General features: G+C 56.4%; 9 protein-coding genes and 1 non-coding gene across 12 annotated transcripts; 4 read left to right on the top strand and 6 right to left on the bottom strand.

Annotated features, from left to right (window-relative positions):
• Window positions 1-5,958: 5,958 nt before the first annotated feature.
• Window positions 5,959-10,722, bottom strand: ADGRG5 (adhesion G protein-coupled receptor G5). The gene is made up of 12 exons (XM_086621172.1): window positions 10,650-10,722; window positions 10,442-10,553; window positions 10,208-10,334; window positions 9,241-9,375; window positions 8,978-9,094; window positions 8,763-8,805; window positions 8,509-8,615; window positions 8,001-8,119; window positions 7,338-7,603; window positions 7,146-7,245; window positions 6,156-6,418; window positions 5,959-6,057 (listed from the first exon to the last, which is right to left on the bottom strand). Exons 1-12 carry the CDS (start codon window positions 10,705-10,707, stop codon window positions 5,960-5,962), a joined length of 1,545 nt encoding a protein of 514 aa, XP_086477298.1. The 5' UTR covers window positions 10,708-10,722; the 3' UTR covers window position 5,959.
• Window positions 10,723-16,375: 5,653 nt separating this feature from the next.
• Window positions 16,376-20,468, top strand: CCDC102A (coiled-coil domain containing 102A). Its single transcript, XM_086621204.1, is given in 12 exon segments — window positions 16,376-16,468; window positions 16,470-16,670; window positions 16,672-16,708; window positions 16,711-16,916; window positions 17,662-17,864; window positions 17,980-18,088; window positions 18,329-18,445; window positions 18,522-18,602; window positions 18,604-18,732; window positions 19,001-19,171; window positions 19,263-19,366; window positions 20,342-20,468. Coding segments are annotated over 12 exon segments (1,578 nt in total).
• A 2,715-nt stretch (window positions 20,469-23,183) lies between these two features.
• On the top strand, window positions 23,184-29,258 carry DOK4 (docking protein 4). The gene is given in 10 exon segments (XM_086621230.1): window positions 23,184-23,249; window positions 24,033-24,140; window positions 25,206-25,320; window positions 25,412-25,531; window positions 25,654-25,843; window positions 26,147-26,285; window positions 26,376-26,499; window positions 26,591-26,622; window positions 26,624-26,888; window positions 29,227-29,258. Coding segments are annotated over 10 exon segments (1,191 nt in total).
• A 104-nt stretch (window positions 29,259-29,362) lies between these two features.
• On the bottom strand, window positions 29,363-37,770 carry POLR2C (RNA polymerase II subunit C). The gene is made up of 9 exons (XM_086620893.1): window positions 37,672-37,770; window positions 37,329-37,378; window positions 36,996-37,064; window positions 36,756-36,808; window positions 36,501-36,629; window positions 35,470-35,521; window positions 34,805-34,973; window positions 30,668-30,742; window positions 29,363-29,864 (listed from the first exon to the last, which is right to left on the bottom strand). The coding sequence occupies exons 1-9, from the start codon at window positions 37,755-37,757 to the stop codon at window positions 29,720-29,722; spliced, it is 828 nt and encodes a 275-aa protein (XP_086477019.1). The 5' UTR covers window positions 37,758-37,770; the 3' UTR covers window positions 29,363-29,719.
• A 200-nt stretch (window positions 37,771-37,970) lies between these two features.
• On the bottom strand, window positions 37,971-47,125 carry COQ9 (coenzyme Q9). Of its 2 annotated transcripts, XM_086620937.1 has the most exons (9): window positions 47,068-47,125; window positions 45,986-46,157; window positions 45,241-45,376; window positions 44,742-44,884; window positions 44,386-44,470; window positions 42,351-42,455; window positions 40,355-40,510; window positions 40,018-40,071; window positions 37,971-38,033 (listed from the first exon to the last, which is right to left on the bottom strand). In XM_086620937.1, the coding sequence occupies exons 1-9, from the start codon at window positions 47,123-47,125 to the stop codon at window positions 37,998-38,000; spliced, it is 945 nt and encodes a 314-aa protein (XP_086477063.1). In that variant the 3' UTR covers window positions 37,971-37,997. The 2 variants fall into 2 exon arrangements, with proteins under 2 accessions (XP_086477063.1, XP_086477062.1); XM_086620936.1 differs by lacking the exon at window positions 37,971-38,033 and having other exon boundaries at window positions 39,859-40,071.
• Window positions 47,126-47,211: 86 nt separating this feature from the next.
• On the top strand, window positions 47,212-55,457 carry CIAPIN1 (cytokine induced apoptosis inhibitor 1). Of its 2 annotated transcripts, XM_086620800.1 has the most exons (10): window positions 47,226-47,241; window positions 48,176-48,422; window positions 49,741-49,916; window positions 50,239-50,391; window positions 51,784-51,860; window positions 52,129-52,297; window positions 52,506-52,579; window positions 52,894-53,009; window positions 53,541-53,610; window positions 54,191-55,457. In XM_086620800.1, the coding sequence occupies exons 3-10, from the start codon at window positions 49,760-49,762 to the stop codon at window positions 54,299-54,301; spliced, it is 927 nt and encodes a 308-aa protein (XP_086476926.1). In that variant the 5' UTR covers window positions 47,226-47,241; window positions 48,176-48,422; window positions 49,741-49,759; the 3' UTR covers window positions 54,302-55,457. The 2 variants fall into 2 exon arrangements, with proteins under 2 accessions (XP_086476925.1, XP_086476926.1); XM_086620799.1 differs by lacking the exon at window positions 48,176-48,422 and having other exon boundaries at window positions 47,212-47,241.
• A 33,422-nt stretch (window positions 55,458-88,879) lies between these two features.
• Window positions 88,880-92,115, top strand: LOC147527709 (axonemal central pair apparatus protein HYDIN-like). Its single transcript, XM_086621231.1, has 5 exons — window positions 88,880-88,913; window positions 89,359-89,486; window positions 91,102-91,341; window positions 91,622-91,780; window positions 91,903-92,115. Exons 2-5 carry the CDS (start codon window positions 89,367-89,369, stop codon window positions 92,113-92,115), a joined length of 732 nt encoding a protein of 243 aa, XP_086477357.1. The 5' UTR covers window positions 88,880-88,913; window positions 89,359-89,366.
• A 17,073-nt stretch (window positions 92,116-109,188) lies between these two features.
• On the bottom strand, window positions 109,189-109,259 carry TRNAG-GCC (transfer RNA glycine (anticodon GCC)). Its single transcript has one exon. It is a non-coding gene; the product is annotated as a tRNA-Gly (tRNA).
• Window positions 109,260-109,969: 710 nt separating this feature from the next.
• LOC147527711 (protein VAC14 homolog) lies at window positions 109,970-119,416 on the bottom strand. Its single transcript, XM_086621232.1, has 8 exons — window positions 119,040-119,416; window positions 116,542-116,692; window positions 114,463-114,630; window positions 113,732-113,794; window positions 112,682-112,789; window positions 112,142-112,251; window positions 110,746-110,910; window positions 109,970-110,060 (listed from the first exon to the last, which is right to left on the bottom strand). The coding sequence occupies exons 1-8, from the start codon at window positions 119,414-119,416 to the stop codon at window positions 109,970-109,972; spliced, it is 1,233 nt and encodes a 410-aa protein (XP_086477358.1).
• A 5,257-nt stretch (window positions 119,417-124,673) lies between these two features.
• LOC147527712 (uncharacterized) lies at window positions 124,674-128,215 on the bottom strand. The gene is made up of 7 exons (XM_086621233.1): window positions 128,155-128,215; window positions 127,491-127,778; window positions 126,652-126,846; window positions 126,195-126,245; window positions 125,691-125,795; window positions 125,168-125,214; window positions 124,674-124,862 (listed from the first exon to the last, which is right to left on the bottom strand). Exons 1-7 carry the CDS (start codon window positions 128,213-128,215, stop codon window positions 124,674-124,676), a joined length of 936 nt encoding a protein of 311 aa, XP_086477359.1.
• Window positions 128,216-130,356: the final 2,141 nt, after the last annotated feature.

Genomic DNA, 130,356 nt, shown 5'->3' on the forward strand with positions numbered 1-130,356 from the left:
GCTCCCCGCAGGAAACGAGGGAGGTGAGGAGCCTGAGCCCTGAACGGGGAGGGAGCTGGGATGGGTCCCTCCATGCGCCCCGTGGCACATCCCTGCAGGACATGGGCTGGGATGTGGGGTGCAGAGCCTGGATGCGACCCCTCTGCCAGGACAGGTGGCTCCCACCACCCATGCCAAGGCTGGAGCTGGGCACCCAGCCCCTTACCCTCGACACCCCGCAGCAGTGGTGGGAGCTGAGGCTGGAAGCGTCGTGGCAGCGATGGGCGCTGCAGGAGCAGACAAGGCTGGTGCTAAGCAGTGCCTGCATCCAACCGTGCCAGCCTTTTGTGTGCCCTGAAAAGCAGCCGGGCCGGAGAAAACCGGGGCTGCCGGGAGCCAGAGGGAGGAGGGTGAGCGGGGAGGGCTCCGGGAAGTGCCCTGGGTAAATAGTTGCTCTTGCAGATATTTTCAATGGCTTGAATGAGACTTTTCTTTCTGCTGGGGGAAGGGTGCCAACAACCTCCTGCTCTGGCAGGGAAGGGCGGCACGGAGACAAAAGGTGGCCGCAGCACTGGCGGTGCCATGGCTGCGCTGGGACCCCCGGAGCGGGGCACATCGCGCACGTTCGCGTGGCCCCCCAGCTTGGTTTCATTTCCAGCTCCAAGACCTGAACTTCTCCGGCTCCCACGGGATGAGGCTCCCACGGGAAGCGGCTCACGCGGCCTCACGCGGCCGGACCGTGGCTAACGCCGCCGCCTTTGAAGCCCGACCGTCCCCATGCCGCGGGGAACGGGGCCGGCTCGGAAACTCACGCTCATGGCTGCCGGAGCCGTGGCGAGCCAAACCTCCCGCTGCGGGTCATCCCGACCGGCTCCTTCGGGAAATGCTGTAAATCCACCTCCTGGGAATAACACTGCTAAACCCAGCAGCGGCTCCCGCAGGATCGGGCCCTCCTGGAGGTGGGGGTCAGGTGTGGACCCCGTGTCCCACTGAAGAAAGGCCATTTTAGGCTGAGTTTTTGCTGTCGTTTCCGGAACAAAGAACCTTTTGTCCGCACTTGACGTTATCAGGAGTTATTTTTAGGTCGATGTCTGCACTTGTTGATGTTGTTGGGATTATCTGGAAGCCGGCAGGCCCTGCTCCGCTCTTCAAAGACGCTGGCCGAGCACAAGAGGGAGGAAATCCTCGTGTCGTCCCTTGCCAGGGACGTTTGCCCTTGAGCTCAGGCCAGTGGCACTCGCTCGGGCTGATAAAGGTTTATTGCTCAAGCTGGGGAGTTCGTCAAAGCCCTAAAGGTTCCTGAAAACCCTCAAAGTTCTTCAAAGCTGTGAAAGTTCCTAAAAACCCTCAAAGCTCCTTGAAACCCTCAAAGCTCCTAAAAGCCTTAAAAGTTCCTAAAAGCCCTAGAAGAGCCTAAAAGCTCCTAAAAGAACCTAAAAGCTTCCTAAAACCCCTTAAAGTTCTGAAAAACTCTAGAAGTTCCTAAAAGCCCTAAAAGCTCCTAAAATTCTTAAAAGTTCCTAAAAAGCCTAGAAGTTCCTAAAAGCCCTAAAAGATTCTAAAAGCTTATAAAAGATCCTAAAAGCTTATAAAAGATCCTAAACGATGCTAAAACCCCTTAAAGTTCCTAAAAGCCCTAAAAGATCCTAAAAACCCTTAAAGTTCCTAAAAACTCTAGAAGTTTCTAAAAGCCCTAAAAGATTCTAAAAGCTTATAAAAGATCCTAAAAGATGCTAAACCCGCTTAAAGTTCCTAAAAGCCCTAAAAGATCCTAAAAACCCTGAAAGTTCCAAAAAGCCCTACAATTTGCTAAAGGCCTAAAAGTTCCTAAGAACTCTAAAAGCTCCTAAAAGCCCTAAATGATTCTAAAAGCTCATAAAAGATCCTAAAACAACCTAAAACCCTAAAAGTTCCTAGAAGATCCTAAAAAACCTTTATGTTCCTAGGAGCCCTAAAGGATCCTAAAACCCCAAAAAGTTCCTAAAAGTCCTAAAAAATCCTAAACCTTAAAAGTTCCTAAAACCCCTAATAGCTCCTAACAGAGCCTAAAAGATCCTAAAATTTCCTAAAGCCCTAAAAGTTCCTAAAAACCCTAAAAGCCTTAAAAGTTCCTAAAAGCCCTGAAAGATCCTAAAACCCTGTAAAGTTCTTAAAAGCCCTAAAAGATCCTAAGACACTTAAAACTCCTAAAAGCCTCCAAAATTCCCCAAAGTCCTAATAGTTCCTAAAAGCCCTAAAATTTCCTAAAGCCCTAAAAGTTCCTAAAAACCCTAAAAGCTCCTAAAAGCCCTGATAGTTCCTAAAACCCCTAAAAGTTCCTAAAGCCCCCAAAATTCCTAAAAGTCCTGGAAGTTCCTAAAGCCCTAAAAGTTGTAAAAGATCCTAATACCCAAAAAGTTCTTAAAAACCCTAAAAGTTCCTAAAAGTTCCTAAAAGATCTTAAACCCTTAAAGTTCCTAAAAGTTCCTAAAGCCCTAAAAGTTCCTAAAAGCCCCAAAAATTCCCCAAAGCTCTAATAGTTCCTAAAACCCTTAAAAGCCCTATCATTTCCTCAAGCCCTAAAACTTCCTAAAATCCCCAAAATTTCCTCAAGCCCTAAAACTTCCAGAAAAGCTCTCCAAGAAATCCCTAAAACTTCATAAAACCCTTCAAAGTTCCTAAAAGCCCTAAAACTTCCTGAACTTTCCTGAAAGCCCTGTTGCTGGCGGCGGACGAGTGGGCGCGTGCCGGCGGAGCATGGCGGCACAGCCATGGCACGGCGGGTTTCGGCAGGCGAGGGCACGCCCCGCTGAGCTCCCTGCCAGGCCGCTGCGGGGCAAGTACGGGCAGAGGTGCCCTGGTGCCATCTGATGCTGTGGGTGAGCTGGCGAGTGCCAGCCCCAGCCCAGAGTGCCAAGACCCGCCCCCCCCCCCCCCAAAAAAAAAAAAAAAGCCCCTTGGGAGACCAGGGTGCTCCCAGGGGAGGTGCCACCATAAGGAGGAGGGTGAGGATGAGGATGATGAAGCAGACGAGTGTCGGTGGGAGGGGATGCCCGGAGGTCCCGCGTCCAAATCCGGTGAGCGATGCCAGGGCGATGCCCGTGGGAAGCTTGGGGGCTGGTGATCCCAGCTGGATCCCCCAGAGCGGCTGCGGGTGCTCCCACTGCCCCACCCTCAGCCTTGCTCCTGAAAATATGTGGAATGGGGCGGTGGGTGTCCGTCTGTCCGGCCCCCCGCCATGTCGTGGTTTCTCCTTCGGGCAGCGGCGATGCCAGCGGCTCACGGGGCGCCAGGGCTGTAGAACCCAACCGTGGGGAGAACAATAAACCCGAGTCGTTTGTTTAGGCTCAGCTTGGCACATAGACCTGCCATGATGGGGGGGGCGGGGGGGAACCGGTCCCCGGGGCGAGGGATTGGCACGAGCATCGGGGTGAGGCTGCTCCGGCGGGATGTAGGAACTGCGTTCAGCTGCTCGCTGGCAGGCGAGTCCCGAAAGTGGAGCCCAAACTGGAGCCGAGGTCTGCCCGCCCACCCCCATCATTCCCAAATGGATTTAGTCTCTTCCCTGGCTGCTTGGTCCCCCAAAATTTGGAGGGTTCGCAATATTTCCAGAGCTTTACCCCTCGGGCTGGCACCGGAGTGTGAAGGTGCCGCAGTGATGCCAAGCCACCTTTCCTGGGGAAAAAAAAGATGATCCAACCGCCCCGGCAGCTCGGCACTGGCCTCCTGCCCGGTTCGGTGCCAGGAAAGGAAAATCAGATCGTTTCTCCTTGGGGAGGCTGGGTGGCCCAGCTCCCTCTTCTCCTGCCCTCAGCGACCCGGGGCTGGGAGACACCAGGGGTGGGAGGTGGGGTCCCATCCTGCTCTCCCAGGGGACCTCGGGGAGAGGTTTGACCCCGCTCCTGGCACGGGAGAGCAGGAAAAGTGCCTTTTCTGCCCCAAATTGCTAGCACCAGCCCTGCACCCTGGGATCACCGTGTCCCACCGTTCCCCGAGATCAGGCTCAGCTCCCCGGCGATGACCATGTCCCGCGGGAGCCGTGTTCCCGCTGTGGGAGGCATCCAACCGAGCGATTGTTTTCCAGGCATCACCAGGAACAAGGTGCATTCCCGCACCGGCGCGCACTCAGGCACCGGCAGCCACCGTGACTCACGCCACGAGCCCCAAAATCTCAAGACAAGGAGGAAGGGGCACGGCGAGCGTATCCTGCGAGCAACCGGCGGGGCTGGAGCCGCCGCGGCCGGGATGTGACTCTCCCACAGGGGGGGCTCATGGGGCATGTGCCGGGCACTTGGCACCTCACCAAACCCCCAGGCTTCTGATTGAATACGCCCAAGTCAGCCGCCGGAGCGGTGAGCCATGCACAGCTCATCGCCACGTGCCCGCGAGCCGGGGGGAGCCGGAGCTGGTGGTGGTGGTGCCCGGCGGGTTGGAAGGCGAGGGGCACAGCCCCGGCGGGACGGGCTTTTGTGCTGGGGAGGGATGGGAACCCCGCGGCGCTGGGTGCCCTTTGTGCACCAGACAAAGAACAAGAACCAGCAGCTTCCTTCGCCACCCAGAACCATGCCCTGCGAAGCTGCCAGAAAGGGAAACACCACTCAGCGGAGTGGCATGGGAAGGCAGGGACGGGCAACGTGTCACCCCGCGGTGCTGCACGGTGCCGCCTGGTCCCCTGCCATCAGACTGCAACCGGGCAGCGCCAGCAGACGGCACCTCGCTGGCACATGCCACAAGCTACCAGCGCGGGGATGGAGGGGATGCTGCTTGCCAGCCGTGCCGGCGGCACCGTAGCACGATGCTTCTCTGCATCCTGGCAGGCAGAGCGGGATGCCCGGCTCCGAAATGTCAGGTACCAGGACAGGCAAAAGCGTGGGCGCAGTTTCGGGCTGAGGGGGCTCAGGGCTGTCTCGCCGCCTCCTGCCGATGGTTTCAGTCCGCACAATTTTTCCTCACGGTGTGTTTCCCGCGGGCTGGACCGCGGAAACCCCGATAAAGCGTTTGGCTGTGCCGAAGGGCTCTGCTCGGGGTCCGCCTTCCCAAGCGCCCCAGGGATCACCGTGTCCCACCACTCCCCGAGATCAGGCTGGGCGAGAGTGGGAGGAAAGCCGAGTTACTGGTTCATCCGCTCGCTGCCCACCCTCTCCTCTGCTCCGGCATGTCTGCCCAATGCCCATCTGCCCCCGGCCCCTCCTGGCGAGCAGGAGGGTTTTTGGTGGGGTGCTGTGGTGGGTGAAGACCCGGGGTCGGAGCGGGTTTGGGGCAGCCCCGGCCTTACAGCCGCACTCACAGCCTGCAGCCATGCCGGCACCAAACGGGTTGGGGGGATGTGCCCGTGGAGCCACCGCTTCTGCATGTGCTATATGCGACGCTCCGGTGGCAGCTCCCTGAGGGGGCTCGGGCACCTCCTCCCTGCTGTCAGGGGGCTCCTTGGCACCGCTAACTGGCACCACTAACCGGCACCGCTAACCGGCACCGCTAACCGGCACCGCCGGAGGCGCTCACCGCCGCCGTCCAGCCCTGCCATGTGCACAGTCCAGAGCTGGGACCATCTTTGAAATCCTCGTGCCATCTAGTGGGACCTTCCCTAACGACAAGAGCGTGGCTGCCACCTCTGCCGCCTCTGCCCGCCGTGGGGCCAGGGTGATGGCGCCAGCGGGCAACTGCCAGACCCTGGCCAGAACCACACCGCTGCTCTTAATTGGTAATTAAACAGCGCTTTTAATGACAAGTGTTCACCTTCAGCAGCAGAAGTCGCTGTTGGTTGCTAACGGAGGGGCTGCCAGCTGGCAGGGCTGCCGTGGGCCAGCACCGGGGCAACCACGGTGCCCAGGGGAGTGCAGTGCCCGCGGGCCCTGAGCCACAGCCCCCCCGCAGCAAGCAGCTCCCGCCGCCCCAAAATCTGGCTTTGCAGCCCAAATGCTCCCCTTGAAGAAACCCACCCACGGCACCGGCTGTCTGACTCCAGGGGCGCCGCCACCTCCCGAGCTCCCCACACAGCCCCTCACCCCAGCGTCGGGGCGCGTTGTCCGGAGGTGTTGCTGTCGGAGCCCAGCTCGCTCCGGCGGTGCACGGTGATGTACCAGAGGCAGACGAAGAGACCTGCGGCGACACCGTCACTGGCACGGGTGCACCGAGCTCCCGCTTCCCAACCCACGGAGTGCCCGTCCCCCAAACCCCCTCCGGTGCTCCCCACCGACCTTGCAGGGAGTTGAGGATGGTGAAAAGGTAGAGCTGGGGGATGAGGAAGATGCCAAAGCTGAAGAAGGCCAGGCCCCAGGTGGTGCCCAGCAGGCAGGTGAGCCCCAGCACTGTCACCCAGTCCTTCTTCGCCTGCCCCTTCTGCCGCCGGATCCTCCGCAGTGCCATCATCACCCTCCCCAGCACCAGCGTGTTGAAGAGCAGGATGAGGCCGGCGTAGCAGAGGGTGGTGTAATGGGCAGGCGAGCTGGTGAGCCAGCACCTGCGGGAGGGGATGCTCTGGGGGGGCATGGGCCAGCATCCCCGGGAAGAAGGTGGGGGCAGGAGGGGCACAGCAACGGGTGCCGCCACGCCGCAGTGAGATGGAGGTGGGCAGCCAGCGAAGCCGGGCTCACCAAAAAGTGGCAGCTGGCAGAGCTATGGCTGGCTCCTGCTGGCCACAGCCCAGGGTGCCCAGGCTGCATGGGGTGCCTGGGGTGCCCAGGGTGCATGCTGCACCTGGGGTCCATGCTGTGCCTGGGGTGCCAGGGTGCCTGGGATCCCTGGGGTGCCCAGGGTGCATGGTGTGTCTGAGGTGCATACTGTGCCTGGGGTGCCAGGACGCTCGGGATCCCTGGAGTGCCCAGGGTGCATGGTGTGTCCGGGGTGCATACTGTGCCCAGGGTCGCAGGGTGCCTGGCATCCCTGGGGTGCCCAGGGTGCATGGTGTGTCTGAGGTGCATACTGTGCCTGGAGTGCCAGGATGTCCGGGATCCCTGGAGTGCCCAGGGTGCATGGTGTGTCCAGGGTGCATATTGTGCCCGGGGTGCCAGGGTGCCTGAGATCCCTGGGGTGCCCAAGGTGCATGCTGCACCTGGGGTCCATGCTGTGCCTGAGGTGCCAGGGTGTATGGGGTGCCAGGGGTGTCCAGGGTCTACAAGGCCCCCAGGGTCCATGGGGTGCCCAGTGTGGCCAGGGTGCCTGGGGAGCTGGCAGCCCCCTTCACTCACATTGTCGTGTTCCTGTAGCCTTCAGAAGTGCTGACGGGGTGGTACCCGTACGTGTCTCTCTTGAAGATAAAAACAGCCACCACCACCAGCATGGGCAGACCTGCGGCGCGGGGACAAGCTGTGTGCGGCCGTGCCCGGGCAGCTGTGCCGCGGGCAGGTGTGGTGGGCAGGGCCAGGCGGGTGCCCACTCACCCCAAGCGAAGAGGCAGAGCTTGAGGAGGTAGTGCTGGATGTAGACGTTGTAGACCTTGACGAGGAGGAGGAGGAGGTGGAAGGCCTCAGCGGCCATCCACGCCAGGGTGCAGAGGAGGCCCGTGTGCAGCAGGGCGGCGGTGGCCTGGCAGAGCCCCTCGGTGCCAGTGGCCAGCAGTGTGCTCAGCAGGAAGCTGCAGTTGAGCAGGAGCAGCGCGGCCAGGAGGTGCATGTGGATCCTGGTCGTGTTGTCCCTCAGCCACTGCCTGCAAGAGCGGGGGGGCAGGGTGTGCTGGTAGGGGCCCGCTGGATGGCACGGCACTGCATGGCACGCTGTGGCACAGCACTGCATGGCACGATATGGCATGGCACAGCCCATGTAGCATGCATGGCACGGCACGGCGCAGCCCAGTGTGGCAGATGTGGCATGGCATGGCATGGCATGGCATGGCATGGCATGACAAAGCTCAACATGGAATGCATAGCATGACATGGCACAGCATGGCACAGCCCAACGTGGCATGCATGGCATGGCAAGCCTGATGTGTGCATGAATGGCATGGCATGGCATGGCACAGTCCAATATGGCACGCATGGCACAGCACAGCACAGCATGGCATGGCACAGCCCAATGTGGCATGGCACGGCACAGCACGACTCTACCTGGAGAAGCAGCAGAGCAGGAGGGTGCAGAGGGTGGCAGCAGCCGAGAGGGAGCAGCCGATTGTGCTGATGTGGGTGAGCGATGTCAGCTGGGCCAGGCTCAGGGTGCCCGCCGGGACCTGCCAGGAGGGGTGAGCTGGGGCAGGTCCCGCGGCAGCACCTGCCCGCTGGGACAGTGGGGGGGCCCTTGGAAACACACACACACACCCCCCCCCAGCCACCCTGTCCTGCGAGACCCCCGCCTGTACCCACACCCTGTACCCCCCTACACCCCGCACCTCCCCAACAACCTGTACCCCCAGCCCCACACCTCCAGGGAGGAGGGAGAGCGATGGAGGGAAGGGGAAAAGAGGAAGATGGAAGGAGGAAGGAGGGAAATAGGGAAGGGGGAAGGGGAAGGGGAAGGGGAAGGGGAAGGGGAAGGGGAAGGGGAAGGGAAGGGGAAGGGGAAGGGGAAGGGGAAGGGGGAGGGGGAGGGGGAGGGGGAAGGCGAAGGAGGGCTGTGGACCAGCAGGATGGCGAAGTAGGTGAGGTGGTTGCAGTGGCAGATGACGGTGCCGTGCCCGTGCACGGTCTCGCAGCCCTCACTGCTCCAGCTGCCCGTGCTGCCTGTGCCTGCTGGGGAGCCACCGTTGGAGAGTGGCACAGCGGCCGGGCACAGGGAGTCAAGCCCTGCCAGGGCTGCCTGGGAGGCAGCCAGGTGATGCCTTCGGGGTGGCACCGAGCTGGCAGTGCCCCCATCCTGGCTGTGGCCACGCTTACCGGCTCCGGGCTGCCAGAAGACGCAGGTGGCATTGGAGGCATCCTGGTGGAAAGGGGGCAGAGGGGCAGAGCTGGGAACCCTCTCTGCTCCCCGAGGACCCCAGGAACCTTCTGGTCCCAGTGCAAAGAAGAGACACTTTCTCTTTCTCCAACTCCAGGGGAAACACTGGTGCCAGGGACTCCCTGGCTCGTGCCCGTGGTGGAGCCCGGCTCACCAGCACCGTGTCGTGCCAGAACTGGATCTTCACGGGGCGGCTGAGCCCCTCCACGCGCCCGCTCTGCAGAAAAGCTCCCAGCACGTCGTCGTTCAGCACGGAGCTGTTGTGGGCGTCCTGCAAGAGTCGGGGGGTTCGCGGGGAGAGTTCTGGGTTCCCAGGACATCCCGCCCGCCCCGAGCATCTCGGCGGGGGTGGGTGATGGGGTGGGTGTGCTGGTGCCCCAGGATGCTCAGGGGTCGGTGCGAGGACCCGCGGCTCACCTGGAAGATGCAGGGGCTGCTGATGTAGATGCAGATGAGCTTCTGCTCCGCTCCCTGTGCCTGGATGCCCTCCACGAGCTCCGCCGGGAAATTCATGGCATGCCTGAGCCTCCCACCACCGCCCAGCTTCGCATCCTGCGCCGACGGGCAGGGGAGAGATGGGTTTGGCCCGGGGTGGGGGGGTCTGGGTGCTGCCCACCCATGCACAGCCACCTCAGTTACCAGCATGGCCCCGCAGCATCCCCCGGCCCTGGCGGCAGCTCCAGCCCTGCCCCAGTGCCTGCGGACGTGTGGATACGGCAGCGGCTCCCATCTCAGCGTCGGAGCCCTCCCAGCCCGTAGCACATGGAGGGCCCATGGGTGGGGGGGTCCATCACCCATGGGTGGGCACACCTGTCCCGCCGGCCCCGCCATGGGGTGATCATGGGGCAGATGGCATCACGCCGGGATGCTTCTCCAATGGGATTTTGCACCTTGACGGGCTCCCCTGGGTGGCCTCTGCCCCCAGGTCCCAAGCAGGGGGTCCCAGCAGGCAGACAGGCACCCTGCCTGGTCCTGCAGGAAGGGACCTGGGGCCGGAGCGGATGGACCTCCCCAGCAGGGCAGACCCACAGTGAGGTGAGGGCCAGGGCTTCCCTCTTCATAAATCAGAAGAGCTTCAGGATGGAAATCCTGGCTCTTGGCTGCAGACATCCACCCCCCCCAAACTTTAGAACCCCCCCTGATTTAGCCCAGCCACATCACTGGGGACCTACAGCCCTGGCTGCCTGGCATACCCCGGCAGAGCCGTGTCTCAGGAGGTTTTCCTGGCGTAAAGCATCCTTGGAAGATGATGGAAACCCAGTGTTGGCAAGCGCCAGCCACCCCAGCACCCCATGGCGCCACCCGGGGGGTGGAGGGACTGAGAGGTTCAGGGGGGTATGGGCATCCCCTGGGAATAGCCCCAGCAGTGCCAGGGGGGACCAACCATCCTGGTGCTGAGGTTTAACCCTCTGAAGTGCTCGGTCCTGAACTTGAACACGTAGGTCTCGATCCTGTCGCCTGTGAAGTTGTACTTCTCCTGGCTGGCCAGCTTCTCCTCCAGCCGGTTTAACCTGCACAGGGACGGTGTTCAGGGCAGGGTGCAGCAGGATCTGGCCCCTGTGGGTCTGGGGGAATGTGGGGGGATCTGGGGGACAGTGGAGCAGGAGCCGGCGCTCACCTCTCCCTGGCACGGTGGGCGCTGCCGCAGCCCTGCTGCAGCTCCTTCTCCAGGCTGTCCATGTCACTCGCCATCTCCTTTGGCTCTGACGGAGCCGTTTCGGGAGCTGAGCCTCGGCACACAGCACCCTGCCCCAGTCCCCAGCCTGGGGAGCCCCAAACGGCCCCAAAAGTGCCCAGGCCAATGCCAGGATGGGAGACGTCCCTACCTTGAGCCCGCAGGACGGAGGCGGCGAGGCAGAGGATGATGAGCAGTGAGGTGGGCATCGCCGCGGTCCTCTCCTGCGAACGGCACCCGGCACCTGGGCAGCTCCCCGAGCCCCCACCCACGTCCCCGGGGACCTCAGTCCTTTCCCATGCACCAGCTGCAAGGAGAGGACGTGGTCCCGGTGGCTTCCCCCCACCCGCAGCAGCCAAGCTCCACCAAAGCCATCGCGGCAGCAAAGCCCCAGCCCGGAAGCACCGAGCGGCTGCGCCAGCAGCGGACACGAGTGTGGGGTGGGGAGGAGGGTGCAGGATGCGCTTTCGCATCCGTTTCACCATGAAGATCATAAAACTGCAGGGGCAAAGCTTCTTCCTTCCCCGCCGGGACTCGACCTCACTGCCATCCCAGCCTGGCGCGGCAACTCGCCGGCAAACAGCCTGCAAGCCAGAAGGGCCGCCGGCACACTCTACCTTTGTGCCAGGGTTTGCTGGCAGCAGCCCAGCGCCGAGCCGGGGAGGAGGAAGCATCCCCAGCGGCAAGCTTTGCATCTGTTGCAGCACCGCACCCAGTGCCACCCACAGCGACACCCGTCGCGGTAACGCCGCCGGCACCAGGAGCAGCCAGGGAGGGAGGCTGGGAGCGCGGCGGTGCCAGGGTGCGGCTCTGACACACGAACAGTTTTACCGTGGATGCGGTGATGGGGTTGACACTTCGAGGCGCTGAGGCTGGCACTGGCCGGCGCAGCTGGAGCCTGGCAGGGCAGGAGCAGCAGCGCCACGGGCAGCGCGATGGGCTGCTACCTGCACAGCTGTCCCGGACCCCCGGCGAGGAACGGCCACCACGGCCCCTTTAGGATGTTTTGCACTAAATCTCCCTTTTTCTTCTCACCCATGCAACCCTCTCTGAGGTGGTGCCCGACGCAGTTGCTCGCCCCGACCTCCCTTCCCGCCCGGCACAGCCCAGCAACGCCGAACGCCATCCCCGCGCCAAACACCATCTGCACTCCGGAAACGGCAGGGTGCCGGTGTCACTTCGGGTGGGTTTTACCTTCATGGGGAGCAGCTCGGCCCCCAGCAAGCCCCCGGTGCTGCGCCAGCCCCCCGAATCCCCCCTTGCTCTGGTAAAGCTCCTACTGTGGGCATGGGGCAGCTGTGGGTGCCGGCGGCACTGCGGCGCGGTTGGCTGCTCCGGCTCTGGATCTGTGGCAGTTGGGGCGGCTGAAGAGGAAGTGTTCGTATGCAGATGAGCAGATTAAATCAAGAGAGCTTTTAAATTTCCTTTTGCTTATTCTTTTTCGCAGCCTGGCGAGGGACTGTGCTGGGGGGGAGCATCCCCAGCACCGCCAAACCCCAAAGACACGGACACCGATGCCCGCTGCATCAGCCAGCTGTGATTTGGTGCGGCCCAAAGACAACCTGTGCCCAGGGCTGTCTGATATAATTAAGTTGCTGCTTCTAACGAACGTCCCCCCGCCACCGGCTCACCAGCAACCCCCCACTCTCCCATGCTGAGGATCCTGGCCTCGGCTGCCAGTGCCACCGGGCCGGGAGCACCGCGGCGGCACGGTTTGGTTAAGCGTGGGAAGTCAAGTCAGCGCGGCAGAAGGCCGGCGGGGCCGAGCAGGGATCTACTGCTGGGACTCGGGTGGAAACGGAACGTGATCTCCTCTCTCTGGTACCCAGCAACGGGACACGAGGAGATGGAATGAAGCTGCGTCAGGGATTGGACATCAGGAAAAGGTCCCTGACTGAGAGGGTGGTCGGTCCCTGGAACAGGCTCCCCAGTGGTGATGGCACCAAACCTGTCAGAGTCCAGGGAGCATCTGGACGACGCTCTTAGTCATCTGATTTGGTTTTAGGTAGCGCTGCGAGGAGCAGGGAGTTGGACTCCATGATCCCTATGGGTCCCTTCCAACTCGAGATACTCTTTCACTCGGCGATACCATGGGTTGGTGCTTCTGCCGGGACGGAGGCAGCATCCTCTGCGCCACTTCCAGCCACAACGGCACAGCTCTCCAGCGCTGCCAGCCGGCCCAGACAAAAGAAAAAAGGTTGTCTTTTTTTCCCCAAAATGGTTAGGTTTGCCCCAAAAGACTTCACCTTGTGCTCCAGGAGCTGCTGGGTCCAACTGCAGGGATGTGGCCAGGCACAGGGAGCTGGGACGGCTCAGCCACACAGGTGCCACCCTGTGCTTGCCCAGTGCCTGTAGCCACTCATGCAATGAGTCTCCAGGTCTCGGCTCACGGCTCAGGGCAACCATCCACCTCTGCCCGACCCATTCCAAAGACAGCAGCCCTTTGGGGATGGATCTAAGGGGGTTTGCTGGGCATGGCCAGGCACCCTGGGCCGGGCTGGAAACCCAGACCTGGAGGAGAGGAGTGCCAGGAGGACAGTCCATGGACCACAGAGATGGGTCACTGTCCCCATCCACAGGTAACATGCCCTGGGCTGAGGAGGTTGGATTTTTGCAAGTGCAAAACCCCCAGATCCCAGGATGCCACAATGCATCCTTGAACCTGCCAGTGCCAACGAGATGCCCATGTTCAGGCAAACGGTAAAAAACTTGGAAAAAAACTCTGCTGGCTTTCCAAGCCCGGTTTTAGTGCTGGGAGCAGGTTAAAACCCCAACCTGCCAGCACGCACCAGCAGCTCTGGCCAAACCGCCTGCAAAATCGCTTTAACCGGCTGCAAGCAAAGCCCCTCGTTCCAGCTTTTCCAGCGCAAAACGTAGGGATAGGGGCGTGGGAGAGCAAAGCATCCCCTGCCTCCAGCTTTCTGGGGTTGTTTCCAGCGGAAAATTACCGGGCTTGGAGAGAACACGCACAGACATTTGCAGTTTTGCTTTAATTTGATTTGTTTCTTGCCGCTGCGCTTGATGCTGGGGGAGAAAATGGTGTCGGCGTTCCCTGTCCTCTGGGATGCAAATCCTCTTGGCCGCTCGTATTCCCCAGTTTTTCGATGGAAAAGCATCCAGCCAAGGGAGAAATATTGGGGGAAAATGGTGGTTTGGGGCTTTGCTGCTTGGTCGGGAGCAGGACGGAGCCAGCGCCAGGATATGCGGGGGCAGTGCCGCGTGGCCATCCAGGACCCGCTCACCCGTGGGCACCCTTGTGTGGGGATGTCCTGTCCCCACCGGGGTCCCCTCCCAAGCCCCAGCCTCCTGCGCATGGATTTGGAGCAGAGCAACGTCAGTCCCAGCGACGCAGGGTCAGGCCTGCTCTGGCAGCCAGCACCGGCCCCCCAGCACCGGGGCCATGCCGCCGCCGGCTCCAGGAGCGCTCAGGCCCTGCAGAGGCCCGGGCTGGAACGAAGCCGGGGGCCAAGCTGCAATCTGGCAGCTGCAGCCCCACGTGCATCACGCTCGCGCGCCGGCGTGCAAATCCCCATGCAAACGTGCGCGAGCGTGCCCACGTGCGAGCACGCGCCCCTGCAAGCCCTGCTATGCACCACGCTCATGTGCAAGCACCCACGAGCAAGCACGCTGCCGTGCACGGCTGCGAGCACCCCGAGCAACCGCGAGCACGTGCAAACGGCAGCGTGCAACCCCCCACGTGCAAATGCTTGCACGCGACTCGCTTGTGTGTCCGTGCACAGCCCGTGCGAGCACTCGCAAGGCGGTTCCGCACGGCGCAGACCCTCGTGTGCAACACACCTGCACGCACAAACGCCTGTAGGAACAGGCACGAGCGAGCTCCCCCGCGGGCAGACACACGCGTGTGCCAGCGCGCACCCACGCGCGTCCACCGCTGTGCACGAACGCCCACGCAAAAAGCCCCCCCGAGCATTAACCGTGGAAACCCACGCGTGTGGTGCACGCGCACACGAACACCACCCCCACCCCCCGCCCCCCGGGCCAAAAGCAGCGCGGAAGCCCCCGCGGAAGCAAAACGCGCGCCCGCGGCCACGGGCTGGGCTGCGGCAGCGGGACCGGCCCCCGCCGGGCGCGGGCGGGGGGCGGGAGCGGCGGGGGGAGGAGGAGGAGGGGGAAGAGGAGGAGGAGGAGGAGACTCGGCCGGCAGCGCCCCGGCCCGCGCGGGCTGCCCGCACCGCCGCCGCGCCGACACCGGTGAGGGAGCGGGGCGGGCCGGGCCGGCGGGCGGGCGGGACGCGGCACCGGCGGCACCGGGAAACTTGAGCGAAACTTTGGCGGGGGGGGCGGCCGCGCCGGTACGGGACGGGACGGGACGGGACGGGACGGGGCGGGGCGGGGCGGGCAGTACCGGGCCGAGCCGGGCGGTACCGGAGCGAGCCGCGCCGCGCCGGGCGGGGCGGGTACCGGCCGTACCGGGCCGTGCGGGACGGGGCGCGGCGGGCGCGGAGGAATGCGGCGGCTCCCGCGGGCCGGGGCGCGTCAGCGCCGGCGGCGGAGTGGCAGCGCCCCCGGCCAATGGGGAGGCGCGGGGGGCGGGCGGTGCCGCCCCCGCCGGGAGCCCGGGACGGCCGGCGGGGGGGGGGGGGGACACACACACACACGAGGGGGGGCGGCGGAGGGGCGCGCGCCCCGCGGTGTTCGTGGGTGTCCCGGGGGTGCCCGCGCGCCAGCCGCGCTCCCCGCGGGGGCCGCACGGGGGCCGGTGCTCCCGGGGGGTTTCAGGGGTGTCCGTGATCTGTGCGCGCCTCCCGTGGGGGCCGCGTGAGTGCCGGTGCTCCCGTGGGCGTTGCACGGGGGCTGGGGGGCTGCGGGGGCCCGATCCCGCCGGGGCCTGGGTCTTCTCCCAGGGGACGGGCGCAGGCCAAGGCTCGCCTCCAAGTTCTACCAAAACTTCACCGTTTCAGCAATTCCCGTCAGAAAAAAATGATTTTTTTTCCCCTGTGCAAAGCACGTAATCGCCGTCGGCTGATGCTCCCGCTGCTCTGGCACCGGCTCTCGCAGCTCGGCTGGATTTGGCGCCGTGTCCGGGCTGCACCGTGCCGAAAACCTGCCGAGCGGCTGCGGGCTGGCGGCGGCCGGACTCTGCACTTATCCCATTACGGCGCGGCAGCCTCCCATTGAGGTTTCCTGGGGTGGTTTACCCGCCTGGCCGAGACGGGGCGGGAGGTCCGTGCCAGGACGTAGGGCGATCAACGCTGGCCCTTTGTTGTGGCATCACTGGCGAACGCATCCGGCTGTCTCGGCACACATCCTGCTGCCACGCTGGTTCGGCAGCTCCGTCTCTTCTTCCGGAGCTGTTCTTGCCTCGCTGGCACCAAATCCGGGCTTTAACCCTTGCTGGAGCTGTTGGGGTGCTGCCAGGTTCCCCCGTCACAGCACCAGGGAGGCCTGCAGATGATGTCATGCAGATGACCTTATGTGGATGACGTCATCTGGATGACGTGTGGGCGTCCTTGCCTCCAGCGTGCTGGCAGAGGTATCCCGGGCCAGGCTGCCTGCTGCAGTGCCGAGCTGGGACGAGGTGCCGGTGGCTGGGCAGTGGGCTGCGGTCCTCGATGGGGACCGCACTGGGGTCTTCTCTGGGGATGCTGCTGGGGCCGTCACCAGGGTCCTCACCGGGGTCTGCGTTAGGGACCTGTCTGGGGCCATCACTTGGCTCCTCGCCGGGATCGTCACCGGGGACTTGGCTGGGGACATCACCAGAGTGCTAGCCAGGGTCCATGCCAGAGACCTCATCACTCAGTGTGCCACCCCCCAAAACCAGGGGCTGTGCCCCCCCTGACCCCTCCTGTCTCCCACAGGTCCCCGGCTGGAGGCACCTCCTCGGCGGTGACGGCCATGCCCTAGGGGAGACCCACCATGAGCCAGAGCGGGGCCTCGCGCCTGGCCGGCTCCCCGCCACTGCCAGGGGGCTCGCTGCTGGCCCTGCTGGCCCCCGAGCCCTCTCCGTCCCCCCCCCAGCGGGACGCCCTCGCCCGGCCCCCCGCCGCCACTGCTGGAAGGGGACTGGGAAGGGCGGGAGGAGCTGCGGCTGCGGGAGCTGGAGGAGGCGCGAGCGCGGGCGGCCCAGATGGAGAAGACGATGCGATGGTGGTCGGACTGCACGGCCAACTGGCGGGAGAAATGGAGCAAGGTACGGGCCGAGCGCAACCGGGGCGCGCGAGGAGGTGCGGCAGCTGCGGCATCGCCTGGAGCCCTCACCAAAGAGCTGGCCGGCTTGCGCCGTGACCGCGACCGCGACCGCTTGGAGGAGCGCCCGCCGCCCGCCCGACAACCCGACCGCCTTCACGGCCAGCCCGCTGCTGGCAGCCCACCCGATGCCGACGGAGCGGAGGGAGAGGCCGATCCAGAGCGGGAACCGGTGCGGGATGTGGGGGCTGAGGCGCCCCAAAAAGCCAAGGTGAGGGTGGGAGGGCTGACGGGGGGGAGGGAAGGGCTGGCACAGTGCCGGGGGGACTCCTCACCCCGGGGGGCTGCCTGCCCGTGCCCCAAACTGCCGCTGCCTGCAGGTGTCCACAGCGCCGCTCCCTGCCCATCGCACGGCGGGCAGCGGTGGGGGCAGACCCCTCTTGGAGCAGGATTTGGGGCTCAGACCTCTCTCGGAGCAGCATGGGGGGCTCAGGCCCCTCTCGGAGCAGTGTCACGTTGGGGTCCAGGGCCCCCATAGCCCCCGCACAGCAAGATCACTGTGGCACTGCCTCTGGCCCCTTTCTCAGCGCTTTCCCGTTGGAGGCGTTGGGCGAAAGTGAGTGTGCCAATGCAGGGGATGGTGGCTCCGGCAGGGACGGCTCCAATGCCGGGTGGCCGTACAGGCTTCTGGCAGAGATCTGTGCCGAAGGGAGGAGGAGGAGGAGGAAGGAAGTGACACCAGAGCCACCCCAGGAATGCTCCCAGCTCCTCCGGCCGTCCCCTCTGGCGCTGTCACGACGCAGAAGTCACTGCCCGGCATGCCGCGCTGTGCCGGGTCGGTCCCCATGGCTGCCAAGCGCCACATCCGAGAGGATGAGTCCCTCTCCATCAGCCTCGGGGGGTCCCTGGGGACCAGAGGGAGGGATGCTCTTGGCTCTGGGGTGCAGGCCAGGTGCCGTAGAGGGTCGCCGTGCTGACTCCCTGTCCCCTGCGCTGGGCCACCCACGGCGCTGCAGGAGCTGGAGCTGATGGAAAACATCTTGGCGAGCAAGCAGGACGAGAGCTGGGAGCAGCGGGGCCCCCGGGCCTCCTTCGCCCGCCAGGAACGAAGCCGCCTGCTCTGGGAGGACGTCAGCGTCGTGGAGGAGGATGCCACCAAAGTCACTGCCCTGAAGCTGAGGCTGGATGAGTCCCAAAAAGTGCTGCTCAAGGAGCGGGAGTGAGTGCTCGGGGCATCGTCCTTGCGGGGTGCCAGCTGAGGCCAGCCCGGTCCCCACTGGGCTGGCACATCCCATGGGGTCCTGCCAGCTGGCACCAGCATTGCCTCTCCCCAGGGACAAGCTGGCACTGAGCAAGAACATCGAGAAGCTGGAGGGCGAGCTCAGCCAGTGGAAGATCAAGTACGAGGAGCTCAACAAGAACAAGCAGGAGGTGATGAAGCAGGTGAGTGAGGTGCCTGGGGACCGGGGTGCCCTGTGGGGGTGGCCTGTCCCCCAGCGGGTGGCACGTCCTGATGGTTGGACATGGTGACCCGCAGCCACCCCCAACTCCAGGGTGCCTGTTAATTAGTGCCGTTGAGCCATTTGGTCCGTCCGCAGAGGTTGGGTGGGGGCACGGGCAGGGCTCGAGTGGCGCAAGGTGGGTGCTCACTGCCCGCCTTGGGTGCTGTGTCCCCCCCTCCAGCTCAACATCCTGAAGGAGATCCACCAGGACGAGCTGGGGCGCATCTCCGAGGACCTGGAGGACGAGCTGGGTGCTCGCTCCAGCATGGACAAGAAGCTGGCGGAGCTGCGCGCAGAGGTGAGGGCCAACCACAGCACGGGGGGCAAGGGGGGTCCCCGCTGGCCCCCCCGGCCATCCCACGTCCCTGTCCCAGATGGAGCGGCTGCAGGCGGAGAACGCAGCTGAGTGGGGCCGGCGGGAGCGGCTGGAGACGGAGAAGCTCAACCTGGAGCGGGGAGAACAAGAAGCTGCGGGCGCAGATCGAGGACCTGGAGGAGGTGCTGGCTCGCAAGCGGCGCCAGACGGCCAGCGCCCTGGACACTGACCTCAAAGCCATCCAGGCCGAGCTCTTCGAGAAGAACAAGGTGCCATGGGGGCGGTCCCGTGCCCTGTCACCCCCTCCTTGGGGCACCTTGGCACCTCGGCGGTGGCTCAGCATCCTCCAGGACCTCTTCAAGCCCAAACTGTGCCACTGCCCTTCATCTAAGGGGGGGTAGTGAGCCCATCCTTGCTCCATCAGGTCCTCCACCATGGGGTGGGGTGGTGGGAGAGGTCCCTAGGGAGGGAGGAGGGGGCACCTGGCAGTGGGGGTGGCTCTTTCCCACTCAGCCCCCCACCCCGTGCCCACCACAGGAACTGGCTGACCTGAAGCACATCCATGGCAAGCTGAAGAAGCAGTACCAGGAGAAGATGGCCGAGCTGGCCCATGCCAACCGCCGCGTGGAGCAGCACGAGGGCGAGGTGAAGAAGCTGCGCCTGAGGGTGGAGGAGCTGAAGAAGGAGCTGGCCCAAGCCGAGGACGAGGTGGGGGAGCTCGCGCCAGCAGAGGGGGTCGGTGCGGACAGCTCTGCTCCCTCTGTGGCCACCAAGAGCCCCGTCCCGTCCCGTCCCACAGCTGGATGAGGCTCACAACCAGACGCGGAAGCTGCAGCGGTCGCTGGACGAGCAGACGGAGCAGAGCGAGAGCTTCCAGGTGCAGCTGGAGCATCTGCAGTCCCGGTGAGCGGGGGACTGGGCGCGGGGGGCAACCATGGTGGGCACCTAAGGGTGGGATGACCTTTTCCTTGCCACCGTCCCTCAACCAGCCAAGTTGAACCCCCGGCTAAGACATGCTCTGGCGTCCCCGGAGCAGCTTTTGCCCCGCTGCAGGCTGGGCAGCATTCCCCTCCCAATTAAACCAGCAGAACGCTGCCCGCAGCCCAGTTTCACCCTGCTCGGGGTTTCACCCACGCCGTGGCCAGGGCAGGCTGCTGGCTCGGCGAGGCGGGCGCTGGGTTTTATTGCCCTTCCCGACTTGGCCCGGCCTGGCGTTGCCTCTCCGGCGGTAAATGGGCTGAAATGGCAGCGGGAGATCGATGCCGCGGCTCCGGCGGGCGCTGGGGGGGCTGTGTTCGGGATCGTCCTTCGCTTGATCGGGACGGCGGCAGTAAATCATGGAGAAATAATGGAGACTTGGTCTTATCCGCCCCCCCTCCAGCCTCCCCGCGCGCTCGTCCTTAAATAATTGATGCTTTCCAGTAAAACGCAGCAAAGCGGTGGGATCCGCGTGGGTCCTGGGCCTTTCCGTTTCAAATTTCCTTCCTAAATTTGCGGGGATGAATTTTCACGCGAGGGCGAGCGAGGAACTAAAATCACCACAGGCTCCCAGGGATGGGGACTCCTGGGGTGTTACTTATTTTTTGAGGGGGGGGGTCCCTCTTTTAGGCGGCTGACTCCTCTCGGTCCGAGATGCCCGCTGTGGAGGTGTCCAGTCCCGGAGGGTTTTAACCAGTGCCCGGCTTGTGCCGAGCATCATCCAGGGCTCCGCGGCCCCATGCCAGAGGGTCGGCCCTGGGATGGGGGGCTGATCCTGCACCCGGAGCTTGGTGGGAGCTGCAGAAACAGGGTCCCACCAGGGTGCAGCCATGCTGTAGGGGTGCGGGGGGGCCGGGTTAGACCTCGCGCCCCCCCGCCCTGGCAGCTCTCCCTCGGCAGGCTGCGGCGGCAGCAGAGCACCCCACTTTTCGGCAAGATGCGCAGCTCCCGCTTCGGCCCCGACGACGCTGGGGATGGCACCAGCGACCCCGACGAAGATGAGGACCTGCAGATCCAGGTGCCCTAGAGCCCAGGGCCAGGTGCCACCGCTGAGGGACGTCCCGTGGCCGTCCTCTGTCCACAAGTGCCTGTCACCGCAGGGGCCCCGGCCATGCGGTGATCCTCATAGACATGGGGAGACTGAGGCACGGAGTGACGGAGAGGAATTTCCCCTGGGGTGCTCCAAGCCATCTGCCTCTCGGACTATATCTGATGCCCCTCGGCCACCAACGTCTCCCAGGACACAGATGTGGCCACCAAAGCCGGCATCGCCTGAGCATCCCCGGGGTGGGAAGCGCAGGACAGAGAGGAGCCCCGAGCCCTGCACCCAGCTGTGCTCTCCCACCCCTTTTTTTATATGTATATTATATATATGTATGTATTTGTATAGGATTTTTTTTTTTTTTATTATAAATACAGAGCCCAGGGGGGCCCAGGCTCCGGTGGTGGCTCCGGCTGCTGATGTGTCCCCATGCGGGAGCGAGGATGGAGGGGACGGGGAGGGGGGATGGTGTCAGTGAGACATGCATGCTGGCTGGGTGGGTCGGGGCTGGCAGAATCCGCTGCCAACTCGGGCCCATGCCTGGGCACGAGCCTGACTCGTAGGTAAAGCCCGTCCCTGTGCCCATGAAGTGAGATGCGGGGCTGCGGAGTGGTGCACCTGGGGGTGCTCACCCGTGGGTACAGGATGCTCGCCCTGGGGAGGTGCAGGGGTGCTCACCCATGGGTGTGCAGGATGCTCGCCCTGGGGAGGTGCAGGGTTGCTCACCCATGGGTACAGAGGTGCTCACCCATGAGTGCAGAGTGCTCGACCTGTGGAGGTGCAGGGATGCTCACCCGTGGGTGCAGAGTGCTCATTCATGGATGCAGGGTGCTCACCCAGTGGAGGTGTGGGGCTGCTCACCAGTGGGTACAGGGTGCTCACCGGTGGGTGCAGGGTGCCCCAGCCCAGGCCGCTGCAGCCCAGGCCCTGTGGCCAGCCCACAGCGTGGGGCCCTCGCGATGCGCTGGAGGAGCTCAGACACAACTTTATTAAAAATTAATATTTCAGTGAGCTAATCCCCTCGCTCTGCCTTTTAATTGATTGGCTAAAAGCATGGCTCTTTGTTGCTCATGGGCTTTTTTTTATTGCCCTTTATTTCCAGTGATTTTTCTTTTTTTTATGGCCCGACAAATGCGAGTGCGGGGGTGGAGGTACCTGCAGGCAGTTTCTATGGTTAGCCCCAAAAAGCAGAGTTTTGAGGGGCACTGAAGGAGGGGACGGGGACAGGGAGATGTCTGCCTGAGCCGAGGGACATCCCGGGACAGGAGGCTGGAGAGAAGCTGCCTGCCACTCGTCGATCTCTGCGGGGCGTTCACTCTGAAGCCTAATGATGTGCAAGGCAGGAAGCCTCTTCCAGGCAGGGCGGCCCGGTTGTGGCTCTGGCTGGGCTGGACCGGGCGAGGCCGAGCCCGGAGAGCCGGTGGAGGCAGCCCGGGGTGGGAGGGAGGGGAACCGGGACTGGGGGCGGGGCTTGGAGGGGCGTGGTCGGCGCGGGGCCGGGGCGGGGCAGGGCCGCGCAGCTCCGGGCTCGCAGCGACGGGGAGCCGGACGCCGGAGCCGCCCGAACCGCCTGCAGCGGGGTGGGGGGGGGCCGGGTAAGGCCGGGGTGGGAGGTGGGGGGGGACACAGGACGTGGCTTGGCCGAGATCTGGGGTGACAAATGTCGAGGGGGGGCGGGCGGGGGGTGACAGCGCTGGGAGGGACGATACCGGTGGGAGCGGTGGAGACGTGGGGGTGATGGAGGGCTCAGGGGTGGCCAGGTTTGGGGGTGGCCGAGATGACAGATGGGGGGGTGGGGGGCAGGAGGTCCCACCTCCCATCACCCCCACTCCCCCGGTCCCAACGGGCCACCCCCAAAGCAGACTCCCTGTCTGCAGGTCCCTGGCTTTTTTGGGGGTGGGGGGACACACGCGCCATCCTGGTGGCACCCGCGTAAGCCGTGGCAGTGGGTTACAGTGACTGGGGGGGGACGCTGGGGTGGGGTCCCTCTGGGCTGGCACTGATGGGATGAATGGGGCTGGATCCCCCTGGATTTTGGGGTTCCGGGGAGCAGGGCGTCACCTATATGAAGCGATCCGGTACCTGAGCATCCCTAGGCATGGTCTCATCCCATTTCCTAGGTTACTGGGATTGTTTTCCAGCTGGGAAAGGAACCCTGGGGGATCCCCGGTCCGGGCAGCGGGACCGAGCGGGGACCAGGCTGAGTGAGGTGGGGTTGGGGGGTGCGACGTTGGGAGCTGCAGCCAAAACACTCCGCGTAGAGCTGGCCTGGCCGAGCAGGAGGTCGTTAACACTGAACCCTACTGATGGCCAGTTGTCTTGCTGTCTAAGGGAGCAGGTTGGGAGGAAGGAGAAGGTGATGGAGACCCGTGGGACACACGTTGGGGGCTGGTTGCAGAGGCGGGGACAGACGACAACTCGTGCGTGCGCCGCGCTGGCAGGGGTTAACGCCGGACTGTTCCACTCGGATGGTTCAGGCAGCGAAGGGAGGAGGAAGAGGAGGAGGAGGAGGAAGAAGATGTCATCCATCGATCTGTCATTTCTCTTCACCAGCCAGGATGGGGGACACCATTAGCACCAAACGGGGCCGGCGGTGAGGCAGAAAGAGGGGGGGGGAACGGAGGAAGAGGATGGAGAGGGGGGGGCGAAGGTGAAGGCAGCCCTTCCCCCCCCCCCCAAACAGCCCCTCGGGCCATCGCCATGGCGACGAATTTGAACGACATCATCAAGCAAGGCTACGTGAGGATGAAGAGCAAGAAGCTGGGGGTGAGTGGGGGGTCTCGGGAAATGGGGAGGGGGGGGGATTTGGGGCGCTGGTCGCCACGAGAGGCAACCAGCGCCCCTGGTTTTGGGTTGAATAAGTGGCATTTTGGGGGCTGGGGGGGGCGCAGGAGCAGGCCACTTGTTGGTACCCAAGAGGCCACATCCTGCACCCTTCACCAGCCCCAAATCACCGCGGAGATTTGGGGGGGATGTCCCTGAGCCTTCACACACACACCCCCACCCCCCCCCTTCCGTGCCTCAGTTTCCCTCCACACCCAGTTTTGGCACCGGGGATGCCCCATGCTGGTGGGGACGGGGTGGGGGGGTTCTGGGTGCAAATTAGGGGGGTGCTGGAGCGCAGCACCCGTAGGTAGGGGGTCAGGGGGGTTGGTCGCTCGCCTCCGTCGCTCGGAGCCGGCAGCAATGAGCATGCTGGGTAATTTCGCGCTAATTAGGGAGAACAAAGAGGGAGTGGGTTTGAGGCAAGGCGGGGGGGGACACGTTTGGGGGCGATGGGCCCGTTACCCCCAGAGGGCTGCGGGAAAGGGGACGGGGAGACCCCGGGATGGGGGTCCCCTTGGGAGCCGTGCCCGCGTTTGTTAATTAAGCTCTGTAATTAGCGTTGGCGGTTGGCGGGGATGATGGCAGCCCCAGCATACCCCCAGCGTCCCCCGCTCCTGTCCCCAGACCACCAGAAGAGGGGATGGGGATGGGGGCGCGGGGACAGGGTGGGGACGGGGACCCCCAGCAGCCCCCTGGCAGCCGCCGGCGCGTTCTGTCCGGCAGATCTACCGGCGGTGCTGGCTGGTCTTCCGGAAATCCTCCAGCAAAGGGCCCCAGCGCCTGGAGAAGTACCCGGATGAGAAGTCAGCGTGTCTGCGTGGGTGCCCCAAGGTGAGGCGTGCGCTGGAGGGGTGCTGGGTGCTGCCCGCTGGCAGGGGCCCGTGCTGGAGCGGGTCCCTCCTCGCCTGAACTTGCTGGGCTGGAGCTGGGGTGGTTGTCACCCCGTGCGCGCCGGTGGGACGCGGCAAGGTCTGGGTGCAGCAGGGGCTGGCGCTGGGTGCCACAGGGCTCTGGGTGCAGCAGCAATGGCAGGGGTCTGGGTGCAGCAGGGGCTGGCGCTGGGTGCCACGGGCCTCTGGGTGCAGCAGCCAGGACATGGGTGCCACGGTAGCCAAGTCTGGGTGCAGTGGCAGGGGTCTGAGTGAGTGTCACAGGGGTCAGGTGCAACAGGGGCCAGGTCTGGGTGCCACTGTGTTCTGGGTGCAGCGGCAGCCAGGGTCTGGGTGCCATGGTAGCCAAATCTGGGTGCAGCAGCAGTTGGATCTGGGGGCCAGAGGATCCAGGGTCTGGGTGCTGTGATGGCCGGGGTCTGGGGGCCGCAGGGTCCTGGGTCTGGGTGCTGTGATGGCCGGGGTCTGGGTGCCACTGGGCTCTGGGTGCTGTGGTGGCCGGGCTCTGGACACAGCAGCCAGGATGTGGGTGCCACGGTAGCCAAGTCTGGGTGCAGCAGCAGCCAGGGTCTGGGTGCAGCAGGGGCTGGGGCTGAGTGCCACGGGGCTCTGGGTGCTGTAGCCAGGACGTGGGTGCCACGGTAGCCAAGTCTGGGTGCAGTGGCAGGGGTATGAGTGTCACAGGGGTTGGGTGCAACAGAGGCCAGGTCTGGGTACCACTGTGTTCTGGGTGCAGCGGCAGCCAGGGTCTGGGTGCCATGGTAGCCAAATCTGGGTGCAGCAGCAGGTGGGTCTGGGGGCCGCAGGGTCCCGGGTCTGGGTGCTGTGATGGCCGGGGTCTGGGTGCCACTGGGCTCTGGGTGCTGTGGTAGCCAGGCTCTGGGCGCAGCAGCCAGGATGTGGGTGCCACAGTAGCCAAGTCTGGGTGCAGTGGGGGCCAGGGTCTGGGTGCAGCATCCGGCGTTTGGGTGCAGCTCTCAGTGACCCCCCTCCACCTCCTCCGCAGGTGACCGAGATCAGCAACGTCAAGTGCATCACCCGGCTGCCCAAGGAGACCAAGAGACAGGCTGTGGCCATTGTTTTCACCGACGACTCCGCCCGGACCTTCACCTGCGATTCGGGTACGGGGGGTGGGGAGGCAGCACCCAGGGGTGCCAGGCTGGGCCCCCGCTTTGGCCGGGCTCGCCCAGGAGCTGCCGCGGTGCCTTGCAGAGCTGGAGGCGGAGGAGTGGTACAAGACGCTGTCGGTGGAGTGCCTGGGCGCCCGCCTCAACGACATCAGCCTGGGGGAGCCCGACCTGCTGGCGCCCGGCGTGCAGTGCGAGCAGACGGGTGAGCGCGCGGCGGCGGGGCGCTCGCTCGAGGCTCGGGGTTCCGCCTCGCCACGCCCCCCCGAAAAATGATTTAATTTTCTTTTTCTTTTTTCTTTTTTTTTTTTTTCCACCCTTCTCCAGACCGGTTCAACGTGTTCCTCCTCCCCTGCCCCAACCTGGACGTTTACGGCGAGTGCAAGCTGCAGATCACCCACGAAAACATCTACCTCTGGGACACGCACAACCCGCGGGTGAAGCTGCTCTCCTGGCCCCTCTGCTCCCTGCGCCGCTACGGGCGCGACGCCACCCGCTTCACCTTCGAGGCCGGACGGTGAGATGTCACCCTCTCGCCGGGATGGGGACAACCACGGGGCGCCTTCGTCCTGGTGGAGGTGGCACTGCTGCCATCGCCCCAGGGCAGGCCTGATGCTAGGGTGATGGTCACGGCTCATGTAGGGTGCCCCGTGGCCGGGGCAGTTTGAGGCTGGAGCTGGTCCCAGCTCAGCACGGTGGAGGGGACACGGGGACAGCACATAAAGCATGGGAAGCTGGGCCAGCTGCCACCTGGGGGGTATATTTTTTATCATCCCTCGGCTCGAGGACTCTGGTGACATCCTGTGCCCCATCCCCGCAGGATGTGTGACGCGGGGGAAGGTCTCTACACTTTCCAGACGCAGGAGGGTGAACAGATCTACCAGCGCGTGCACAGTGCCACGTTGGCCATCGCCGAGCAGCACAAGAGGGTCCTGCTGGAGATGGAGAAGAATGTCAGGGTGAGCTCCAGCCCACCCTGGGGACACGGCTTGGAGGGAGGGGGCTCGGGGCACCCAGTGTCACCCTCCCCTCCGTCTCATCCACCGCAGCTGCTGAACAAGGGCACGGAGCACTTCTCCTACCCCTGCACACCCACCACCATGCTGCCCCGCAGTGCCTACTGGCACCACATCACCGGCTCCCAGAACATGGCCGAGTCCTCCAGCTACGCCGGTGAGTGTCCCCGTCCCCCACCGAGGAGCCGCCGCTCCTCCGGCCCCCGGGGTGTGCCCCCGCGAGCCCACCCTCTCTGTTTCGTCCCCAGGAGAGGTGTACGCGGGCGCCCAGGCCAGCTCGGGACACCGACCTCCTCAACAGGTTCATCTTGCTGAAGCCAAAGTCCTCCAAAAGCGACAAGCCTGAAAGCAGGGAGCCACATCGTCCCCATGAGCCGGCGGCCGGGGGGCCACCATGGCGGGGGTCCCCTTTTTCTTCCCTGAGAGGTAGCAAGGACGTGGGCAGCCGCCTCTGCGAGTCCCCAGGGAGAGCGAGCCAGGCCAGCCTCCGTGCCCAGAGCCTGGGCAGCAGGTGCCAGCTCGTGCCCTGGCCCGACGTTAGCGGAGGTGCCGGCTGGCTCAGCCTCGACGGACTTGAAATATATATTGAATATCCGTATTGTAAGAGATTTTCCCTTCTCACACGAATGCAAAGCTCGTGGCTGCCGAAGAGCCCTCGGGCAGAGACGCTCAGAGGTTTTGGACTCTTGAGGCTCCATGGGAGGTGGAGAAGAAAGGAGGTGTCACGAAATTGGGGTGTGTTTTCTGCCAGGAGGAGGGGGCCGGCTGGAGCAGCGTGGTGCCGCGGGGCCGGAGCAGCGCTGTGCCAGGCTGACAGTGCGGGGTCCCGGCACCTCACCCCCGCCCCATGAAAAGTGGGGTGCTGCTGGGGACACCGCACCACCCCTGAGCTGGTTTTTGCACTTCTCGAAGCTATTTAAACACTCGCTGTAGAATTGAGACGTCTCAGGAGAAACTGGGTTTTCTTCCAGGGGGCACGGCTGGGGTGAGCCCCCACCCAGCACCCCTTGCTCCTCCACCCACAGCTGCTTGTCCCTGGCCATGCCTCTGGTTTATCTGCCAGCGGGCAACCCAGGGACTGGGTTTGGCCAGTAGCATCTGTCCCTCGAGGGGCAGCTTTGCGGATATAGAAAGTCCCTGGGCAGAGAAGCCCACACCGATGGGGGAAGAGCCGTGTTTCTCCGTGCACCCCGTTCCCACCGTCCTCGCTCCCTCCTCGCCCGTCGGCACAGACGGGTGAAAGCCCTCGCCCGGGCATGGGGGGGGAGCTGGGCTTCATGTGCTGAACTCAAAAGCAATTGATTTTTTTCTAGTTCTCCTATTTATTGACCTCCTTTAGAAGGGCTATCTTTCTATTGCCGTGCAAACCTTGGTGTTTCTTTGAAATCGTCTTGCGGTCTGGGTCGGGTGGTCGGGAGTTTTACTGCTGCCCTTGAAGCTCCAGGTTCGTGCTTTGGGGACGGGAGTGTCGTGATGTGGGAACCTGTGGTCTGTAAATACTGTGTCATGGGTTTGTGTAGCTTGTGGCTGAGGCTGGGGGGACAGGGGGACGGAGAAGGGCTGCTCCGGGTGCAGAGGGGCTCGTCGGCACCCCAGTGCTGCCCTGCAGCACGTCCTCCCCTGGGTGAGAGGTGTAACCCGCTCTTTTCCTGGCCACACACCTCATCTGGAAAAGATTTCACATTTATTACCAAAAATGTTTGGGTTTTCTTTTTTTTAAGGAGTTGCTCAATGAATAAACAACCCTTATCCACCCTTCCTGTTTGTCTGTTCCATCCAAACGCGCTCGGGAAGTGCAAGCGGGAGTAGCTCCTGCCGGAGAGAAAAATGCTGACGGGGAGATTTCCCCACGCTCCCGGCAGCTCGCTGGGCTCAAAGCTTTGTTCTGCCTCCAGCCACAGCCAGGACTTTTCAAGTGAAGCCCTAAAACTGCTGGGAAGGGAAGAAGGGTGGAGCAAGTTGCCACCCTCCATCAAACAACCTCAAGTGAAACAGGATGCCAGCAACCCACTGTCACCCCGCGGCTCCGGGGACGTGCCAGGGCTCCAAATCCCTGGGTGAGGGAGTTTCGAGCCACGCCATCTCCCAGCTCTTCCAGAACTGTGCCAGTTCGGTTATCCGTGCCATGTCTGGCAGAGCATCATGGCAAGATGGCCATGCCAACCGGGGCAACACTCCCTCCTCCAGGGGTGGGGACAGGTCTTGGGAGCCGTGCCACAGCCAGCTGTGCCATGGCAAGGACACTGGAGCAGCGGCCCGCCTGCAGTGGCTCTTCCCTGGAGAGGAAGGCAGCGGTGACTCAGGCTGCTCCCTCCAGCTCAGCTCGAGCATCCGTCCCCACTCCCCGAGTGCCTCCCATGCCCCACGTCCATGCTGGTATGAGTGCAGCGGCACACGTGCCTTCCCCTCCCTCCCAGCCACCACAGTAAGGAAGACGCAGATCTCTCCAGGAAGGCATCACTGAGAAGCTCATCCCAAGTCCTGCTGGGGCTGCCAGAGGGGAGGAGAACGGGCGATGCAGACAATTGCTGGAGCCCTTCAGCCACTGCCGCGGCGGTCACACTTGGGTACCTGCACCAAGCTCCAGCCCAGCACAACACGCCTCGGGGCTGCAGGCATGCTGGAAGCTGTCAGCCAGGGGTTATCACGGACAGGCTCCCTGCCATCCCAGCTCCTAACGTAAAGGCTGTGTAGCGCAGGGGGAGAGGCTGCTCCAAAGGAGTCTTTAAATACAGCTAAGCCTGCCTGGCCCATCTGGGCTCCCCGGCAGCACTGCCTTCTGTAGCATCTCACCTACCAACCCAGGCTCAAACATCTGCCTTAAATACAGCGCTGGATGGGTAAATGATGGGCTACCTGCTGGAGGGGGTTCTGGTCTCCTTAGGAGATAATGTCAAGAGCAGCAATCAGCAGTAGAGAGCAATGCTCCATCCAAGGCAGAGCTCATTAACTTAATGTCTATTGGAGAGAAGTAAATGATGTGACATCTCCTCCCGCAGCCCCTGACGAGCTTTCAGGGATAAGAGGACACAGGGGGTAAGGCTTTATTCAGCACAGTAAGGAACGGACATGCAAATAAGGTAGGGTTGTGTAACCGAGGTGTGCGCTTCCCAGTCCCAAACACTGCATGGTCAGAATCCAAAACTCTGACCCAAAACTCTGAGATCACTTAAAGATCAAGCCTGCCCCAGTGAAGCTGCCCACCAATTCCCTTCCTGCTTTACTCTACACGTCACAATGGCGTTCCCTGGGAAAGAGGGCCAAGGGAGAGGTGGCACCAACCAGCAGAGCTGGGCCAGGAAAGGCAGACGGAGATGGGGAGGTAAAAGCCCCCATGCAGGGCGCTGGAACCCGAGTGCTCTCTTGCAGGGGCCACCTCAGTTTATAGTGAGGACATCACTCTGAATCTCATGGCTCAGCTGGGTCTGGAGGTCGCTCAGTTTCTTCTTCAGGCCAGACAACGCAGAGAGAACGATGGTCTCCGGGCGCAGAGAACCGCAGGACTCCACATTGTAGTAAAACCTGAGGTTACAAGTCAGAGGGACAAGTCACCATCTGCCCTGCGAGGAGGTGCAAAACCAGAGAGCAGCCACAGAGCAGTTCTGGCCCATCCTGACCCACCGCAGGGAGATCCGCAGGGAATCCCAACCACCAGCATCATTCACTTCCCAACCGGGCAACAGCCAGCGCTGCCCCTTGTCCTGGTTTTAGCTGGGACAGAGTTCTAGCACGGAGCTAGAAGAGCTCCGTGTTTTGGTTTTACTCAGAGGCTCGCTCTGAGAAGAACGCTGATAGCAAGCTGATGTTTGTAGGTGGCACTGAGGTCTCAAGGACTTGAGTTGCCGGAGCGGCCTAACCCACGACACCCCTCTACAACCGCCACACCAACGCTCCTGACTCCAGAGGCTGCAAGAGCTTGTCTCCACTCAGCACTGTGACCTGCAAGCCAGCACAGGGAGGAAGACTGGCTGCAGGCACTTCTGCAGGGCAAAAACCCAGGCGAGGGGGCACCACCAGCAATCAAAGCATGAGACCCACAGGGGTGAATAAATATCCCACAGGCCTCACACTTCACGGGGTGCTGCTCTGCTCTACTTGATAACACGGACTCAGGAGAGCCATCCAGCATCTCCCAGAGAGGAAAACCTGCCAAGCCTGGGCGTATCACCAGTTAACTCCAACTTCTGGGCTGTGCAGACAACACCAGCTCCTGGGCTGGCAAACTTCAGCACCAAGCAGAAACTCTCGTACTAACAAAAGCCAAAGAGATGCACCCAGCCAGTCTCCCCCATCTTCCAGCTGCAGCAGCACATTCAGCTTCCTACCTCTCTGGCTTCCCGTTGGGGTCATAGGGAGCCTGAGCATCTTCCTCGTCGATCTCCGAGTACTCACTCTTGGGCCTGAAATCAAAGAGCAGGGAAGGTCAGCACGGAACCCACGCTCTAGCCTGGCCCCAGAGAGCACGCACTGAGGCTGATGTCCAGCAGGCAGAGGAGAAGACAAAGGAGCAGTTATCAAACACTAAGTCACAGAAAAAAGCTCAGTCCCATGCTGCCTTCCTCATTAATGCCACGCAGTCACCCCGCAGCGCTGGAGGAAGATCAGCCCCGCTCTGCCCAAACTCAGCGAGCCCTGTGCAAGGTACCGTGGCTCCATCCACTTACGCTGGCACAGCCTGGCAGGTGCGTACAGCGAAGGGATGCCGATGCTTGAAGGGACTGTGTTTATGGAGCCCAGATGCTGTTCAGGGAGCAAGGGACCTTGCGTTACCTTTGCTTGACACTTTTCACTGGGCTGGGAAAACACCAGAGCACTCTGGCCCTCGGTCTGTGCAGCAGAGCTGAGATGGGAAGGAAGCCCCGGTCGGCTCGTGCCCAGCAGGAAACAATCATCTCCTGTACTTCAGACACCAGCTACATCAGCAAGCCCCATCCCCATGTCCTGCACCTCCACTCCTCTACACACATTGCTACCAAAATCACCGCAATACCTGTGCATCAGCTGGGCCAACACATCTTTCTACCTGTTGCATCCCTTGGCTTATAGAGCATCAAACCAGAGAGATTGTTTGGAAGCACTTAATCCATGTAAGAAAACCCAAAGCCTTGACTGTCTGAGAAGCCAGCACAGAAAATCCCATTCCACCAAGGTCTCCTGCCGGCCTTCCTCTGCCCCAGTGATGTCAAGAAAGGCTGATCCAAGCACCCTATCATCAGCTGCCTTAAATAAAACTGCACTTCCCAAACAAATCCTCTGTCTGTAACAAAACACGGAGAGATAAAGTGTTAATGGAGCTGCGTCTTCACGTTACTTGCAAAACCAAAAGAACAGGGCAGAGGTTTCCACCGCCACGACAGCTGCTTTGAGAGTCCAGCTGTGCGCCAGTGCTCTGCCACCAGTCTCAAAAAAGCAAACAGGATGTAAAACCAAACCAAAAATAACAGCTAGCCTTGGACAGCAGGGCCCTTTGTCTCTGTGTTGTCTTCACGGGGAATAGAGCAACTTGGAAGGACAGACGTGTCATCAGGGAAGAGGCAGCTCCAACGGCAAACTTGCTTTGGGATTTTTCCAACTTTCACGTATATTTTGTCAAGAACTTTTCAAAAACTGTTTCCAGTGACCCAGCTTGCTGTATAACCCACCAGGTTCCTGACTGGGAAGCACCTCGTTGCCGAGGTACACGTGCTCAGTCACGCACCTGGGGCTGTTCTCCGTGACACCGACATCTCCGACAGCCCAAACTCTCCTAAACTCACACTGTCGCATTCCCTGTTGGAAAAGAAGGCAAACTCAACGATACCTCAGCCTGCCTGGCACCCGGCTGTCCAACTCAAAGCAGCATTCCAAGTCTTGTCACTGTATCGGTGTCACAGACACACTATTTAGCGATACAGAAATTAAACCAGTGAACTTTTACAGCACCAAAACGAAGCCTGAAATGATTTCAAATCCCGATCTGAAATTCCACATGACGGAAACATTCTGGCTTCTCAAACATCCAATCGCTCAGACAATCGACTAAACTTCGGAGCAATTTACCTGCCACAAATTATTTGGAAACTTCAAAACTATCCAGTTCCACCCCCAAAACTGCTGGTGACAAAGGACAGGTCGACAGGTCATTGCTTGTGACATGCTCCTGACCACACAAGTGCCAAGCAGCACCCTCCTTGGCTCTGCACCACCTCACCACTACTGGCCTCCTGACAGCCTGCTCTGCAGCTGGCAGCTCCTCGAGTCCAGCTTCAGCCCACGTGTACAGATCACCAATGCTAAGGAAAATGCCCATTTCCACATTTCCTGTCCTACCAGCCAGCCTGGTTCCTACGGCAAACCCCGGAGCACCGCCCTGACTAAGCGCTGAAGGAGCCGAACGCCTGGCACGTCCCGCTCCCACCCAGACTGCCTGAACAGGACCCACGAACGCACCCTACAGAGCCCATCAAAGCCAAGTGGGGTTTGCTCCCTCCATCCATAAAACAGGGCTGGGATGGCTGCGGGCAGGTCCCAGCCCATTTCATGCACCTCCAGCCTGGGCTACAAAAGGCTTCTCAAGCCTCCCGAGCGCAAACCCAGCCACACAGGATCTCCGTGATGGATTGTCCTGCTTTCGCCTGGGACAGAGTTAGTTCTTCTTTGTAGCAGCCAGAAGAGCTCTGGGTTTGGGATTTACTCTGGGATTTGCTGTGAGCAGAACGTTGACAGCGCACTGATGGTTACAGTTGGTGCCGAGACATCAAGGGCTTTCCAGCTTCCCGTGTTTTGCCAGTGTGCAGGAGCACAACAGGCCGGGGGGGAGCACGGCCGGGACAGAGGGCCCTCAACTCCCCTTAGGATTTGAACTTAGACTCAGGATTGAGGGACAAATTGGCCAATGGAGTATTCCATATCATGCAGGGTTGTGCCCAGTGTATAGGTGAGGGCTGACTGGGAAGAAGTGCTCTTGCTCTTCTGAGGGCTCTCTCAGTCTCTTGGAGTTCTCTCTCTCTCTCCCATTCTCTTTTTGGGCCTCTTGCTCTTCCCGCATTGCCGTGTCGGGACTTATCTGTTTCAGAACCGTTTGCCAGGACAAGACAGGCAATTACACTGTGCACATTATTATCATTATACATATAAATACTCACATATTATCATCATTATTACTTTTAATTTTGTATTATTATTAAACTGCTCTTATCTCAACCCAGCAGTCTCCTTCCCTTTCCCCTTTAATTCTCTTCCCCATTCATTCCCCGGGGTGGGGGAGGGTGAGGGGCTGTGTGGTGTGAGTTGGTGGCTGAGCCAAAGCACGACACAGCTCCTGCGCAGGCAGCCCCCGGCAGTCCGGCTGAGGGGCTAAATCCAGGCTGAGTGCACCTCTGGGAAGCTCACTTACCAGTAGCTCATGTAGCAAGGGACACACAAGGCCACGCTGTGTGACGAGTCTGGAGCGGGAAGGAACAATGGCCACTACCTGCCTGCTAGTGCCTGCAGCCATTTGGAGTCAAAATTGGCAGCAGTCTGGTGGCGACAGGAGGAAAACCTGCTGAGCCCCTTCTGCCGCTCAGCCTCCTCTCCAGCTGCAGCTCTGCTCAGGCTTTTGTTCCCGCTCGCTCAGCCCCGGCTCCTGCGGTCCCTGCACCAAATCCTGCTCCTGTGCCCGAGGTCTTCCTGACCTTGAGCCCAGCTCTGGCTGCTGCCCTGCGGTTACGGCAACATATCCACCGCCCCCTCCGCTCCCTGCTCTCAGCCTGCCTTGGCGAAAGCGCCTGGTTCCTCGCTTTGCTCGATGGCAGGATCTCTGCTAGGATGGGATGCAGAGCCAGGAGCAGCTCAGGTATTTACTCATAGGAAAGTGCTGCGAGGTGAAGCCCTCGCCCTGGCCAAAGCAGGGCAGCAGCTTTCTGAAAGCAAAATCATGTCACTTTTAGATGAGATGCAGCGTGCCATCGGTGCAGAATGATATGTCAGGGCAGAGGCAAGGCACCGAGAGGAAGACTGCTGCCAGAGCTCACGCTCCAGGAGTGAGGAGATGTACGGGTGACATCAGAGTCACACACTGGGCTTCCTCAAACAAACAGGGCTGCAAAATCAGCCTTGCAAGCTAACCTTCCGCTCTCCACTCTTGTAGCCACCTCTTCCACCTCGCGTGGTTCTTCTCCTTCCTCAGACCTTACCCTGACCTATGTACCACTTGCACAGGGAAGAAAAAACAGGAACAAGTCATGGGAAAGAGCATGAAAGCAAGGTAAAACAGCAGTGATGGTATGTGAAGACAGGGCAAGAGGTGGCCGCAAACCAGTCCACCCTGCATGCAGCTGCAACCAAGCGACTGGTTTTGGTACCCTAACACAGGAGCAGAGTCTGTGCAAGGGGAAACGACAGGCATGCTGCTCACGATCACTTACTGACCCAGATCATCCTCAGGGCTGAAACCTAGGTGCCTACTTTTCCAGTCCCTCCAGACAGACATCAGAACATACCACTCCTCCGGTTTGGGGTACACGGTGTGCCTCAGCGCGTTGTCCGGGTCGTACTCGAACGCCACGCCTGCCGTGGGGTTCCACTTGGCGTGCTCCTTGCCAAAGCCCTTCTTGGCATAGGCTCGCAGCCTCAGCTCCTGGCCCTTCCGCAGCTTCACAATGAGGATGTCTGTGGAAATGCACACGCCCATCTGAGAAGGCTGCACAGGAGAAGTGAGCGTGCAGATCACACCAGGGCAAAGGCAGGAATTTTTAGTGCCCAGGAAGACGTCACCAGAAGCCAGGGCTCGCTTGGTTTCTCAGAGGGACTCATCTGTGTCCCCAGAGAAGCTGGGAAACATCTTGCCAAGTGAAAAAGAGTTGCACACATGCCCAGAGGCACAGCTTAGGCCCCCAAGCAACAGTGGACAGCACAGCATTTTGCATCTTTGCTGTCCCTAAGCTCTTACAAGGAGAGAGAGAAGTACCCTCTGACCCAGGACTGTAGTTCTGAAGATAATCTTTAATAAATGCCAGCCCCACTGATGTAGTGACGCTGGTGTCCCTCAACTCACAGCTTTACAGCTGCCTTACTGTTACAAAGTTAGTGAAGTAAGAATGAGTTCAAAAGCCTGAAACAAAAATTCCTTTTCTCTCGCTCTTATTCCCAGTGAAATGCCACTCACCATCCTGCTCCACGTAGTCATTGGGGTCGTTGTCTCTGCTCCGAGATGTTACCTGCAGAAGAAGAACAAAAGCAAGAGAATTAATGGCAAGATCCACTTTTCTCCCCACATCAAACAGCAGTTGCCTACAAAAAATAAGAGACTGCAGAGAGCCTCTCTAGAGTGACTTACAACAACAAATCCAGCCCACCCTATCTAACGGAAACTGGGACAATTCAGGCAGATGCAAACAGGTACATGATATCCCCCTGCACCAGCCTGCTCGCCTCCCTGCCTGCTGTCCTGCACAGGTCAGAGAAGGCTCCAGCCCAGAGCTGCTGCCTGCTTGCAGAGCAAGCAGAGAAATAGTGGGCTTCAGCGAGGCTTTAACCAGGCACTGCCACCAGAAGCAGCTCCCAGGTCGTGGTGACATCTGGATGCAGCCTCAACGGTGTTTTACAACATTGCCCATTAAGTCCCTTTGCATCTGCTCTGCTTTGGCTCCACCAACCCTTCCCAAGGTGACTGGGCAAGAGCTGTTTGGAAATCGTGCCCTGGCCTGGGCTCCTCACACCTTGCCATGCTGAGAGGCCTGAAGCAGAAAACTAGAGGCCTTTGGGCTGCTGCCAAGCCTTCGAAGAGGCCGACCTTGCCCGAGTCCCAGCAGCACGCGGGCAGGAGAAGGCAGCGACACAGCAGCAGGACACGAGTGCACATGCTCTGAGTGTTAGAGGCAAGATGCGGGGGCTACACTAAAGCGTCCCAAGAGTTTGAGGTGAGGGGTGCAGGGTGAGGCTTTCACAAGGCCATACTGCTTGGACAGGCCAGCAGACAGCAAGTGAAGTGCAACAAGGTGAAGAAGAGGAGGGCACTGGCACACACTGCTGTTTCTGCAGATAATCCTGCTTTGCTCTCCCACGTTTTAAGCAAGGTGTGAAAGTGTGAAACGTGCTCGAACACCTTGTTTTGTCCACATCTCATGTGTTTGTCAGCCCAGCCTCAACGGGAACATCGAGAGGGGACTCGCCGACAAGCAGAGGGATTGCACTGACCGGAATGACACGGGGGTTGTTGGAGATGAGATCGCGGGATGTGACGTGACGAGTCTGGTCTTCGTTGCACCGGACATCAAGGGTGAACTCCACAGAGCACTCCGGGCAGAACTCATCACACGTGCAGTCCTGGGACAGACACGGGCCAAGACCTTTACACCAAACCTCTCCCAGCAAGAAATCAGTAGCGCTTCCCAACAGATCAGAGACCCACCACCATCAAAATAAGCACCCAGGACATTTTGCTTGACTCACTCTGGAATATTGCATCTTATCCACGATGTCATCGCTGGTGAGCGGGATGAGACCTGTGGGAAGAAGGAAATCAGGGGGCTGTCGGAGTGAGACCACAGGAGCATCGACCCTCCTGCCGAGACGGGCAGAGGGACAGGCAGCATCCAGACATAGGTGCTTCAGTGTCTCCAGACTGATTTCGCCCACGACCTCTGCCTTGCTGCACATCTTCATCTTCTTCCCTGTGTGCCTGGCACTCACCCAGCCTGTGTGCAATGAATTCATCATGGAGCACGGAGGAGTTGGCGTCTATCTGGACCCAGTCGATGGCTGCAGAGAGGAAAAAGTCACAAGCTGAGGAGACGTATTTCTGTGGGGAAAAGCCGAGCAGTTCGCGAGGGCATGGAAAACGTTACGGAGAGCACAGAGACAGCATCTGGAAACACCTGGTACGGGCTAAACGTGGCTGGGCTGAGCTGAGGGCAGCGCAGAGGGGACAACGGAGGGGACGCGCTGGGAATAACGGGGACGTGCTGGGAATATCGGGGACAGCAGGCCGAGGGACTGGGAGCACAGGTGAGCAAAAGGCGGTACCTATGATGGGGACCTCTGCGATGAACACTCTTCGGATGGAATTTGCCACCCTGAGGGAGAGAAACACCCGCGCTTAGGCACGAGGGAACGCGGAGCCCCGCAACGCACCGCCCGCCCACCGAGGGGCCGCGGGCGGCGGCGGCGGCCCGGCCTTTGCCCCGGAGGCCCCGACCGGGCCCGCACCGGGGCTGCGCGGGGGCAGCCGGCCGCGACCCGAGCGGGGGGCGATCCCCGCGGCACCCCCGGGCCGGTGGGGCCCGTGGGGGCGGCCCCGGTGCCTACCGCGGCCTGGTTCTCCGCCGCGCGCGCCCGTCCGCCCGCCCGCCGCGGCGGCGGCGCTTACGCCAGGTCGGTGTTCTCGATGATGAACTTGACGTTCTCGTCCGTCAGCTCGGTGATGCGCACCGTGGGCTGGTTGGCGTACGGCATGGCCGCCCCACCGCCCCCCGCCCGGCCCGCCGCGCCGCGCGCGCCCCGCCGCCGCCCGAGCCCGCCCCCTGGCGGCCGCCGCCGCCCGGAGGACCCGCCCGGTGCGGTCCGCCCCCGCCCCCGCCCCGCCCCCCCGGTGCGCCGCCACAAAGAGTCCGTGCGAGGCCGGGCCGCGGCTTTATTGGTGCCGGGGAAGGGTCGGGCGCGGCCCGTCGCGCTCCCGCGCTGTCGGTTCCCGCTTCACCGGCGCTGGTTCAGCCCCGCCAGGTTCTTGATCTGCGGGGCAGAGGGAGAAGGGCGTCAGGTACCGGGCACGGGGGCTCCGTCCGGCCCTGGAGGCTTCAGCCGTGCCGGGCAGGAAGTCCCGCTCCTGGAGAGGCCACGGGAGCAGGGGCGGAGGGGAAACCCGCGAGCTGCGGAGCTGAGGTGGGGGCGAGAGGCACCATGTGCGGTCGGAGGCCAGGGGTGAATCACGGAATGGTTTGGGTTGGAAGGGACCTCAAAGATCATCCAGTTCCAGCCCCCCTGCCATGGGCAGGGACACCCTCCACTACACCAGGTTGCCCAAAGCCTCATCCAACCTGGCCTGGAACACTGCCAGGGATGGGGCAGTCACAGCTTCTCTGGGCAACCTGTGCCAGTGCCTCAGCACCCTCAGAGGGAAGAATTTCTTCCTTCTATCTAATTGAAATCTCCCCTCTTTCAGTTTAAAGCCATTGCCCGTTTCCTGTCACTACACACCCGTGTCCAAAGCCCCTCTCCAGCTTTCCTGTAGGCCCTTTAGGCACTGGGAGGTGCTGGAAGGTCTCCCCGGAGCCTTCTCTTCTCCAGGCTGAACAGCCCCAACTCTCTCAGCCTGTCTCCACAGCAGAGGTGCTCCAGCCCTCGGATCATCTGCGTGGCCTCCTCTGGACCCGCTCCAACAGCTCCATGTCCTTCTGATGTTGGGGACCCCAGAGTTGAACACAGCACTGCAGGGGGGGTCTCAGGAGAGCAGAGGGTTGGAGAAAGATCACCTGAGATCCAGCCACAGGGACCCTCTGACCTGAACCTGCTCTCCACGTCAGCAGGTTTCAGCTTGGTTTTATTTCTGCGGCTGCACAGACCCTGACAGTGAATTTAACTCTTTGAGGCATTCAGCTTGCCCGACCGTTTCAGAGACCTGGAGAGCTCAGCACACCTGTACACCTTGGATGTGGGAGGTCTGGACTGGTTGCTCCTGATGGTTAATGCACTGGGATGATTTTGCCCTAAAACCAGCTGACAGCAACCCACCCCCCCGCCAAGGCAGGCTAATTCCTCCTGCATATCCGCACAGTGGATCTGCTGCACGGCCAGACGAAACATCCGGTACCAGGGGACACCTCAGACTGCGGGAGAGCATCGTGTTGATGTGCCAGAGCACAAAGAGAGCACAGGGGCTTCTCTGGTGAAGGATCCTTTGGGCACGGGCAGGTGTGAAAGCAGAGAGAGGCTGGGAGATGCTAAAGATATGGAACGATTCCACTGTAACTGCAGGGGGAAGGAGGTGGGAGAAATTCTTCCCAACTGCTTCATAGAGTGAAAAATATTTCTAATTTACGTTCCAGCCTGTTTGTCTCGTACTGGTAGAAGGAAAACGTGTTTCTGATAACAAGGAAATCACTTTGTTGCTAAACGCAGTGGGAGTTGTCCAAAAATATAATCGCAGGGAGGCCCTGAAGCCCTTCAAAAATCATTCCTGGGTACACAAAGGATTGTTCCCTATCCCAGAGAAAGGGCAGCTCCCCCTGCATGGACACAAAGCAGCCCAGGATGCCACCAAGAAGTGCATGCGTTCTTGGAAGGGCACTGGAGTCAATGGAAACAGCTTGAGGAAGTCACCCTGCTGGGGCTCAGGGACAGGTGCCACCTTCCGCGTGTCTACGGGGGCACGGACCTTCCTTCAAAACCTCCAGTGCAGGGACTGGCAGAGGAAGAGATCTCGTGACAAGCAATGGAGAACGCTGGTATTATTCTGATCACCTGTCTCTCATCCCCACAGCTCACCCTGCAGCTTCAGGCGTATTTTTTTACACTCTATTACACGTTATTTCACCACAAAACCGTGAACTAACCCCAAATGACCTAGAAAAATCATCCTTACATGTACTTAAGTTGTGAAAGACAATTCTTTTTCGTGCTGTCCTCTAGATTTGGGAGGAAGAGCATGCTGACATTCAGCATGGAAGGGAACAGAAACTTCTGCCCTTACAGCCCTGCTGGTTTCAGCATTACTTACAGTGACTGCAGCTCCCATCAGGCCCTGGACAACTGCTTCTCCGGTTGCCTGTACCTGGGAGACACAAGGAGAACGTGACCTTTGGCTTTCTTCTGCAGTTACACTTGTGGCCACCCGCACACAGAGATGTAATGCACAACAAACATGCATTTGCTATAGAAAGGTGCTGACAGAAGCCAAGCACTGCAGACAAACGATAGCCAGAGATAAGAAACATGGAAGAGACTTTCCTGGGAATAAATGTCTCCCACCCATTGGGCCAGTCTGACAAAGAGGGTGCCTACGTGTCATTTTACTAGAAAATATGTAAGCACGTATGCCTTGCCCGTACCGTTACCTGGTTAGCCGTATTGCCCATGTTCATGGCATCAGCTACTCTGTTCTCTAGGAAGCGCCAAGTCTCCTCGAAGTCAGGGGATGAATCCTGCATCATGACCAGTTCGGTGGTGTTGTAGATGCCAGTGAGCACAGCCCGACGAGTGTACCAGTTAAACTGCAAGGGCACAAAGAGGGGGGGAGGGGGGGGAGAGAGAGAGAGAGAGGTGTGACCTGAATGCAGATCAAGAACGCAGCTCCTGAAAGCAGACCAGAGAACAGCAAAGGAAAATAGCAGACAGCACATTCCTTCCCCACTCAAACCGTGTAACTCGTCTCTGTGACGCAGTGGGCCACCAGCCAACACCAACATCTGACAGCACAGCTGCCCCCGTGGCACCAGACAGAGGTCACAAGTGCTGTGGCTAAAACTGCTGAACAAAATCCCCACCACCTGCTTCTGGGTGCAGGCAGGCACCTGCAGCAGACAGCAAGGAATTCGCCCTTGCCCAGCTAGCCTGCGTGCATGGTGCAAGAGTTCACCTTTGCTTCACAGCACACGGAGATACACCTTTCCCAAATCTTGTCACAGGAACACCAGTCCTGCCTGCTGAATCACTAATGCACCAGTACACTGCTGGAAGCAATGCTGCAGGTGTGTTACAACGATAGGTTACACTACGCAAAGGTGCACAAATAACAAACTTCAGTTTTTCCAGTTGAACTGCTGGCAGATAAAACAGGAACATTTTTAAAAATGAGTCTTCAACTTCATTTGCTGTTATTACAGTGATTAAACTATTTGGGTACCTAGAAAAAAGGCTGGTTCTTCCATTCATGACTACAAAGCAACAGAGAAATGAAAACACTGGCCTTGATTTTGGAAACAACAGTTGGCTTGAAAGCTCTACTGTCTGCACCATGACCTGCAAGCTTTGCCAAGGGGAGGAACGTGAGGGATGGTGCCACTTGCAGCTGGACCTCTTATGTGCCTAAGACCAAACTGCTCCTGCTGATTCTCCTCGTGCTCCGAAAAGAATACCTGAAGGGGTCTCTGAGGCACGGGGAACCTGGGCAGTGTGAAGAGGGCTCCGCTGCGAGGGACACTGAACCCCTGTGCTGGGAAAGAGGGAGTGGCTCTCTCAGGAAAGAGGGCTCAGCATCACAGTTGCCCAAGAAAACTCTTGTAACCCGTCAGAAGGCGCAACAGAAGACAAAACTACAGAACCTTTCTGCGTCAGCGAGGGGACTTTCGGAGCAGCTCAGTGCACACACTGGCTCTGACGTGCCAATTTGACTTTCACAGCCCGTAAGGGACTTGCAGTTCCTGCTGCAATCACCGTCTTTCAGTTCTCTTCTGGTTTATTCCTTTAATTTTTCTGCCATCTTGTTTATTTTTCACTGTAGTAGCTTCTCTTTTATACTGAGATAAAAGAAGCTCATTAAAGTAGTTTGTTAAAATGGTTCATTTAGCTTTTCCCATCTCTCCCTACATCTACAGGAATTAAAGTAGTTTACTGACTGCTTTAATTAAGGTTATAATTTTCTTTTATTTCCTGCCAGAAAAATTGAAAGCTTTAATAAGCTACTGGTATTTTTAGGTAGATTCTTTACTTGTTTTCAAGTCAAATCTGTAAACACTACTGCTGGTGAAAGAGACAGCTGCTTCACCAGAGACGCTGCTCGCTCACTGCATACTGGGTCAACTTCTTAGTCTCAAAATCTCAACAATTTGGTCTGTGTCTTCAAAAAAAAAAAACAAACAACAGAGCACTTAAAAGAGTTGAGGAAAGTAGGTCCTTTTAAACTGCACTAATCCCATTGACACTAATCTGCATTAGCCCCACTGGCTCCTAAATCTCTTTGGAAATTAAGACTATGAGGACCTTTGGGTGCTTTTGAAAATCCAACAAACAGATCATTTCAAGAGAGACATGCCCCAATGCCTACTTCAACCCATCACTTTGCTGAAATGCCAAGGGGTAGAACCAGCGGGTTGGCAAAGCACAAAGACTTACATCTGTGGACTGGTCTCCAGCGTAGTGCCATATATCATCAATCATGCTGGTGAGGAGGTTGAGGCTGGAAGGGATGTTATGAGGGATCAGCAGGATGCTCACAGCCTGCGAAGGAAACGTACAGATAAATGGGAGAGTCAAAGAGAGAGAATACGGATTAAAGCAGACCAACAATGCTCTGCTTGTTATCTTTTCCCTGTTGCTGTTGACTTGCCTCCAGCTCCCAGTGACAAGTCCTCCCAGCACTTTTCAGCTAGCATTGGTCGTTTCAAGCAGCAGGATTTGTGGGGAATGGACAGCGTGGCAGCTGAGCTCAGGCCTTGGCCTGTGGTAGAGCCCAACGCTGCCCGCTCGGCTCGAATGCCACGGCGTCATCTCTCCAGAGCGGCCTGCCCAGGCATGGAAACGCAGCACGGGCTGAGCTGACACCCTTGTGCTCCGCCCCTCTGGGCAGAAGGTCAGATCTCTCCTTTTTCTGAATTTGACTCTGAATTCAAAGCAGCTACCGAGGGCAAAACAGCCGCTCACAACGGCCCTACTGGGATCCTTTGAACATAATAACACAACACCAGGAGAGCCACAAACCAGCCACATCCTTCACAAGACAAGTTATGCTAATTGGGAACAAAAACATGAATCCTGTCTTCTCTCTCTGCAAGGAGAGCTGGATTCAGCCAGCCAGAGGCCAGCAGTGATTCTGGACAACATGGGCTGACTTTGCAGCAATCTTTGCAGCCCAAGGTCAGGAACTCTTCACTTGTTACTGAGGCCACAATTCAATTCCCTTCTCAATCTGGGCAGAAAGGCTCCAGACTGTCCTGGTTTTGGCTGGGACAGAGTTAGTTCTTCTTTGTAGCAGCCAGAAGAGCTCTGGGTTTGGGATTTAGTCTGGGATTTGCTGTGAGTAGAACGTTGACAGCGCACTGATGGTTACAGTTGGTGCTGAGACATCAAGGGCTTTCCAGCTTCCCGTGTTTTGCCAGTGTGCAGGAGCACAACAGGCTGGGGGGGAGCACGGCTGGGACAGAGGGCCCTCAACTCCCCTTAGGATTTGAACTTAGACTCAGGATTGAGGGACAAATTGGCCAATGGAGTATTCCATATCATGCAGGGTTGTGCCCAGGTGAGGGCTGACTGGGAAGAAGTGCTCTTGCTCTTCCAAGGGCTCTCTCAGTCTCTTGGAGTTCTCTCTCTCTCTCCCATTCTCTTTTTGGGCCTCTTGCTCTTCCCGGATTGCCGTGTCGGGACTTATCTGTTTCGGAATCATTTGCCAGGACAAGACAGGCACTGGTCACCGGGTGGTAAGCAGTTACACTGTGCATCACTTGTGTGTATATATTATTATCATTATACATACATAGATATATTTGCATATTATTATTATTATAATTATTAGTTTTAATTTTATATTATTAATAATTTTTTCTTATCTCAACCCACAAGTCTCCTTCCCTCTTCCCCTTTAATTCTCTTCCCTATTCACTGCCCAGCATGGGGGAGGGTGAGCGAGTGGCTGCCATGGCGTTTAGTTGCCAGCTGGGCTAAACCACAGAACTTAAATCTGGATTTTGAAGGACGGAGCCCTCTCAGTTCACAGATCTCTCCTCAGGTTGCCAAGGGTTTGCCATTCGCCCTCTGGGCAGGCAGTTTCTTGCAACAAAGCAGCAGTTCTGCCTTTCCAGGCATCGAATGACACCAGCGCAACCGTAACAGCGCTGCACGGAGCCTGACTTGCAGTGACACTGCGAACATGACGGAGCAGAGACACAGGTTATCCCTGGGGATCCCAGGTGGGTGGAATGAGCAATGGAAGTTTGCCTTTCCAGAACTGCAAGAAATCATTGTTCTAAGGACACCTTTAACTGCCTTCCTCTAAGGGTGCTCTCCTCTTGAGTATGATTCACATGAATCATGTGAAACCAGGGAGGGTTTCATTTACAACCCTGAACTATTCTAGTGGAGAGAATATGCTGAAGGCCACAGAGTGTTTTAAATATACACAAAAGAAAAGATAATTTTGATACTCATTTTCTACCTGGGGCCAATTCTTAATATATGGAATCAGCATCCTCAGTCTGGCTTCCACAGCATCTCTCAGGAATTGATCTGTAGGCTTCCTCCTGGGTGAGGAAAACAAAATACAAATATGAGGAACATCCAAGCTAAACTCAATTCTGAACTTGAAAAGACCAATATCTTGCCTGCCTCAGCAACAGATACACAAAGTAGTATGTATCCTTTGTGCCTCTGGTCCAACTCAGTATCTGGGAAGGTGGTTTTATTTGGGTACTATTTATTTTTACTTAAAGTATCTGTGTCCCACATGGCCACTCTCTCTATCCAGTCCCCAAAGTCTGCCAAGGAGGATGTCTTTTCATACCCAATACTCACTCTGCTTCGCCCAGTTGCACTAGTTTTTGTTCCTGCTCCAGCAGGTCAGACAGCTTGGTGTTGCACTGAGAGACAAAGTGCAGGACCAGTTCACTGCCATCACTGTGAAACATCCCTGCAGCAGCAGCAGAGAGGCCCAGGGTCTGCAGGGAAGAAGGGAGAAGCACAGACCAGGTCATACACTGCTAAGCAGGATCGAACAAGGAAACATGTTCTATTTATTTCGTGAACAAAGGTATATGAATTTAGACAAAGCAACACTGCATTAAAAAGCGCTTCCTGCATGTTTTCCTCTCTTTAGGATCACTACTCTACGTCGTGCCTTCGTTTAGCTCTGACAGGGTTATCCTATAGTAGCTGGGACGCATTCCTGCCCGCTACCATTTGCTGACTAGGGCGCATCGCCCAAGAGTATGTGGGGGAAGCATGCAGGCCTGGCTGTCTTTGGACTTCAGCTCCATCCAGTTTTCAGCTGGTTTGTTGCTTCTCTCCCACATACCTTGGCTCCCTCTGCAATGGCTTCTGCAGTCCAGCCATGTTCAGGCACAAAGTCCAGCGCTGCTGTGAGGATTCGATGCTGCAGCTGCTCCTCGCTCTCATAGTCCTCAGACTCCTGGCCGCCCTGGCCAGTGTAACTATGAGAAGGTATTGTTACAGTGAGGGGAACGTCACCATCAAACATCAGCAACCTGGACTCTGCCACTCGCTCGCTGCCACCACTGTGTGCAGGCACGCTTTGAGATCTGCTTAGTATAAATCTCACCTCCTCCTGTAAAATCCTTCCCTTTTCAGAAAAAGGATTCTTAACGAGCCTTTGCCATGAGAGGAGAAGAGAAGGATAAGGAAGGGCTCAACCTAGGTGCCTACCTGGAGAACACTCAGCCTCGCTTTCCCCCTCTTTTAAAAAAAAGCTGAACTACAAGCTTTTCTAACAGGGACTTTATAGTTATAGGCATATGGACAACGCATTGTCCATATTTTGTGTAGATTTACACAAAAATCCGGAAGAGAAAGCTTGCGTTTTGCAGACCAGAGAGGTTCCCTCTTGAAAGCAAGTCCCATTCTGTCTCCATGGCAGACAGTGGAATTTGTACTGTCAGAGCAAACTGGCTATCCAGCTGCTATAGTCTGAGGCTCCATTAACTCTGGATCTCGTCTCCGAGCTTCAGATGCGAGCTTCAGGAAAGCCAAGCCTTCTGATCCTGCTGTCAGCAGGACGGTGCTAGAAATAGCTACTGAGTTACCTGGGGCGAGGGCCCTGAGGTTCCTGTTCAGGCTGGTGATCGGCTGGATGTGAATCAAACTGCTGCTGAGAGGGAGATGCCAACGGCTCCTTTTTCTGCTCATCGGAGACTCTCCTCAGCACGGCTGAGACCTGGAGAGCACGCCGTGGCGAGTAGAGCTGGCACCTGACCACTACAAGGGAAACCAAGAGAGTCAGATGTCTCCTTCCAACAAACGGGAGCACAGAAAATTAAGGTGAAGGAGAGAGCTGCGGCAAATGCAGCTGAAAAGAATAGAAATGGTTGGACTCGATGATCTCTGAGGTCTTTTCCAACCTAGAAATCTATGAATCTATGAAATTTGTCGGGACAGTCTTTTTGTACAGTTCTGAGGAGTGCTCCTCTCAGCTGAGCTCACATTTACGTGGTGAAAACACAAACGTTTTGCGAGGCCAAGAACTGCGCAGGCAGCACATACATCAAACAGAAAGGGGCTTCCCAACCCTGCGCTGGAAGCCAGGCACACAGCCCCGCACGGAGCCCCCGGTTCAGCCCTCAGCGAAGAGGCGAGCCAGGGCGAGAGGTAATTCTCCAGACAGCAGGCGGCCTTCACAGACCCAGCGCGCTGCCCACCCTGCGTGGCTGCCAGACAACTCGCAGGCGACGCGCCTGGCGACGACAGCCGCCCTGTGAGGATGTTTAGTTTAACCGCCGTGAGGTCTGGCTGGTTTTAATCATCCGGGGCTGCGCGGCCCACAGCTCCGAACACCCGCCGCCAAACGCCACCCGCCCGCCCACCCCCGCCGGGCCCCTCGCACCCCGCGCGGGGCGGTTGCAGGGTGAGGGGCCGGCCGGGCGCCAGCCCGCTGAGGGGGGGAGGGGGGTGTCTCGTCACGCCGGGCCCTGCCCGGCCCCCCGCCCCCGAGCGCCGCGCTTCCCGGAGCCCCTCACGGGCCGGGCCGAGCCCCGTCTCTGCCCTTCACCTCACCTTGCCCCGCCCCACCCGCCGCGCGCACGGGCGCGGGCACGCGCACAGGCACGGGCGCGGACACGCGCACGGGCCCGCCCGCCCTTCCCAGCCGCGCCCCCCCCCGCCCCCTCACCCGCGCGGCCCCGCCACAGCCGCCAGCCCGCCCGCCGCAGGCCGCCCGCCGCCGCCATCTTGGAAGCGGGCAGAGGGCGATGACGTGGAGGGGGCGGGGGGCGCGGCGGTGACGGCGTCAGAGCGAGACGGGGCGGAGCGACCCGGCACGGAACGGGACGGAACGGCTGCGGAGGTGAGCGGGGCCAGGCCGGGCCGGGCCGGGGGCGCCGCTTCCCGGCGGCGGGTGACGGGCCCCTCCCGCCGTGGCCGGCGTTCTCTGCTTTCCCCCTGAAAAGGCCCTTCGCGGCCTGGCCTGAGGCGGCCGCCGCGGCGCGGGGAGCTCTGGGGCGCGATCCCTTCGCGTACCTAATTCCTGCTCCCGCGAGGCGGCCCTGGCTCCGATTCAGGGGCTCATCCCGCCCTTTCCGTCCCAGGGGATGTGCGGGAAGCGCCCGCCGGCTGCAGGGCCGCTGCAGGCGCTTCCCGCCGCCGCGGGGTGCGTCCCGGGCCGCCGGAGCTGGCCGCGGTGAGGTGCGGAGCGCTCGGCGGGCTCCAGCTTCCCGTTTTGACGCGCTGTATGCCATAGCTTTTTAAGCTGTCGAGGCTGGAAGCCTCCGGTGTTGTTTAAAGGCCCTTTCTTGCGCCGTTTAGAGCAGTGCTGTTCCTCAGGGACTGTTAAACGTGTGTGGAGTTAAGATAAGGCCCCGTCCCCCGCCCCAGCCCTGCGTCTGCCCGGCCCCGGCCCTCGGGCCTCCTCCCGGGCACGGCACTGAGCAGCCTGGAACGGCGGGAATCACAGAATGTCAGGGATTGGAAGGGACCTCAAAGGATCATCGAGTCCAATCCCCCTGCCGGAGCAGGACCACCTAGATCAGATCACACAAAACGCAGCCAGGCGGGTTTGGAACATCTCCAGAGAAGGAGACTCCACAGCCTCTCTGGGCAGCCTGTTCCAGTGTTCTGGAATCGCCCCCGGTGTGGTGGAGGAGAGCTCAGTGCCTTCACTGAGCCCCAGCCAGCCCAGCGCCCGGGCGGCTGAGCCTGGTCACTGTGGGCCAGAGCTGGAGATACTGAAAAGGAAGACGGCTGGTACCCAAAACCTTTCATTTTATATATATTCCACCTAGAAAACATGAGAGAGGAAAAATGTCCTCCCCGTCATCCCATGGAGAACTTGACTCTCCATGCTTGGATGGTAACTAACTTGTAGCCTTTACATGGACTGAAGGCAGACGTGATGTCATGTTTTTGAGGACTACGGTAATTCCCACTTCCTTCAGATTGCATCTCAAGAGGTGATGCAGGCCGGTGGTGCTGCTGAAGTCTGGCTCTGCCTGCTCTTGAAAGGTCACAACCTGCTGTTCTGAGAGGAAGGTGCGACTTTGGATTTTTGTCTTCCGTGTGGGACTAGTGAGAGAGGCCCCACGTTAGTATCTTTTGAGGTTTTCAGCCTTCTTCCTGGGAAAGGTGACTTTTTAATGAGATTAACACGTATTTCCTAGTGTTACTATCTGTTGTAGTCGCTCAGCGTGCGTTGTGTGTGCACGCAAGGCCAACTGTGAGCCGCCGTAACCTGCAGCGTACATCCAGGATCTTCCAGCCCTTATCTGGTCGGCAGCGTGGGCTGCGTTAGCGCTAATTCCTGCCGTTGTAGCTGTGACAAGGCGCAGGGCTGTCCTGTTCTCAACTTGTTTGCAGTTTCCAGGAGAGAGGGATCTGTGGCACTTAGAGCCAGAGGAACAGTGGCTCAAAATCTGCTCCACACCTGCCTGCAGGCAACTGAGTTAAATTTGGCACAGCGTATCCGTAAGCCGTGCTTTCCTGACAACATGGTGGCAGTAAGGCATTACCCAGGATGTAATGATTTCTGGAAAAGGCCTTGCTTACAACAGGCTCTCCTGAAGCTAACTGAAGATGCACTGGGCAACTGGTGTGCTCACAGGAGCGCTCTGTTCACAGTGGTCATGTTAAATAAGAAAGAAAATAGGTTTGCATTGGGTGAGTAGAGCGAAAGAGGCTAGGTAGTTTGTTCCAGTAGCCGGTGCTGCTGTGATGGTATGATAACTATTGTGGCACTTCTATCGTGCAGATTTTCTTTGGACTCTGTCAGGAATGCAATCTTTTATAAAATATTAGTGCAGAGAAGTTTCTCAAAACAGTCATTTCATGACACGTTCTGTTCCCATCCTCCTGCTGTGTAATTGCTCACCCAGCAAGAGTTGAAAGAGCCTCCAGCTGGAATGCTGGGAATGCCGAAAGTTACTTTTTAAATTTTTTTTATTCTCATATACTGCGGAAGCAAATTCTGCTAGATCATATCCTGAGTAGGAGAGACAAGGCAGTGTTTAATGTCAAATAGTTGTCACTAGTCTGGAAATCCAGAAATCCTATATAGGTCTCTATTCAAATCTTTAAGGAAAGCAGGTAAGTTTTTTGTTGGTTTGTTTGTTTGTTTTTTTTTTTGCAGTCTCCCTGTGAAACTCATCTCTGAACTGGAGAGAAACGCTCTCAAGTGTAGCTATTTCTTATTGTCATGTTAATGCTCAGCTTGTGGGAACTCTGCTGCCTGTCTCCAGAAAGTAGTCCCCATTTATCAAGATTAAGTCACAGTCTGCAGAGGTTCGTGCTGTGCTTGTCACTTACCCTTCCTCTCTGTCTCCCTCTGACCCTTTCCATTCTCTGCCACTGTCAGGCTTGCCGGTGCTGCGGAAATGGGGGAGTACGGAGTCGCACCAGGCCAGCGCGTGGCCATCATCTGGGACAGCTCCTCGCCGGTTGAAGCCCTGAAGGATTTGGTGGATAACATTCAGTCGCTGGTGGGATCTGATAATCGTGTTTCTGTGGAAAACATTAACCAGCTGTCTCAGTGTAAGAATGAACTTAATTTTTCACTGTTTTGTTGAAAGGGAGAAGGTGCTTCTGTTGTGTGAGCTGACGTCATCCCTGCTTTGTACATGAGCATTCAGAACAACAGCAGCACCTACTGCTAACTCGTACCGCTGGCAGTGGAGCAAAGAAAGGGATGCACCCGGGTTGTGCCTCCTGTGACTGTTACCTGTAACCAGTTACTGCTGTTGTACACAAGCATGAGAGAAGGGGAGGGCGGTGGAACTGGTGCATTAGGCAAAGCTGTGTGCATGTCTGTGTAAAATTGTACCAGCTTCCTCTTTCTTTCTTTCTTTCTTCCCAGCGGCTCACAGGGAGTCCAGTTTTGACGTAATTCTCTCTGGCGTGGTGCCAGGCAGCACAGCGCAGCACAGTGCAGAGGTACTGGCAGAAATAGCTCGGATACTTAAGCCGGGGGGCCGTGTCCTCTTGAAAGAACCAGTGGTTACAGAATCAGGTGAGAGAATCCGCATCAGCCTTGCTTTCATGGCAACACAGCACTTCCTGAGAGGATTAGACTGAAAGGGAAGGGACAGGAACCCTGACTGGTGTTCAGAGGTTTTCATTCTGCTGACACAGTAACCTGAATAGCAAGGTTTTTATCCTGTGTTCCAGCTGGTAGCAGTTAGATGTTTGCAGTCACTCTCCTTCTGTCAAAACGCTTGTTCCTGAACTACGCTGAAAAGCTCAGTGGTCACTGGTCCTCTCTTAGGGTGTGTAGTGTTAAATAGTTGCAGGTGTTGTGTTTCTGAGGAGCTTCTGAAGTGATTTTAAAAACAGGTGACAAGTGGTGAGAGAAGCTGTCCCAGAAGCCAGCTGAGAAATAATTATACAGAAAAGAGAGAAGTGTTTGGACTCAGTTTTAAGAGTAAAGCCAGAGCATCTGCTGTGGGACAGCTGGGGAACGCACAAGGAGGTGAACACAGCATTATTTCTCTGTTTTATACGTGACCTGCATTCAAACCTTGCTGGCATAGGGAGCTCGTTCAGGATGGAACTGGGAAATAATATGTAAGAACAGAGGAATCTATGCTGATGATGTTTCTCTTGGCACAATCTACAGTGCTGAAAATGGTGGCGGCAGCAATGCCTTCTTCAGGTTGGGAAGATTTGCGCATGCTTTGGAGCTGGCAGTGGCTCTGTGGTGCAAGAGATACCTTAGGGGCAGGGAGGAACAAAGAACGTGCAAAGTCTGGAGTAGATGTGGTTTCTTTTTTCCAAAGTCACATCTGACAGGCTGGAATTTGGTGGACTTGGAATAAAGTGCAAGTGGGGCTAGTGAGAGAGGGTGAATGAATTCTGTGTAGCACAATCCTGTGCCCAGGCGAATACGCTTGTAAGGACTTTTTGATTAAATAGTTTTTAATTGATTGTAATAGGTTTTTTTTGATTGTAGTAGTTTTTGCCTACGATAACAAGGCTTTGAGTGTTATGTTTCTGAATGTAACGTCCATTTAGGAGGCTGTGTTTTGTAAACTTCATGAGTTGTTCACTTTAATATGTGAAAATGTTTGGGAGATTTTTGTTGTTTGGGTTTTGGGTTGGTGGGTTTGGTTGTGTTTTTTTTTTTTTTCCTTTTTTAGTGAGTGTAAATCAGGTTGAGGAAGGTTTTGGCATATATAGAAAAGATCGGGAGCTGGAACGCCTTTGTGACCCCAGGCTGTTATTTCGATGAACAAACTGCTTGTGCTCTTTCTGTTTTGTTCCTGCTGTCAGCTAGAAAGGGCCTGATTTTAAACCAGAGGTTTTGCTTGAGTACATCCTTCTAAAGCTCTTGCTCTCCCAGGTTTCTCAGTGATCTCTATTCTTGTTCTTCCCTCCTCCTACTTCCTGCTTTTGTGTCTTCCAGGAAACAACAGCAGAATGAAGACAGCAGCTAAACTCCCCACAGCTCTGACTCTCTCTGGGTTGGTGGAAGTGAAGGAGGTACGTATGTACCAACCGCTTCCAGAAATTACCCTCGTGTTGAAATGTAGATGGTGATTCCTGGGGATTTGCTGGGTGAGAAAGTGTTTAGCTACCCTGGTTTACTGTAAATGTGCATGGACACAGCCTGCCACAAACTTTAGTTACTGCAAAGGTCGTGGTTTTCTTTAGGATTGAAAACACTGGTTGTCTGTGCTCACTGGAATGCTGGACTGGGTGCTGAAATAAGGGGTTTTGCCTGAGGTTAACCTAGAACCTTACATTGCAGCTGCAAAAGGAAGCGTTGACCCCAGAGGAGGCCCAGTCAGTCCGAGAGCATTTGGGTTACCAAGGCAATGACCTTCTCATTGTTCACATAGAAGGCAGGAAGCCCAATTTCGAAGTGGGATCCTCGAGTCAGCTCAAACTTTCCTTTGCCAAGAAACCTGGTCCTTCAGGTAAGGAGTGGTGCGTGCTAAATGTCTGAATTCCCTGCCTCTCAGGTGACAAACATCCCTTGGAATAGGGAGACAGCTCCGAGGTAGGGAGTACCACAGTAAAAACCTGTGAAGCGGGACTTTCCAAAGTTGTTTGAACTCTTATTTGTTGGGAGTAAGTGAGGCAAAGCTGGAGTAACTGCTATTTCTTCCTTTGTTTTGGCTCCAGGAAAACCCTCTGTGGACCCAGCCACTGCCAAGCTGTGGACACTCTCTGCCAATGATATGAACGATGAAGAGATGGTATCTGGTTTTGTTTGTGAGGCTTTGCTGTTGTTCGTTCTCTCTCTTCTTTCCTATTCTAAATAGTTTCAGTCACACCTCTTGGGAAGCTTTACAACTTAACAGGTAGAAAAGCATCCCCAGGGCAAAATCTCTCATCTACACTATGAGGGCTTGAGAGCCCAGAGGTGTGCAGAGGGCGGAGGGAGACATGGATGAGAGGGCACAGCTGCAGCGCTTTAATGCTGGTGCTGCAGGTAGCACCATTTCTTCGAACTTAACACAGCAATGACAGCTCAGTTTCCTGCATGTTATCTTCCATGGTATGTTTTCAGGATCTTCTGGACTCTGATGAGCTTTTGGATTCGGAGGATATGAAAAAGCCAGATCCGTCTTCCCTCAGAGCTCCGTCCTGCAAAGAAATGGGCAAAAAGAAAGCCTGCAAGAACTGGTCAGTGCTGGGACGAGTGTGTCAGTGAACCTTTCAACTACAAAATTAAACCATTAGAGTTGGATGGATTTTGAAAAGATTGTCGACCCTTTGCTGTTCTTCAGAATAATTCTCTTGGTTCCTGTCCTTTATTATCTTAACTATTTAATTTTAAATCCAAATACAATGAAAATTGACTAGCCACAGCAAAACTGCTCCAAGTTGCCGCACTGATACGATCAATGGCCTTCCTGGAGGTGGCTGCACAGTGTGCCCAGCCTTGGGTAAAATCCTGGTTTCTCAGATTTCGAGGAGAAATGCCATGCCTAGCAAGTGCCGCAGAGTCACTTCCCACTGAGTTTAGACCTGGGGAGTGTTCCAACACTCGTTACACAAACACGGTGTTGAAGAGCAAAGCGAAGAGCGTGACAGCCTTGGAGTCAGCGCTGTCGTGTGACAGAGGCTGTTGCGTGTGAGTAGGGCTGGAACAAGTGTTGGTGACTCACAGCTTTTAAGCAGAAAGATACAGGCGACTTCTTTGTTTCTCCACAGCACCTGTGGCCTGGCTGAAGAGCTGGAACAGGAGAAGAAGAGTTCCCAGCCCAAATCTGCTTGTGGAAATGTAAATAGTCATTTTCGTTTCTGTACTGTGATTTGCTGTACATGATGTGTGTCCAAGAGCCGTGTTCTCTAGTGGCTGCTCCCTAAGCTGGCTTACTGCTTCAAACTCTGCTCCTGCAGCTTCTGCAGAGCTTCAGCCTGTGGCCCTGTGCCTGTGTGCTCCCCACCAGTGCGTGCTGTCTGTCCCAGCACAACTGCTGCTTGTAGGAGTCGGGAGTGAACACCGAACCCTTACCTCCTTGCTCACATGCTAACCAGTGATCTGCTCGGGGAAGATCACCTTATGGGAGCCCAGGGGGGACCTGGCAGTGGTTACAGAGGTGCCCAAACCCAGCATGCAGCTGTGCCTGAGTGCACCGGCTGGGCTGGGAACTCATTTCTTCATGTGAGCACCGTACCCTGCACTGCTCTGCCAACCACACTGACCAGAGGTGTGTTGAGAAGTGGGTAGAAGGGAAGCGGTGTCTGTGCTGGTACATGCTGAGGAGCATGTCGTCTCTTAAACTGGAAAAACCATATCACAAGGGGAGAGAACTGAAAGCTGCCCCTGATCACAGAGGTGCCTTTCTTTCTCTTGCCAGTGCTACCTGGGGGATGCGTTCCGCTGTGCCAGCTGCCCTTACCTGGGGATGCCCGCCTTCAAGCCTGGTGAGAAGATTCTCCTGAAAGAGAACCAGCTGCATGATGCCTAACAAAGACGTCTCTGGATGTCCTGCGAAGGACTCCTCTGCTTTTCCATCCATCTGAGGTTCTTCCTGAAGTCCTCCTCATCCTCTCAAACTCATGTTCTCTGGCCTCCTTGTGGGGAGGGACACTGTGGGCACTGACACTGCTGTGAGCTCATCACTTGTAATCAGCCTCAGGCTACCTGATAATCTTTGGTGACAAGTGGTCACCATGTATTAGACTTGGTGTTGCATCCTGGTTTAGCTGGCTTGACTTGATACTGGGACGCTGGCCGGCACAGCATGTCCCATCAGCAGAGGGAAGCAGAATCAAGCGTCAGGGTGCCCTCGTACATGTGGCAGGAGCGGTACTTCCCCGTGCCCGTGTTGTACAGCTCTAGTTTGTCCTGGTTTTCCCTGATGAATCAGCAGCTCTGGCTCAGCGCTAAGGTGACACCAGACTTCTACTGTCTTTGGAATTTGAACCTGTAGTTCCTTACCAGGTGAAGGTGGCTCAGCAGCTCCTGTTTTGAGTCAGGAGCAGCGAGTACACTTGGCAGTACATACTCTTGGCAGCCTAAGTTAACTCCTTGGTCAAGTCTGGCAGGCAGGATGAATTTCCAAGTGTTTTGGGAACCTGCCATTGATACCCCCTGCTCTCACCTACTTCCATCAAAATGACAAAGATTCAGTCGCACTGAGAAAACTCCTGCCCCTAAGGCAGGGAGCAGATTAAACAAGATCTGTCTTGTCCTCCTACACCTTTCTGTCCAACACTGATAACACAAGGGCAGTCTGAGACTGTCGCCTGTCTTGGTGGTCACCAAGTGAGTTACCTGCAGTGTCCAGTAAGAACATAGCAATAACTGAATTTCTAGATGATCCATGGTCACCATCTGCTCCCGCTCTGCAAGATACCGACTACTAATTATTTGTGTAGTTACTGCTAGTGAAGCATCTGCGCAGGTGCAGGAGGAGGGAGCCGTTCGTGTTCTGTGCCACGTTTGCTTCTCACCCAGGGAAGGAGAGGTGGAAAAGCCAGTGTCTCAGTGGGGATTGCTTTGTCTGGAGCTCTTGCTCCACAGGATGTGACGGGGTGGTGGTGTGCTACCTGAGTTACACACTGAACTCAGAGGAAGCTGGGATGAAAAGCTGTTCTGTTCTTGGAATAAAGTGACCAATAGTAAAGCGTTTGTTTAAGACTGGTATTAGTGGCCTTGTAAGCGCATCTCTTCTTTTGCCCAGCCTCTCAGCGATTTCTGGAACCATCTGAACGTTGAGTTGCATCTTGGAGTTCTCCAGAAATTGTTCTGCTGAAAACTCGAATACGTGCTGCCCACTGGAAAGAACAGAATCGTGCTGCCTAGATTAACTTTTTTATTCAGTCTAGATTTTGGAAAGAGGCTTTCTCCTGGTTGAGTAAGGAGAAGGCTGCCAGGGAGAGAAGGGAGGGAGTCCCTGAGGGAGTCCCGTGTGTGGATCAAGGGGCAGGCACTGCGGTGTGAGCTGTGTAGTACTTGGTACTTGCTTGGGAGCCAGAAGGGAATCTGAGGGACTGGCAGCAATGGAGACCTCCAAGAGCTTGTATGTTATGGGATGGCTGCCCCCAGTGAGAGCACAGCTTCCCCAGACCCCTTCCTCACCCAAGTCCCTGCTTCTGTCAGCCAGAACGACTCCCAAGGAGACACAAATCTTGTGACAAACCTCCTGTCCAACAAACCTGTTGGTGCTCCCATTTCGTGATCTAAAGAAATGGTGGAAAACCCTCTGCGCACCTACGACCTTCTGGGGTTTTATTGCCTTATTTTCAGCCTCACTGGCAGCGGAAGGTTGGACCTCTGTGTGTCTCCCTGTGAAAGATTCCTGACAAAGGCAGCCCTTAACCTGAACGCTGCTTTCCTTTCTGGAGTAAGCAAGATAAGAGAGGGAGGAGGCAGTGGTGGAAGCTTTTGTTTTATGGTGATTCACTCAACTGGGATTTGAACAAGCTGGAAGCACTTTCAGATGCTGCTGATTCAGTTAATGACAGTTAAGGCTGTAAAATCTTGTTCTCTTTAACCACCGCAGCACTCGGGGTTTAACCCAAAGAGGGGCTCAGAACTGCCCCACACCTTTAATTAACCCCGCCGGTAATTAACGCGCTCCTGGGGGAGTCACCGCTGGGGCGGGTGGGAGGCCCCGCAGGTAGTAGACCCAGGAGGCGCCCGCCCGCCCGGGCAGGACACCACCATGGCGCTGCTGACCGGGGCCACGCCGGCGGGCGGGTACCCTGCGAAGGAGACGGCGATGGTGGCGGCAGTGTTGGGGCGGAAGCTCTGGGGGGCCCTGACGGTGAAGGCCGGATGCTCCACCGTGCACCGGAAGGCCGCGGGGTGCGGGACGATGTTTCGGAAGGGGATGGAGACGGTGCCGCCAGCCTTGATGAGCACCGGGCCCTGCGGCGGTGGCGGGAGGGCGCAGCCCAGCAGAGGGATGCGGTACTCGCCGCCCAGCGGGGAGCTGAGCTGCAGCGTGGCTTTGGCTTCGCCCAGCTGGCAGGGCTCGTAGGTCACCGCCACGCTCAGCTCCGAGCCCCGTGGGCCGGCGGAAGCCACGCTGATGGTCTTCTCCGTCTGGAAGTTGGCACAGTCGGTCTGCAAGGGGAGAGAAGAGACCGTGGAAGGGAGGGGGGTCAACGAAAGCAGAGCCGGCACCTCGGGAAGAAACCCAGGTCCTCTGTCATCGTGCTGTCCTTTGCCTGGCACTGCACCCGGCCCATCCGCACCACACCCCTGGTGAGTGCCCACAAGGACTGTCCAAACGTGCCGAGCAGGGACAACCCTGCACTAAACCCCGAGAGACCCGACTGCCAGAGCTGGGGGCTCAGGGGGAAGTTCAGGCACCGTAGGACCTGCAAGAGCAGTTCCCACGAGGGCAGCAGAGAGGGGTCTGCCAGTAAGGACAGTTCCACTGGAGACAGATCCAGTGTCAGTGGGAAGACTCCCAGGTGCACATGGCCACCCTGCCTATGCCAGGCCAAGCCAGAGGGGCAGATGGCCCCCTATCATCCGGCAGGCCTCTACATTAGGATTAAATTCCTCTGTGGAGCTCTGTGGATGGAGAACCCCAAGAATGAAGAAACCTAGAAAGCACCTTTTTCTTTTTGTCTTAGGAGAAAGGGCCTTCCAGATGTGACATGTGGGGCAAAAGCCACGCTGGTAGGGGCTGACGATGGGTATTTTGGGACAGGAATAAACTCACTGGGAAAGCCTCCGACTGCTGATGCTCTGATGGGGAAGAAGTTTGGTTTACGGCCCTTATAATGGTTCAGAAACCAGGGAAGAACCATCACTCAAGTGTGTTGTGTTGGCAATAATGACAGTAAAAGCAAGAGTTTCTGGAGACAATAATTCTCCGGACTCGTGCATGAGTGCCATAGGGTACCTGGGCTGCTCCATCATGAGATATCCCATGATATCACAGAGACCACAACCACGTTCAGCACAGGCTGCAACGCGTCAGCTTTTGGCAGAGACCACCAGTTTGCACGTGGCTGAACACGTTCCTTGTCAAAAGGACTCGCCCACCTTGTGTGAGCGTATCGGGTCACCGTGCATCCACCTGTCCCCTCAAACGTGCTGCTGGGCAACCTCACGGGTGGCTCCAATGCCGGGAGGAAGCAGGAGCTGCTTAGCCAGCAGAGACGGTGGTCTGCTGCCGGCGGCGGTTCGCTGGAAGCTGTTAGCTTTCACTAGTGTGCTCCTCACCTTCTTCTTGACAGGCCACTTGGCTCCCGGCCTTTCCGTGGTGTCCACCCACTTGGCAGTGCGCAGGCAGTCGTCCCAGTCGGCAACCTGCTCCGGCGGCAGCTGGAAGGCGATCCTAGCCACCCTACATGTCACCGGGTGCCTTCTGAAGGTGACTGCGACATCCGAGTTCAAGGTTACTGTGATGTCCTTAGCACAGCCAGCATGGAGGTGTCCCACCTAGGGAGAACGGGAGAGCTAAGACCAAACTGGAATCACTGGCTAAGGCAGGAATGACAGCAAAGGGACTGATGTGGGGAGCAGCTGTGCCAGGAATCTGCATTTTACTGTGTATTTATCCGAGGTTTGAGAGAGAAAAGTCCAAACAAAAGATGCCACCTCCCATAACATACAGCCTTTTCTGTGGGGCTGACAGCCCTGCCCCAGCAGTCAGGGACTGCATCTCCTACGGGGCACTGAAACGGCTCCCGCTGGTACGTGGTGACCCCCCGCTAGCTCCTGGGAACCTGCTGGGCACTGCTTGAGCAGCGTGGAAAGGCAGAGGTGTCCAAGCTCACCTGGGGGGAGAAGTGGAACGGGGCATCTGCCAGCCACTCGACCCGCATCGCCTCCGCCCTGCTGCGATTGGTGACGGTGAAGGTCATGCTGTAGGGTGTCCCAACGTGACAGTCCCCAAACTGGATGTGATCCACTCTGGCAGCTGTCAAGAACGAGAGCAAGAGATCTCAGAGTGGAGTAAGGTCCATCCATCCCCCTGACACGTACGCCCAGCTCTCGCTGGCTCCAAGGATTCCTCCCTCCAAGGCTTCCTCCTTCTGGGAGAAGCAGTTCCCCACCCTGCCACTTTCAGAGATACACCCTGACACGTCCCTGAACATGGATGCAGTGCAGCATGGGCTGCCTCTGTGCACATGGCCGGCACGCTCACAGACCACCAGGTCCGGTGGGCAACAGCCCACCATGGTTATACAGAGGATACAAACTATCATACATGGTTCTTCACCTCCACCGTATGCCATGGGCTGGCAGAACTCCTTTTAGAGACACCCAGCTGAACACTGGTATCTCTGGCCCTTCCCTGCATGCCTCCCCCTTGACAGAGGGTCTTCCCTTGTGTTCTCAAGTGTGGCTGCTCTGCCAGCTACAAAAGGCAACAGGGTCTGTCCGCTAAGGCTGGACCACACCTGCTCTGGCACAGCGTGAGCAGAAAGACGTATCTGCCTGTTCCTTGCTGCGTCCTGGCAGCCTCTCCTCTCTTAACCTCGATTTTGTCTTCCTCCAGACTGCCCTCAGTGTTGTCCTCCTCTTCCACTAGTCCATGGATGTTGTCTAGCATGAAGTCATCCTCGTAGCCTTCACCCACCAGCTGAATGTCGGTCTCTTTGTATGGGTTGCCCACCACTGACAGGTGGATCTTCCCTTCCAGGCGTTGGGCCAGGGTGGGTTTGACAAGCACGTCAAACTCTGCTACCTCCCCGTGATGCAGGAGCAGGGAAGCGGTGTGAGGTTTCCTCCCTGCATAGCAATCTGCACAGGAAATCGGAGACGTGATACAGCTGTACAGAGGAAACCTTTCCACGGAGCATAAGAGGAATAAGAGGTTGAAACCCAGCTGCCTCTAAGCACAGGGTCTCCCACCAATGAATGGTTCCAGACCCTCCTCCTATGTTCACAAGATTATGACACCACCATACTTATCACTGCTTAAGTGTCTGAACCTCAGGTTAACGCCCAGCTCTCACTCAAACTGCATCCAGCCAGCTCCTGCCATATGCAAAGCCAAGTCAAAGAGTGTTTTTGGCTTTTGTTGGCTGGCTGGGGGCTCAAGGGCTGCCTCCATTGAGGCTGGTAACTCCCCACATGCAACAGAGACCTCAGACGGTCCATTCAAGCGCGGGTAGTTCCCCACCGCTCAACCCACTGCGTCCAGAAGAACAGAAAAACTTCCTACAACTTGCTAGGAGGAAAGATTGTGAAGAGTCCACGTGCCAAACTAGGTGTATGGAGAGCCCCAGGAAAGAAACTGTGTCTAACACCTGGCTGCTGCTGGGCCAAGCCAAGAGCAGGGCACACATTTTCCCTGTGTGGATGACCACGCTTCATGGATAATGTATTTACCTTCTCCAGGAGAGTCCTCCATGCCTGCAGCTTGGTAGATGCAGCGAGTGGTGGGCCTGGCTTTCAAGAAGAAAACTCCCTCTTCATCTAACAGGTCTACTGCCGCGGCTGAATGCACGGACTCCGTAGGTGTGATCCCAGAGACACCTTTATTACAATTTTACAAGCAGCTTTTATAGATCATCACTCCAGCCACGATGTGTCCACGCGCCCCTTGCTTAGTTATGATTGGTTACAAACAATAGTGCACGCGCCTGTTTTAGCTTTACTATTGGTTATGCCTAAAAAAGCATTACTAAACTAAATATCAGTTTCTCACACACTTTACATCATCTTCCCATACTCCCCATGTCAGCTTCTCACACTCCCCATGCCAGCTGCTCACACTCCCTTTTCTTTTCTATCTTCTGTATCGGTGTTTCCCAGCTTCAGAAAGAGCACAGGCTTAAATCATCAAGGTCAAACCCCAACTGTAACTGTGTGTATGATTCCACAATTCCCCTTTTTTGTTTTTCTATGACCATTACCTGATGAACCGTACTCTGTACCATCCACTGAAAGCATGGCAATAGGCAGGGGACGAATTAGTAACATAATCCCTGCCTTTACTATGATACCAACCATCTTGTAATTCATTCACCCAGTCCTTCAATTTCTGTATCATTTCATGAATAGATTCTGAGTAATGAGACAAATTCATACAACACATTCCTTCTCATATCTCACAACCATGCCCATGCATTAGCAATAAAAAATCTATGGCAGCTCGATTTTGCAGCATAGCATGTCTAAAGCGGAAGCTGTAGCATTAGTTTGTTTCGCAAGGCAACAACCCAACTTATTCAGTGTACTTAACGCCTGTGTCCCTCCAACTCCTGGAGCAAATATTGAAGCTGCAATGATTTTAGCTGGTTCCCAAAATTCTGCTCTGGAATCGCACTAGCTATCATAAGCATGTGTGCTTCGCCTATTCCGGGTGTGTCTATGACTTAGGATCACGGTGGTGTTAGATAAATACATTCCTAAAGTCCCTATAGTACATAGATCTCCCCTTATATCCGAAGGGATACCCTGCTAAGCTCTATCATAGCCCTACAGAAGCAGTTACTAGCATGTTGTTCTGGTACAGCCCTGCAGAAGCAGTTACTGGCATATTGTTCCCCTTTCTGGGAGTCTTACCATCTCGACTATGCCCAAGATTCCGCTGAGCAGGAGGGTGTCAATCAGCAGGGTCATCGCGGAGAAGGGAGGCAGGCACAGCACCTTCAGGGCGTCCCCTGTTTATCCACACAGTGTGCTCTGCAGCCTCCCCCGCCCCGCTCTGAGCCATCTCTTTTCACCCTCAGCAGAGTCTATGACAAAGGTACTGACACGGCGTTGCCGCACGCGTGGCCAGTGCGTGCAACAAGGCTGCCCAGTATGTGCTCTGCTGGCCAACAGCGGATTTTGCGAATCGCAACATGTTGTTCAATAACAACCCTCCCAGCTCCCTTTTGCAAAGTTACGTGCTCACAACTAAGTCCAGTTTGTAATTCTTCGTCATTAATTTGATACCAGCCAATTCTTTTCCTTCCAGTAGTTATGGGTGAAATCCATACACCTTCCAATTGGAAAAAACACACAAAGCATATATACAAGCAACTTTCACACGTGTAATATACCAAACAATAAAAAACATAAAAACAGTTTATATATTAACAAGAAATCTTCTATTATGAGTATTTTGAACCATTCTCCTCATTCGGTGTTTCTGTGATCTCTGCTTGCTCTGCTAATTCTTGAATCTCCCTTTCTCTATCTGTAGTTTCAAAAGTCCTGGTTGGCTTTACATTTCTCACTGGTAACCAGTATGGACCCGCGGGAAGAAGAACACAAGCATACCCCCTTCCCCATGTAAGCAGAGGCACAGGGCCATCCCATGAGTTGAGCCCAGTTCCTTATAATATACCGTTGGTTTTTCTACAAAAATGGCACTGGGTTTAAAATGACGACCCACAGCCGTAGTATGTTGCTCCTGCTGGAGTATTTGAAGGCACAATACGCTGACGGTCAGGGCAGGCACATACAATCTCCTGAGCTTGATCTGCTGTCTGACCTGACGGAGAACCTCATCTGCCACCAGCTGACAAATTGTAGGACTATTCATGATTCCTTGAGGCAGTACAATCCAATGATGCTGTTGCGTGGGTCGTTCATTGTTAAGCACTGGAACCGAAAAGGCAAATCTAGGACAATCGTTAGGGTGTAAATAAAAAAAAAAGTAAAAAAAATCCAATCTTTTAAATCAATCACCATCAAATGCCACATTCTGGAATCATAGTAGGATTTGGTACACCCGGTTGTAATGCACCCATTGGTGACATGATTGCATTAATAGCTCTTAAACCTTTTAATATAAACCTCCATTTTCCTGATTTCTTTGGGATAACAAATATTGGAGCATTCCATGGGCTAGTGGAGGGAACTGTATGTCCTAATTTGAGCTGTTCATCGACTAATTTTTGAGCCCACTCCAGCCACTCACCTTTTAATGGCCGCTGATCGACCCAGACCGGCTTGCCAGTCAACCAGTCCAGCTTGAGTCGGGGCTGGACATCAGTGACCTGTGCTAAAAATTTGTGGTTAGCCTCACATTCCACTGATTCAACAAATCCCGACCCCATAATGTACACGGAACATCAAGAACATATGGCTTCAAAATAGCTCGTTTGTTACCTGGGCCTACTGCTAACAAGGTCTGTGCCCTCTGCTGTGGGATCTGTGTTCCACCTACTCCCATCCCAGCTGCCAGGGCTTGTACCAGAGGCCAAGAGGGCGGCCAGTCAGAATTTTTTTACTATAGATACATCAGCCCCTGTGACAACAAGGACAGAAAAAGCCTTCCCATTAATGATTATTGTTAAAAGAGGTTGTGCAGCTGTGACTTTGTGTCCAAAATTTTTTGGTTGGCCTGTACTACCAAATGCTCCTATACTGCTATGTTACATAATGGAGGTGATATGGTGCCTCCAGCTGGAATAGTGCATGGTGGTGAGGGAGTCTAGGCCATGAATTTTTATTTTTTTTTTTCTCAGAATCAATTACCCTTGGGAGTACAAACAATCCTAATTTCGTGGTGGATGATTGTCCCAGCAATAGTGCACATAGTCCTTGTGATATAAGACCAAAGACACCAGTAGGAATTAAATGCACCAACGTGTCAGTGATTACTGTTGATCAAAACATTTCGCTGCCAATATCTCTGCTTCATAGTGTTCCCAGCCCACGTTCTGACACGCCTTTACTAAATCTGCAATCGTTTTTGCCCGATTTCTGATAGGATCAATAGCTCACCAGCAGTCTGCATTAGCATCTTCAATTGCTAACTGGAACAGCAAGACACCTGCAGCAGCCGGATTTTCTATTTGTCTCTGAACTGCTGTCTGCAGCCGACCAAGGAAATGTCCATCAGGTTCCTGTGCTCCCTGCCGGATGGAAGCAGAGGAAGCCTCCCCTGCCCCAAAATCAGGGACACGTCTTAATGCTCTCTTAGCCAATCCAGCCAGTTGTTGGAAAGCCACTTGCTGTAACCCTGCCTGTGCCTGATCTTGACTGATGTGTGACATTTTATCCTCCCAAAATGTTTAGCCTTCAATTTAAGAAATTTAACACCTATAACGCTTTAGCTATTGCTTCATTGGGAGATTTCCCTATCATTCCCCCTTCTTGTTTTAAAAGCATATTCTCCAAAGTACCATGTGCGTGTTTCCATGGAGAGGACCACGTTACAGGGGACTTTGCCCACATTGCAGTTCTTGAAGTGAGCTGTGGCCCAGTGCCCAACCAGAACATTAGTGAAGATGAACTTGTTCTCGTCTGTGATGAACACGCCCTTGTCTTTCACTGTCTGTAGGATCTGGCAGAGGTTGATGCTGCTGCAGATACAATGCTCCTCAAAGATGGACTCACTCAATGTCATCAGTCACAAATGCTGCGAGCAGACAAGAGAGAGGGCTGAGGGTGGAGAAGCCTTCCTGCTGAATTTATCTGGACCCTGTTGGCCTCTCAGAAGACCTCACAAGACCTTTCTGCCCAGGTCGCTGCAAAACCCAACTTGGCTGGGGGAGTTGGCTGTGAAGATGAAGCTCAGTCACCCTCAGTCTTAAAGGCTATTGCTTTCTTTTTATCCTCCCACTCATCCCTCCCAGCCTCTCCCCACCAGTGGACTTAAAAAGGACTGGAACCTCTCAGGATTTTAAGATGGGACTTCAGGGTCAGGGTGTCTCTCTCTGCCAGCATTACGTTTAGATGCTGATCAGCAGCAGGTCTGGCCATGGGAACCTGTGGAGAGGGCATACCTGGGAGGCAGGACTCGGCAAACAGGGTATAGGGGAAGCCATGGGGATGGTCCTTGGGATCTCTGATCTCTCGCTGATGTTGATGTATAGGTGTCCTTCACGTCCCCAGGAGCTCTGCGTGGCAACCCACCGTGATCGTCTGCTTGCCCACAGGAGGGATGTAGCCAAAGCTCGGGTACACCATGAACATGCCCAGAGTGAGGCGAGCCTGCAGAAAGAGTCCCAGGAGAGGCTGATGTCTCACAGCCTTATCTCGAGCATCACACTCCTAGGGGAAGGAGTATGCCTCTCCTTGACCCCCAGTCGGGCCCAAGCTCCCAGTCCCAGAGCAGCAAAGGACGACTCCATGGCCCGAAGGCAGCCCCAGGATGACAGGAGGAAGCTGGGAGGAGGTGTAGGCTTGTCCCAAGTGGCATAGAGGAAGGGGTTTGGGTGGAAAGGATGAAAGTGGTAGCTGGGATCCTTCAACCTCCAGGGGTAAAACAGGAGAGGAGAAACAATGGTGGGAAACCATGGGAGAGGAGAGAGGGGGTGGGGAAGAAGAAAACCAGGGTCATCTCATCTCAACGGACTGGGAGCTCAAACAGGGACGTTCCGCAGCTCTGGGATTCACAGACCGGCGCTGGCCAGCAGCTCCCAGACACAGGACCTGCTGCTCCTCTCTCTTCACCCCATGACTTCAGGTCTGAGCCAGACTACAGGACTGAGCAGCTCCTGGGTGTTTGTTGCTCACAGCCCAGGGCCTGGCAGGTCTACAGAGCTCGGTATCAGCAGCGTGACTGCGCCCTGAGGCTGTGCTGTCAGTGCCCATCTCCAAGAGGCACCAGCTGTATCGTGGTGCCCTTTGCAGGAGAGCTGCTTTGGCACTGGCTGGGAGCAGGCAAATATTTGGAGCTCTGGAAGGTCCCTGGCTTGGCTGACTGGCTGGCCAGATCAGCTTTTATAACCGTGACTGGGCAGGCGAAGACACTGGAGTTCATTTTCCTTGAGATAAGGTCCTGCCTAAGAGAGCAGGAGGTGTCACAGACACTGAGCAGCGAGACAGGAGGACCCCGTCGCCCCTCTCAACAAGAGCAGGGCAGGATCCTCTTTCAGATACAAGCCTGTGCCTTGGGAAGGACCTCACAGCCTGTGAGATCCTCTGTTGTACGGAAACAGGCTTCTGAAACAGGCCTTGAGGTGAGGCTGCAGTACCATCAAATGGTGACTCCCTGTGTCTGAAGGGTGGTCAGGTGTCTCCTCTAAGTCGTTTCCCAGGGAGCACCATGGCATGGGGGAGCCTTAGTAGGAAATTCTCCTCTGGAGAGGTCTGTGCATCCTTCCCTGGGATGCCTGATGAAGGAATTGCTGGAGCTCCTCAACCGATACGTTTCCTTTTTACCATGTGGGTTTTGGATTCTGGCTGTGAAAACCCTTTCTCTTTGTGCAGTGCCAAGGGAGAAGGAGTGGCAGGCTTCTCCACGCATGCCAAGGGGTCCTTCACAGAGCTGCCAGCCAGGACACCTGTATGGCCTTAATGTTCATGCCGATCGTGTGTCCCAGCTGCTTTACTTTCATCTGTTCAAGGTTTCAGCATGGAGCTGGACCGCGTGAGGCACCTGCTCTACTGTGATACGAAGACGTTGGAAGTGTGCTTCGACCCGCAGAGTGCCAACCTGCCACTGGGAGGGGTGGATGTACTCCTGCCCATCAAGGTACCGCATGCTCCCTCACCTCCCTGAGGATGGTGCCTCCCCATCTGCCTGCCCTGCCTACATGTTCTCCCTCCAGTTCTAGGCCAAGGGTGGCTGCGGCTGGTTTGGATGTGGGTGCTCTCAGCGCCGTGCCGGTGTCTCAGAGCACTGTGGGAGCCGAGGGTCTGTCCTCGCAGACCAAGGAGACCTCACCCAATTTACTTTTTTTGCTCAGGTGGACAAACATTTACCAGCGTACATGCTGTTGTGGGTTAGGCCGCTCTGGCAACCAAACTGCCCCCCCACAGTCGTTGACTCACCCTCCCCCAGCCCCAGGGATGAGGGAGAGAATTAAAGGATAAACGGGAAACCCGTGGGTTGAGATAAGAACAATTTAATACAGATGATTCAATACACAGTGTAGATGCTCACCACCCCCTCTTATCCGCAGCCCGTCTCGTCCTGAAGCTGCAATCCCGGACGAACGCGAGGCCCCGAAATAGAGAGGGGCAGAGAGAGAGAGAGAGAGAGAGAGTGTGTACTCCGAGAGTGGGAGTACTGGGAGAGAGAGAAAAAAGAAAGAAAAACAATAGAGCAACAGCGCAGCGAGTGCAAGAGAGCAAAAGCGGCGAAAGAGCCAAAGCGCAAAAGCCCGTCTGCCCCTCACTTTTATACTGGGCATGGCGCTGCATGATATGGAATACTGATTGGCCAGTTTGGCCTCAATCTTAAGTCCCACCACAAATCACAAGGGGAATCGTGTCCCCCTTGTCCCAGCCATGCTCCCCCCTTATCCCGCCGTGCTTCTGCACTCCGGCACACGGGAAAGCCCTTGGAGTCTCATGTCCAACCACAAACATCAACTTGCTGTCGGCATTGTTCTTGGAGCGAGCCTCTGAGTGAAACCAAAACACGGAGCTCTTCTTGCTGCTAAAAAGAAGAGCCAACTCTGTCCCAGCTAAAACCAGCACACATGCGTTGGAAGTGGCTCCAGGAGTTGAAGGCCAAGCCCTGTGTCTTTGACGTGCTGCCTTCGGCTGCAGCACTGTGCTGCCGGCAGGCCCGGTGGCTCTGGCCCGTAGTAGCGGCGATGTGACCACCTGGCGTGTGGCTGTGAGCAGAGCCAAGTGCTGAGCAGAGCAGAGGACCCTTATTTCTAGCTGGTGAGAGCTCCTCTGCCTCTTCCCGTGGCCGCTGTTGGCCCGATGCAGCAGTGCCAGGGCTGCCTCTGGGCAGCACAGCCCCGAGGACCTTTCTCATGAGCGCTGCGCTCCCTCACGACTGGGTGAGAACATCTGATGGACCATTTTAGATCCATCAGATGCCCAAACATCCGGTTATACTTCACACCAGGACTCACACCCGTTACTCGGAGCCAAGGTTCAGATGCTCAGGCCCCTGCTGTAAGGAAACACCCGTGTGCGTGCTCCAGTAGCTTCCCAGCGCTCTAGCATTCCCAGGCTTGTGCTGGGGAGATGGGGACAGTGCCCAGGGCAAAGCTTGGTGGCAGCTCAAGGTTAGCCCGCTCTGCTGGCAGGCTGTGGAGGGGCTTGGATAGGCTGTGTTGTTGGGAGGAAGGAACGAGGGAGAAGACAGGTTGGTTGGGGAGTCTGTTCATGGGATGAAGTTCAAGAAACACATCCTGTATATGGTTTTTCTTCCCTATGCGCACAGATCCTGCGGATGCTGAAGGAGTACGATTGTCAGAACACTTTGTTGCTGCCTCTGCGAGCCCCGGGTGAGAAGCTGCCCCCAGAGCGGCTGGAGTACTACCGGGACCAGCAGAAGAGACCGGGACCACTGGGAGGGGTGGATGTACTCCTGCCCATCAAGATACTGCATGCTCCCTCACCTCCCTGTGCCTGCACCACTTTTTGGGGCAGGTGACAGGTTGGGGACAGCAGCAGATGTCGCCTGGGTTCTCAGCTGGATGCTCTGTCCTTGTCCTTCACCAGGTAGCAAGAGGCCCTACGTTCTGCGTCCGCCTCCGTGCCAACGTGGCTGTGCCGTCCCTCAGCCTTTCCAGGGACAGAGTGGAGTTCTCTGCTGCCCAGTGTGGGCAGTGCCAGGAAGAAACTGCCCAGCTCCACAGTTAGTGCCAGGTCCCCTGTGAATGGTTTGTCACCGTGAATGAGCCTGTTAAGAAGGTACAGCACGGACACGCGTAACGTCACTCCTTGGTCGGGTTCTTTGCTTCTCCTGCCCTTTCTGCCCCGCGGCTGCCTCGGCTACAGGATGGCAGGGGCGAGCGTTCCTGTGGGAGATGTGCCCGGGTAGAGGAACTCCTCTGACTAGTGACAGAGCTCCAAGGGGAGGTGGACAGCCTGAGGAGCATCAGGGGGTGTGAGCGGGAGATCGATTACTGGGAACCAACCAGGGAAGGCTCCCTGCTGGACCTGCTGCTTACCAACAGGGAAGGACTCATAGACGGTGCTAAGGTTGGAGGCTGTCTTGGTCATAGTGACCATGAAATAATAGAATTTTCAGTCACAGAAGCAGTAGGGAGAGGGGTCAGCAGAACTGCTGCCTTGGACTTCCGGAGGGCAGACTTCAACCTTCTTAGGAGACTGGTTGGAAGGGTCCCTTGGGAGTTGGTCCTGAATGGCAAAAGGGTCCAGGAAGCTTGGACAATTCTCAAGAGGGAAATCTTCAGATCCCAGGAGCAGGCTGTCCCAGTGAACTGCAAGACAAGCCGGAAGGGCAGGAGGCCAGCCTGGCTGAACAGAGAGCTCTGGCTAGAGCTCAAGAAAAAAAAGAAAGACTATGACCTATGGAAGGAGGAGCAAGTCACTCACGAAAGCTACAAGGATTCAGTGAGACGATGCAGGGAGAAAATTAGAAAGGCAAAAGCCCAGCTGGAGCTTAATCTGGCAGCCAACAGAAAAGACAATAAGAAAAGTTTCTACAAATACCTTAACAGTGAAAGAAGGGTTGGGGAGAATCTCCACCCCTTGCTAAATGCAAGGGGAGAAACAGTGACAGAGGATGAAGAAAAGGCTGAGGTACTCAATGACTTCTTTGCTTCAGTCTTTCATGGCACATGAGGCAAATCTGCTGGTTTCTTCTCATCTTCCTCCTTTTGTGAGCATACTGGCAGGGTGCATGCAGTTTGTGAGCATACTGGCAAGGAGCAGGGCCCCGGTGCAGAGGCGCCGGCACGCTCGCAGGGATTAACCCTGGCAGCGCCAGGGTCCGGGAGGACAAATCCTTGGCTTGATCCACAGGGGAGCACCTGCGCTAGGGGATCTGGCAGAAAAACTCTTTTACTGGGTCTTAACGGTTTGTTGGTGAAGCGCCGTCCGGGCTAATATGGCCTGCAGGCGGTGGGCAAAGCTGTGGGGTGCTGCTGGAGGGGCTTGTGAGCTTGGCTCGTTGCTAGCCACGGGATGTGCCTTCCGGGGTTGTCCCCTGGCGCTACCAGCCAGAGCACAAAACGGTACCTGAGCTGAGAGGCAGCAGGTCCCTCCTCACTCGATGCCGTAGACATCAGAGAGATGGTGCTGGTGCAGTTCTGTGATGGGTTTCAGATGGTCTAAATCTGTGTCTCTGCACGAAGGGCTGGCCGTTGCCTTTCTTCTCCTTATACTCTTCCCAAATTATTATTATTATTATCCTGGGGCAGAATAAGTCGGAGCAGAGCTGCTTGGAGAAGGAGCAGCATCTCACTCAGCAGCGAAGGGGCAGTTACTGGAGCACCCCCACGGTTAGAGTTGGGAGGACAGTGCAGTGCATCCGCCACGACCCACCCTTAAAAAACTATTCCCGTGACAAAGAAAGAAAATGAGCAAAGATAAACACGTTGAACAGAAGAAGGGGCTGGATGTGTTAGCTCTGTACCCGAGCAAACATCCCAGGTACATCCTCCGCGTTTGAGGCACACGGTTCCCACCCCACATCCCCCACCAAAGCCTGAGCAGAGCAGCTCCATCCTCACGTCAGCAGCTGCCCGGAGCGGCTGGCTGCTCCCCTCGCGGGCTCACCGCAGCCGCGTCTCCCACCCGAAACTCACCCTCCGGCTCCGATCGTCGCTCCCAGCCCCGTGCTGGGCTGTCCCCGAGGGGATCCTTCAGATCCCCTCCATGAGCCGAGCTCTGAGGCAGCGCCCGGGGAGGACACAGCCCTTCCCAGGCAGAGCCGTGGACCAGAGCAGCACAGAACATCCAGACCGACACAGCCAGAGCGAGAAGACGCCCACGGAATGTGCACGGCAGCACTAGAGGGGGCACGGCCATGGCTCCAGAGCCCTGCAGCCCTTTGCCTGGGGCGCTCCGAAGGGAAGGCCCGAGCTCTGCCGAAACAGCAGCGCCGCAAGAACGGAAGGCAACAGCCAAAGGCTGGGGGTGACAGCAGGCGCTTCCCACCTCGGCAACTGGGATGGAGCACGGGATGAGCTTGGGGAGAGCTGGGATGGCACCACGAGGTGACCAACTGAGGCTGATGTGAGACGGGCCGTGGACGATGGGCACGGCTGCCCCCGCCATGGATCATGCCCGCTGCCCTCCTGTCCCCCAGACGCGGTCCAGGCTGGGCACAGAGCTGGTCCCCTCCGTGAGCTGCGCAGAAGATCACGCGCCGCGTTCCCGACGAGTTTCTGAAGTTCCACTGCTCAGGGATCTGTGTGGCGCGGTGGCACTGGGGACCCACCGCCAGACCCCGCTCTCTGCCGGGAGCTCGCGGGCACGATGCCCCCCGGGACACGCGCCCGAGCCAGCGGGTCCCTGTGTGCACCCAGAACCTGACGGGCTCAGAGACAAACCTCAGTACCGGCAGGACGGGGACGGGAGACATGGCGTGGCTTTGGGGGAGAGCCCCTCCTGCCCGGGCACTGCCCGGGCCCCTCCTGCCCGGGCACTGCACTGACCTCCGGGGTGACCCCTTCCCCCGGAACCCCCATTCCCCTTGGGGTAACCCCCTCCCCAGACCCCTCAGGTCCCCGCGGTATGACCCCCTCCCATGCAGGTGGGGATACAGGACAACCTCCCTCCACCTTCAGGGAGGATTTAAACAAGCTGGAAGCACTTTCAGATGCTGCTGATTCAGTTAATGACAGTTAAGGCTGTAAAATCTTGTTCTCTTTAACCACCGCAGCACTCGGGGTTTAACCCAAAGAGGGGCTCAGAACTGCCCCACACCCAGGCGGAAGCTCTGGGGGGCCCTGACGGTGAAGGCCGGATGCTCCACCGTGCACCAGAAGGCCACGGGGTGCGGGAAGATGTTTCGGAAGGGGATGGAGACGGTGCCGCCGGCCTTGATGTCCACCAGGCCCTGCGGCGGTGGCGGGAGGGCGCAGCCCAGCAGCGGGATGCGGTACTCGCCGCCGAGCGGGGAGCTGAGCTGCAGCGTGGCTTTGGCTTCGCCCAGCTGGCAGGGCTCGTAGGTCACCGCCACGCTCAGCTCCGAGCCCCGTGGGCCGGCGGAAGCCACGCTGATGGTCTTCTCCGTCTGGAAGTCGGCACAGTCGGTCTGCAAGGGGAGAGAAGAGACCGTGGAGGGGAGGGGGGTCAACAAAAGCAGAGCCGGCACCTCGGGAAGAAACCCAGGTCCTCTGTCATCGTGCTGTCCTTTGCCTGGCACTGCACCCGGCCCACCCGCACCACACCCCTGGTGAGTGCCCACAAGGACTGTCCAAACGTGCCGAGCAGGGACAACCCTGCACTAAACCCCGAGAGACCCGACTGCCAGAGCTGGGGGCTCAGGGGGAAGTTCAGGCACCGCAGGACCTGCAAGAGCAGTTCCCACGAGGGCAGCAGAGAGGGGTCTGCCAGTAAGGACAGTTCCACTGGAGACAGATCCAGTGTCGGTGGGAAGACCCCCAGGTGCACATGGCCACCCTGCCTATGCCAGGCCAAGCCAGAGGGGCAGGATCCCTCGATGGAGAGGGCCGATGCTGGCCAGCTGAGCCGTGCCCCCACAAGAGCCCAGGGCAGGCTGGACTCACCTGGAGGAGATAGCCAGTCTTCTGCCAGGCGTAATTCATGATTTTGGTGGTGATGGTCTGGCTAGAGCCCAGCATGGTGCAGAGGGGCTTCTCCGGTCTGCTCGTGGTGGCTTTCAGGTGCAGGTTGTAGGATAAAGTGCCCAAGTTGTTGCTCTGCAACACCAGGCACCCGGTGCTCTCACCCTCTTTCAAGGGCAGGTACTCAAGGATAAGATCAGCCTGGGAGGAATGAAGGGAAAAGCCACGGGGTCAGGCAGAGACGGGGAAGGCAGGGCCTGGGACAGGGGAAATCGGTCCCTGGTGTGCTCACACAGCGCTGGAAGGCAGCCCTGCACCCTCCCGTGCTTCAACTCCTTCTCTCTGGGTCAGAGCCCTGCTGCACGAGGGGAACAGCTCACTTGGGGGACTGTCCCCAACAGCTGAGAGCCCTCCAGCACTGTCCCCAACAGCTGAGAGCCCTCTAGCACTGTCCCCAACAGCTGAGAGCCCTCCAGCACTCCAGCCCTCCATCCCTAACGCAAGGGATGGTCATTCTGCACATAAAAACCCACCAGCTGGGCTAAGCCTGCCCCAAGAGTCCCTCAAGCTCAGCACCCTACTTCCAAGAACGGCCGTAAGCAGCCACCCAGGACGAGTGCAAGGCTGGGGAAAGCACGTGAGATATTTACACTTTGTAGACTCTGAGCGAGCCCTGGTGAGAACTGGTTAGGGTATGATGATCCCATGCAATGAAGTGGCAGATGATACAACAACAAGGCAGCAAGTCCTGAGCTACCGCTGACCTCACTGCCCTGCCCATGTGCAGCACTGGGTTGAGACCCCACTTCTGTCCCAAACACAGAGAAGGGACTCAGAGACCCCCGATCTCCCCGTTCTATATGACAGGGGTCACATCCTCTTTCCAAAGAGGAATCATCCACCTCCCGTGACAGCAGTGCAATGGGGGTGCCACCAAACAGCCCCGTTGTCATTTTTATGGTTATTCCTACGTCATTTCTGGGTACGTGATCAAACACAACCAACCTACAGAGTTAAGGAACTACCACTGCTCAGGTGAGTGGCAGTAACTGACACAGGACACTCTCTTATCTTGCACCCCGCGGCAAGCCCAAATCCAGCATCTTTTGAGCCACAGCAAAGCTGCCTGGAGTTAATGTGTCCTCCTCACACTCAGACACATGAGTGTCTGTGCCCTGTGCCGTATGAACGGGCACAGGGACATCCATGGTGGATCCACAGACGAGCTGGTGACCTGTTACACTGCCTGAGCTCATGATCATGTCTGATGGCAAGTCATGGCTGCAGTTCACCAGAAAAGGGCACCCGTTTTCTGAGAGGCCATCCTGCAAAACACGGCTCGCTGTGTAAGCTTCTTGCTGCCCTCCACGGTGGGCTCAAACGCCACCTGCAGCGCTGCTGGTGTGCTTTGCTGCTCGTGGTGGCCTTGCACAGACCACGCGTGGTGGGCTCTGTCACTACAGGGACACAGAGAAGAGACCTTGCACACTTAGGGCTGCTGGCTCAGGGGATCACAGGGTTAAAACCCCAAAACATGCTTCTTATCAGAACTAGAAGATCCAAAGCCTGAGTTTTTTCAGGAAGGGGGCCTGGAAGACCCAGTTTCATGGTGGCCCCTTGGAGAAGCAACAAAACAAGGCAGATGTCTGCAATTGCTGAGAGTCAACTGGTGTCTGCAGAGGGGGGAAAGCCTCAAAAGCAAAATGCCAGTGCACGTTTGGCACGCAGGAGAGGGCACCCGGCCCGGGAGCCCCGTTACCTGGACAGAGGAGCGATGGAGCCTTGCCGGGGCTCGATTTTCAAGGAAGCATTGCATCTTTCTGAGAAGAGAGAGTTTTCTCTGAAAGCAAAACTGAAAGCTTCCTTCTCACCGTTGATTATATAGACAGTGTGGTGTACCTCATGCCCTGGGGAGAGGACAAAGCAGTTGCTGAAACCCTTTTGTTCCTCTGGCCACCAGACCACCACTGCCCACCGCGGTCCTGCTTGCCGGCTGAGCCCAGCAGGCAATGCAGTGAGAAGCACTGCCTGCACCATGGCACGCTCAGGATGCCAACATGGAAACATACTTCTCACCCCCTGGGCTCCCCGGCATCATCCCCAAATCTCCTCTTGGAAACAGTCTCAACCACATGCCGTGTCCCTGACACATGCCCTCCTCCCGTCCTCTGCCCCGTACACTTGGGTGCCAGGAGCTGGATGATCTGCTCACAAGAGCCTGTTTCCATTTCCAGCTCCCTCGTTGGAGCCTGCTGGAACAACGGGACTGCCAGACCCCTGGAGCGCTCCGCATCGGAGCGTGTACGGTATAACCACGGTGCTGACCGACTGACACCAAGTTGAAGTTCAGGTTGGATCTGTCCAGAGTCACTAGCGGTTTGGTGGTGTTGCCCACCAAGAGGAACGGGATTGAAACGTTCTGCTCAGGAATTGTAAAGATCCAGAATGATTCTGTGATGTCCAGGTGCTGGGGGATGAATTCAAACTTCATCTGGAGGAGAAAGAGGCAAATGAAGGAAAGGGTCAGGGGAGGAGGGCGCAGTCTATACCACCAAGAAACCCCAGGAACCGCCACCTTATGTTGCTGTGAGCTCAGAGATAGGCTGCTGTGCCACTCACAGCGCAAAGGCATGGCACATGTTGGGTACAGGGTGAGAACAGGTTCATGTGCCAGTTCATTTGCACTGCAGTCAAAAGGTTTCTTCATGGTCTTGGCTCACAGTGAGACGGGACACCCAGTAAGTGTAGACATAGCTGGTGTTAAACTGGCAGACGTGTACTGGATCTACTTTCTTCATTCTCTGCACCCACCTCTGCTTTCTTCCCTGGCCAGATCTGACCTCTCTCTGTGAAGCAGAAGAAAGCCACCTGTCCCGGTGGGGCTTCAGGGTCTTGGCAAGTCCATTGGAAGGAATACGGGGAACTGGTTGGGTTCATCACTAGGAAGGTCCTGCACACAAAAAGCAAAAAGGATTACCAGGGTGGTGTTGAGACATTATTATTGACTTTATCCTGCAGCAGACATCAAGCACTGCCAGGCCTGGACACCATCTAGAAGGAGTTACTTGGTACAGGGGAACAACGCCGGGAGCACAAACTTTCCGGGGGCCTGTTTGTTTCCCAGGTGGCTGTAGATTAACGGCTATCGACAAAGAAATTAGCAAGGATTGAGCCAAACTCTTGCACATTAAAATGGTAAGATCAAGTGAAAAATTGTAAAATCAAGTCTAGTGAGACTCCTTTGGAACATGGCACACTCTGTTGGGGTTACAGCCTTCACTGACTGTCTGACCGGTATGTCAAAGGAGCAAGAATGTCCCAAGGATGTTCTTTAAAGGGACAAAGTTTGTACTGGCCACATTACACAGGCCAGGGATACGTGCTCCTCCCAGACTGACTCGTACATGATTGAAGAAAGGCTCAAAAAGATCCTAAAAACGGCCAGTTGGTCTTCAGTGACCAGCTTCTTCCAGCCTCAAACAGACTGGTGGCCAAGTGCCAGCAGATCACAGACAAGGAACAGATGAGCCTTGGGGCTTGGAAGAAGAGTTAGAGAGGTCTCTGGTTACAGGGGGTGACTAGGAGACCATCAGCAGGAGAAGCCATGCCCACACCCACCTGCTGTTCCTGCCGCACACTCTGGTTGCCGCAAACTCAACCACTCTGTTGTTGAGATCGATTGAGAGGGGCAGGGGTGAGGTCTCCAGCTGCAGCTGGGAAGATGCTGATGAACGTGTGTTGCTCACAAAGGCTTTAGGTTGTTTGCTTGAAGGAAAAGCTTTTTCAAAAGCTAGTTTTGCAGCAGAAGCAGCAGGGGAGCAAGTGTCACATTGAGCAATCAGCCAGTATCCCATGATACTTTTTAAGTAAGGAGCCAAGTGTTTCTTCACTTTAAGAATCAGTTGCTCAAAAGATTGCTGAGTTGCTTCTCGAACACGGCGATCGTGATCTAGAGAGATTTTACAATAAATTCTTGGCCAGTAAGGAAGAACACCTTTAACAACTTCTGCTTCTCTTTCCTTGCACATTGTCCCAAATTCTTGCATAGCTTTTAATTTTGTTGTGATATCCCTTTTCGAAAGTTTTCGCAACACCATTCGAAAATCAGCATCCACAAGGCTGTCTATTTCCTCTGCTCCTTGAACTGCAGGAACATACCCCAGATCACTCTGAGATGTTCCAAAGCCAATAAAGCCAGGCACTGTTCCACGTTCTTTGGTGAGGAGCTCTGCAGCTCGGCCACTGCTAGAAGGCCGCGGGTTGCCCTTAGTTCGCTGCTTGTTCTTGCCCCCCATGGTGGCGGCGGCGGCAGCCGGGAGCCCGAGCGAGAGTCCTTTGGGGAAGAAGGTAAAGCCGCAAGCCCCAACGTGGTGTTCGCGGGACGGAAGCGTGCTGGAGTTGGATGAATGGGCCGGGTCTCTGCTCACCATAAAGCCTTTGTGAAAACAAAAAATGGTAAAACAAAAAGGGGGAATTATGGCACCAATCGTTCTTACCCAGCTGGACTGAGTTGAATATAATGAACTAATTACCTCCAGGTACCGACCCTGCCTACAAGAGGCAGGCTATTTCCTCCTGGCTGTGGAAGATGCCGGCCCAGACGATCCCAGTTCAGTGCTGGACGTGCTGCCTCTCGGTAAAACGCGGGCAGCGGGGGCCGCTCTCCCGGCGCGGTCTGCGGGGGGGCGGCGGCGGCGGGGGGGGGGGGGGCGGGGCGGGCGGGCGGGGGGGGGCCCCTGCGCTGCCGCTGCTGTTGTAGCTGTCGCCGCCGCCCCCTCCCGCCGGGGGCCGTCAGCCGCCACGGGACCGGCCCGGCGGGGCCCGCCGCGCGTCTCCGCCCCTCGGGCCGCGGCTCGCTCCGCTACGGGCGGCAGCGCCGGGGCAGGCGCCGGCGGCGGCGGCGGGCTGGCGGGGGGTGCCGGTGCCCCGGGTTTAGCTGGGACAGGCAGCTCTTTTCGGCGGCGAGAAGAGCAGCCCGTTCTTGTAACCCAGTTGCCCTAACTATTGTAAATCCAAACAATGGAAAGACCAGGACGTAAAAATTGGACTGTTAATTTACGGACCTGGGGAAGATCCGGGAGTTGTTTTGTGCATAATAAATAAAGAAAAGACAAGGGAATCAATACAGCACAGATTATTATTCAACTCATTCTATCATGAAATGGAGATGGGAGTAAAATATGAAATTCCCACAATAGCTAAAAATCTCTTTGTAAATCTTGCTGAAAATATTGCTAAATCATTAAATGTAACTAATTGCTATGTTTGTGGAGGAACAAATCAAGGTGAACGATGGCCATGGCCATGGGAGGCCGTGGAAAGAAACATAAGTAATTCCCAAATATGGAAAAAAATAGAAAAGGGAAGGAGGAAACAACAATGGGTACTCCAAACAAGTATAATTGGAAGGAGTTGCTGGCAAAATCTAAAAGATAACGGAAAACAAGTAGGTAACCTAGAGTGTGAAGGAGGTTACCTATGGAACAAGACTCAGAATAATTGGAGTAAGTGGGGAAACCCACTTGAAAGGAATAATCAATTTAAAAATTGGACCAATGGAACAAATATACCAAATGGGTGGCCAGCTCCACCAATAAGGACATTATTGGATTTGTGGCAAATTAGCTTATACATTTTTGCCAAGGAATTGGGCAGGGGCCTGTGTATTAGGAACTGTAAGACCCATTTTTTTCCTGTTACCCATAAATCGGGGAGAACGGTTAGGAGTTCAGGTATATGCAGAAGCCAGTGAGTTAAGAAAAAGACTCTATGAGCGGAGCTTGCAAACTGGAAATTGGAAAGATAATGAATGGCCACCTGAGAGAATCATTGCTTATTATGATCCAGCTACATGGGCAGAAGATGCATCCTGGGGCTACAGAACCCCAATATATGTGTTTAATAGAATAATAAGATTACAAGCCGTAGTGGAAACAGTGGTAAATAAAACCGGAGATGCACTTGGATTAATTGCAAAACAAAATACTAAGATGAGAACTGCTTTGTATCAAAATCGCTTAGCTCTAGATGATTTACTGGCACAAGAAGGTGTTTGTGGAAAGTTTAACCTTAGTAATTGTTGTTTAGAGATCGATGACAAAGGAAATGCTGTGGTTGAACTCGTAAAAGAAATGAAGAAAATTGCACATGTCCCAGTTCAAACTCGGAATGGAATCAATCTAGGAGGATTATGGGAAAACTTTATGGGTGGTAATTGGTTTTCTAAGATTGGGATAGTTATACTGGGGATATGTGGAGGACTATTAATAATTCCATGCTTAATAGCTTGTTTTACTAGACTAATACATTCAGTTGTGCAAGGAGTGCAGATATCCGTAGTACCTGCTGATCCAGAACCGGGAAAGGAGAAGACCCATTCCTTAATGGTAATAAAACCAAAAGAAGATCCAAAATTAATACCAATTCGGCAAGTGCTGACCCGATTGGAAACAGAAATATGAATCAATTCCATAAAAAAGAAGATGGGGAATTGTGATATATGTACATTTGATTCGTGTCAATATGGAGCAACGCCGGGGCAGCACAGCGAAGTGTGATCTTCTCTGTGCAGGTGACCTTTAACCATTTTGTCCTCTCTCCTTGCACAGCCGCAGGTTTGGGGAGGCAGGACCGCACGTGTGTGCGTGGTTCCCATCTCTTAAAGGGGCCGCCTGGTATTCTGGTGTGCCAGCCGCACGGTGCCGGGCGGGCAGCAGCCTGTAAAGCGCATGCGGGAATGTTGTTGCTGACCGTCTAGTTCTGAGCAGGAGAAGTTCTGTAAAGCGCATGCGTAGAGCTTTGGGGTCACCCTCAGGACGAGCCGAGGAAGACTACTGACTTCATCCCACGACCACCCAACCGAAGTCGGGAAGACCCCAAGAAACAAAGGGAGCATGCGCAGGAGGGGATGTGCGCCATTTGCATGGACTTACCCCTTCATTAATATGTAATAGCTGGGAAATAAAAACCCGGGACCGGAAGCGCACAGGGGTGCGCACGGGGGGTGTAATTGGGTGCGTGCGGCACCCAGCGCTGTTTTGTGTTGCCTTTTGTTCTTTCAAGTTCACGCAGCGCTGTTTGCTCGCCCTTATGTGGTCAGAGAAAAAAGTGGTCAGAGGCATTGGGATATCACTAAAATATAACCCAACAGCACAGAAAGTACTAAAAGTAATGAGCAGAATGGAATTAAACTACAACTGAGTTTAATCAAAATGTAGGAAAATGTGATTAAATACCATCGAGTGTAACTAGGACATCACGCATTCCCACATGAGAACTAAAATGTGAGAAAAGAGACAGGGAAAAACATCCCACCACCTTTCTTGTGCTGTGTTTAGCTGAAAAGGACAGGGTGCTCAGAAGATCACATTTCCAAGAGGAACACCTTTCCTGGAAAGCACAAGTCAGTCGTTGGCTTACAAAGACGCGTTCCCACGCAGTTCACTAAGGCACAGCGCGGAAAGACAGTAACCAGCATAAAACCCACGGGAGGGTCAAGACTAGCGAAGACAGCAGCCGTGTTTGCAAAGGAGACAGGGACAAAGCTGAAGGGCTGATGGAACTGCCCCAGAGGGACCTGTCTGAGCAACGAGACTCTTCCCACTGGTTTGCCAAAGCATCTTCCAGAAAGTCAGAGGGGGTTACTCCCCCGTGACGGAGTGGCTCCGAGCACAAGGAAAGGGTTTCACTTGGTGTTCAGTGGCAAGCGTAGTGCGCATCTCTGCCATGTCTGCTGCCACCTTTGCTCCATGGGACAAGCACTTGTTCCCACACCAGAGCGTTCCCTGCGCACGTCCTCACCTGGACAGGTACGGTGCCACCGTTACGCAGGACCAGTGGGAGTTTTTCTGAACCACCCAGCAAGACCTTCTTGAAGAGGAGCAGAGGGTTCCCTCTCTCACTGTGAAGGACTGGGTGCAGATTCCCATCTCCGCTGACAGTGAAGGTCAGGCTTTGCACTTTGTTTGCTGCAGAGCTGCAGGAGAGGCAGAGGAGGAGTCGTTACAGCTGGTACTAACCCATTTCCCATTTCCCACTTGGCAAGCAATGAAGCCAGTGCCACCCACCGCGTTCTCCCTGGCTGGTGCTCCATCTCATATTACGATAACCCAGGAGGAAATAACGCGAGCTGACCTGCTGGCACAGAAACCTCTTTGTTCTTGCAAAGCCCCAGCTCAGCTGTTACACATTTCCATTTCTTTCTGATTCGGTAACTTCCAGTTGGCTGCTTACTATTATCTAAACTACCTCAACTATCCTCATAGTTACCCATGTAGGCTAAACTATGACTCTTCCTTTTCTGCTCTGCTATGCCTAGTAGTTACTACCTCCTATCTTATTTAATGCTAAGTATCCTACCTAGGGCTGACTAGGAGAGCTGGGGTTAAGGAGAGGTGTACGTGCTCCCAGGGGAGAGGCTGCTATCAGAAAGGTCACCCCCAAGACTCCCCAGGGTGAGTTACCTTGGCCGGACATCAAGGGAAGCCTCAAAAGTGCACTGGTAGTTCTGCATCGTTTGCGGAGTGAAGGGCACTGAGGCAAAGGTGTGGGAGCGTCCGGGCACGCACATCTGAACGGGATCCACCTTGAAAACGTCGCTGCTAACGGGGCTGTTCAGCTTGGAGGAACCCAAGAAAACATCCTTCAGTATGAGGTAGTCTTATTCATATACGCATCATGGGGAACAGCCCCAGACAGCATCTTCCTTCCTGCTTCCCTAGACAGGCTCCTTCCACCTCAGAGGGTGACTCCAAAGTGGTGCTGACCTTGCACATGGAGCTACCATAAAGCCCAGGCGTGCAAAAGCTTGCTTTGAGCACTGGCCAGCCATCCCAGCGTACACGGGAGGTGGGGACTGCATGGAAAACCCTGCAAATCATGTAGAACTGGCCTTTAAAGAGAAGGAAAAGGCTGGGGAGCCTGAGGAAATGGTCTGCTTTGAACCCTGGCACATCATTCCAGTAGAAAAGCCCCTTCTGAGTGTGCTTCTCAGAGATGTTCAGAAGGGTTCAGGCCAAAACCTTGCTCGAGACATGCTGAATTCAACCCAACTGTCACCCCGGCGCTGCTGCTCTCCCCACACTGACCTGCACTGAGCTGGACTAGTCTGGGCAAGAGGGTGTCATGAATGTGGAGAACACGGCAGGCTACCACGAAGCCTTTGAAGAGCAACTCGCCACGGCCTCTTGTTCTTACCTTGCCACGGATGGGTTTGACAGAGAGGACCACGTTACAGGGGACTTTGCCCACATTGCAGATCTTGAAGCGAGCTGTGGCCCAGTGCCCAACCAGAACACTAGTGAAGATGAACTTGTTCTCGTCTGTGATGAACACGCCCTTGTCTTTCACTGTCTGTAGGATCTGGCAGAGGTTGATGCTGCTGCAGATACAATGCTCCTCAAAGATGGACTCAATGTCATCAGTCACAAATGCTGCGAGCAGACAAGAGAGAGGGCTGAGGGTGGAGAAGCCTTCCTGCTGAATTTATCTGGACCCTGTTGGCCTCTCAGAAGACCTCACAAGCCCTTTCTGCCCAGGTCGCTGCAAAACCCAACTTGGCTGGGGGAGCTGGCTGTGAAGATGGAGCTCGGTCACCCTCAGTCTTAAAGGCTGTTGCTTTCTTTTTATCCTCCCACTCATCCCTCCCAGCCTCTCCCCACCGGTGGACTTGAAAAGGACTGGAACCTCTCAGGATTTTAAGATGGGACTTCAGGGTCAGGGTGTCTCTCTGCCAGCAGTACGTTTAGATGCTGATCAGCAGCAGGTCTGGCCATGGGAACGTGTGGAGAGGGCATACCTGGGAGGCAGGACTTGGCAAACAGGGTAGAGGGGAAGCCATGGGGATGGTCCTTGGGATCTCTGTCACTGATGTTGATGTATAGGTGTCCTTCACGTCCCCAGGAGCTCTGCGTGGCAATCCACTGTGATCGTCTGCTTGCCCCCAGGAGGGATGTAGCCAAAGCCCGGGTACACCGTGAACATGCCTAGAGTGAGGCGAGCCTGCAGAAAGAGTCCCAGGAGAGGCTGATGTCTCACAGCCTTATCTCGAGCATCACACTCCTAGGGGAAGGAGTATGCCTCTCCTTGACCCCCAGTCGGGCCCAAGCTCCCAGTCCCACAGCAGCAAAGGACGACTCCGTGGCCCGAAGGCAGCCCCAGGATGACAGGAGGAAGCTGGGAGGAGGTGTAGGCTTGTCCCAAGTGGCATAGAGGAAGGGGTTTGGGTGGAAAGGATGAAAGTGGTAGCTGGGATCCTTCAACCTCCAGGGGTAAACAGGAGAGGAGAAACAATGGTGGGAAACCATGGGAGAGGAGAGAGGGGGGTGGGGAAGAAGAAAACCAAGGTCATCTCATCTCAACGGACTGGGAGCTCAAACAGGGACGTTCCGCGGCTCTGGGATTCACAGACCGGCGCTGGCCAGCAGCTCCCAGACACAGGACCTGCTGCTCCCCTCTCTTCACCCCACGACTTCAGGTCTGAGCCAGAGCACGGACTGAGCTGCTCCTGCCTCTGCTCGTGGCTGGGAGATGATGGACCTCCAGCTGCTGCTGCCTGGCACACCCAGCCTGTGTCGCACCCCGTGGTGATGAGCCCCCAGCCTGGGCGTCCCACTCCAGCTGCAGTGGCATGTGTTGAGGAGCAGCAACCACCCACCTGCATGAAGGGCTTGGCGTTCTTCGGCAGCTGCTTGATTTGCCTCCTTGAGGAACTCAGTTTCTTTAATTTTTCACTCTTGTGGGAGCCGGGGGATTTAGTTTGATGTACACTGAGAGGAGAAAGCAGAAAACATCCATCACACTGAGCTCCCTTTGCCCTTCTCCAAGTCCAAGGCTGGCCTTCCTCCCCATGCAGGAAAGCCCTCCTCTTCCCAGAGGGCCGCCTGCACCACCCGTTGCTGTCGCTTCCGCTGGAACGTCAGCTTTGTCCTACACATGGGGATACTGAGGCATTTTTTTGCTCCTTGCTGACAAGCCAGGGACGCAGACGGGACAAGAACGCAGGTGTCCTGGCTGCCTGTCACACCCCAGTCACGCTGCGGTCCCTTCTCCGGCAGGAAGGGTGGTGCAGGTCTTCTCTCACCTTCCCGGCGATGCAGGCGGATGCGGGGCTGCCCGGTAGATCGTGAATTTGAATTCAGTGTTGCCTTCGTTCTCCAGCTGGAAGGTGGTGGTTTTCCTGGTGCCATTCGTTAGGGCACCGAAGTCGATGAACGAGGCAGGGTGAATGCTGTATTTGCTGAAAACAGCTTTTGCCAACACCCTCACCGGGATGACGGCGATGGTCTCGCCTCCCTCGCCGATGCTGGGCTTGCATAGGACCGTAAAAAATAATAAAAGAGAAAGTCCAGCTCTGCTTGGGGAATCCCAGATCTTGACACAGCAGGGCACAGACAATCCAGAGTGCTGGAAGTTTCCTTCGACTCCCAATTTTTACATTCTCTCATTTAAAGAGTCTCATAAAGAGAAACGAGCCGACCCTCACAGGAAGGCCATGAACCTCCGCAGTGAGCAGCTTAAATTTCAGGGTCTCTCCTGGTTCCTACTGAGCTGTGAAGAACTGCTGGTGTGCGGCTGGATTCTCTACTAAAATATTTGAGATTAGAGAGCCCAGGCTTTGCATTTACGTGGCCCACGAGGTAGCCAGGATGGGAACAGGTTTAGCACCTGAGGAGCTTGGTTTCCATCTCCTTGCTTCCAAGCACAGACCCCACAACTTTGTGTTGAGCTTTCAGGAGCCGCCAACTGCTTGTTCGTGTAATCGTCGTTCCAAAGCCCCCAGATCCATTTGCACGTGAACCTGCCCCATCGGAGTTCGGAGGTGGCAGTGCTTTACTCCCCGCCGCGCGCTGGATACGTGCTTTACGTGTCCGTGCCGCGCTCGCACGCTATCCTGTCCCCTCCCCAGTGCTTTGGTTGCCCACCTGCACCCGGACTATTTTCTTCTGGGGGCATCCACTGACCTTCAGAAAAGTCAATGTTCAGGGCAACGATTTGCATATTTTCAACCTGAACAATCTGCAGGATGTTTTCTGCATCTGAAACCTGAGGTGGCAAGAAAGAAACACTGCTTAGACCATTCTCCTCAATTCTTTCGGTAGGCAACGTACGAGTCCTTGTCTCTGCCAGCTGCTTCCACCAGGGCCTCCCCTGCTCGATGAGCACTCGTGGACTCCCAAGCTTTGCGAACCTCTTCATCTCAAGGGCTGACCCAGCAGGATTCTGCTGCGGTAACAAACCCTGTCAGCCCAACTCCACGCTCCTACAGCAGGGAACGCTGCTGCTGAAGCCCCGGGGAGGCACAGGGAGGTAAAAACAACCCCAAGAAGTGTGAGGTGGTGTGGGAGAATGGCTAACTGAGAAGGGCCACGTAGACATAAGCCAGCTAGCTGAAGAAGATCTTGCGAAACAAAGCACTCAGCTAGTTTAACTGCTGATGTGGCAGGAACGTCCTGTCCTTGACTTGAGTATTACAAGACAACAGGATGCTTGCGGTCAGACAGGCATGAGAAAAGAGGAAGAGGGTAAACACAGATGGGGAGCCAGGGGCGGGGCTGACTTTTAAATATGTTAACCAATCATGAGCCTTCCTTTTGCAATATGTATGAACTAATTAAAATGATTATAAAAGTGTTATCGCCTGGCAATAAAGACGAAGCCTGCTGATCACTCATATTGAGCGTCCTGGTCTTCCCTCCGTCGCAACAAATGGCGCCCAAACAGGGACCCTAGAGCGAGACTTTGACTACGAGCCACAGGGCGACAGAGTCCGGGAACCGGTCCTGCTACAGCAGCTCAGGAGGCAAAAGAGGCGACAGCAAAAGCCCCCGCGCCCGGGAGGAACTACAGAGGGTCCCGCCGGCCACGCGCCGCTGAGGTCTTGCAAAGGCTGCAACAGCGCTGACGTCAGGTATGGATAGACAAGCGGCGTATGATTTGCTGAAATGCTTTTTAGAAAAGCGAGGCACACAGGGTATAGATTATAAAAAGGAATTACCGGGTTTGCTTGCATATGAGGTCACGAGGGGTTATTTCTTAAACCCAGATACAGTTTTTGAACAATCAGAATGGTGTAATTTTGGTGATAAATTATTTGAGGAGGTTATAGAAGATAACAAAACAGCGAAAAACCTCATGAAACCTTGGCGCGCAGTCTCTAATGCTCTCTTGCAACATCGGGCAGAGCAAAAAGCCGCCGCGGCAGCCTCGGCGAGGCTAAATGATCCCACTGGGTCTGGTTCTGCCACTGCTTCTCAGGGGGAAAATGTCAGCAATCAGGTGAGTGAATGTCCTTTACCCCCCTCAGTGCGGACGCTAACAATCCCTAAGGGCCCCACGGAGGCATGGGGTCACCCCCCGCCGCCTTCTGAATGCGATCCAAAACTATCAGCCCCTCCAATATGGGAAGAAGGAAAATCTGGGGGAGAACAGGACAAACACTCGCTGGGCAAAGACAACACAAACCCTTTTTTGAATGGAAGGAAAATAGCTAATGAACGGCAGCGACTGTGGCAGCAGATCGCAGAAAACGCCCTTCTTGACGGCGAGCGAGAAATTGCCACAAGCATTGTTCAAGAAGCCCTTCCTGTGACTTATTCACAGCCAGATGCTCAGGGCAATGTTACCGTATCTCTTACTAATTTGGACTGGAAATTATTGACTCAATTGCGAGCCACGGTAAACGAATCAGGGATTAAAGGGGAACCCACTAGACAAATGTTAGATTATATTTGGGGAACTAACATTTTACTTCCAAGCGATATCCGTAACATAATGAAACTAATTCTGTCTCAGCACCAGCAACTCCTGTTTAATGCCCATTGGCAGTCTGCCTGTCAGGAAGCAGTGGCAGTAGTTAGAGCACCAGGAGACCCATTACATGGAGTTACTCTCCAAGAGCTGATGGGTTTGGGACCTTATTTCCGAGTCGAGGCGCAAGCGATGCTGGGGCCAGATAAGGCAAAAGAATCAATGCGATTGGCCAGGCGAGCTCTTGATCGTATTAAGGAACCGGAAGGAATTCCCTCTTACATGGGTATTAAACAAGGAAGGGAAGAACCTTTTGGAACCTTTATCGATCGTGTCGCAAACGCAATACAGGCAGCAGGAGTGCCCGATTATCTTAAGGGTACCATATTGAAACAGTGTGCCATACAGAATAGTAATCCAACCACACGTAACATCTTAGCTACATTACCAGGGACATGGACTATTGAAGAGGGATTAGAAAGAATGGCTCAGGTACCAGTAGGGCCACAAGCGATGTTAGCTGAAGCGATTAAGGAACTCGGAGTCAGCTTACACGAACAAGCGCAGGCTACTCAGAACCAGGTTCTTGCAGCCCTTGCTCTTTTGCAAACCTCAGCGCAGCGATCAAACAGCCGCGCCCCCTCCCGTCTTCGATGCTTCCGTTGCGGTGTTGCCGGACACATGAGAAAAGATTGCAGGGCCAACCCTGTATGGTGCAAAACTTGTCGATCAGACACTCACAATGATGCTGCTTGTCGTCGCTCCAACTCGGGAAACGGGCGATCCAGCGGGAGGAACTGCCCCACGACGACACAAAAAGCGGCCGCCTATCCAGCAACACACGATCCTTTTCTCTCCGACCCGCAACCAGTGGCAGCCTCGGACTGGACCTTGCAACAGCAATAGACTGCACATTGATGGACTCTAAACCGGTCAAGATTGCTACTGGCACCCAAGGACCCATCTATATCCACGGACAGCCTACCGGGGCATTACTTATAGGATGATCTTCCGCCACCATGAAAGGACTCAATGTATTAGTAGGACTTATTGACAAGGACTTTCATGGAGAAAGTCAGATCATGGCTCAAACTTTGTTTCCACCACTCTATGTCCCAAAAGGCACAAGAGTGGCACAGTTGATTCCTTTACCACAACTTGCTGAGACTCTGACACCGCTGCAAGAACAACCCCGAGGACAAGGTGGGTTCGGATCAACAGGCCAAGCAGCCCTGCTGACTGTGGACCTACACCAACGACCGCGACGATCGGTTACGGTGCACTACGACAACCAAACCTTGTCACTCATGGCATTATTAGACACAGGCGCTGATGTCTCAATCATTAGCTCCCGCAAATGGCCACCTAGATGGCCCACATATGCCTCCAATGCCACAGTGGCGGGTGTCGGAGGCTTGACTCTCGCTCGTAAATCACCCCTCCTGCAATGGAAAATAGGAGACAAGATCATCACCTGCTGCGTCTCAATTATACCCCTTCCAGAGGGGGTACACGCGCTAGTGGGCCGGGACATTTTAACGGAAATGGGAATGATCCTTACCTCGGATTTTTAGGAGTGGCCATTGTTTGGACTTTCCCGATCCCACTCCGATGGAAAACAGAAGAACCAGTGTGGATAGAACAATGGCCACTGAAAAGGGAAAGTTTAGAGCAAGCCCACAAATTGGTGCAGGAACAATTTGATCAAGGACACCTTCGGCTGTCGACAAGTCCTTGGAACACCCCTATATTTGTTATAAAAAAGAAGTCTGGGAAGTATCAATTACTCCATGGCCTACGAGCAGTTAACAAACAGATGTATGACATGGGAGCGCTGCAACCAGGCTTGCCTAATCCTGCAATGATACCTGAAAAATGGCACCTGCTCATCGTGGACTTAAAGGACTGCTTTTTCACCATTGCCCTTCATGAGGACGACAGACGGAGATTTGCTTTCACTTTACCAGCAATTAATCGCGAAGGGCCAGATCAACGCTTTGAATGGACAGTCCTTCCTCAGGGAATGCGTAACTCACCCACTCTTTGCCAGCTCTACGTGGATGCAGCTCTCCAGCCTTTGCAGAAATCATGGCCTCGAACGTTGATCTATCGTTATATGGATGACATATTGTTAGCTCAGTCGATTCCCTTTCTACCCCAACAGAAGCAGGAACTAACCAAGCAACTCAGGAAAATGGTCTTAGTAATAGCTCCAGAAAAGGTGCAGGAAAGCAGCCCGTGGAAGTACTTAGGCTGGCAAATCACTGATACTATGATTCAACCGCAGAAGCTGTCAATACACATGGACATTCGAACACTTAATGATGCCCAACGATTATTGGGCGACCTGCAATGGCTAAGACCAGCAGTTGGTATTCCTAACGAGTTGCTAAACCAACTACGCCCGCTGTTAAAAGGAACTGACCCTGCAGCACCTGTTCAGCTCACTGCACAGCAAAACATAGTCCTGCAACAGATAGCAACTCTAATTACCACCCGCTCTACCCATCGACGCCTTGAGGACCTGCCTATTGATCTAACCATCCTATGTGGAGACCAATACTTAATGGCAGCCTTAACCCAGCACGAAATAAAAACGGGGGAATTGTGGGAGAATGGCTAACTGAGAAGGGCCACGTAGACATAAGCCAGCTAGCTGAAGAAGATCTTGCGAAACAAAGCACTCAGCTAGTTTAACTGCTGATGTGGCAGGAACGTCCTGTCCTTGACTTGAGTATTACAAGACAACACGATGCTTCTGGCCAGACAGGCATGAGAAAAGAGGAAGAGGGTAAACACAGATGGGGAGCCAGGGGCGGGGTTGACTTTTAAATATGTTAACCAATCATGAGCTTTCCTTTTGCAATATGTATGAACTAATTAAAATGATTATAAAAATGTTATCGCCTGGCAATAAAGACAAAGCCTGCTAATCACTCATATTGAGCGTCCTGGTCTTCCCTCCGTCGCAACAAGGTGGAAAAAGACAGCCAGAGAGCCAAAGCTGTTGTTCTGGAGGAGCCTCCAGCCCTGGAGCCACCCACAGATGACTCGGGCACCCTGGTGAGAACGGCTGCTGCCCCGTTTGGCACGTGCCACCCTCCTCCTATGGCACTTGTCCCGGTGCCCTGCTGCCACTTGGGAGCTCCCTGCCCGCATCTGGCCACGATCGTGCATCAACTCAGCACTGCCCAGGGGGCTGCCCACCTCTGGTAGTTCTCCCTCCCGTAGATCCATGAGCTTCCTGAGGTCTGTGCATCCTTCCCTGGGATGCCTGATGAAGGAATTGCTGGAGCTCCTCAACCGATACGTTTCCTTTTTACCATGTGGGTTTTGGATTCTGGCTGTGAAAACCCTTTCTCTTTGTGCAGTGCCAAGGGAGAAGGAGTGGCAGGCTTCTCCACGGATGCCAAGGGGTCCTTCACAGAGCTGCCAGCCAGGACACCTGTATGGCCTTAATGTTCATGTCGATCGTGTGTCCCAGCTGCTTTACTTTCATCTGTTCAAGGTTTCAGCATGGAGCTGGACCGTGTGAGGCACCTGCTCTACTGCGAGACGAAGACGTTGGAAGTGTGCTTCGACCCGCAGAGTGCCAACCTGCCACTGGGAGGGGTGGATGTACTCCTGCCCATCAAGGTACCGCATGCTCCCTCACCTCCCTGAGGATGGTGCCTCCCCATCTGCCTGCCCTGCCTACATGTTCTCCCTCCAGTTCTAGGCCAAGGGTGGCTGCGGCTGGTTTGGATGTGGGTGCTCTCAGCGCCGTGCCGGTGTCTCAGAGCACTGTGGGAGCCGAGGGTCTGTCCTCGCAGACCAAGGAGACCTCACCCAATTTACTTTTTTTGCTCAGGTGGACAAACATTTACCAGCACACATGCTGTTGTGGGTTAGGCCGCTCTGGCAACCAAACTGCCCCACCACAGTCGTTGACTCACCCTCCCCCCAGCCCCAGGGATGAGGGAGAGAATTAAAGGATAAACGGGAAACCCGTGGGTTGAGATAAGAACAATTTAATACAGATGATTTAATACACAGGGGAGGTGCTCAGCACCCCCTCGTATCCGCAGCCCGTCTCGTCCCAAAGCTGCAATCCCGGACGAACGCGAGGCCCCGAAATAGAGAGGGGCAGGGAGAGAGAGAGAGAGAGAGAGAGAGAGAGAGAGAGAGAGAGAGAGAGAGAGAGAGAGAGAGAGAGAGAGAGAGAGAGAGAGAGAGAGAGAGAGAGAGAGAGAGAGAGAGAGAGAGAGAGTGTGTACTCCGAGAGTGGGAGTGCTGGGAGAGAGAGAAAAAGAAAGAAAAACAACAGAGCAACAGCGCAGCAAGTGCAAAAGAGCAAAAGCGGCGAAAGAGCCAAAGCGCCAAAGCCCGTCTGTCCGGCTGCCCCGCACTTTATACTGGGCATGACACTGCATGATATGGAATACTGATTGGCCAGTTTGGCCTCAATCTTAAGTCCCACCACAAATCACAAGGGGAATCGTGTCCCCCTTGTCCCAGCCATGCTCCCCCCTTATCCCGCCGTGCTTCTGCACTCCGGCACACGGAAAAGCCCTTGGAGTCTCACGTCCAACCACAAACACCAACTTGCTGTCGGCATTGTTCTTGGAGCGAGCCTCTGAGTGAACCCAAAACACGGAGCTCTTCTCGCTGCTAAAAAGAAGAGCCAACTCTGTCCCAGCTAAAACCAGCACACGTGTTGGAAGTGGCTCCAGGAGTTGAAGGCCAAGCCCTGTGTCTTTGACGTGCTGCCTTCGGCTGCAGCGCTGCGCTGCCGGCAGGCCCGGTGGCTCTGGCCCGTAGTAGTGGCGATGTGACCACCTGGCGTGTGGCTGTGAGCAGAGCCAAGCGCTGAGCAGAGCAGAGGACCCTTATTTCTAACTGGTGAGAGCTCCTCTGCCTCTTCCCGTGGCCGCTGTTGGCACGATGCAGCAGTGCCAGGGCTGCCTCTGGGCAGCACAGCCCCGAGGGCCTTTCTCATGAGCGCTGCGCTCCCTCACGACTGGGTGAGAACATCTGATAGACCATTTTAGATCCATCTGATGCCCAAACATCCAGTTACACTTCACACCAGGACTGACACCCGTTACTCGGAGCCAAGGTTCAGATGCTCTGGCCCCTGCTGTAAGGAAACACCCGTTTCCATTCGCCTTAGAGGCGCCAGTAACACCCTGACCTTGGGGCTGAGCGTGGAATTTGAGGCCCTGGGACCTGGGACTTCATGGAGGGGCTTTCTGCGCATCTCTCTTTACAGAGGTCAGACAAAAGTGAACTGAAGATTAACGTTCACCAGAGCAACCAGCACCTCCAGCTGCAGGTCTTGGGACTTGGGCTAGAGCCACAGCTGGAGTTCAGTCCACCAGTGCTCAATCTGGGACCGTCGCTGCCGTACAGCCGTGGGGCGGAGGGAACAGTGGTGGTGAAGAACCCGTGCGAGTTCCCCATCGAGTTTTACTCGCTGGAGTTCAACCAGCAGTACCTTGCTGAGGAGCAGGTGAGAGGGAAGGTCTGGTCCCCGTGTGCGTGCTCCAGTAGCTTCCCAGCGCTCTAGCATTCCCAGGCTTGTGCTGGGGAGATGGGGACAGTGCCCAGGGCAAAGCTTGGTGGCAGCTCAAGGTTAGCCTGCTCTGCTGGCAGGCTGTGGAGGGGCTTGGATAGGCTGTGTTGTTGGGAGGAAGGAACGAGGGAGAAGACAGGTTGGTTGGGGAGTCTGTTCATGTGATGAAGTTCAAGAAACACATCCTGTATATGGTTTTTCTTCCCTATGAGCACAGATCCTGCGGATGCTGAAGGAGTACGATTGTCAGAACACCTTGTTGCTGCCTCTGCGAGCCCCGGGTGAGAAGCTGCCCCCAGAGCTGCTGGAGTACTACCGGGACCAGCAGAAGAGACCGGGACCACTGGGAGAGGTGGATGTACTCCTGCCCATCAAGGTACCGCATGCTCCCTCACCTCCCTGTGCCTGCACCACTTTTCGGGGCAGGTGACAGGTTGGGGACAGCAGCAGATGTCGCCTGGGTTCTCAGCTGGATGCTCTGTCCTTGTCCTTCACCAGGTAGCAAGAGGCCCTACGTTCTGTGTCCACCTCCGTGCCAACGTGGCTGTGCCATCTCTCAGCCTTTCCAGGGACAGAGTGGAGTTCTCCGCTGCCCAGTGTGGGCAGTGCCAGGAAGAAACTGCCCAGCTCCACAGTCAGTGCCAGGTCCCCTGTGAATGGTTCGTCACCGTGAACGAGCCTGTTAAGAAGGTTCAGCACGGACACGCGTAGCGTCACTCCTTGGTCGGGTTCTTTGCTTCTCCTGCCCTTTCTGCCCCGCGGCTGCCGCGGCCCTTGCGAGGAGGGTTCTGAGGGCACCGAGCAAGGCTGGCGCCCTCGGGCTGGGGCCGGCGCCCGCGGAGCTGCGCCGGGGCCGGCCCGGCCCGCGGCGGAGCGGCACATCCCGGCGCGCGCGGGCTGCTCTCGGGAGGCGGGAGCCGCCGAGGGCGGGAAGAGACACACTCAGCCCCGCCCCCCCGCAGGCGGCGGCAGCGCTCGCGGGAGGCGCTGACGTGCCCTGAGCGTTGCCACAGCAACGGCGCTCCCGCCCGCCCCCCCCAAAAGACCCGCCCAGGGCGCGGCGCGGCGGGAGGAGGGCGCGGGGCGCTGAGGCGCTGCCCGCCCCGGTCCGTGAGGGGCGGTGCCCGCTCGGCACAGCCCTGCTGCCCCGCCGAGAGCTGCGCCCGCCGTGCCCGACGCAGCTGCGCCAGCAGCGGTGCCCGGCAGTCACGCAGCCACCCGGGCGTCGGGCTGCAGGGGGTGCCCCGATACGGCACCGGTACAGCATGGCGGGGGCGAGCGTTCCTGTGGGAGATGTGCCCGGGTAGAGGAACTCCTCCGGCTAGTGACAGAGCTCCAAGGGGAGGTGGGCAGCCTGAGGAGCATCAGGGGGTGTGAGCGGGAGATCGATTACTGGGAACCAACCAGGGAAGGCTCCCTGCTGGACCTGCTGCTTACCAACAGGGAAGGACTCATAGACGGTGCTAAGGTTGGAGGCTGTCTTGGTCATAGTGACCATGAAATAATAGAATTCTCAGTCACAGAAGCAGTAGGGAGAGGGGTCAGCAGAACTGCTGCCTTGGACTTCCGAGGGCAGACTTCAACCTTCTTAGGAGACTGGTTGGAAGGGTCCCTTGGGAGTTGGTCCTGAATGGCAAAAGGGTCCAGGAAGCTTGGACAATTCTCAAGAGGAAAATCTTCAGATCCCAGGAGCAGGCTGTCCCAGTGAACTGCGAGACGAGCCGGAAGGGCAGGAGGCCAGCCTGGCTGAACAGAGAGCTCTGGCTAGAGCTCAAGAAAAAAAAGACTATGACCTATGGAAGGAGGGGCAAGTCACTCACGAAAGCTACAAGGATTCAGTGAGACGATGCAGGGAGAAAATTAGAAAGGCAAAAGCCCAGCTGGAGCTTAATCTGGCAGCCAACAGAAAAGACAATAAGAAAAGTTTCTACAAATACCTTAACAGTGAAAGAAGGGTTGGGGAGAATCTCCACCCCTTGCTAAATGCAAGGGGAGAAACAGTGACAGAGGATGAAGAAAAGGCTGAGGTACTCAATGCCTTCTTTGCTTCAGTCTTTCATGGCACATGAGGCAAATCTGCTGGTTTCTTCTCATCTTCCTCCTTTTGTGAGCATACTGGCAGGGTGCATGCAGTTTGTGAGCATACTGGCAAGGAGCAGGGCCCCGGTGCAGAGGCGCCGGCACGCTCGCAGGGATTAACCCTGGCAGCGCCAGGGTCCGGGAGGACAAATCCTTGGCTTGATCCACAGGGGAGCACCTGCGCTAGGGGATCTGGCAGAAAAACTCTTTTACTGGGTCTTAACGGTTTGTTGGTGAAGCGCCGTCCGGGCTAACATGGCCTGCAGGCGGTGGGCAAAGCTGTGGGGTGCTGCTGGAGGGGCTTGTGAGCTTGGCTCGTTGCTAGCCACGGGATGTGCCTTCCGGGGTTGTCCCCTGGCGCTACCAGCCAGAGCACAAAACAGTACCTGAGCTGAGAGGCAGCAGGTCCCTCCTCACTCGATGCCGTAGATGCAGTGGTCATGCCCGCTGCCCTCCTGTCCCCCATACTCGGTCCAGAACCTGACGGGCTCAGAGACGAACCTCAGTACCGGCGGGACGGGGACGGGAGACATGGCGTGGCTTTGGGGGAGAGACTCTCCTGCCTGGGCACTGCCCCCTGACACAGTCACCGGGCCACCTGAGCCCCTTCCCCGGGCTCCCGGGCTCACAGAGCCCCGGAGTGCAGCCCCCTGGTGCCCCGGACCTCCGGGGTGACCCCTTCCCCCGGAACCCCCATTCCCCTCGGGGTAACCCCCTCCCCAGACCCCTCAGGTCCCCGCGGTATGACCCCCACCTGTGCAGGTGGGGATACAGGACAACCTCCCTCCACCTTCAGGGAGGATTTAAACAAGCTGGAAGCACTTTCAGATGCTGCTGATTCAGTTAATGACAGTTAAGGCTGTAAAATCTTGTTCTCTTTAACCACCGCAGCACTCGGGGTTTAACCCAAAGAGGGGCTCAGAACTGCCCCACACCCAGGCGGAAGCTCTGGGGGGCCCTGACGGTGAAGGCCGGATGCTCCACCGTGCACCGGAAGGCCGCGGGGTGCAGGAAGATGTTTCGGAAGGGGATGGAGACGGTGCCGCCAGGCTTGATGAGCACCGGGCCCTGCGGTGGTGGCGGGAGGGCGCAGCCCAGCAGAGGGATGCGGTACTCGCCGCCGAGCGGGGAGCTGAGCTGCAGCGTGGCTTTGGCTTCGCCCAGCTGGCAGGGCTCGTAGGTCACTTCCATGCTCACCTCCGAGCCCCGCGGGCCAGCGGAGGCCACGCTGATGGTCTTCTCCGTCTGGAAGTCGGCACAGTCGGTCTGCAAGGGGAGAGAAGAGACCGTGGAGGGGAGGGGGGTCAACGAAAGCAGAGCCGGCAGCTTGGGAAGAAACCCAGGTCCTCTGTCATCGTGCTGTCCTTTGCCTGGCACTGCACCTGGCCCACCCGCACCACACCCCTGGTGAGTGCCCACAAGGACTGTCCAAACGTGCCGAGCAGGGACAACCCTGCACTAAACCCCGAGAGACCCGACTGCCAGAGCTGGGGGCTCAGGGGGAAGTTCAGGCACCGTAGGACCTGCAAGAGCAGTTCCCACGAGGGCAGCAGAGAGGGGTCTGCCAGTAAGGACAGTTCCACTGGAGACAGATCCAGTGTCGGTGGGAAGACCCCCAGGTGCACATGGCCACCCTGCCTATGCCAGGCCAAGCTAGAGGGGCAGGATCCCTCGATGGAGAGGGCCGATGCTGGCCAGCTGAGCCGTGCCCCCACAAGAGCCCAGGGCAGGCTGGACTCACCTGGAAGAGATAGCCAGTCTTCTGCCAGGCGTAATTCATGATTTTGGTGGTGATGGTCTGGCTAGAGCCCAGCATGGTGCAGAGGGGCTTTTCCGGTCTGCTCGTGGTGGCTTTCAGGTGCAGGTTGTAGGATAAAGTGCCCAAGTTGTTGCTCTGTAACACCAGGCACCCGGTGCTCTCACCCACTTTCAAGGGCAGGTACTCAAGGATAAGATCAGCCTGGGAGGAATGAAGGGAAAAGCCACGGGGTCAGGCAGAGACGGGGAAGGCAGGGCCTGGGACAGGGGAAATCGGTCCCTGGTGTGCTCACACAGCGCTGGAAGGCAGCCCTGCACCCTCCCGTGCTTCAACTCCTTCTCTCTGGGTCAGAGCCCTGCTGCACGAGGGGAACAGCTCACTTGGGGGACTGTCCCCAACAGCTGAGAGCCCTCCAGCACTACCCCAGAAGCTTCCCACCCTAAAACACTCCTACAGTCCCCCTGGCCACACAGCACCCCCTCAACAATCCAGTCTGCAAACACCCCGAGGCGGGCTGTAGGGGAGCGTGAAAAAGTTGACGCGCGAATGTCGTTTGGGTTCATTGACTGAACGGTTCTCCATTGATTAAGTGCTGCTGCACTGATGGCTGATCGAGTTTTGCTCTCAGCGAGTGTGCGACTGGCCATGTGCTAATGACAACTCTGAGGGTGAGAAGAGGAAAACCTTGTGTGCAGCGGGACGGGACACGGGGTTTCGGAGCCGGTAGAGCAAAACACGGCTCCTGCAAAACACGGCTCGCTGTGTAAGCTTCTTGCTGCCCTCCACGGTGGGCTCAAACGCCACCTGCAGCGCTGCTGGTGTGCTTTGCTGCTCGTGGTGGCCTTGCACAGACCACGCGTGGTGGGCTCTGTCACTACAGGGACACAGAGAAGAGACCTTGCACGCTTAGGGCTGCTGGCTCAGGGGATCACAGGGTTAAAACCCCAAAACATGCTTCTTATCAGAACTAGAAGATCCAAAGCCTGAGTTTTTTCAGGAAGGGGGCCTGGAAGACCCAGTTTCATGGTGGCCCCTTGGAGACGCAACAAAACAAGGCAGATGTCTGCAATTGCTGAGAGTCAACTGGTGTCTGCAGAGGGGAGAAAGCCTCAAAAGCAAAATGCCAGTGCAACGTTTGGCACGCAGGAGAGGGCACCCAGCCCAGGAGCCCCGTTTCTGGCCAGTGTTCATTCCCAAACCACGTCCAGGATCTAACAGCAGAGGTGACTGTTACAGCACCTGGGAAAATTTCTGGGCGCTGCGTCACGTCCCAGCGCAGCCTCGGTGCTCAGCGTTAAGGACAGCGCTGAGTCCTGCTCCCTGTGGCCTACAGAACTGGGTTCTGCTTGTCATGTGTGGTGGAGAGGAGGCTCTGGGGTGCCCCGATGTCCCCATCCTAGTCCTGACCCACCACGCGGCTCTCCCCGCAGCCAGGCTCAGCTCCTGCGCCGAGCACAAGTGTCAGAGCAAGGGTAGGGGGGTCTGGAAGGCACAGAGGGGCAGGGAGGAACACTCCTGCTGCAGCTGGGAAGATGCTGATGAACGTGTGTTGCTCACAAAGGCTTTAGGTTGTTTGCTTGAAGAAAAAGCTTTTTCAAAAGCTAGTTTTGCAGCAGAAGCAGCAGGGGAGTAAGTGTCACATTGAGCAATCAGCCAGTATCCCATGATACTTTTTAAGTAAGGAGCCAAGTGTTTCTTCACTTTAAGAATCAGTTGCTCAAAAGATTGCTGAGTTGCTTCTCGAACATGGCGATCATGATCTAGAGAGATTTTACAATAAATTCTTGGCCAGTAAGGAAGAACACCTTTAACAACTTCTGCTTCTCTTTCCTTGCACATTGTCCCAAATTCTTGCATAGCTTTTAATTTTGTTGTGATACCCCTTTTTGAAAGTTTTCGCAACACCATTCGAAAATCAGCATCCACAAGGCTGTCTATTTCCTCTGCTCCTTGAACTGCAGGAACATACCCCAGATCACTCTGAGATGTTCCAAAGCCAATAAAGCCAGGCACTGTTCCACGTTCTTTGGCGAGGAGCTCTGCAGCTCGGCCACTGCTAGAAGGCCGCAGGTTGCCCTTAGTTCGCTGCTTGTTCTTGCCCCCCTTGCTTGTTTTACTAGACTGATACATTCAGTTGTGCAAGGAGTGCAGGTATCCGCAGTACCTGCTGATCCAGAACCGGGAAAGGAGAAGATCCATTCCTTAATGGTAATAAAACCAAAAGAAGATCCAAAATTAATACCAATTCGGCAAGTGCTGACCCGATTGGAAACAGAAACACGAATCAATTCCATAAAAAAGAAGATGGGGAATTGTGATATATGTACATTTGATTCGTGTCAATATGGAGCAACACCGGGGCAGCCCAGCGAAGTGTGATCTTCTCTGTGCAGGTGACCTTTAACCATTTTGTCCTCTCTCCTTGCACAGCCGCAGGTTTGGGGAGGCAGGACCGCACGTGTGTGCGTGGTTCCCATCTCTTAAAGGGGCCGCCTGGTATTCTGGTGTGCCAGCCGCACGGTGCCGGGCGGGCAGCAGCCTGTAAAGCGCATGCGGGAATGTTGTTGCTGACCGTCTAGTTCTGAGCAGGAGAAGTTCTGTAAAGCGCATGCGTAGAGCTTTGGGGTCACCCTCAGGACGAGCCGAGGAAGACCACTGACTTCATCCCACGACCACCCAACCGAAGTCGGGAAGACCCCAAGAAACAAAGGGAGCATGCGCAGGAGGGGATGTGCGTCATTTGCATGGACTTACCCCTTCATTAATATGTAATAGCTGGGAAATAAAAACCCGGGACCGGAAGCGCACAGGGGTGCGCACGGGGGGTGTAATTGGGTGCGTGCGGCACCCAGCGCTGTTTTGTGTTGCCTTTTGTTCTTTCAAGTTCACGCAGCGCTGTTTGCTCGCCCTTATGTGGTCAGAGAAAAAAGTGGTCAGAGGCATTGGGATATCACTAAAATATAACCCAACAGCACAGAAAGTACTAAAAGTAATGAGCAGAATGGAATTAAACTACAACTGAGTTTAATCAAAATGTAGGAAAATGTGATTAAATACCATCGAGTGTAACTAGGACGTCACGCATTCCCACATGAGAACTAAAATGTGAGAAAAGAGACAGGGAAAAAACATCCCACCACCTTTCTTGTGCTGTGTTTAGCTGAAAAGGACAGGGTGCTCAGAAGATCACATTTCCAAGAGGAACACCTTTCCTGGAAAGCACATTTTTAAAAAGGGGAACAAGGAGGACCCGGGCAACTACAGGCCGGTCAGCCTCACCTCTGTGCCTGGCAAGGTCATGGAGCAGATTCTCCTGGGAACCATGCTAAGGCACATGGAGAGCAAGGAGGTGGTGGGTGACAGCCAACATGGCTTCACCAAAGGCAGATCGTGCCTGACCAACTTGGTGGCCTTTTATGATGGGGTGACAACATCGGTGGACAAGGGTCAACCAACGGATGTCATCTACCTGGACTTGTGCAAAGCTTTTGACACTGTCCCGCACGACATTCTTCTCTCTAACTAGAGAGGCATGGGTTTGATGGATGGACCACTCGGTGGATAAGGAATTGGCTCAATGGCCGTACTCAGAGAGTAGTGGTCAACGGCTCGATGTCCATGTGGAGACCGGTCACGAGTGGCGTCCCTCAGGGGTCCGTGTTGGGCCCGGCCCTCTTCAACATCTTTGTCGGTGACGTGGACAGTGGCATGGAGTGCACCCTCAGCAAGTTCGCCGATGACACCAAGCTGTGTGGTGCCGTTGACACGCTGGAAGGGAGGGATGCCATCCAGAGGGACCTCGACAGGCTGGAGAGGTGGGCCCGTACCAACCTCATGAAGTTTAACCAGGCCAAGTGCAAGGTCCTACATCTGGGTCATGGCAATCCCAGGCACAAATACAGACTGGGCAGAGAATGGATCGTGAGCAGCCCTGAGGAGAAGGACTTGGGAGTACTGGTGGACGAGAAGCTCAATATGAGCCGGCAATGTGCTCTTGTGGCCCAGAAGGCCAACCGCATCCTGGGCTGCATCAAGAGGAGCGTGGCCAGCAGGTCAAGGGAGGTGATTCTCGCCCTCTACTCTGCCCTCGTGAGACCTCACTTGGAGTATTGCGTCCAGTTCTGGAGTCCCCAACATAAGAAGGACATGGACCAGTTGGAGAGGGTCCAGAGGAGGGCCATGAAGATGATAAGAGGGCTGGAGCACCTTTCCTATGAGGACAGGCTGAAAGAGTTGGGGCTGTTCAGCCTGGAGAAGAGGAGGCTCCGGGGTGACCTTATAGCGGTCTTCCAGTACCTCAAAGGGGCCTACAAGAAAGATGGGGAGAGGCTGTTCAGGAGGGCCAGTTGTGATAGGACAAGGGGTAATGGTTTTAAAATAGAGGGAGGTAGATTCAGGTTGGATATTAGGAAAAAATTTTTTACCATGAGAGTTGTAGAACACTGGAACAGGTTGCCCAGAGAGGTGGTGGATGCTCCATCCCTGGAGACGTTCAAGGCCCGGTTGGATGAGGCCCTGAGCAACCTGATCTAGTTGGAGATATCCCTGTTCCTTGCAGGGGGGTTGGACTAGATGACCTTTGAAGGTCCCTTCCAGCCCTAACGATTCTATGATTCTATGATTCTAAGTCAGTCGTTGGCTTACAAAGACGCGTTCCCACGCAGTTCACTAAGGCACAGCGCGGAAAGACAGTAACCAGCATAAAACCCACGGGAGGGTCAAGACTAGCGAAGACAGCAGCCGTGTTTGCAAAGGAGACAGGGACAAAGCTGAAGGGCTGATGGAACTGCCCCAGAGGTCCTGTCTGAGCAACGAGACTCTTCCCACTGGTTTGCCAAAGCATCTTCCAGAAAGTCAGAGGGGGTTACTCCCCCGTGACGGAGTGGCTCCGAGCACAAGGAAAGGGTTTCACTTGGTGTTCAGTGGCAAGCGTAGTGCGCATCTCTGCCATGTCTGCTGCCACCTTTGCTCCATGGGACAAGCACTTGTTCCCACACCAGAGCGTTCCCTGCGCACGTCCTCACCTGGACAGGTACGGTGCCACCGTTACGCAGGACCAGTGGGAGTTTTTCTGAACCACCCAGCAAGACCTTCTTGAAGAGGAGCAGAGGGTTCCCTCTCTCACTGTGAAGGACTGGGTGCAGATTCCCATCTCCGCTGACAGTGAAGGTCAGGCTTTGCACTTTGTTTGCTGCAGAGCTGCAGGAGAGGCAGAGGAGGAGTCGTTACAGCTGGTACTAACCCATTTCCCATTTCCCACTTGGCAAGCAATGAAGCCAGTGCCACCCACCGCGTTCTCCCTGGCTGATGCTCCATCTCATTTTACAATAACCCAGGAGGAAATAACGCGAGCTGACCTGCTGGCACAGAAACCTCTTCCCTCTCACAAGGGAAGCCTCAAAAGTGCACTGGCAGTTCTGCATCGTTTGCGGAGTGAAGGGCACTGAGGCAAAGGTGTGGGAGCGTCCGGGCACGCACATCTGAACGGGATCCACCTTGAAAACGTCGCTGCTAACGGGGCTGTTCAGCTTGGAGGAACCCAAGAAAACATCCTTCAGTATGAGGTAGTCTTATTCATATACGCATCATGGGGAACAGCCCCAGACAGCATCTTCCTTCCTGCTTCCCTAGACAGGCTCCTTCCACCTCAGAGGGTGACTCCAAAGTGGTGCTGACCTTGCACATGGAGCTACCATAAAGCCCAGGCGTGCAAAAGCTTGCTTTGAGCACTGGCCAGCCATCCCAGCGTACACGGGAGGTGGGGACTGCATGGAAAACCCTGCAAATCATGTAGAACTGGCCTTTAAAGAGAAGGAAAAGGCTGGGGAGCCTGAGGAAATGGTCTGCTTTGAACCCTGGCACATCATTCCAGTAGAAAAGCCCCTTCTGAGTGTGCTTCTCAGAGATGTTCAGAAGGGTTCAGGCCAAAACCTTGCTCGAGACATGCTGAATTCAACCCAACTGTCACCCCGGCGCTGCTGCTCTCCCCCACGCTGACCTGCACTGAGCTGGACTAGTCTGGGCAAGAGGGTGTCATGAATGTGGAGAACACGGCAGGCTACCACGAAGCCTTTGAAGAGCAACTCGCCACGGCCTCTTGTTCTTACCTTGCCACGGATGGGTTTGACAGAGAGGACCACGTTACAGGGGACTTTGCCCACATTGCAGATCTTGAAGCGAGCTGTGGCCCAGTGCCCAACCAGAACACTAGTGAAGATGAACTTGTTCTCGTCTGTGATGAACACGCCCTTGTCTTTCACTGTCTGTAGGATCTGGCAGAGGTTGATGCTGCTGCAGATACAATGCTCCTCAAAGATGGACTCACTCAATGTCATCAGTCACAAATGCTGCGAGCAGACAAGAGAGAGGGCTGAGGGTGGAGAAGCCTTCCTGCTGAATTTATCTGGACCCTGTTGGCCTCTCAGAAGACCTCACAAGACCTTTCTGCCCAGGTCGCTGCAAAACCCAACTTGGCTGGGGGAGCTGGCTGTGAAGATGGAGCTCAGTCACCCTCAGTCTTAAAGGCTATTGCTTTCTTTTTATCCTCCCACTCATCCCTCCCAGCCTCTCCCCACCAGTGGACTTAAAAAGGACTGGAACCTCTCGGGATTTTAAGATGGGACTTCAGCGTTAGGGTGTCTCTCTCTGCCAGCAGTACGTTTAGATGCTGATCAGCAGCAGGTCTGGCCATGGGAACGTGTGGAGAGTGCATACCTGGGAGGCAGGACTCGGCAAACAGGGTAGAGGGGAAGCCATGGGGATGGTCCTTGGGATCTCTGTTGCTGATGTTGATGTATAGGTGTCCTTCACGTCCCCAGGAGCTCTGTGTGGCAATCCACCGTGATCGTCTGCTTGCCCCCAGGAGGGATGTAGCCAAAGCCCGGGTACACCGTGAACATGCCTAGAGTGAGGCGAGCCTGCAGAAAGAGTCCCAGGAGAGGCTGATGTCTCACAGCCTTATCTCGAGCATCACACTCCTAGGGGAAGGAGTATGCCTCTCCTTGACCCCCAGTCGGGCCCAAGCTCCCAGTCCCAGAGCAGCAAAGGACGACTCCGTGGCCCAAAGGCAGCCCCAGGATGACAGGAGGAAGCTGGGAGGAGGTGTAGGCTTGTCCCAAGTGGCATAGAGGAAGGGGTTTGAGTGGAAAGGATGAAAGTGGTAGCTGGGATCCTTCAACCTCCAGGGGTAAAACAGGAGAGGAGAAACAATGGTGGGAAACCATGGGAGAGGAGAGAGGGGGTGGGGAAGAAGAAAACCAAGGTCATCTCCTATCAATGGACTGGGAGCTCAAACAGGGACGTTCCGCGGCTGTGGGATTCACAGACCGGCGCTGGCCAGCAGCTCCCAGACACAGGACCTGCTGCTCCCCTCTCTTCACCCCACGACTTCAGGTCTGAGCCAGAGCACGGACTGAGCCGCTCCTGCCTCTGCTCGTGGCTGGGAGATGATGGACCTCCAGCTGCTGCTGCCTGGCACACCCAGCCCGTGTCCCACCCCGTGGTGATGAGCCCCCAGCCTGGGGGGGGTGCCATTCGTTAGGGCACCGAAGTCGATGAACGAGGCAGGGTGAACGCTGTATTTGCTGAGAACAGCTTTTGCCAACACCCTCACCGGGATGACGGTGATGGTCTCGCCTCCCTCGCCGATGCTGGGCTTGCATAGGACCGTAAAAAATAATAAAAGAGAAAGTCCAGCTCTGCTTGGGGAATCCCAGATCTTGACACAGCAGGGCACAGACAATCCAGAGTGCTGGAAGTTTCCTTCGACTCCCAATTTTTACATTCTCTCATTTAAAGAGTCTCATAAAGAGAAACGAGCCGACCCTCACAGGAAGGCCATGAACCTCCGCAGTGAGCAGCTTAAATTTCAGGGTCTCTCCTGGTTCCTGCTGAGCTGTGAAGAACTGCTGGTGTGCGGCTGGATTCTCTACTAAAATATTTGAGATTAGAGAGCCCAGGCTTTGCATTTACGTGGCCCACGAGGTAGCCCGGATGGGAACAGGTTCTAGCCATGGACAGGAGGAGGATGCAGGTCCGGCAGATGGTGGCACTATGGATTCACAGACCAGGCAGCTGGACCCACCTGTACGCAATCTCGTACTTCCCCTTGTTCTTCAGAGTCAGGACTTGCTGTACATCATCCGAGACCTTTGACAACCCAAAATCCACCCTCGCATCTGCACCTGTGGAGCGAAGTAAGAAACGGTGAACACTTGTGAGCTGCTGCAGGCTACACCAGGTGACAAGATACATATTCACTGTTCTCAGGCAGCACAAAACCCTTCTCAGCAACTTTCCGTTCTCGTAAGTTTTCTCCAGCCACTTTGCTGCCCCTTCTCTTCTCACTCCGAGAACACCTGCAGGGTTTAGCACCTAAGGAGCTCGGTTTCCATCTCCTTGCTTCCAAGCACAGACCCAACAACTTTGTGTTGAGCTTTCAGGAGCTGCCAACTGCTTGTTCGTGTAATCGTCATTCCAAAGCCCCCAGATCCATTTGCACGTGAACCTGCCCCATCGGAGTTCGGAGGTGGCAGTGCTTTACTCCCCGCCGCGCGCTGGATACGTGCTTTACGTGTCCGTGCCGAGCTCGCACGCTGTCCCGTCCCCTCCCCAGTGCTTTGGTTGCCCACCTGCACCCGGAATATTTTCTTCTGGGGGCATCCACTGACCTTCAGAAAAGTCAATGTTCAGGGCAACGATTTGCATATTTTCAACCTGAACAATCTGCAGGATGTTTTCTGCATCTGAAACCTGAGGTGGCAAGAAAGAAACACTGCTTAGACCATTCTCCTCAATTCTTTTGGTAGGCAACGTACGAGTCCTTGTCTCTGCCAGCTGCTTCCAGCAGGGCCTCCCCTGCTCGATGAGCACTCGTGGACTCCCAAGCTTTGCGAACCTCTTCATCTCAAGAGCTGACCCAGCAGGATTCTGCTGCGGTAACAAACCCTGTCAGCCCAACTCCACGCTCCTACAGCAGGGAACGCTGCTGCTGAAACCCGGGGAGGCACAGGGAGGTAAAAACAACCCCAAGAAGTGTGAGGTGGAAAAAGACAGCCAGAGAGACAAAGCTGTTGTTCTGGAGGAGCCTCCAGCCCTGGAGCCACCCACAGATGACTCGGGCACCCTGGTGAGAACGGCTGCTGCCCCGTTTGGCACGTGCCACCCTCCTCCTATGGCACTTGTCCCGGTGCCCTGCTGCCACTTGGGAGCTCCCTGCCCGCATCTGGCCACGATCGTGCATCAACTCAGCACTGCCCAGGGGGCTGCCCACCTCTGGTAGTTCTCCCTCCCATAGATCCATGAGCTTCCTGACTTCCTAGGTGAGAGATCCTGAAGACCATGTTCAAGTGATTGACTTTATGGTACTTTGGGATGGAGATGCAGGTCATGGCTGGGGTGTTTGTTGCTCACAGCCCAGGCCCTGGCAGGTCTACAGAGCTCGGTATCAGCAGCCTGACTGCGCCCTGGGGCTGTGCTGTCAGTGCCCATCTCCAAGAGGCACCAGCTGTATCGTGGTGCCCTTTGCAGGAGAGCTGCTTTGGCACTGGCTGGGGGCAGGCAAATATTTGGAGCTCTGGAAAGTTCCTGGCTTGGCTGACTGGCTGGCCAGATCAGCTTTTATAACCGTGACTGGGCAGGCGAAGACACTGGAGTTCATTTTCCTTGAGATAAGGTCCTGCCTAAGAGAGCAGGAGGTGTCACAGACACTGAGCAGCGAGACAGGAGGACCCCGTCGCCCCTCTCAACAAGAGCAGGGCAGGATCCTCTTTCAGATACAAGCCTGTGCCTTGGGAAGGACCTCACAGCCTGTGAGATCCTCTGTTGTATGGAAACAGGCTTCTGAAACAGGCCTTGAGGTGAGGCTGCAGTACCATCAAATGGTGACTCCCTGTGTCTGAAGGGTGGTCAGGTGTCTCCTCTAAGTCGTTTTCCAGGGAGCACCATGGCATGGGGGACCCTTAGTAGGAAATTCTCCTCTGGAGAGGTCTGTGCATCCTTCCCTGGGATGCCTGATGAAGGAATTGCTGGAGCTCCTCAACCGCTACGTTTCCTTTTTACCATGTGGGTTTTGGATTCTGGCTGTGAAAACCCTTTCTCTTTGTGCAGTGCCAAGGGAGAAGGAGTGGCAGGCTTCTCCACGGATGCCAAGGGGTCCTTCACAGAGCTGCCAGCCAGGACACCTGTATGGCCTTAATGTTCATGTCGATCGTGTGTCCCAGCTGCTTTACTTTCATCTGTTCAAGGTTTCAGCATGGAGCTGGACCGTGTGAGGCACCTGCTCTACTGCGAGACGAAGACGTTGGAAGTGTGCTTCGACCCGCAGAGTGCCAACCTGCCACTGGGAGGGGTGGATGTACTCCTGCCCATCAAGGTACTGCATGCTCCCTCACCTCCCTGAGGATGGTGCCTCCCCATCTGCCTGCCCTGCCTACATGTTCTCCCTCCAGTTCTAGGCCAATGGTGGCTGCGGCTGGTTTGGATGTGGGTGCTCTCAGCGCCGTGCCGGTGTCTCAGAGCACTGTGGGAGCCGAGGGTCTGTCCTCGCAGACCAAGGAGACCTCACCCAATTTACTTTTTTTGCTCAGGTGGACAAACATTTACCAGCACACATGCTGTTGTGGGTTAGGCCGCTCTGGCAACCAAACTGCCCCCCGACAGTCGTTGACTCACCCTCCCCCAGCCCCAGGGATGAGGGAGAGAATTAAAGGAGAAACGGGAAACCCGTGGGTTGAGATAAGAACAATTTAATACAGATGATTTAATACACAGGGGAGGTGCTCAGCACCCCCTCGTATCCGCAGCCCGTCTCGTCCCGAAGCTGCGATCCCGGACGAACTCAATCTTAAGTTCCACCACAAATCACAAGGGGAATCGTGTCCCCCTTGTCCCAGCCATGCTCCCCCCTTATCCCGCCGTGCTTCTGCACTCCGGCACACTGAAAAGCCCTTGGAGTCTCATGTCCAACCACAAACATCAGCTTGCTGTCAGCATTGTTCTTGGAGCGAGCCTCTGAGTGAAACCAAAACACGGAGCTCTTCTCGCTGCTAAAAAGAAGAGCCAACTCTGTCCCAGCGAAAACCAGCACACGTGTTGGAAGTGGCTCCAGGAGTTGAAGGCCAAGCCCTGTGTCTTTGACGTGCTGCCTTCGGCTGCAGCGCTGCGCTGCTGGCAGTCCCGGTGGCTCTGGCCCGTAGTAGCGGCGATGTGACCACCTGGCGTGTGGCTGTGAGCAGAGCCAAGCGCTGAGCAGAGCAGAGGACCCTTATTTCTAGCTGGTGAGAGCTCCTCTGCCTCTTCCCATGGCCGCTGTTGGCCCGATGCAGCAGTGCCAGGGCTGCCTCTGGGCAGCACAGCCCCGAGGGCCTTTCTCATGAGCGCTGCGCTCCCTCACGACTGGGTGAGAACATCTGATGGACCATTTTAGATCCATCTAAACATCCAGTTACACTTCACACCAGGACTCACAGCCGTTACTCAGAGCCAACGTGCGGATGCTCAGGCCCCTGCTGTAAGGAAACACCCGTTTCCATTTGCCTTAGAGGCGCCAGTAACACCCTGACCTTGGGGCTGAGGGTTGAATTTGAGGCCCTGGGACCTGGGACTTCATGGAGGGGCTTTCTGCGCATCTCTCTTTACAGAGGTCAGACAAAAGTGAACTGAAGATTAACGTTCACCAGAGCAACCAGCACCTCCAGCTGCAGGTCTTGGGACTTGGGCTGGAGCCACAGCTGAAGTTCAGTCCACCAGTGCTCAATCTGGGACCGTCGCTGCCGTACAGCCGTGGGGCGGAGGGAACAGCGGTGGTGAAGAACCCGTGCGAGTTCCCCATCGAGTTTTACTCGCTGGAGTTCATCCAGCAGTACCTTGCTCAGGAGCAGGTGAGAGGGAAGGTCTGGTCCCCGTGTGCGTGCTCCAGTAGCTTCCCAGCGCTCTAGCATTCCCAGGCTCGTGCTGGGGAGATGGGGACAGTGCCCAGGGCAAAGCTTGGTGGCAGCTCAAGGTTAGCCTGCTCTGCTGGCAGGCTGTGGAGGGGCTTGGATAGGCTGTGTTGTTGGGAGGAAGGAACGAGGGAGAAGACAGGTTGGTTGGGGAGTCTGTTCATGTGATGAAGTTCAAGAAACACATCCTGTATATGGTTTTTCTTCCCTATGCGCACAGATCCTGCGGATGCTGAAGGAGTACGATTGTCAGAACACCTTGTTGCTGCCTCTGCGAGCCCCGGGTGAGAAGCTGCCCCCAGAGCTGCTGGAGTACTACCAGGACCAGAAGAAGCTTCAAGATGAACAGGCAAAGTCCAAGACTGGGGAACCAGCAGGCCAGGACAACGGTGAGGGTTTGACATTGACTCTCTTGAGTGTGGACATAGCAGGGACTCCAGCTTACATACCCTGAGCTCTCCATGACCTCGTTCTCCATGGAAAGCCCATGCTTCTAGTAGCCACCTGTTCCGCATCTTGGTGGAGGAATTCCTGGGTGAAAGTCTGTGGCTTTTAACACACGTCCTCTACCAGCCCTGAGTGCAGCCAAAGCAAGCTCATATCTGCCTGCTGTGGGCTGGTGAAATAACCCAGATGTCCCCTTGTGTCCCTCAACCACAAAGAGCAGGATTGAGGAGTTCTCCTCCAGCCAGCAGGACCAGATCTAGGTCACCAGAGAGCTGTCCATCAGCCCCTGGCCAGAAAAGCACACATCCTAATGAAAGGCAACACATAAAAGCCCAAAGCAACAAAACCAGAGGTTATGGGTGGCATTTGGCAAGTGACAAAAACACAGAAGCTTTTGGTAGCAGTTCTTTGAAGGGAAAATTAAAGTTTATAGTCATCACTGCTGGAAGGCTCATAGAGGAGAGTGTTAAATACCATCAATTGGCAGATTTCAGCATCGTCTGGGAAGTGTCAAACGCTGTCAAGAGATGACAAAGCTCTTTGCAGTGAAGCCCCCAGCAAGGGACTGCTGTGGGCTCATCGCTGAGAACGCAGGCTGACGGGCCATCAGCCCTGCCAACAGAAAACAGCTCAGCAGCAGCTGGTGCCCAGAGTACAGTGCCCTCAAAAACATAAGGTCAGCTCACTGAGACATCTCCATCTCCCTCCAGTACCTGCAGCTGCACCAGCACTCCCAGGTTTCCAAACTCCAGCTTTCTGGGAGCTGCACTCAGCCCATTTCAGGGGGAAAAAAAAAAAAAAGATGAAGACATTCCTTAACTCCATCAGGAGACTTCCAGGAATTCTCCCACCTCAGGGAAAAAGAAATGAAAGGAACAGCTTTGTTCACTTGTTCTAAAACCAACCAAGGCAGCAGCGAGACAGCCATCACCGGAGCAGAGATCTTCAAAGCCCTGAAATAGAGTGGGAGTAGCAGGGACAGGCACCAGAGAGGGGACCCCAACAGACAGCTCTGATGCTGCGGATCAAGCCATCAGAGCACCTGAGACATCACCACAGCCCAGGAAGGGTTGTCATTAGTCTTCAGAGTTAACATTCTGATGAGATAACCAAGCAAAGCTCATGCTCTCCTCGGAGGGGCTGCAGAACCTGCGCCATGGCACAGGACAACCCAGATACACTTTGGGTTGACACTGGAGGCCCAGCCGTGACAGGCCACCCCCACCCAAACGCAGCTGCCTATAGGTGATGGCAACCTCCCCCAGCCCCAAGGAGCCCCCATTGCCCTGGGTCAGGGACCCTTCACTGCCCTTGAGCCAAGGCCCCTCATGGCCAGCAAGCCAGAGACCCTTACTGCCACAGAGCCAGGGGGACACTGGCCACCCCTGAGCCACATTGCCACCGAGCCCCCTGGCATCTCCCTGCTACAGCCCCATGGGAGTTACTAGCAGGAGGCTGTGCACCCACACAGGGGCTGCGAGGTGCCTGATCCCTCCTGGCACCCCCGCACCCTGCAAGGTTCCCCCCTGGGACACCCGGGGTGCAAAAAGCTACAGCTGCTGCATTGGCCGGGAATCGAACCCGGGCCTCCCACGTGGCAGGCGAGAATTCTACCACTGAACCACCAATGCTGCCCTGCACAGCTGCCCGCACAGCTGCCCGCTGCCCCACGCAGCTCCCTGCCTCCTCATCTTCAGCCCGGCTGCTGCCGTCGCACAATCAAACCCTTCAGCTCGTCACTTCTTGCCCTCTCGCTCCCACTCCCGGCAGGATTTCCCAAAAGCCACTTGTGGACGCGCTACGCTCTGCTGAACGTGAAGCCCCGGAACACAACGGATTTGCCCACGTGATTTAAACGTTACACGTTACGTTCATCTGGAAGACACGGGACAAGCAAAAGTGACAGAAAGGACAGCACTGGCAGCTGAGCAAACTCTTCGGGCCAAGGACCACCTGCAGAGAGCTGTCTCTGCCCCATCCAGAGTTGCTAGTCCAGAGAGACTCTAGTCTGGGACACTTTGGTCCCAGAGGAGATAGATAAAACCTGAATCTGCAGTGAGGTAGAGATTAAAACACAATCATTAGGTTTCAGAGTTAATCCTGTTCAATCTGTACTCCAGGTTTCCTCATTTACGAGTATTCTGTCAAGCTTCCCAATGCAGAAGGATATTTCCTCCGTCCCACCCGTAGCAGTTGTGTGTCTGGCTCAAGCATCACTCCTAGAGCTGGGGTTTTATTAACCTTCCCACTTTCTGAAAAAGGGAGCGCCGCTGGGGCAGTCAGCTGGTGCAAGGCCAGATTTTAGGCTTAAACAGCATCAATTCGTTGGGCATCATCGGTTTCATCGAGAGCAAGCAGCCATTTCTGCAAACTTGACGCTGGAAGGATTCTTCTTGATCTCCTTGAGGAACTCCCTGAGAGCCACCTCGCACCTGCAGAGAAGCAGAGCAGCTGGTCAGTGCTCGATCGCCCTGGACGGAGTTGTGGAGATTGGCCTACACGCATCCGTAGACAGGACGCTGGTGGCCCCTCTGCACCTTCCCAACCCCCCCAACAGCCACTCAGGCTCTGCCGAGATGGACGTGAGCCTGGGATGGGCAGCACAGAGCGGGGCAGACGGTACCCAAAGTTTTCAGTGCTTGTTCCTCGACATGAGGACACTGGGAAACGAAGCAAGGAGGATCCAGGAGGGCTTGGCAGTGGGATAGGCTCAAGCCAGTCTCACCACTGACTTGTGCCCTACTGTGATGGTCTGATGTGTGGGGGGGAGGTTCTGGTGGCAGGAGAGGGGATTTGCTCCCTGTGACCTCCCGGTTCTGGCCACCAGATCGGACTCCCATCCCCCTTGGGCTTGAGCCAATCGGCGCCTCTGCGAATTGCCCTATTTAAGTTGGGACAAAGGAACTGGAAAGGTGCCTTTGCCCAGGAGTGAGGAGAGGGGAGGACGGCACGGCCCCGCTCCCTGGCCAGGTGGCTGCCCACACTGGGCTGGCGCCACCCACTGAGGATGGCAGCAGCGGAGCCGCTTGGGGAACTCGGGAAGTGCCCCGCTCCCGGGGTGCCCGTTGGGCCGAGTATCACCCAGAGAGGACTGAGATCTGACAGAAACGGCCACACCGACACCGGTCAGTGAGGATGGAGTGGGACGAGGTGCCGGAGCTGAGTTTCCCCTGCAGCCGGTGGCAAGACGGCAGCGGGTCCCTGCAGCCAGGATGGACTCGGTGGGGCAGAGACCCACTGCAGCCCGTGGAGAAGCCCATGTTGGAGAAGAGATGCCTGAGCCTGAGGGAGGTTGTGGAGAATGGGATGCACGGCAAGACAGAGACGCATTTAGAGTCGATATGATGACCCATGCCGGAGCGAGTGGCCACAGCTCCCCAAGTATCTGAGACTGTGGTAAAGCCCACACCGGAGCAATCCGATGGGGAAGGATTGCATCCTGCGGGTAGGACTCACGCTGGAGAAGTTTGTGGATTTTCCTCGTGAGTAGGGGATCCACTGGAGCAAGGGAAAAAAGGGGGTAAGGGCTCCTCTTCCTTTAAGAGAGAAGCAGCAGTAACAGCACGGAATGAACTGACCTGCACTCCCCCATTCCCTGCCCCCTGCCCCAGTGGGGGGGAGGAGGTAGAGCTGGGAAGAAAAGGAAAGGGGGGTGGGGAGGTACTGTTTTTAGGATCTGGCCTTGTTTTCTTTTTATCCTCTCAATTAACTGGTTTTCTTTGTCTCTATCTTTTCAAAATAACTGTTAATAAAATTAATTGTTTTATTCCCAAGCCGAGTCTCTTTTGCTCGGGACCATGGTCGGTGGCTGCTCTCTCTGTTCTTGTCTCGACCCTCAGTCCCTTTATTACATTTTTTCTCCACTCCACTTTACTGGAGAAGGAGTGAGAGCGGCTGTGTGGGGTTTAGTTGCCGGATCGGCCCAAACCACAACACCTACCAAACAGGTCTGGTTACAAGACCTGTTTTGTGCTGTCCCTCCCAGCACAAGCAGCCAAGATCCTTTCACCTCCACGAGAACATCCAGCCACTCCTGTGCTTCAGAACACCTCTGTCCCGAGGGCAGCAGTGGATGTGACGAGCGAGCCCGCAACACCCGCTGCCCTTCTCCACCCAGGGGATGCCGGGCTGGTGCTCTGCCTCGCTGGCAGAGGCTCGCACGCTGCAAGCTTGTTCCCAGAGCTCACACCCCATCCGAGAAGGACACACGAGCCTCTACGGCTCCGGTACCGGGTGCAAGGGCTGGGAAAAGCTCAACCCAGCCAAAACAGTTTGTCCCCCAGAACAGACCACGCTGTCCTCCACAGCCACTCCAGCCACAACAAGCCGGGGACAGGAGGCTCCTGCCAAGGACACTTTGACCCACCAGCCGAGCCGGCCGGATTGCTCCATCTCCCACCGTGCACGTGGGGTTTTGCTGCAGTTACACAGAGGAGTCGCAAACAAACGAAAAGGGGGATGGACAGACAGCGAGCAAGACACGGCCTCGCACCCGGTCAGCCTCCGCACTCACGTTTTCCATATCTCCTTGCTGTTGTCTCCCAGGATCTGGAAAAGCCCATCCAGGATTTCTGGCAGGTAATCCAGGAGGTTGATGTCAGGCACAGACTCTAAGACCAGGATCTAGCTCAAGGGAGGAATAAGAAAGAAGAGGTGAGTTTCGGAGAAGCTAAGTAACATCCCCAGCACAAATCTGGCACGGTACTGAGGAATTCAGAGCTAAGCTGTGTGGGACAGCGGGGGAAGGACAAGAGGACAGCGTGGAGGTGCCCATCTCTGGAACAGGCTGACCAGAGAAGCTGTGCCTGCCCCATCCCTGGAAGTGTTCAAGGCCAGGCTGGATGAGGCTTTGAGCAACCTGATGTAGTGGAAGGTGTTCCTGGAAAAAAAACCTCTGCTGGCCTAAAAAACCTGCCCTGATAAATAAAGTCAATTCAGGTGCCTGAGTTCACCTACCGCTGTGGGTATCTGCTGTTTGCCCAACACGGGATGCTGACGGGTCGCAGTATTCCGCAGTTCGGATGGGCAGGCGTGCGGTGCCGTGCGTACCTACCCAGGATATGATGAACTGGCGGGCGTACTGGTTGTTGGAGTAAATCCTCTCCCGCAGCAGTGGGATGAAGCCTACCACGTCAAACTGGTTGCTCTCCCTCACGATGTCCTGCAAAGCCCGAGCAGAGCGCGTCAGGAGGAATGGCTACCACTCTGTGCCCATGCAGCCACCCCCAGCCAGCCATTTTTTAAGGCACACGACAGGAAAAAGATGACAAGCAGTTGAAGCACAGGTCTGCGGGTCAGGAGATCCGGGGAGAAGGAATCACGTGGTTTTGTTGAGGCGATGAGCCAGCAATTCCCCCTCGGGCAGAGACTGATGCTGAGCAGGACCTGGAGACGGAAGCTCCCACCTGCTGTGTGCCAGCCCGGCTGAACAGGAGGCGGGTGGGAGCTCCTCCAGTTCACGCCTCAGTGGCGTGTTGCACACATGAGCAAGCACCTTTGACGTGACCACGCGTGTCAGGGGCAGGAGAGTCCCCTGCCTTTCCTTTAAAGTTCTCCCTACACGCTTGGTGGGTTTTGCCGCACGGCCAAGCCTCTTGCACCAGTGCACTGGAGTGGATCTCCCAGCAGGAAGGTTTGCAGAAAAGGAACTGGGAGGCTCTGCGAGACTAAAAGCCCGTTGGCAGGCAGAAGAGGAATGGGAACGGAGGTCCCCATCCCGAAGCGGCAGCAGAGCAGCTCTGCTCACATCGCTACTCGCTCACGCAAGGGAGGAGAAGCAGAGGAGCAGCCCTTCTGCTGCCTGGGAAGGGGCTGCAACCCTGCTCGGACTGAAACCTTCCTTCCCCAGACACCCAGCTCCCCAGAGCCGCACGCACACGGGTCACCGCGATAACCCACCAGCCCCTCAACCCAGCTGCCCGAGGTCGCCACCAGACCCTCCATCTAAGTGGTCACAGTCAGTGAGAGAAAGAAACGTTTGGGCAGCAGCCGCAGGGCTGAGCTGGGACGGTTTGAGCAGCTGCAGCCTCGGGGACCGACACGTCCCCAGCCAGGAGGCGCTTGCGGCTTGCGCCAGGGATTCTCAGCTGGAGAGGAAAAATACCTTGAGAAGCCGATCGAGGAGCTCAGAGCCGCTTTTGACGTTCGGGTCAGGATCAGCAGCCAGCTGTGAACGACAGAAACAAGAGCTGTTGCGGCAAAGTCCCGGGTTTGCTCCCTGCTCTGCAGCGCAGCTCCCAGCAGCCTTGTAGGGCTGTCGCTCCCCTTTGGCATTACAGGGACAGACACAGAGAAGAGCCTTTATCTCCAATTCCTCGTTAGGCTCCAACGAATTCTCCTGAGAAACTTCCTAAGGCAGACTATCAAGCACCGTCACCCACCCCAGCTACACAGGCTTTCCAGGACCAGCAGCCACGCTCTCAAGTGGCGGAGAAATACCAGTTTCCAGCGATAAGCTGCAAAGACAGACACACATAGACATGGTGCTGACCCTACAGACCCCGCAGAGCCACCTCGCCTGCAGCAGTCATCAGCCTCCTTTCCTAATATCACTCAACAAGGAGCAGGAAAACACATGTCGGAGGCGAGGACAGAGAACGAGGTATCTTACAGTGAATTCCATCACCTGCAACATCAGTGGCCACTGTGCTGCTGCAGAAACCACCCATTGGGTCCATCAGACCTGCCTGGGTCAAAGAAAACCAGTTTCCTTGGAAAGATGACCTTGGACAGCATGGTTTGCCTGACCCAAAGAAGCTGAGGACTAGAAAAACGAGTCTTCCTTCTCAAGCAAGGGAAATAAGAACACACAAGGGTTGAGAAGAAGCTTCTCACCTTGCTGAGGCCATCGAAGAGCACGTTGAAGTGCGGGAGGACGGAGCCCCTGGCCACCTTGACGATGTTATAGAGGGCCTCGCAAGCGTAGTACCGCAGCCGACTGTCAGCATCGTTGAAACACGTCAGCACCGGCTCGATCAGCTCCTTCAGGTAGAGCCCAGAGTCCTGGGGGACAGGAGGAGACTGGTCAGTTGAGGACCATGCCACGGGGAGACAGGGAGAGCTGGCACCGCCCTGGAATGCACTGCAAAAATTCAGGCCCATGATGGCTTAGTGCATCTATGCTGGACAGGACTTATTAATGAATTTTGAATTTTATTACTGAAATTATTTAACATCATTCCACAAAGAAATCCATCCCTGCCTCCCTCTGCCCTGCGCGGGGGACGAGGCAGATACAGTCCCCAAAGCACCTTCCTGCCCTGTTGTCTCCAGAAACACCATCTCAACCGTGGTCCCAGGAAAGGAGCAGCTTCAGCTGCTTACGAACACGGAGCTCCCACAGCTGGCGCAGTGAAGCTGGACACATCTGTCGGACGAAGCGGTGGCAGGGCTGCGATTACCAGGGAAGAGTCATTTCCCAGGCTGACGTTTGCCCTCCTGGACCATGGAAGAGCCACGACAGGCTGACCCTGACTCTGCCCACAAGCAAATATAGCCATTAACGAGGCCACCCCCCAGCTCAAAAGACTTTTGCTTAAGGATTCACTGGCACAGCAGGAGTTTCGGACAAACTCAGAGGTGGAGGCAGGAGGTCGGCTTGTTTTGACGTTAAAAACCCCTATTTCAGGCAAACGGGATGGCATTTCCTGAGAGTCTAGCAAAGGAGACGGGAAGAACATCAGGAATGCACGGACCAGCAGACTAAAGAGTTCAGCTCCAAGTTTGATCAGTGCCCTCAAGGCCACCAGAAGCAGCGGCTCCGTCCCGCAGAGCCAGCTGCACCCACAGCCCTGGCAGCACCGAGCCGCCGTCCCCGCGCTGCGCGGGAGGAGGCGGCGGGTTACGTGCCCGGGCTGAGGGCAGAGCAGAGCGATGCTCATCCCGGGAAGGAGGGTTTGCAGAGAGATTCTGCATTTTCACAAGAGGACGAAGACAGAAGCGCTGCCCAGAAATCCCCAGCTGCCACCATAAGGGCAGTCGGAGAAAAAGCCATCAGGCTTCGAAGCGTCTGCTCGGACCGACCGTGACTCTCGTCAGACGGGGAATAAACGAAGAAAAATGGACCTCGTAGCTTTTCCGACAGGCACGGCCCGCCCTTCCCAAGCCCTCTGCTTTCTTTGACACGCACCTTCCTACGGGCCAAAACGCCTCCTTCCCTCGAAGGCGCTTTCAAACACCAGACACGTGGTTTGACTCAAAAGCCCGACGGCGCCGTGAGCCCCCAGAGCCCGCGCTCCCCTCCACGGGGATCCGGCTGCTCCGGCACAGCCCTGGAGGCATCTTCCCGAGCTGCTTCTTGTTAACCAGAGGAAAATCAGAGGGAAAGACCTTGATTGGGGCAGAAATCAGCCGACCTCGCACACAAGGGGCGCTGACAGAACGGGACCGAGCGACCCACGCGTTCGGCAAGTCAAACTTCTGCCAAGCCAAGCGAGAGCCGCCAGCTCACGCTAACGCAGCGCGACGCCCTGCTCCTGTGGCGACGACTCCGCCAGCGTTTGGCGTGTCCCTTGGCCCCGCTTCCTGAAGGCCCTGCCCGCGCTGCCGCAGCCGGCGGAGCTGCGGGTGGCAGATGGAAGGGCTGCACCTCTTCTCGGCTCCGTTAACACAAACTAGCGCTGGGCCTGCTGCCTCTAGACCAGCTGCTGGAGACAGAGGATGGGCAGATGCACTTCAACCATGTCCAGGGAGCTGCCAAGGTGCAATCCAGGCCAGAAAACACTTCCATGGCCAAAGGACGCGGCTGAGTGCGATGGGGAGACACAAACCCAACCCAGCCGTACGTTGCGACGCAGGGAGGGAGCCGGGGAGCCGCGGGGCCACCAGCCCGAGTCTCCCCATCAGGCTGACCCAGGAGGAGCTGCTGTTCTCCCACTGCAACCCCAGAAGCCAAACAAACCCACCGGTACCTACCTTGCCCAGGGCGATGGAGCAGGCGGCCAGGCCGATGAGCCCCCCTTTGCGGCTGTGGGGGTGCTGGGAGAGCGCGAACTCCTGCGACAGGATCTGGATCACGTGTTTGATCTGAGACGTGTTGTTCTGAGCCACGAACTCTCGCACCAGCCTGGGGAGAGAAGAGGAAAGCACCCCGGGGCCTTTAGGTTCTGCCCGATACAAATTCTCCAGAGCTCAGCAGCCATCAGAAACAGGGATTTTTGGCCACGACAAAAGCCAGAGAAAGCAGTATCAAAATGGGGAACACACAAGGAACCCACAAGTGAAACCAGAGCTCTCCCCTCCTCCCCATTCACATCCGACAGCAGCTCACTGCCCTCCTGCTGCTCCCCGCCCGCAGCCTCCTACATCGTTCACCAGCTCCCAGCCCAGGAGGGCCACCCAGAACGCACCGAGCTCCAGCAGCACAGACGGACGAGACGACTTTTTTACTGTCTAGATTTAATGAACGGAACTTCGTCTGAACAGGAATAACTTCCCAGGCTTCCTTCGAGAGCTTCAAGGGCTCAAGGTGTAACTGATGGAGCAAAAGGCACCCAACGCGCAGCGTCAGGGTCTGCTGCAGCCGGAGCTGCTCCCGCGCTACCGGCCGGAGCACAAAATGGTACCTGAGCTGAGAGGCAGCAGGTCCCTCCTGGCTCGATGCCGTAGACACCAGAGAGACGGTGCTGGTGTAGTTCTGTGATGGGTTTCAGCCAATCTAAATCCGTGTCTCTGCACAAAGGGCTGGCCCTTGCCTTTCTTCTCCTTATACTCTTCCCAAATTTGGCTTCCAGCTCCATCAGCTGAACTGGCTGATCCCAAAACCAGACTTCAGCTGGCATAAGCCACGCACCAAACCATAATCCTGGGGCAGAATAAGTCGGAGCAGAGCTTCTTGGATAAGGAGCAGCACCCCACACAGCAGCAAAGGGGCAGTTACTGGAGCACCCCCACGGTTAGAGTTGGGAGGACAGTGCAGTGCGTCCACCACGACCCACCCTTAAAAAACTATTCCCGTGACAAAGAAAGAAAACGAGCAAAGATAAACACATTGAACAGAAGAGGTTGGATGCGTTAGCTCTGTACCTGAGCAAACATCCCAGGTACATCCTCCGTGTTTGAGGCACATGGTCCCACCCCGCATCCCCCACCAAAGCCTGAGAAGAGCAGCTCCACCCTTGCATCACTGGCTGCCCAGAGCGGCTGGCTGCTCCCCTCGCGGGCTCACCGCAGTCACGTCTCCCACCCGAAACTCACCCTCTGGCTCCGATCGTCGCTCCCAGCCCCGTGCTGGGCTGTCCCCGAGGGGATCCTTCAGATCCCCTCCATGAGCCGAGCTCTGAGGCAGCGCCCGGGGAGGACACAGCCCTTCCCAGGCAGAGCCGTGGACCAGAGCAGCACAGAACATCCAGACCGACACAGCCAGAGCGAGAAGACGCCCACGGAATGTGCACGGCAGCACTAGAGGGGGCACGGCCATGGCTCCAGAGCCCTGCAGCCCTTTGCCTGGGGCGCTCCGAAGGGAAGGCCCGAGCTCTGCCGAAACAGCAGCGCCGCAAGAACGGAAGGCAACAGCCAAAGGCTGGGGGTGACAGCAGGCGCTTCCCACCTCTGCAACTGGGATGGAGCGCGGGATGAGCTTGGGGAGAGCTGGGATGGCACCACGAGTGACCAACTGAGGCTGATGTGAGACGGGCCGTGGACGATGGGCATGGCTGCCCCCGCTGCGGGTCCTGCCCGCTGCCCTCACGTCCGGGCTGGGCACGGAGCTGGTCCCCTCCGTGAGCTGCGCACAAGATCACGCGCCGCGTTCCTGACGAGTTTCTGAAGTTCGGCTGCTCAGGGGTCTGTGCGGCGCGGTGGCACTGGGGACCCACCGCCAGACCCCGCTCCCTCGGGCACGACGCCCCCCGGGACACGCGCCCTGAGCCGGCGGCTCCCCGCGTGCGCCCGGAACCTGACGGGCTCGGAGACAAACCTCGGTACCGGCGGGACGGGGACGGGAGACACGGCGTGGCTTTGGGGGAGAGCCCCTCCTGCCTGGGCACCGCCCCCTGACAGGGTCACCGGACCACCTGAGCCCCTTCCCCGGGCTCCGGGGCCCGCAGAGCCCCGGGCTGCGACCCCCTGGTGCCCCGGACCCCTGCGGTGACCCCTTCTCCCGGAACCCCCGTTCTCCTCGGGGTAACCCCCTCCCCAGACCCCTTAGGTCTCCGCCGTACGACACCCTCCCCGAAGCCCCACCGGGGCCATGCCGGACCCCCATCGCGGCGGGCCCCTCGCCATCCCGTGCCGGGGCCGCGGGCGGCCCCAGGACCCCCCAGCCCTCCCCAGGGAGCCGGGCCGGCCTCCCCGGTCCCCGGCGTGCAGGAGCCGCCCGGCGCGGCGCCGCCCCCGGTTCCCTCCCGGCTCCCGCCGCCCCTCCCGCCTCTCCCTTCTCGATCTCGAGGGCCGCCACCTTCCGCTTCTCGTACCGTTTGTCCGTCGGCGCCAGCGGCGCCAGGTCCCGCTCGGCGTTCCCGGCCCCGCGCCTCCGCCACCGGCGGCCACGTGACCCCGCCCGCCCCGCCCCACGTGACCCCTCCGCCGAGCTCCGCAGCGCCCCCGCGCGGCGCGGAGGCCGCCAGCGGCGCCTTTCCCCGGATCGGGCCCCTCCCGCGGGATGAGCTTGGGGAGTTACTCGCTCTGGCGGCGGGGGAGGCCCTCGGAGGGGGACAGTCTGGCCGTGCAGCGTCGGCTGGGTGGCAGTACGCTGCTGTCGGGCTGGTTCCGAGGAGCATTTATCCTGGTGGCGCCCTTCCCTCGTCTGCTGCAGCCTCCGGCCATCCCGCCTGCGCCCCCCTCCTTCCATCCCTAGTCCTTATGTCTGGCCACCCGCCCTGCGCCTGGGAGCGTGGCACCTGTCCCTCGAGGGTGAGCAAGCCGCGGCTGTGCCTGAATAGAATAAACCAGAACATTTCGGTTGGAAGGAACCCACAGCGATCACCTAGTCCAACCGCCTGACCAGTTCAGGGCTGCTGAGCCAGCTCTGCCACAGGGTCTCCAGTGAAAACACGCCCTGCAGCAGAGTTAATGTAACTTCAAGCATTTGCACTGAAGCTTCTCTGATTTTTCTCCCAGTAGCTGACCTGTTCCCACATTCCTCTGACCTTGCTCCAGGCGGCTGAAGCCACCCTCTCTCCGAGCGACCTGGGCTGGACACACAGCGCGGGGCACGGCCCACGGGAGTGCAGGACCGACCTGCCCGCTTGCGTCTCAGGCCAGGCTGGTGAGAGCAGAAAGGACTGAAATCACCCCGCTCTGTGCACAGGGAGCTGTGCTCTGAAACGGGGCCTCTGAGCGCCTGCTGCCTCAGGCCGGACCCCGACACCGTGCTGGATCCGGCCATCGCCCGTCATCCATAGTTTTGGTTGTGAATTGTTCCTTTGACTCCTACCACACGCTTTTTCCTGTGAGATCTTTTACTCTTCGTGCGATGGTTTCGAAGCATCGTTCAGGTGGTTTTATTTCCTCGGGGGATCGCATCATCCGTCGCCCTCGGAGAGGATCCCCTTTGCACCGCTGCCGTACGGCACTGCAGGCAAATGGGGCATGCTGGGGCTGGGCTCTGCAAAGGTGAGCATCTGCTCGTCCCCTTCTTGGGGACCAAGTCACATCCCTCTTACCTCACTGGCTCGTTGGCAGCCTCATCCTCCTCGTTGTTCCTCCTTCGAGCCAGGGACCAGGGCAGCCTGGGGGACCCCACCCACATCAGGACAGGATTTGAGGCTGTGACATCTAGATAAGAGGGGCCAAGGGTGTAGAGTTTGGCCCAGGAGCATCAACGTAGGAATTACCTCACCTAACTCCTTCCTGTTTCTACTTGTGCAGCACAAAGAAGAGACATGAGGTTTTTTTCCAGCTGCAGAAGCGCAGAAAACCATCCAAGGTGATGAAACGGAGGCGCTGAGCACGACTGGGTTGTAAGCAGGAGGAGTTACAGGGGACCGGGAGAAGCCCTGGTGCAGAGGGAATGGATGTCCCTCTCCTACCTGGTTTGCTCTGGACAGGCTGTTTCCTGTCTTCAGCCATGTCCAAAGATTTTTTGCCGGCTTTTCTGCTCTGCTGCCTCCCTCCAGTGGCTGCACCTGCTCAGGATCGCCTGGTCCTCATCCCACCAGCTCTGTGGACCTCAGCACACAGCAAAGCTCAGTGCCGTTGGCTTCTCTTCCCCACACCACTGGAACTGGTCTTGGTGAGCATCACCTTAGGGTCATAGAAATAACCTAACTTACAAAAAGTGAGGATTAAAATAATCGATGAGGCTCCTCCAACCCTCCCAGCAATAAAACTGAAACAGAGTCAATCACCTCAGTTTGCCAGGGGGCCATGAGATACAGCCCTTTGTGCCGCAGGTCAAGTGCTGCATCATGGAGCTGACCCACTGTTCCTCTTGACAGATGAGGTCAGCAGCATTTTTCACTCTTCTCCTCCTGCCTCTCTTAGCATCCTTCCAATGTCCCTTTGTACCCTGGAGCCTGTTTAGGAGATGCTCTATGGAGCCATTCTTGGAGAAACACCCCAGTGCATCTACCCCTGCCTCCGTACTCACACCCCGGGGTGTCACACCCCGGGGTTGCACAGCTTTGGCTTAGGGAGGTCTGAAGAGCCCTGGAGTTCAGCACTGGCTTGGCGTGCACACCTGCTTTCCTCTTGCTGGGAAAAGCATGGCTGCGTTGGTGGCCTTCAGAGGCCAGTTGATGCAAAGACCGGGAAGCTTTTCCCTGCATCTTTGCAGCTTGCTTTAGATGTGCTGCTTTGCTCTTAAATAAACGCGATGCCTGCTGGTAAACTTCCTTGCTGGAGAAGTTTGGTCTCCTGGATGAGGAGATGCTTTGTGAGACAGGGAGGAGCATGTGCCGTCTGCAGAGCAGGGAATAAACCTCTCCTCGAGCCTGGCCCTCACATCTCTGAGAGCTTCGGAGGTGTTAAAGTCCAATGAACTTGGCAGCAGAAACACAATTAGTCACCCAATGAATTAACTGCGCTTTTTCCCATGGCAGAGTGAGGTTGGTGCCTTCCTCAGCCTGAGCTGTTTTCCTCAGTGTCTTCCCCTTCTGACTCTTCTGGTCTCTCCTCTCTTTCTCCACTCCATTTCCTTCCACCTCTCTCTTTCTGTTCTTCTTTCTCTAATTCTGTTCTCTCTCCTTCTCTTTTTCACGCCATCCAAGTATACTGCAGTCCTCCCACTGCCACCCTCACCCATCCCCATCCTTTCCCGTTCCTCCTCTTCTGCTCCTTGGCTTGTTTTTTCTTTTTCCCTTTGCTCTTTCCGAGTTTTCTCACTGTGACCCAGGTCACATCCCTGTTCTTTCCCACATGGATTTCTGCTCCCACTCCACCGGGCAAGGAGTGTGGTGGAGGCCAAGCCTCTCCTGTGTGCTCTGGCACAGCTGCAGCTTTGCTGAAGACCTTGTGTTCTGCCGAGCCCTTTCTGTGGGAGGTTTGGCTGAAGACCATGTAGGAACTGGGCCGACAGTGACTGTGGCACTGAGGACTTGTCCACCAGTGCCCACAAGCACCATCATGGTGGGAGACCACATCAGGCAGCAGCTCATGGGGAGCTGCAGAGACCTCCCTGGTTGCATCATCCTGGTACCCCTCTTCTCCAGAGGTTGAGTGACTCCTCCACACTGTCCTCAGATGCCTGCTGCTACAATTCTGCCCTAAAAAAAAAAAATAATAGGAGAAGCAGCCCTTTTACTTCTGTTTCTCTGCCTGACTCAGGCTTCCACCATCCAGTGAGCAGAGCTTGTGGGGCAGTGAGTACACCCTCCGTCCTCCTGGCATGGAAACCCATCACAGACATCTTGCCCACCTGCCTTGAGCACACAAAGGGACAATGGAGACCTCTGTCCGTACGGAGGTGGCACGTATGTGTTTATGGCAAGGAGGGCATTACGTTTATTATTGCTTTATCTTCACACACTTGTGTAACTGCTCGTGATAGCGTCTTTCTGAGAACCGAAATTCAGGGGCTCAGCTCTGGCCATAGCTGCTTCGCCTTTTTCAGAACAGCCAATGGACAAGGATGCTGCCTCCACCCTCCTGCCTGCACTTGCAACAGCTCCTGAGATCTCAAGAGATTGTCACAGCTAGTTCCTCAAACAGCTCTGGCTGCGTTTCTTCACCTCTTGCTCGTTCGTGTAACTGCTCCAGGACTAGTTCATGGCTTTTCCTGCTTCCTCATCAAAAACGTTATCCCAGATCTGAGCCCCATTAACCTTGGGCGTACGGGGGGGATACAAAAGCAGCACTTTGGCCACCCCAGCTTTCTCCACCTCATTGCTTAATGACTCTTTCTTGGTGAAGCAATGGGCCAAACTTTCCCTTTTCCTTCCTCTTCTTTTTAAGGCAGTTAAACAAACGCAGAGCCTTTCACAGCCCTTGTTAGCCTTAACTCATTTTGTACCTTAGCTTTCCAATTTTGCCTCTGCCATTTAGTGATCGTGTCATTCTGCTCCCGTCCTTTTGGTTTTTCCTTTCCTCATGGCCGCCTTTTTTGACCAGTGGGATGCTGAAGAACTTCTCTGCAGCTGTATTTGCCTCCTCTGAAGCTTCCCCTCGTGCCTCTGCAAAGGATAACCGGCTGCCAAGGCTTTCGATATGAGTCTCAGGTGTCCTGCTCAGCTCTTCTTGAGCAGTCACGAGCAGTCCCTCTTAGTTGAAGTTGGCTTTTTTAAAACCCTTTTCTCCTTAAAATAACAATATTGGTCATTTCGTGCTGTAGGAGCGTGAGAAGGGCTGTGCAGGGCCAGCCCAAGGGCCACGCAGCCTGGCTGTATAGAATCAGAGGATCATTTGGGTTGGAAAAGACCCTTAAGATCACTGAGTCCAACCATTAACCTAGCACTGTCATATTCACCACTAAAGCAGGTCCCTAAGTGCCACAGGATGGTGACTCCACCACTTCCTTGGGCAGCCTGTTCCAAAGCCTGACAACCCTTCCAGTGAAGATTTTTTTCTGAATATCCAACCTAAACCTCCCCTGGCACAATTTGAGGCCATTTCCTCTTGTCCTATCTCTTGTTATTTGGGAGAAGAGACTGACCCCCACCTGGCTACAACCTCTTTCAGGTAGGTGTAGAGAGCGAGAAGGTCTCCCCTCAGCCTCCTTTTTTCCCAGCTGAACACCCCCAGTTCCCTCAGCCACTCCTCATCAGACTTGTGCTCCAGACCCTTCACCAGCTCTGTTGTCCTTCTCTGGACACACTCCAGCACCTCAGTGTCTTTCTTGTAATGAGGGGCCCAAAACTAATCACAATATTTGAGGTGTCTCCCACGGGTAGCTGCTCTGAAACCAGACTGAGTGGGGAAACTAGAAAGTCTCCATGGCTTGGTGACTCTTCCTGCTGACTTCAGCTGGGTCTCCATCAGCAGTACAGAACTGGAAACACTGAAGGCAAAACCATCACCTTTTATTTTCTTTTTTTTTTCCCCACAAATTACAGGAAAGCTCTACATGCGTGAAGACACCCGTCTGAAGGAGATCCAGGCAGATCACTGCAGCAGCACTCGCATTCCACCTCTGCGAAGCAAACGATGCCATTCCATCCTCTCTCCCTGAGTTTTCGAGTGAGTAAACCAGACCAAGGTCAACTTGTGTCACAGCAGGTGCCCGCTCCAAAGAAAATCCACACAATTGCTCCAGCACTTTTCCAGCGCCAAGAGGAGCTTCTCATGGCCACCCCACCCAGCACGTCCAGTACCACGGGGACATCAGGCACTTCCTGGACCATGGTGGCCACGTAGTGCACGGTGACATCACCGAAACATGGAGTAAGTTGCTAGAAGAGGCTGTGGTGACTGGAGACCATGAAGGGAGTTGCTGAGGCTTGGCAGTGCTTAGGGCTGCAGGGAAGCAAGGGGAAAACCGGCTGGAAGAGCCCTGTCCTCACTGCAAGAGATGGCTTCTTCCATGGGAACGTAAAACACAGTGGTACAGCTATTTGGGCGTAAGTAGGTGGCTTTGGTCGCCAAGATTGCACTTCTGTACAAGCTAACACCTAGTTTTTGGGGGTGATGACCCCAACAGGCGTACAACAAGCTGCTCGTCCCTCCCTTCTCCCTCATTTCTCCTCTCCCTCGGGGGAGACATCCACCTCTGCGGCGGCAGCACCGACATCCTCACTGCTCTGCTTTGGTTGTGATGGTTTGATCTCGGTGTAAACGACATCGGAGGTGGTGGGTTTTGTCCTTTTCTTTTCAAACTGCAGGTTGGCGTAGGTCAGGTCCTCGGTCCCTGTCACTGGGGCTGCCTGCAGGGGAGAGAGCAGTGAGTAGAGCCCTGGTTTTCCCTTCTGCATTTCCCCTGCTAGTATTTTTCCACTGGCACAACTATTTGCACTGCCCAAGCATTATCCAGCTTGCTCAGAGGTGCCACTCTTCAGAAGCTGGTAAGCCCCTATTTAATAGAAATTAATAAATGTTTAGGGGCACGTTTTCAGAAACCAAAGCTGATTTTACTCTGAAACCCTTTAAATGGCTATTCAACAGCCAGTGCTTTCTTTTTTCTCTTTTCAGAGAGGAGGAAATGACACGTGCAAAGCCCTCGCTGGCTTACCGTGCTGAGCTGATTCCCCTCGGCCCCTAGCCCACTTGTGAGCTTTCCTGGAAAAGGAAACATAGTTTAAATAATAGTTAAAATAATGATCGTTATTTTAAATGAAGAAAACATCTGCATCGGGCCTGCTTTTGTTGCAGGAGAGGACGGGTCTCTGTGGCTGGCTCTGAAGATGGCCAAGAGGCAGGAGGGGTTGGCAAGAATTTAAAAGTCCTCGGAGGGGCTGGAGAAGAGCTCTGAGCTGGAAGCTTCTGGAAATTCGGTGATGTGCAAGACCTGTTTCACTTGCATCACAGCTCGTGCCACAACAGGGCTCTCACCAGCAACTGGCCAGAGGGAAGGGAGGGGGTGAAGCTTCTCCCACCCTGAGACAGCTTGTCCAGGAGGACAGACTCATGCAGGGAACACCGAGTGAGGAGGGGCAGTAGGATATCGCAGATGGACATCTCCCAAGCCTGGGTCTGTCCAGACCAGCAGGTTAGGAGGGGATGCCGATGGAGGCTCGACGTGGGCTCAGCCTTACCTCTTCTGTTCCCTCCGCACTGCCACAGCAGAACTCCAATGATTGGCATGTAAATAAGCGTCCCGACAGCTAAGCCGAAGGTGATACACAGGAGGAAGCTGAGTCCTGCACACACAGCCATCACAGGCACTCATGAGCTGCCATCCCACCATGCAAGGACACATGCTGTCATTGCCTCTCTCAGGGTGGGGTGGTTCTTTTCCCAACTTGGACTTCTGGACCCCAAACCACTTGCAGCCCCCACAGCCCTGGGATGCTGACAAAATCCTGCAGGAAATGGTCTCTAACAACTCATCTGAACTCAGCCAGCGAAGCAGTTGGAGCATCAGAGCCCCTTCCCAGTGTCACAGCTTCTGATCTGCTGGTGCCTACCCCAGTTTGCCAGCAGCTCCCACTCACTCATAGGAAAACATCAGGATGTGTTTCTCCCCTTGCTGCCTCTCTTTCTCCCCGAGGACCCCTCCTGCTCCCCACCCTTGCAGCCACGGGGCCGTGGGGACTCACCTGTACAGGCCTCTGTGGTGACATTGGTCTGAGGTGTCACAGAGCCACAGCCTGGAAGACACAAACATGAGTGAGAGACTGCCCAGAGGCAGAAGACACCTTGCTCCTCGCTCTGCTTTGGGGCAGGGACCTGGATCCCCCAGCTGTCCCACCCCTGCTGCCGCAGCTCCAGCTGTCTCAGCAGTTGGCTGACGTACCACAGATGGAGGATGTGACAGGTCCTATTCCAAGGACCCGATGGCCAAGCAGTTCCGTGGTGGGACGCATCTGCCAAAAGGGCCCCTCTGGTGCCCGAGATGCTTTTGGGGGAAATGGTGCATGGGGGAAACATTTGTTGTAGCATCCTTCTCTGCCCGCTTGTCACCTCCATGAAAACAGAAGCAGTGCCACTTACTGGGAACCATCCCTTGCATGCTGTTTCCAGTGTCTGTCAAGTTTCTTCTTGTGATGCACTCACAGATTCCCTTGGCTGCATGCACACAAGGATTGGTGAGATTGGTACAGTTTTGTCCCAGAACTATGATGACGGTTTGATCCCACACCTCCAGATCTGCAGGTGTGCAGCACTCCACATGTACTGTGAGATTTTCTGGCCTAATCTTGAACTTGCACGCCACAGTGATGTCTGACCCTTCTAGCTGGCTGACTCTCCCTGGAGGAAACAAAAGTAGAAGTGATAAGTGAAAAGTGATAAGTCATATATATGACCTTGAAGGGGTCATACCCCACTGGCACGTGTTGCTCATGAAAGACACAGTGAAGTAACTGTCCTTTCCTCCAGCGGCTGATGCCCTTCACCAAATCCAGCTGCTAAACGTTCCTCAATATTGAACGCTTAAGTGTTGCACGTTGAATAGTGCCACCCAATGCTGTGCAGCGCACAAGCATTTCTCTGTCTCAGAAAGGATTGAAGATGGGAGGATCATGGGGAAGACACCTCCTCCTCCTCCTCTTGCAACCCTGGCAGAAGGGTCTTCTGGCAGCTGAGCAGGATGTGTCACCAAAGCCTCAGGCTCCACCACTTCATGGAGTGTGAGGTGGGACTGGGGGTCTAGCTGTGGGGAAACGGTCAGCCCTAGAGAAGCAAAGAAAACGTAGTAGACTCCCCACAGCCTCTCTAGCTTCATCCTGTCCCCCAACACTCACTCTGGAGTACATCGGAATCCCTCCTGAACCTCTGAGTTGAAGTCACTTCCCACTGTCTCAGCAGAGTCCTCCCTCTCTTTTCTCTCTCCTCTCCCTTCCTTAGTTCTTTCTCTCATTTCCCGTGGGTTTTGGTGGGCTTGTGTCTCTTACTGTCCTTGTCTGATTTGGAATGTCTGTTCCGAAACCTGTCCCTCCTGTTCTCCATCCTGCCTGTGTACGTTTCTGCATATGCTTTGTTCACATGGGCGAAGATGAGCTGATCAGAACCCGTTCTCGTCTCCACACCACCTTTGTTCTGCTTTTCTCCGTTGTTTTGGGTGATATTAAACCACTTCACCTCCTCGGTGGTGCAACTTGAGCCTGTCTGGAGCACACACTGCAAGATGAGATCTGACCCTACCGACACATCAATCGTGGCTGAAATTTGGTCAGCGAGTCCTGCAAAAAAAAACCCAATCATGGAGGCTTGGCTTGGTGTTAAGGAATATCTGCGTCCTCCAGGTGAAGCTGACCCCTTTTGCAGTCATCAGGCTTATAAGCATCTGTTTCCTTCCCCCCGTGACTGTTTTCTCTCCCTGTTGCTGAAGGCAATGCTGGTTCAAAGCCCTGGAGCCTGAAATTGGGTCCTGGTGGGCAAAGCCCGCAGCCTGGGCACAGGGAATTGCAGGAGGGGACCCCTTTGCAAGGCACATGGCGAGGTGCTGGTGCAGAAGCGAGGGAATTAATGCTGCAAGAGGAGAGGAAAAAGCAGCAGCAGCCACATCCCAAAACCTGGAAGCATTCAGAGCAGAGGCAAGGGCACTGGGGGACTCACCGGCGGGCAGCCAGGCGAGGAGCAGCAGAGGCAGAAAAACACTGGCCAGCTGGACCTCCATGCCGTCTTCCCAACAGCCTGGTGCCACCGACGCTGGGTGCCCAGCGGGCTCGGCTGGGAGGTTCTGGTCTCTCCCCACAGCACGAGGTTCGCCGGTCAGCCGGGAGCTCGCCTCCTCGCCGCTCGGCCAGGCAGTTCCTTCTGCGCTCGCAGGCGTCCCCTCTCTTCCCCTTCTCTGATTTTTATATCCTCTCTTTGCTCTTTGATTCCTCCTGCAGTTTCATCCCAGCCACGTGCTCTCAGCTCCGAGATGGACTCGAAACACAGCCAAGCACCATGGATGGCCTTTTCCCAGTATTTTAGGTCGCAGCCCAGTAGCTCCCCGTTGCTGGCATGGGTAGGCACAGGAGAAAGGGCTTCCCCGGTTTCCTACAGTGCTGCCTCCCTGTGCCACCCAAGTCATTTTTGGTATACACCAGGGAAGGGACTCCTTGGAGAAAGCAATGCTGCCATCACGGCAGGGTGACGGGGTGGACTGAGCTCAGGTGGGCATCCACGCACCCTGCCATCCCCCGAACGCCGAGGACCACTGCAGTTTGATATGAGGATGGGCTTGGTCAGAGCTTTCTGGTTGCTCGCACATGGGATGTACAAGCCTCAGGCAGGTGGGGACCCCTGCAGCCCCCTGCTCTGGCCGTGAGTGCCCAGGTCCCGGCTCCTGCCCCATGGGGATAGGGTGCTCCAGGAAGCCCTCCGCATCCCCCTGCCACCTCTGGCTGGAGGGACACCGGGAGAGAAACATCCACAGGGCCAGACACAGCTCGTGTCACCCCTGCCACTAAAGGGACGCAGGCACCGTGCTTCCTCTTTCATGCTCAGAGCAAGACCTGCTCCCACCTACCATTTCCTCCCCCTCAGTTTCCTGGCAGCATTTCCAGTAATCTCCCCCTTGCCCTGTTTTGAAGCCGGACCTGACATCCTTCCATCTCCAAAGGCAGCACCTCCACGTTCCCACATTAGATGACCCCTCTCACCACCCACCTCCTCCCATTTTCTCTGCTCCTTTCCTCCCATCCTTGTTTTCTCCCCATTTCCTGAGATGATGAAGCCCAAACTAAGCATGTGGGATGGGGGCCAACCACCACAGTTCTCCTCAAAACAGAGTCTGGGGAGCAGTATCCTACTGGGACCATCTTCTATCACCAGTGAGCATGGTCCCAACACCAACTTCACTGAAGCATGGGGAGCACAAGAGGACAGCAGAGCCTGTCCCATAGGGATGCTCCCAGGTCAAAGACTGAAGGAGGGTTGCAGAAAGCAAGTGATGATGAGATTTTGGGAATGCTGGCATGCCCCTGGGCTGATCCTGCACCTCTCCACATGCTGAGTGTGCTCCCAAAGTCCCATGGGCATCTCTGCCAGGGAGAGGGCAGAGTCCTAGACACTTGGCTTTGGCTGCACCTCTCCACACCCCAGGTCTCCTTTGGACCCCCCGTGCCAAGCACGCACAGCTCAGACACAGGTGTCTCCTGGAGGAAAGGATGTTCACTGGAGCTCTTCTCCACCAGCCAGTGGAACCTCCTGGCTGAAGCACAGTTGAGGTCTCATCTGGGAACCGACCCGCATGGAGAAACAGTAACATCAGCAGGATACTTGCTGACGAGAGGATCATAAAACAAAATTCTTGTGGTATAAGGTCCACAAGAATGACCTCTGTGCAAGAGGCTCTGTGTCTCTCTTGCTCTCCCCTCTGGACTTCTTCGTCTCTTCCCATGCTCTTTCTGATGTTCAGTTCCTCTCCACTCGAGTCTTCCTCTCCTCTTGCCTCACAACTGAGTGACAACACTCGTTGCTTCCTTCCCTTTCACTTTTATTTTAGTTCCCATGTTCGCTAGCACTGATGACGCTGATTTGACACAAGGTGAACTCCTTCCTGCTCTCCCCCTATCTCAAAGATGTCAGCACCAAAGATCCTGGAGCGGGCAAAGCTGGCAGCGTATCTCTTGCCACGGGTGAGGAAGGCAGGACCACTGAGCCACGGATGATCAGCACAGCGGGGAGAGATGCCACGTGCCCTCAGCCTTGCCCTGCCCTATCTCCAGACATGGACACCAGCTGCAAACCATGGCAGGAAAGCAGCAGAAGAGGTGGGTGCACACGTTCTCCTGGCCAAGACCTGCTTCAAAAGCTTCTACCAAGATG

The sequence above is a fragment of the Tauraco erythrolophus genome, chromosome 15, assembly GCF_009769465.1.
Source record: "Tauraco erythrolophus isolate bTauEry1 chromosome 15, bTauEry1.pri, whole genome shotgun sequence".
In the NCBI taxonomy this organism is placed as follows: Eukaryota; Metazoa; Chordata; class Aves; order Musophagiformes; family Musophagidae; genus Tauraco; species Tauraco erythrolophus.

What these genes read in the sequence shown, in the direction of transcription:
- ADGRG5 (XM_086621172.1), bottom strand. Translation starts at nt 10,707, where the DNA reads ATGCCCACCTCACTGCTCATCATCCTCTGCCTCGCCGCCTCCGTCCTG. An exon ending in TCTGGCACGACACGGTGCTG is followed by an intron (nt 8,806 to 8,977) that starts GTGAGCCGGGCT and finishes CCTTTCCACCAG; the next exon opens with GATGCCTCCAATGCCACCTG. An exon ending in CCTACTTCGCCATCCTGCTG is followed by an intron (nt 8,120 to 8,508) that starts GTCCACAGCCCT and finishes CCCTCCTGGCAG; the next exon opens with GTCCCGGCGGGCACCCTGAG.
- POLR2C (XM_086620893.1), bottom strand. Translation starts at nt 37,757, where the DNA reads ATGCCGTACGCCAACCAGCCCACGGTGCGCATCACCGAGCTGACGGAC. An exon ending in ATCGAGAACACCGACCTGGC is followed by an intron (nt 37,379 to 37,671) that starts GTAAGCGCCGCC and finishes TCTCTCCCTCAG; the next exon opens with GGTGGCAAATTCCATCCGAA. An exon ending in CGCAGAGGTCCCCATCATAG is followed by an intron (nt 37,065 to 37,328) that starts GTACCGCCTTTT and finishes TCCTCTCTGCAG; the next exon opens with CCATCGACTGGGTCCAGATA.
- COQ9 (XM_086620936.1), bottom strand. Translation starts at nt 47,125, where the DNA reads ATGGCGGCGGCGGGCGGCCTGCGGCGGGCGGGCTGGCGGCTGTGGCGG. An exon ending in GCTGTGGCGGGGCCGCGCGG is followed by an intron (nt 46,158 to 47,067) that starts GTGAGGGGGCGG and finishes TTTCCCTTGTAG; the next exon opens with TGGTCAGGTGCCAGCTCTAC. An exon ending in CCTCAGGGCCCTCGCCCCAG is followed by an intron (nt 45,377 to 45,985) that starts GTAACTCAGTAG and finishes ACCTTCTCATAG; the next exon opens with TTACACTGGCCAGGGCGGCC.
- CIAPIN1 (XM_086620799.1), top strand. Translation starts at nt 49,760, where the DNA reads ATGGGGGAGTACGGAGTCGCACCAGGCCAGCGCGTGGCCATCATCTGG. An exon ending in ATATGAACGATGAAGAGATG is followed by an intron (nt 52,580 to 52,893) that starts GTATCTGGTTTT and finishes GTATGTTTTCAG; the next exon opens with GATCTTCTGGACTCTGATGA. An exon ending in CCAAATCTGCTTGTGGAAAT is followed by an intron (nt 53,611 to 54,190) that starts GTAAATAGTCAT and finishes TTCTCTTGCCAG; the next exon opens with TGCTACCTGGGGGATGCGTT.
- LOC147527709 (XM_086621231.1), top strand. Translation starts at nt 89,367, where the DNA reads ATGGAGCTGGACCGTGTGAGGCACCTGCTCTACTGCGAGACGAAGACG. An exon ending in ATGTACTCCTGCCCATCAAG is followed by an intron (nt 89,487 to 91,101) that starts GTACCGCATGCT and finishes CTCTCTTTACAG; the next exon opens with AGGTCAGACAAAAGTGAACT. An exon ending in ATGTACTCCTGCCCATCAAG is followed by an intron (nt 91,781 to 91,902) that starts GTACCGCATGCT and finishes GTCCTTCACCAG; the next exon opens with GTAGCAAGAGGCCCTACGTT.
- LOC147527711 (XM_086621232.1), bottom strand. Translation starts at nt 119,416, where the DNA reads ATGGAAGGAGGGGGGCGCAGGCGGGATGGCCGGAGGCTGCAGCAGACG. An exon ending in TCCTCGATCGGCTTCTCAAG is followed by an intron (nt 112,790 to 113,731) that starts GTATTTTTCCTC and finishes CGGGCTTTGCAG; the next exon opens with GACATCGTGAGGGAGAGCAA. An exon ending in AGCAAGGAGATATGGAAAAC is followed by an intron (nt 110,911 to 112,141) that starts GTGAGTGCGGAG and finishes AACCTCCCTCAG; the next exon opens with GCTCAGGCATCTCTTCTCCA.
- LOC147527712 (XM_086621233.1), bottom strand. Translation starts at nt 128,215, where the DNA reads ATGGAGGTCCAGCTGGCCAGTGTTTTTCTGCCTCTGCTGCTCCTCGCC. An exon ending in TTCCAAATCAGACAAGGACA is followed by an intron (nt 126,847 to 127,490) that starts GTAAGAGACACA and finishes TGTTTCCTCCAG; the next exon opens with GGAGAGTCAGCCAGCTAGAA. An exon ending in AGGGGAATCAGCTCAGCACG is followed by an intron (nt 124,863 to 125,167) that starts GTAAGCCAGCGA and finishes TCTCCCCTGCAG; the next exon opens with GCAGCCCCAGTGACAGGGAC.